The 130,318-nt window shown below is 49.7% G+C and overlaps 47 protein-coding genes across 47 annotated transcripts; 26 read left to right on the top strand and 21 right to left on the bottom strand.

The window, feature by feature from the left end:
- Window positions 1-8,142: 8,142 nt before the first annotated feature.
- Window positions 8,143-8,988, top strand: BDP55DRAFT_732975 (uncharacterized protein; the record flags this gene model as incomplete). The annotated part of the gene is made up of 1 exon (XM_060580011.1): window positions 8,143-8,988. One exon carries the CDS (start codon window positions 8,143-8,145, stop codon window positions 8,986-8,988), a length of 846 nt encoding a protein of 281 aa, XP_060424560.1.
- A 1,808-nt stretch (window positions 8,989-10,796) lies between these two features.
- On the top strand, window positions 10,797-11,351 carry BDP55DRAFT_732974 (uncharacterized protein; the record flags this gene model as incomplete). The annotated part of the gene is made up of 3 exons (XM_060580010.1): window positions 10,797-11,096; window positions 11,143-11,221; window positions 11,278-11,351. The coding sequence occupies 3 exons, from the start codon at window positions 10,797-10,799 to the stop codon at window positions 11,349-11,351; spliced, it is 453 nt and encodes a 150-aa protein (XP_060424559.1).
- Window positions 11,352-13,926: 2,575 nt separating this feature from the next.
- BDP55DRAFT_535571 (uncharacterized protein) lies at window positions 13,927-15,201 on the top strand (the record flags this gene model as incomplete). Its single annotated transcript, XM_060567878.1, has 2 exons — window positions 13,927-14,108; window positions 14,199-15,201. Coding segments are annotated over 2 exons (1,185 nt in total), but the record flags the coding sequence as incomplete, so codon positions are not given.
- Window positions 15,202-16,169: 968 nt separating this feature from the next.
- Window positions 16,170-17,582, top strand: BDP55DRAFT_331530 (uncharacterized protein). The gene is made up of 5 exons (XM_060566850.1): window positions 16,170-16,374; window positions 16,484-16,537; window positions 16,609-17,026; window positions 17,079-17,151; window positions 17,282-17,582. The coding sequence occupies exons 2-5, from the start codon at window positions 16,496-16,498 to the stop codon at window positions 17,487-17,489; spliced, it is 741 nt and encodes a 246-aa protein (XP_060424557.1). The 5' UTR covers window positions 16,170-16,374; window positions 16,484-16,495; the 3' UTR covers window positions 17,490-17,582.
- A 1,576-nt stretch (window positions 17,583-19,158) lies between these two features.
- BDP55DRAFT_678444 (putative G1/S-specific cyclin) lies at window positions 19,159-20,606 on the top strand. Its single transcript, XM_060575995.1, has 2 exons — window positions 19,159-19,800; window positions 19,868-20,606. The coding sequence occupies exons 1-2, from the start codon at window positions 19,651-19,653 to the stop codon at window positions 20,426-20,428; spliced, it is 711 nt and encodes a 236-aa protein (XP_060424556.1). The 5' UTR covers window positions 19,159-19,650; the 3' UTR covers window positions 20,429-20,606.
- Window positions 20,607-22,410: 1,804 nt separating this feature from the next.
- BDP55DRAFT_636623 (uncharacterized protein) lies at window positions 22,411-22,929 on the top strand (the record flags this gene model as incomplete). Its single annotated transcript, XM_060572912.1, has 1 exon — window positions 22,411-22,929. One exon carries the CDS (start codon window positions 22,411-22,413, stop codon window positions 22,927-22,929), a length of 519 nt encoding a protein of 172 aa, XP_060424555.1.
- A 2,714-nt stretch (window positions 22,930-25,643) lies between these two features.
- Window positions 25,644-26,199, top strand: BDP55DRAFT_678440 (uncharacterized protein). Its single transcript, XM_060575994.1, has one exon. The coding sequence runs from the start codon at window positions 25,657-25,659 to the stop codon at window positions 26,032-26,034; it is 378 nt and encodes a 125-aa protein (XP_060424554.1). The 5' UTR covers window positions 25,644-25,656; the 3' UTR covers window positions 26,035-26,199.
- A 469-nt stretch (window positions 26,200-26,668) lies between these two features.
- Window positions 26,669-28,145, bottom strand: BDP55DRAFT_331470 (uncharacterized protein). The gene is made up of 2 exons (XM_060566849.1): window positions 27,679-28,145; window positions 26,669-27,628 (listed from the first exon to the last, which is right to left on the bottom strand). Exons 1-2 carry the CDS (start codon window positions 27,738-27,740, stop codon window positions 27,001-27,003), a joined length of 690 nt encoding a protein of 229 aa, XP_060424553.1. The 5' UTR covers window positions 27,741-28,145; the 3' UTR covers window positions 26,669-27,000.
- A 9,782-nt stretch (window positions 28,146-37,927) lies between these two features.
- On the top strand, window positions 37,928-38,871 carry BDP55DRAFT_636621 (uncharacterized protein; the record flags this gene model as incomplete). The annotated part of the gene is made up of 4 exons (XM_060572911.1): window positions 37,928-38,242; window positions 38,294-38,384; window positions 38,440-38,603; window positions 38,845-38,871. 4 exons carry the CDS (start codon window positions 37,928-37,930, stop codon window positions 38,869-38,871), a joined length of 597 nt encoding a protein of 198 aa, XP_060424552.1.
- Window positions 38,872-40,198: 1,327 nt separating this feature from the next.
- Window positions 40,199-40,927, bottom strand: BDP55DRAFT_636620 (uncharacterized protein; the record flags this gene model as incomplete). The annotated part of the gene is made up of 1 exon (XM_060572910.1): window positions 40,199-40,927. The coding sequence occupies one exon, from the start codon at window positions 40,925-40,927 to the stop codon at window positions 40,199-40,201; it is 729 nt and encodes a 242-aa protein (XP_060424551.1).
- Window positions 40,928-41,699: 772 nt separating this feature from the next.
- BDP55DRAFT_636619 (uncharacterized protein) lies at window positions 41,700-42,779 on the bottom strand (the record flags this gene model as incomplete). Its single annotated transcript, XM_060572909.1, has 1 exon — window positions 41,700-42,779. The coding sequence occupies one exon, from the start codon at window positions 42,777-42,779 to the stop codon at window positions 41,700-41,702; it is 1,080 nt and encodes a 359-aa protein (XP_060424550.1).
- Window positions 42,780-43,458: 679 nt separating this feature from the next.
- Window positions 43,459-44,428, top strand: BDP55DRAFT_636618 (uncharacterized protein; the record flags this gene model as incomplete). The annotated part of the gene is made up of 3 exons (XM_060572908.1): window positions 43,459-43,518; window positions 43,541-43,696; window positions 43,787-44,428. The coding sequence occupies 3 exons, from the start codon at window positions 43,459-43,461 to the stop codon at window positions 44,426-44,428; spliced, it is 858 nt and encodes a 285-aa protein (XP_060424549.1).
- A 706-nt stretch (window positions 44,429-45,134) lies between these two features.
- BDP55DRAFT_524041 (uncharacterized protein) lies at window positions 45,135-45,851 on the bottom strand (the record flags this gene model as incomplete). Its single annotated transcript, XM_060567793.1, has 1 exon — window positions 45,135-45,851. A coding segment is annotated over one exon (717 nt), but the record flags the coding sequence as incomplete, so codon positions are not given.
- A 2,819-nt stretch (window positions 45,852-48,670) lies between these two features.
- BDP55DRAFT_636616 (uncharacterized protein) lies at window positions 48,671-49,414 on the bottom strand (the record flags this gene model as incomplete). The annotated part of the gene is made up of 1 exon (XM_060572907.1): window positions 48,671-49,414. One exon carries the CDS (start codon window positions 49,412-49,414, stop codon window positions 48,671-48,673), a length of 744 nt encoding a protein of 247 aa, XP_060424547.1.
- Window positions 49,415-53,343: 3,929 nt separating this feature from the next.
- Window positions 53,344-54,115, top strand: BDP55DRAFT_678420 (uncharacterized protein). The gene is made up of 2 exons (XM_060575993.1): window positions 53,344-53,763; window positions 53,816-54,115. The coding sequence occupies exons 1-2, from the start codon at window positions 53,434-53,436 to the stop codon at window positions 53,819-53,821; spliced, it is 336 nt and encodes a 111-aa protein (XP_060424546.1). The 5' UTR covers window positions 53,344-53,433; the 3' UTR covers window positions 53,822-54,115.
- A 1,383-nt stretch (window positions 54,116-55,498) lies between these two features.
- On the top strand, window positions 55,499-56,215 carry BDP55DRAFT_678418 (uncharacterized protein). Its single transcript, XM_060575992.1, has one exon. It carries the CDS (start codon window positions 55,790-55,792, stop codon window positions 56,093-56,095), a length of 306 nt encoding a protein of 101 aa, XP_060424545.1. The 5' UTR covers window positions 55,499-55,789; the 3' UTR covers window positions 56,096-56,215.
- An 8-nt stretch (window positions 56,216-56,223) lies between these two features.
- BDP55DRAFT_562243 (uncharacterized protein) lies at window positions 56,224-56,748 on the top strand (the record flags this gene model as incomplete). Its single annotated transcript, XM_060570140.1, has 1 exon — window positions 56,224-56,748. One exon carries the CDS (start codon window positions 56,224-56,226, stop codon window positions 56,746-56,748), a length of 525 nt encoding a protein of 174 aa, XP_060424544.1.
- A 73-nt stretch (window positions 56,749-56,821) lies between these two features.
- Window positions 56,822-60,296, bottom strand: BDP55DRAFT_678413 (uncharacterized protein). Its single transcript, XM_060575991.1, has 5 exons — window positions 59,345-60,296; window positions 58,744-59,292; window positions 58,298-58,685; window positions 58,213-58,239; window positions 56,822-58,134 (listed from the first exon to the last, which is right to left on the bottom strand). Exons 1-5 carry the CDS (start codon window positions 60,222-60,224, stop codon window positions 57,288-57,290), a joined length of 2,691 nt encoding a protein of 896 aa, XP_060424543.1. The 5' UTR covers window positions 60,225-60,296; the 3' UTR covers window positions 56,822-57,287.
- Window positions 60,297-62,179: 1,883 nt separating this feature from the next.
- Window positions 62,180-62,812, top strand: BDP55DRAFT_719584 (uncharacterized protein; the record flags this gene model as incomplete). The annotated part of the gene is made up of 1 exon (XM_060578443.1): window positions 62,180-62,812. One exon carries the CDS (start codon window positions 62,180-62,182, stop codon window positions 62,810-62,812), a length of 633 nt encoding a protein of 210 aa, XP_060424542.1.
- Window positions 62,813-63,132: 320 nt separating this feature from the next.
- Window positions 63,133-64,042, bottom strand: BDP55DRAFT_772332 (uncharacterized protein; the record flags this gene model as incomplete). Its single annotated transcript, XM_060581137.1, has 2 exons — window positions 63,133-63,687; window positions 63,948-64,042. The coding sequence occupies 2 exons, from the start codon at window positions 64,040-64,042 to the stop codon at window positions 63,264-63,266; spliced, it is 519 nt and encodes a 172-aa protein (XP_060424541.1). The 3' UTR covers window positions 63,133-63,263.
- Window positions 64,043-64,886: 844 nt separating this feature from the next.
- On the top strand, window positions 64,887-65,336 carry BDP55DRAFT_678405 (uncharacterized protein). Its single transcript, XM_060575990.1, has 2 exons — window positions 64,887-64,932; window positions 65,084-65,336. The coding sequence occupies exons 1-2, from the start codon at window positions 64,922-64,924 to the stop codon at window positions 65,268-65,270; spliced, it is 198 nt and encodes a 65-aa protein (XP_060424540.1). The 5' UTR covers window positions 64,887-64,921; the 3' UTR covers window positions 65,271-65,336.
- A 2,644-nt stretch (window positions 65,337-67,980) lies between these two features.
- BDP55DRAFT_562220 (ankyrin repeat-containing domain protein) lies at window positions 67,981-68,790 on the bottom strand (the record flags this gene model as incomplete). Its single annotated transcript, XM_060570139.1, has 1 exon — window positions 67,981-68,790. A coding segment is annotated over one exon (810 nt), but the record flags the coding sequence as incomplete, so codon positions are not given.
- Window positions 68,791-70,415: 1,625 nt separating this feature from the next.
- Window positions 70,416-71,307, bottom strand: BDP55DRAFT_697413 (PR5-like protein; the record flags this gene model as incomplete). Its single annotated transcript, XM_060577678.1, has 3 exons — window positions 70,416-70,777; window positions 70,837-71,067; window positions 71,244-71,307. 3 exons carry the CDS (start codon window positions 71,305-71,307, stop codon window positions 70,416-70,418), a joined length of 657 nt encoding a protein of 218 aa, XP_060424538.1.
- Window positions 71,308-71,548: 241 nt separating this feature from the next.
- On the top strand, window positions 71,549-72,360 carry BDP55DRAFT_755002 (kinase-like domain-containing protein; the record flags this gene model as incomplete). Its single annotated transcript, XM_060580736.1, has 2 exons — window positions 71,549-72,040; window positions 72,097-72,360. 2 exons carry the CDS (start codon window positions 71,549-71,551, stop codon window positions 72,358-72,360), a joined length of 756 nt encoding a protein of 251 aa, XP_060424537.1.
- Window positions 72,361-75,886: 3,526 nt separating this feature from the next.
- Window positions 75,887-76,795, top strand: BDP55DRAFT_636607 (uncharacterized protein; the record flags this gene model as incomplete). Its single annotated transcript, XM_060572906.1, has 1 exon — window positions 75,887-76,795. One exon carries the CDS (start codon window positions 75,887-75,889, stop codon window positions 76,793-76,795), a length of 909 nt encoding a protein of 302 aa, XP_060424536.1.
- A 1,065-nt stretch (window positions 76,796-77,860) lies between these two features.
- BDP55DRAFT_636606 (uncharacterized protein) lies at window positions 77,861-78,487 on the bottom strand (the record flags this gene model as incomplete). The annotated part of the gene is made up of 1 exon (XM_060572905.1): window positions 77,861-78,487. One exon carries the CDS (start codon window positions 78,485-78,487, stop codon window positions 77,861-77,863), a length of 627 nt encoding a protein of 208 aa, XP_060424535.1.
- Window positions 78,488-79,826: 1,339 nt separating this feature from the next.
- BDP55DRAFT_636605 (histone 4) lies at window positions 79,827-80,209 on the top strand (the record flags this gene model as incomplete). The annotated part of the gene is made up of 2 exons (XM_060572904.1): window positions 79,827-79,989; window positions 80,046-80,209. 2 exons carry the CDS (start codon window positions 79,827-79,829, stop codon window positions 80,207-80,209), a joined length of 327 nt encoding a protein of 108 aa, XP_060424534.1.
- Window positions 80,210-80,422: 213 nt separating this feature from the next.
- BDP55DRAFT_678395 (uncharacterized protein) lies at window positions 80,423-81,028 on the bottom strand. The gene is made up of 2 exons (XM_060575989.1): window positions 80,878-81,028; window positions 80,423-80,763 (listed from the first exon to the last, which is right to left on the bottom strand). Exons 1-2 carry the CDS (start codon window positions 80,885-80,887, stop codon window positions 80,510-80,512), a joined length of 264 nt encoding a protein of 87 aa, XP_060424533.1. The 5' UTR covers window positions 80,888-81,028; the 3' UTR covers window positions 80,423-80,509.
- Window positions 81,029-83,594: 2,566 nt separating this feature from the next.
- On the top strand, window positions 83,595-84,602 carry BDP55DRAFT_678393 (superoxide dismutase). The gene is made up of 3 exons (XM_060575988.1): window positions 83,595-83,733; window positions 83,801-83,999; window positions 84,063-84,602. Exons 1-3 carry the CDS (start codon window positions 83,656-83,658, stop codon window positions 84,551-84,553), a joined length of 768 nt encoding a protein of 255 aa, XP_060424532.1. The 5' UTR covers window positions 83,595-83,655; the 3' UTR covers window positions 84,554-84,602.
- Window positions 84,603-87,468: 2,866 nt separating this feature from the next.
- On the top strand, window positions 87,469-87,935 carry BDP55DRAFT_678388 (uncharacterized protein). The gene is made up of 2 exons (XM_060575987.1): window positions 87,469-87,685; window positions 87,718-87,935. Exons 1-2 carry the CDS (start codon window positions 87,602-87,604, stop codon window positions 87,901-87,903), a joined length of 270 nt encoding a protein of 89 aa, XP_060424531.1. The 5' UTR covers window positions 87,469-87,601; the 3' UTR covers window positions 87,904-87,935.
- A 228-nt stretch (window positions 87,936-88,163) lies between these two features.
- BDP55DRAFT_512474 (JmjC domain-containing protein) lies at window positions 88,164-88,565 on the bottom strand (the record flags this gene model as incomplete). Its single annotated transcript, XM_060567722.1, has 1 exon — window positions 88,164-88,565. A coding segment is annotated over one exon (402 nt), but the record flags the coding sequence as incomplete, so codon positions are not given.
- A 1,531-nt stretch (window positions 88,566-90,096) lies between these two features.
- On the bottom strand, window positions 90,097-90,917 carry BDP55DRAFT_719579 (uncharacterized protein). The gene has a single exon (XM_060578442.1). The coding sequence runs from the start codon at window positions 90,885-90,887 to the stop codon at window positions 90,216-90,218; it is 672 nt and encodes a 223-aa protein (XP_060424529.1). The 5' UTR covers window positions 90,888-90,917; the 3' UTR covers window positions 90,097-90,215.
- A 1,289-nt stretch (window positions 90,918-92,206) lies between these two features.
- On the bottom strand, window positions 92,207-92,671 carry BDP55DRAFT_636601 (uncharacterized protein; the record flags this gene model as incomplete). The annotated part of the gene is made up of 1 exon (XM_060572903.1): window positions 92,207-92,671. The coding sequence occupies one exon, from the start codon at window positions 92,669-92,671 to the stop codon at window positions 92,207-92,209; it is 465 nt and encodes a 154-aa protein (XP_060424528.1).
- A 430-nt stretch (window positions 92,672-93,101) lies between these two features.
- On the bottom strand, window positions 93,102-93,977 carry BDP55DRAFT_719577 (uncharacterized protein; the record flags this gene model as incomplete). The annotated part of the gene is made up of 2 exons (XM_060578441.1): window positions 93,102-93,850; window positions 93,896-93,977. The coding sequence occupies 2 exons, from the start codon at window positions 93,975-93,977 to the stop codon at window positions 93,426-93,428; spliced, it is 507 nt and encodes a 168-aa protein (XP_060424527.1). The 3' UTR covers window positions 93,102-93,425.
- A 6,390-nt stretch (window positions 93,978-100,367) lies between these two features.
- On the top strand, window positions 100,368-101,631 carry BDP55DRAFT_562219 (endochitinase; the record flags this gene model as incomplete). The annotated part of the gene is made up of 3 exons (XM_060570138.1): window positions 100,368-100,435; window positions 100,495-100,544; window positions 100,619-101,631. The coding sequence occupies 3 exons, from the start codon at window positions 100,368-100,370 to the stop codon at window positions 101,629-101,631; spliced, it is 1,131 nt and encodes a 376-aa protein (XP_060424526.1).
- Window positions 101,632-103,327: 1,696 nt separating this feature from the next.
- On the bottom strand, window positions 103,328-104,351 carry BDP55DRAFT_719575 (uncharacterized protein; the record flags this gene model as incomplete). The annotated part of the gene is made up of 5 exons (XM_060578440.1): window positions 103,328-103,486; window positions 103,544-103,568; window positions 103,597-103,707; window positions 103,763-103,853; window positions 103,905-104,351. The coding sequence occupies 5 exons, from the start codon at window positions 104,349-104,351 to the stop codon at window positions 103,444-103,446; spliced, it is 717 nt and encodes a 238-aa protein (XP_060424525.1). The 3' UTR covers window positions 103,328-103,443.
- Window positions 104,352-108,163: 3,812 nt separating this feature from the next.
- On the top strand, window positions 108,164-109,442 carry BDP55DRAFT_331215 (uncharacterized protein). Its single transcript, XM_060566847.1, has 2 exons — window positions 108,164-108,630; window positions 108,681-109,442. The coding sequence occupies exons 1-2, from the start codon at window positions 108,569-108,571 to the stop codon at window positions 109,306-109,308; spliced, it is 690 nt and encodes a 229-aa protein (XP_060424524.1). The 5' UTR covers window positions 108,164-108,568; the 3' UTR covers window positions 109,309-109,442.
- Window positions 109,443-110,109: 667 nt separating this feature from the next.
- On the bottom strand, window positions 110,110-110,665 carry BDP55DRAFT_678368 (uncharacterized protein). The gene has a single exon (XM_060575986.1). It carries the CDS (start codon window positions 110,650-110,652, stop codon window positions 110,275-110,277), a length of 378 nt encoding a protein of 125 aa, XP_060424523.1. The 5' UTR covers window positions 110,653-110,665; the 3' UTR covers window positions 110,110-110,274.
- A 1,827-nt stretch (window positions 110,666-112,492) lies between these two features.
- BDP55DRAFT_331201 (uncharacterized protein) lies at window positions 112,493-113,523 on the top strand. The gene is made up of 2 exons (XM_060566846.1): window positions 112,493-112,569; window positions 112,624-113,523. Exons 1-2 carry the CDS (start codon window positions 112,527-112,529, stop codon window positions 113,250-113,252), a joined length of 672 nt encoding a protein of 223 aa, XP_060424522.1. The 5' UTR covers window positions 112,493-112,526; the 3' UTR covers window positions 113,253-113,523.
- A 238-nt stretch (window positions 113,524-113,761) lies between these two features.
- On the bottom strand, window positions 113,762-114,391 carry BDP55DRAFT_636596 (uncharacterized protein; the record flags this gene model as incomplete). Its single annotated transcript, XM_060572902.1, has 1 exon — window positions 113,762-114,391. The coding sequence occupies one exon, from the start codon at window positions 114,389-114,391 to the stop codon at window positions 113,762-113,764; it is 630 nt and encodes a 209-aa protein (XP_060424521.1).
- A 1,510-nt stretch (window positions 114,392-115,901) lies between these two features.
- Window positions 115,902-116,767, bottom strand: BDP55DRAFT_754979 (uncharacterized protein; the record flags this gene model as incomplete). Its single annotated transcript, XM_060580735.1, has 1 exon — window positions 115,902-116,767. One exon carries the CDS (start codon window positions 116,765-116,767, stop codon window positions 115,904-115,906), a length of 864 nt encoding a protein of 287 aa, XP_060424520.1.
- Window positions 116,768-117,937: 1,170 nt separating this feature from the next.
- On the top strand, window positions 117,938-119,334 carry BDP55DRAFT_678358 (putative G1/S-specific cyclin). The gene is made up of 2 exons (XM_060575985.1): window positions 117,938-118,580; window positions 118,648-119,334. Exons 1-2 carry the CDS (start codon window positions 118,431-118,433, stop codon window positions 119,206-119,208), a joined length of 711 nt encoding a protein of 236 aa, XP_060424519.1. The 5' UTR covers window positions 117,938-118,430; the 3' UTR covers window positions 119,209-119,334.
- A 1,683-nt stretch (window positions 119,335-121,017) lies between these two features.
- On the top strand, window positions 121,018-121,504 carry BDP55DRAFT_754976 (uncharacterized protein; the record flags this gene model as incomplete). Its single annotated transcript, XM_060580734.1, has 1 exon — window positions 121,018-121,504. Exon 1 carries the CDS (start codon window positions 121,043-121,045, stop codon window positions 121,502-121,504), a length of 462 nt encoding a protein of 153 aa, XP_060424518.1. The 5' UTR covers window positions 121,018-121,042.
- A 1,862-nt stretch (window positions 121,505-123,366) lies between these two features.
- Window positions 123,367-123,658, top strand: BDP55DRAFT_678355 (uncharacterized protein). The gene has a single exon (XM_060575984.1). It carries the CDS (start codon window positions 123,402-123,404, stop codon window positions 123,618-123,620), a length of 219 nt encoding a protein of 72 aa, XP_060424517.1. The 5' UTR covers window positions 123,367-123,401; the 3' UTR covers window positions 123,621-123,658.
- Window positions 123,659-124,242: 584 nt separating this feature from the next.
- Window positions 124,243-125,618, bottom strand: BDP55DRAFT_331179 (uncharacterized protein). Its single transcript, XM_060566845.1, has 2 exons — window positions 125,090-125,618; window positions 124,243-125,043 (listed from the first exon to the last, which is right to left on the bottom strand). Exons 1-2 carry the CDS (start codon window positions 125,387-125,389, stop codon window positions 124,543-124,545), a joined length of 801 nt encoding a protein of 266 aa, XP_060424516.1. The 5' UTR covers window positions 125,390-125,618; the 3' UTR covers window positions 124,243-124,542.
- A 1,222-nt stretch (window positions 125,619-126,840) lies between these two features.
- BDP55DRAFT_636591 (uncharacterized protein) lies at window positions 126,841-128,099 on the top strand (the record flags this gene model as incomplete). Its single annotated transcript, XM_060572901.1, has 2 exons — window positions 126,841-127,050; window positions 127,107-128,099. 2 exons carry the CDS (start codon window positions 126,841-126,843, stop codon window positions 128,097-128,099), a joined length of 1,203 nt encoding a protein of 400 aa, XP_060424515.1.
- A 1,125-nt stretch (window positions 128,100-129,224) lies between these two features.
- Window positions 129,225-130,070, bottom strand: BDP55DRAFT_636590 (uncharacterized protein; the record flags this gene model as incomplete). Its single annotated transcript, XM_060572900.1, has 1 exon — window positions 129,225-130,070. The coding sequence occupies one exon, from the start codon at window positions 130,068-130,070 to the stop codon at window positions 129,225-129,227; it is 846 nt and encodes a 281-aa protein (XP_060424514.1).
- Window positions 130,071-130,318: the final 248 nt, after the last annotated feature.

The following is a 130,318-nucleotide window of genomic DNA, read 5'->3' as shown; positions in this document are numbered from 1 at the left end:
CGCATTCTCATCGATATCTCACATACTCACCACGCCTCCAGCACTACCCACTATCATATGCTAGCATGGCGACCGGGCCTGTTGCCACAAGCGATTTGTTTTCCTTGCGAGACAGTCTTCGAAACGTTCCAGAACATTCACCGGGCACGCAACACGCGTCCGGCGACTCTGAGTTGACCGCTGACATCAACAACCAAGAATGGCACCAGCTTCAAGAATACCCACGAATGGCCATGCTTGAGCAGTCAGAACAGAGTCAATCCCTCTTCTCGAGCGATTGCAACCATACGGAAGACCAAGTCCGATCGGTCCTCATCCATACCGATCGACACCGATCCAAAGAGAGAGATGACGGCCGTTTGGAAATGGATTTTTTCGGTTGGCTTGACTTTGGCACCTTTCAGTCGATGACCGGCTGCGCACTCTGAACGCTGGAAAGCGAGGTTGCTTGGCGCAGTCCGGCATCACGTCGTGTAGAGCTCAGTATGTCGGTAATTTCAAACAGCCTCATTTCATTACCATGTGAAGCGCTATACAACATAACGATCTTGCCTTTCTGAAGTTCTGCTGGGGAGTTGCTGAGAGAATACAAAGAAGCGGAGCGTTATATCATGTCTATGATAATGAATGACTGGTTGGATGAATAGCCGAAAGTCACGGATATTATCCAATCGTCACCCGGCCGGCGTCATTTGTTTACGGGCATCGCTTCTGAAGACACGACTAGAAATGATAATGGTTGGAGGAGTTTTTCTGTCGCCAGTTGCTCAAAGCTCTTTGCGCAGCGCGCCTATTGCAGCTAACTCACTTTCATCTCCGATAGCGCCGGTATCCATGACCTGAGGAAGCGACAAGGGTCCGGCACCAGCTCCAAAGCACCAACAAACCCGTTCATTACCCATGCATTCAACACTAGCGTATGGGGGCCAGTTCATGCGATGCTACCCTACAGCTGCTGCTTTTTGCCAGCGTCACATTCCCTCAATAACACAAGCAAGACCAGCTCCATCGGGTAGCAGGCGCGTCATTCATCCTTTGGCCCAGGCCGAAGTCACAGCACCGCCAAATAATGGACAGAATTGACAGACTGGCACGGACGATTCTTTCCCCACCATACGATTGTGGAAGTGTGCTTTCAGAGTTACTAATTTGACCTCGTATGGGAAGCAGCTGTCGGAAATGGGCAGTATCAAGCCGGACGAGCTTCGGCGCATGAGCGCGTCCGGCCGGTAGTGGTGCGTGTGGTCCTCGGTTCGACCGTCTCTTCGTTGTCCCCGCAGCTCCGGGGGCAGAAGATCATTGCAGGGAGCTGGGCTTGGAGTCGGGGCCCGCCTCAGACAAATGGTATCTGTTTGGCTCGCGTCGCAACCGCCTCGATTTCTCTACACTGATCAGTCTTTTGCCGGCGTCACTTAGCCATGCGCGGTGGTCCATCATCGTGATCAAGGTTTCGACTAGACGGGCGTACAAACGACCTTTTGCCTTATTTCTATTACGGCCGAGGACGAAGCATTCACATAACATAACCGCGTCCCCACCGCCAATTTTGAATTTGGACCCTGCAATCGCGCACCCCAAACCCCGAAGCGGCCTCCCAGACGGCGCCCTCGCTTGGTGAAGGTGTGCCGATAATTCACGTTGCGGTGGCTCAGAGCGGTAACGCAGATCTCCAATCCCCCCTGGGATGCCTGCTTGTGTTGGTTCGGAAAAAAAGCATCTCTGCGATGTGCGTCGTGCAGACAGCCGAGGTCAGGTGAGAGGCAAGCCAACGACGAGGACTGATGCAAGAACAACTGTGAGAGTCTAGCACTGGAAAGGGGTCTGTCTGCCGAAACTCGATAAACTCGTTCGCGAATACCATCGGTACCACGATCGAGCTCAAGACACCTCATGGCGGCGGAGGCCCACGGCACGTCTTGCCATCAACGCTCACGTTGTCGCCCATGTTCACCGACAGCGGCACGACTCGCCCACCATCTTCTCTCTCGGCCCCCTGTCCGCCAATTCCCGACGCAGTGGTTCGTGATAGCATCATCCTTACCCCAACACATAACCAACGAATATGGTGTTGCCATCCAACTACGCACTACGTCCCAATGTGAAAGTGTTTGGTGAGAATACAGAGCAGATCAGGAAACAATTGGCGTTCCAGGGAAACCCGAGCTCACAAGTGGCGCAGTTGCGAGTGTTTGTTGCGGACGTGTTTGTTTGTTTGTTTGTTTTATATTTACCGCCATGGCGGCAAGGGCGCAACCGCCCTTGCGGCAGACCTCCCGAAGGGTATGTGGCGTGGAGGGTCGTAGGCTCTAGCTATATACTCTACAGTACACGCCGTATCCTGACGTCCTCCAAATCTTGCTCGTGAGCTGCTATGTGTTCTATTCGTCCCTAGTTCCCACTGGTGCCCTAGGTCCGTTATAACCATCTGGTTTCCTAATAGAATTAGTTTGTCGTTTGGAGAATAGGTTATGGCCTATCTCCTAGTACCGCGGGCAGATCTTCTGGTAGAAGTCTGTCACGCAGAGGAAGGCCTGAAAGCCTTCAGAGTCAGTGATGAGCCCCTTGAAGTAGCGGTCGAGGGACCCTATAGGTCCCACGGGCTCCTGGCGGCTGTAGGGGTAGAGGATGGGCCACTGTTGCCTCCTCAGTAGGGTCTTTCGGCAGTAGACTAGATGGTCTGCCTCCTTAACCTCTCCACAGGAACAGGTTAGCAGTGCTTCTGTATGGTTGAAGCGTTGGTGATACTGTTCAAAGTCCCCGTGGCCTGACCGCGCCGCGAGGAGGTGATGAAGGGCAGCCCTAGGGAGGCCAAGTTCAGGAGGGCAAGCAAGGGTGGCCTTGAGCCCTAGTTGGGTATAGCGGGGGGTTGCCTCTTGTCTCCACCATTTCCTATGTTGGTGCTGTTTGCGCACTTGGGCAAGCCGTTTGATCCCTGATAGCGTAGCTAGTAGGCCTCTGGGGACTGGAAGTGTTGTACCCTCCTTAGCTAGGCTGTCTGCCTCTTCGTTCCCTTTTATCCCTTGGTGCCCTGGGGACCAGTGGGTTTGTATATTATATATCCTGGCTGCTGCCTGGATTTCTAGGAAGGCAGCTTGTGAGGAGTCTGGGACGTCGCTGCGTATCCCCTGGATAACACTAGTGTTATCAATACAGATGTGTATAGGCTGGCCTTGGGAGGTAAGGAGAGCTCGTTGGAGCCCTGCCCTCGCCCCCTCCGCCTCGCCATCGAACACTTCCGCAAGACTGAGGCGGCCGCAGCCTTGGGCTATGCGTTTATTGTCACGGTAGATAACAAAGCCGAATCCCGTGGCCCTATTAGGGGCTTTAGAGCCGTCTGAGTAGATGATCGTGTGATTACCTGGCACGGTCTTGAGCCAGGCTTGGAACGCTTTTGCTGCCTTCTCCTTGCCTTGTCCAGCTGTAGGGTCCCGTGGTCCTGGGTGGTACTGTGGCTGTAGGAGTATCGGCCTCGGGCACTTAGGTAAGAGAGCTGCTGTTCTTTGCAGCCTTGTTTGCCGCTGCCCTTGCGGGGGGAGCCTTGAGACTAGGGGATGCTGTTGGTCAACCCTCTGTAGGCGTGTAGCGAATCGTAGGCGTACCCCTTCGAGGGCTACTGTTGCTGTAGGCAGGCCAGCGTCTCGAATGAGGCTGCTGGTTGGTGTGGTCCTCCAGACAGGTAGGATAGCCCTTGCTGCCGCTGTTATAACTTTTCCCACTCTCCTGGCTAGGCTCTTCTGCCCCGTACTGACGGTAGCTGCCTGGTTAGTGGCCCTGCTGCTGTTCCAGGCTGATCTATTTAAACCTGCATACCAGGTCTCAGCTCCATATAGGGCTGTTGGGAGGACACAGGCAATAACAGCTTGTCGTGCCGCAGCCGCTGGGAGCCCCCCTTTGGTGTTTGATAGGTGCTGTAGGAACTTGGCCACCTTTTTTGCTGCTGCTGCCTTTGTTTCAACGTGGTGTCGGAAGGTGAGTTTCTTATCAAACCAGACCCCTAGCCATCGTATAGGCTTAGTTGAAGCCTTGATAGTTAGGTCTCCTGCTTGTATGTCTGGTACGTCTTTTGTCTGGTTATGTTTCCTGCTAAAATGGATTGCCTCGCATTTATCTGGGTCGAACGCAACCTTATTATCAGTGCCCCAGTTGAGGATCTGAGTAATCTTCTGGCCAAGCGCTACAGCATTATCTTCTAGAGATGGGCTAGAGGCCAGCAGGGCTATATCATCTGCGTAGCCAAACCGTAGCTTCTGGTCGTCGGCTAGGATATCGGCTATATAAAGCAGAAAGAGTATAGGTGATAGCGGAGAGCCTTGTGGCAGCCCACAGGATAGGGGGAAGTCCTCTGTAGTAGTGTCTTCTAGCCTGACTCGGGCAGTTCGGCTGGAGGTGAAGGTAAAGACCGGCCTAATCAGCCTATCAGGCCAACCCTGCTGTCGTAGCCTGATAATTAGTCGATTTCGTAGAACGGAATCGAACGCCCCCTTGACGTCCATTGTTGCTAGAGTTGCAGTAAGCCCTGAGTCTAGAGCCTTTTCTATCTCATGGGTAAGACAGGTTGTCAGGTCGACTGCAGCCCTTCCTGGCAGTGCCCCAATCTGCTGTGGGCTCGCAACTCCTTCTAAGATGGTGAGGTAAGCCATCCTCTTTGCTATCAGCCGCTCTAGGCCTTTGCCTAAGCAGGATAAGAGTGAGATTGGACGCCAGGATCTAGTCTTTGAGAAGTCTGTTTTCCCCGCCTTCTGGATCATAACAACCTCTGCTTTGCGGAAGGTCCTAGGGAAGTAGCCCGTTTGAACGCAGGCCTGAAAGAGCTGCTGTATAGGTGCAGCTATCAAGCCCCAGGTGCATTGTAGTAGCTTTGTAGTTATCCCATCAATCCCAGGGGTTGTGGCCTTTGTGAGAGTCGCCTGGCGCACTTCCTCTATGCTGACTGCCTGCTGCCAGGGTATTAGACGCCTTGCCACTACAGGAACAGCGAAAGGGTTCCCGGGTAGGTCGTCTGCAGCGTCGAATCTCTCTAGTAAGGCCTTCCGTAGGGCCTGTGCTTTGTCATAGCTGTTATCGACTGCCTGTCCGTCTACTACTAGCGATGGGGCTTTAGTAGCCAAGCTGGACTTGCGCCAGCTTAGTACTCGATAAAGGCCCTGGTTAGACCCAGCCTTCTCAATCCTAGCAGCCCAGTAGGCGCGTTTTGCCTTCCTGACTGTAGTCAGAAAGGCCTTCTGTTCCTCTAGGATAGGCGGTGGTATTACTAACCCAGGCTCTTGGGCTTGTTGGCGCCGGGCTTCAATAGTAGCTTGGTGGGCTTCTGAGCACTCCTCTGTCCACCAGGGTGCTCCCCTACCCTGGTTAGTTCGTCTCTTCCCTACCGCCTGGATAGCTGTAGAGAGGAGGCTGACTAGTTGGGTAGCTTGAGAGTCTAATTCTGCTGGAGTAGGTTTCTCCCTTAAGGTAGGTAGGGCTGAAACTCCTACCTTTACTAAGTCGGCAAGTCGAGGTAGGGCTGTGTCTGGGACTGAGAGATGGCTAATCTGGCGTCTCTGTTCCTGGACTTTGCCTAGAGGAATAATTGTTGTAATGGCCTGGTGGTCTGCCCCTGGGTGTAGGTGTGGGCTGATGTGGGCCTCTGCAAAGGGAATATTTGAAAAGGTTAGATCGAGGGTGTGCCCATGAGTATGAGTTGGAGCCCCAGCTTCCCCAATAAACTCCAGATTGTGGCCTTCGGCCCATTCTGCAATATCGTCTCCCCGGTTCCGACTACGGGCGCCGGGTTCCCAGTAGGGACAGTGAGCATTAAAATCCCCAGCTATAAGGGCTCCTGTTGGCGGTTGATAGCCTAAGAGGGCACTTGTTGTATGGTTGATAGGCTCGCCCGGCGGCCTATAGATGTTTGTAATGGTAAAGTTGCTAACCTTCACCCATAGGATATCTCTTGATTGGGTAAGTCTTTGTTGCTGTATTTGCAGCCTTAGACCCTTGCGTATATAGGTCATAACCCTAGGCCTTGTATCTCTGCAGTTCCAGAAATCAACTGGCACATAAGAGTTATAGCCTGGGTGTGTGTTGATTTGCATCTTATCTCTATAGCCTATCCAGGGTTCCTGGATCAATACTATATCGATCTGATCCTCCCAGCAGAGCTCTAGGAAAGCTGTATGAACTGGGCTTCTCTTCCCCACGTTACACTGGGCGACTCGTAGTACCCGTGGGGAGGCTGGCCTTTGCCTACTGCTCTGAGTCGAGGTCGAGGTGGGTGTAGGCATTAATAACGTTGTAATCAGGCTTCTGCGCCAGCCGCTGAGCCCTGCTGCTTGAGGGCGCTAGGGTAGGTTGGCTAGGTAAGAGGGGTAGGACTGGGTCGTCAGGGGCTTGCAGCCCCTCTGCTTCAGCCCCAATCTCATCTTCATCCATGCTGCTGCAGCTAGCCGCATCACAAACATCCGCTACGATAATTGAGTCCTGAGTAGGGGTAGGGGCGCGTGGGCGCTTTGAGCCGGGCTGATGGCTCGTTACACTGGTGTTAGGTTGCTGGGTGTTGCTGTCTTGGGTGACAGCCTGGCTGCTCTGATAGAGTGCCTCATAGGCCTTCTGCCCAGCCTTACGGATCCGGGAGAGCTCCTTCCGACCTGGGAGGGTTGGGGAACCGTTAACTACTAGGGGCCTTGCTGGACAGTCTTTATGGTTGGCTTGGAAGGGGCCGGCGCAGTTAGCGCACTTGGGTCTAGCTATGCAGGGCCCCGTCTCATGAGAGCTTGAGGGCCGGCCGCAGTTACCACAGAGTAGCTGTCGGTTACAGTACCGGTTCGAATGATATCCCTGGCAGCCAGGGTCATGTCTGATCAAGGTCTTCTTCTTTTGAATAGGCTGGGACCTGCTGCTTTGGTTAAAAAGTCTGAAGGGTAGTACTTCTATAGAGAAAGAGATGATCCAGGAGACTTCGTTTGTAATCGGGTTTGTACCAAGTTGGGATTGTCGGGCCCGGATAGGTTTACATCCCGTCTGTGCAAAGACCTCCTCTTCAACCAGAGTGGCTGGGTCGAGGGCATCCCCTTCGATAGTCCACAGCTTAGCAGGGCAGCGCGGGACGACGTAAGTGAACCACTTAGTAGGGGTCTCAACCTTATAGGCTCGAAGACTGTCTGCCAGCTTCTCTTTGTTCATGAGGAGGACTTGCTGGACCTGCTTATTCAGGGGTCTCAGTGAGTAGCCAGTTGCAATGTGGTAGATATGTGGAATATCTGCTAATTGGAGGCTGAGGGCCTGGCAGACCTTCCGACGAAGGACAAAAGGGGCGTGCTTCCTAGCAGCCGTTAGACCCTCTTCGGGGACGCGGGCAAAGACCCGGAGGTCCTCCTTTGGCTGGGATAGAGCCTGAGTCTGGGACTGGGGCTGGGTTGGGTTTCGGTTGCGGGCCGGGGCCGGGGCCGGGGCCGGGGCCGTGGCTGCAGTTGCAGCCGAGGCCACCACCACGTTAGCCCAGTTCCGGTTCGGGGCCGGAGTCGCCGTTTCGTTCCCCATGATCCTTTTTAAAGCTTGAATTACATAGGTTGTAGCCTCTTTTGCGATTTGCTTCCTAGGCCCCTCAAAGCAAGAGACTACGTTGTCGACAGATTGGGCGATAGCCATAAAGACATCCTTTCGGGCTTCGTAATGCTTGGCCTCTTCAGTAAGGGCTATAAGGACAGCTCCAGTAGCTGTCCCATTCACAGTTGAGAGCCCTTTAGCCGGTAAGGGGGTTATTGCAGAGGCGTCAGGCTGGCTTCCCACGAGGCTGGGCTGGGATGGCTGGGCCTCGTCACCGCGGCGGCGTTTAGCCCTTGAGGTTGGGGACGGCTCCGGAGGGGTTCCGGAGCCTCGATCAGGGCCGGCCGAGGGAGCCGGCGGCGGTCCAGGGCCCGGCGGAGGCTGTGAAGCCATCGCGGTAGGGCGCTGGAGGCGAGAGGTGAAGGGTTTTCAGCTGTTAAGGACTTTAGTGGTAGCCCACGTCTTGTACTAACAGTAGATGCCAAGAAAAATTAGGCGAGAGGGAAGTTTTGTTGCGGACGTGCAAGGCGCATATAACTTGGTCCTCACGAAGTTCACCATGGCGGTCGTCATAACCATTTGGGTGGACTCGATACTCAAGAAAGGCTCTTATGCACGATGGCCAGACATTCGGCGGACCAGCAAGCACTCGTGTCAGTGTCTCGGGACACATCTCGGGTGGGTGAGTGGACCGGTTCATTCGTCCCTTCACATCAGCCGGACACTTCTGCCTGGCAATCGCCGCCGCCGCCTTTCACAATTGATTACGGCGATTATTGCCCAAGAGGGTTTTCTCACTTCAACGATGGATCGCCCAAGGCGTTCGAACCAGCAGACTTCGACTCAACAGAAGATACTGTCTTTTCCGGTGGGAACGAACCCAATCCGGTAGAAGAGGGTATCCTCGACCCAGACTTAGTTGACAAACTCCAAATCGACGTCGCCGACCAGTACCTCATCGAACAACGCCTGCAAGATCAGGACTGGGATACGATCAAGAGTGGTTTCGAAGATCGATTTGGCGTTTCTTCGTCGTCGAGCAAGTCAGCCTTGGCCATGAGAGTATCGCGACGAAGGAAGAAGCACAGTGAGATCCGCTCGCTGTTCGAGCAGGCGACTCTGAAAAAACGGTCCAAGAGACAGCAAGGCAAGAAACACAGTTGGGAGACGGGGGTTCAGGATAGGTATGTGCGAGCGGAAGAGACGATAGGGCTGGAGCATGAAGCATGCGCGGAGCGGACGCAAGGGGAACGACGTGGGAGACCCCGGAGCACTTCACCCAAGACCTGCGACCAGGAGCTCACACACTGCATAACGCCAAGGGAAGCCGCCGCGGCTGCCGATATGTTGCTGGCATTTCTTGGCCAGCCCGAACTGCGAGGAGTGATGGCCCAGGCGGACTGTCTGTCGATTGTAAGGGTCAGGAGTCATTTGCGGGAGCAGGCCGATGTACGGTTCAGGTGATTCGTTCAGACACGAAAAGCGAGTGATAATGTGGGAAGCGGGCCGTGGACGATGTTGTCTGCCACCCCAGCTGCTGGCTGCGTTTTCTGGCTGCGTTTGATTAATCGGGCTTGTTTCACTTCCTGGTGATAATGCAACCCGTTCAAGCGCAAGGGTTCTCTGCCATTCGAGTGTATAACACCAGTGCATCATTAGCGAACACATGCCAGACACGCTTTTTGTCTTCACTGTAGCTCCCGCAACTCTCCGTTTCTTCGGTCTTCGTCTGCTAGTGATGTGTTTCGCAGTCTCGAACGACATTGGGACTGTGTGTCAACCCAGGCGATACCAGACTGTTCTCATGAGTTCTTCTTCCGGACCGATTCGCCGATGGGCTGCTCTGGACGTAGCCACAGATAGCTGGCGATGAAGTTGAGGCAATGTCTTTGAGCCGCTACCGTCGGCGCCTAAAGCGGATCCTTTTTCTCTAATAGAGATTTAAACATTGCCAATAAACGGATGCTTATCTTGCAGAGTTAGTTACAGCAGACGCTTATAACGACACAAAGGGCGCCACCGTTACGCAAGTGCTGGGTTCGGGTGCGTTACGTAACACACCTTTCGGTTTGACACATCTGACGGATGCGTTCGACACATGACTGACTTGAACGTAACGATGCAGTGTAAACAGTGGGCTTGTTGAGATGCTGGCGTCAATGCGTATACCGCGCGGAGATCTGAGGTCCCCGTGGAGCTTCTGCTTCCTGCCCGGCCTTGCGTCAAATTCCAAATTTTGGATTATCTCGCTTCAGTCTCCGAACGCCGTAATCTGGTACTAGACCTGTTTTGCCCTACATCCCAATTTGCCGTCTAGGCAGCGTGCATAACGAACCTAGGAGCAAACGGCTTCGTCGAGATCTTGGACCCTTGCGGCATGCAACTGAAGATTGGCTGCTGATTTGCGCATGCTTCAGCCTAACTGTGTGGGAGTTTGACGTAATGCAGGTATCAACGATGGTCCCGGGTGCCTCTCTCCATGTCGTATCTCACTAAACCACTTTGGTTGAAGGCACGAGCAGCAAGCGGAGATTCGGGACAGGTGCAGGCCGAAGGCCGACGAAGCAAGTCACCACCCACACTGGATCTCTGAGTGAACATAATTGCCGTATAAATGAGAGTGTCCCGACAGTCTGGTCATTGGCCAAAGCAAGTTTGCACATTCACACCATCCTGGCTCCAACAGAGGAAGCACCTCGAGAAGCAAGCAAGGTCCGCCGATATGAACGCTACCCCGGTTCCAACACGAAACCTTCAGATGTTTTCCAAGAAACATCACCCCAATTAGCACCTGCGTCGCAGAAGGCAAATCAAGTCCGCCAAAGTGAACGCTACCCCGGTTCCAACACGAAAACTTCAGCGATTTTCGCAGCGAAACATCACCCCGGTCCCGACTAGCATCATGACGCTTGCATTCACGAACACTCCGGGCGCTCTACGCACCAGAATTGACGAGACCTAACTTTGGTCCGTTCTCGCAAATCAGACCATTCGCACGAACCCATCACAACTTGGCGCCATTGCAACGTCACGGTTCCATGAGCCAATTGGAAGATTAGCTCGTCTTCCAAGACGCTGAATCCGTTGAGCCTTCAGAGGGCCATCGGCGTAACCGATCTCGCGTCTGTTGGGTTGATAAGCTGCCCAGCGCGAGGAGTCTATTGCCTTCCCCGCGTTTGGCTGGTCTGCTTCGGCTGCAGAACTTCGGTCCGACTTGATTTGTCCAATACATCCGCGAAACACAGCAGCACTTGCCTCACATCACGACAACAATGGTCCTATCTGAAGTCCGGATGGCAGTGGAGCGATTCGACCGCGATCTGAATGTTATTTGCCGCTGCGCAAAAGAACGGGAAGCTGCCGCTAAGCGCGACCTGGACAAGGAGGCACCGGCACTCCAAAGAAAGATTGCGGCGATTCGCAACCGAAGGACACAGCTAAAGGAGGAACTGACTGCGTGTCGACAAGAAGAAGATCATGCCCGTCAGCGACTGGTAGAGCTCGAGGAGGCCTACGATGCGTCTGTTCAGCATAGGCTTATGGTCTCGGCCTTGCCAAGCACGCAGACTTTGGTAAGCAATATCTACACGACTCAATCAGCTCACACTAACATCGCAGCTTGACTTCATACTCGGCGACCCGGCTCCCTCAGATTGCGCGTCGCCCAAGCCACTTGCTTCAACACGGCCTTGTCCAGGTATCTTCATGGAAGTAGGCCACGCTGATGACTTGGCTCTAGACACAGAAAAACAGAGTCCTTCTTGTCTAGCGCCACCTGCGTCCATCCCCACCTCTCCAACGAAGAGACAGGCCGAATACATGCATGAGAAGTCAGGCAAACGACGTCGCCATGAAACCTCTGTTACGGCATCCGAGACAGTCGGCAATGATGGGCTTTACGACGATGGGAACGCGAGATGCGATCACAGGACCATTCAAGACGGCGAGGGATGGCCTATCCTCGGGTGCAACGAACACCATGCAGAATTTCTGCACCCGGAAGCATGCAAGCTGTGTATAGATGCCGCAGAACCTCAGCGGGGCACACGGTGTTGTTGGTGCGCTCGGAATCGATTTTTAGGGATATAAAGGAGCGCATATAGCAATGCAAAGGTTCTGCCGAAGATCATTGGTGGAAAGCAGCATGAGACGCAGTCATCGGGAATCTCGAAAGCCCGCAAGTCCAATATTATAACGGACGTACTCTGCGAAAACAGCCTCGAGTCCGGCAAACGGGTCAACGGGAGTGAGTCAAGAAAGCGATACTACTAGCATGGGGGATTGGTGACAAGCAAGGCCTGAAATTACACGCAGGCATTGGCGTAGAATAACGGAATGATACGTATGTTTTTGGCCATCAACGACGGTCAGTAAGAATTCGTCCAAGTGTCTCTATCAACGCATAAGTGCCATAGTGTGTAATGAGGTGTGCTTCTGGCACGATTTCGTCTCTCTGCTTCCGGATAACCCTGCCTAGCCTCTCCCCGTTCCATGACCAGAGGCGCCCGCGACGAAGGAAAGCGCACAAGTCAGGTCGTCTTCTACAAGATCAATCATCCAAGCAAATATTGCGGGCGTGACAGAAAACTAGAGAACCTGTTTACTATGGTGGGCTGGCGCGCGGCGTGGGGCATCGTGCTAGCCTTGGCGGTCTACCCAGCTTCTCCCTGGCGTGGCGGCGATGTGGCCTCAAATATTTGAGGCCGAGAGTGGAAGCCTGGGCCGCTATCGCCGGGGAAGCGTCCCCGGAGTAGACCAGGCAAGGATTGTTTGCCCAATCCAAAATGGGAAGGACAAGAAACAGGCCATTGCGTGCTTCTATGCCCAACGCTCATCAAGCGCTGGAAGACACTGTTGGTTTCGAGGCCGTCTGTACGCTGTGGATACACACCGATCAGGGGCAAAGATGTTTGGCCTTGCTGTTCTTGCCCCTGCGCAGATCGGCCTTTGTTCGCGAGGTGCTGGTGCGCTTGAGCAAGGACCAGGAATTCCTAACGTATGCATCATGGCACATGAGTGGAGTGCATTGGACAATGGTCAGTTGATGAACGAGGCCGGCAACGGTACCCGCATATCCAATCACTATTGACAACTCGGCCTCTTTTCTTTCCACTTTTGTTCTTCGCAAGCTCGAGCGGGATGGTCTTGGACAGCCCACCAATGCAGAGGGCGAGATGCGCAACGTTAAAAGTTAGTCCCTGTTATGTTCCAAAGTTCTTGAAATATGCGTTTTTTATAGCATGACTGAGTGAAGTGGTGACGCAAAAGTCCTACTCGTAGGACAGTCCGTTGCATGCCTCCCCGCAGCTCCGGCCAGTGGAGGCCCTGTCCATGAGGGGCTGTTGCTGATTGTTACCGGCTCAAACCTGACTCAGCCGTCGTATCGGTGGCGGCAAATACAGCATGCAGATAGTACTTGAGATGCTATGCGAATACGCTCAATCGCGCTGCATCTGCGTAACCCAGCCGGCCATCGATGCGCTTTCTTGGTGAGGACATATCGCATTAGCATTAGGTTGGGGATCGGAGAGAATCGTTATCGATAGAGTCCTATTTGTGTGCTCATGAACGTCGGTAGAGTCCTATTTCTGTGCTCATGAACCTGTGGTGCACTGCACGTTCTCCGTGAGGTCATTGGCCAGGGCGGCATCAAGACAGGCAAGCCGCGTGTGTCCCAAAGCGTTCACGTTGGATCGGGAAGATGCCATAGTAGGGTTTCGGTCCAACGAAGGGTGGGCTGAAATGCTCCCCAATGCCGGCGTGAACAAGGGATTGACCGACTCTCCTGACTTGGAACACGAACGTAGATCATGGCTTGACTGTTCCCAGGGATCGCCGAGGAGAAGCATGTACGTTTTTCCAAGGTCAGTACGCGCCTGGTTATCTCAGAAAAGTAGCAAATATCAGCAAGCGCATCATGGGTGTCTTTACGTACATATCAACGAGCAGAGAGAATAGTAGATAAGCCAGATGCTGGATACACTGTACTCACTGAGATACTGAAGATGACGATAGTGTTGAAAGAGAGAAGAGTAACAGCCCGTCCCCGGTAACCTCAACATATGTTGAACGCTGAAGTAACAGTCACTGGTTTCGTTACCTATCGTGTTCACAAGATAACATAGTGTGCCGATTTATGGGTTCTGTATTGTTTTAGGTGAAGGGAGCCAAAGCTGCTGCTGCTGTTCTCAATAAGAAGGGCCCGCAGGTAGATGTGCTCTTTCAACGCATCGTTGACTGTGGAGTCGGGTTGGCAGTTCCCCCGGCCGCTGTCACCACCGTTCACATCAAACCGAGATGCGCCTGTTCCGGAGATTCAGGTCCAGTTCGGCTTTCCAAGCCAAACATCAACTATTATTCCGTAAAGCCGACCAACCCGGCCTCTGCGTCCAACCTTCTTGTGACCTGCCAGATGCCATCCTCCAAAGTATAATGCGTTTCGTCTGTCCGCACGCTCAAGATGACACATACGAGACGTGCGAGACTAGCGCTGCTTTAGGCGCTTGCGCGTTATGCGATCTGAGGGATCTGGCCCACTGCGCCCGTGTCTGCAAGAGATGGCATAATCTGGCAACGGGCATACTGTAAGTGACTCTACAAATCTTTGCGAAAGCTAGGGGAGGCGCTGGATCAGAATCTGACTGACACATTTGGGCGTTGCTCGCTCGCTGCAGCTACCAGAGCATTCGCATCGATGCCGTTCATTATTGTCCGCTTGAGGCTCATCTTTCGGGGCAGCGCAAGCACAGGGGCTTCTTGAGAAGCAACGCCGACCCGGATGATGGCCTCACGGCTCGCCTCGGACTACTTCGCCGAACGCTGTGCAACAACGGCCCGCGCCTAAGCACATTAGTCAAATATCTCAAGCTGCCTCATATGCTCCGAGAAGCGGCCGGGCCAGACCTCTTTCGCATCGTCCACATGCTCCCAAATATTCGCTATGTAGACCTCCCGTCGGGGTTATTCGCCGATCAGTCTCGCTATAGCACCCTTCGACTGGCCGTTGAAGCCAGGTGTCGAGACCTCCGAAAGATGACATACCGTGGAGGCGCAGAAAGGGCCTTGACGGGAACGGCCAATGCCAACACGTGGCAAAACTTGGAGGTACTGGAGTTGATCAAGATAGAGATGGCCACCTGCGTTCTGCGACATGCACTAGGGATGTTGGGGAACCTTCGCGCGCTGAAGATTGAAGGAGTGAGGTCTTTCTCAGATGACTGTCTCGGCCATATCGACGGGTCACCTCCGTTCCCGTGCTTAGAAGAGTTGGTTCTGCGGAGCACCCCGGCCGTCACCGGACGCGGCCTGCTTGAGTACCTGTGCCGATCCGACACCCGAAACACGATTACCGTTTTGGCTCTGCTTGGCACGGGCGTGACCACTGACTCTCTGGCGGATGCACTCTCGGCAGCTTCAAACCTACGGACACTCGCCGTCAAAGCTACAGTCTCCAGGCCATTGAATGACGGAGCGATCGCCCAACGACTCGCGTCAACCTCTTTGCGAAAGCTCCGTTTCGAGCTCACCATCGCCGACTCGAGAGGGTTCGGGTCTTGGACAATAGCCAGTCACTACAGATATCTAGCAGAGTCTCTCATGGCTAACGACTTGCCTCATCTGACGTCAGTCTATGTCCTCGGCGAGCACTTACTCCATCAACTAGGCTTGCCGTATCCACGACTGGCATCCTCATCGACATGCCATGCGAGTCATCTTGATCCGGCGAATACCGATGAGACGGTAAGACGTCGGGTCAAATCCTTCCCAAGGGATGTGGCTTCCCGCGATCTACCTTCTTCACCATCCGTTGCACTCAGACAGCAACTGGCACTTTACACAAGGACAGCAGATGTAGTAGACTGGCCGTCGGCTGGCATGCAATCTCCCGTGCGAGGATGCGACCAGCTGGTAAGCCATTACGGTCTGAATGCCGACATTGCGGGCTGCGGATGGGGGCATCACCAGGCAGTACGTCGCTGGGTACTTGCTAGAGATCAACAAAGCGTTATCAAGTGCCTCAGCAACTTGGCAAGTTTTAGTCACACCGGCGGCCCCGGAACGAACGACTGGCCCAAAACCCAAGAAAAGAGGGCAGATCTTTGGCGATGAGCTTGCTGCCGCGCTGACGACACGCGGACACGTTTCCGCCTGGGCGAATCGGTTGTCAGCTACTGATAACCAGTGACTTGTGTAGATAGACACGAACAAATGAGATTCGGTACCGTTGAGACGACGTGACTATCGGGAGGGCTGTGCAATGCACAGATCGTACTTGCGCAGCACAGCAACGCCGTCATGTGTTGGTTGGAGAGGTTTTCATGGATTCGTTAGGAGTCAGCATCATCCTAACTACCGCGGGCTAACCATCCGTCTTGCCAGCAGCTATTGCGACCCGTCCAGGGGAGTCTCCTCTACACCGCCACACTAAAGGCACGAGGAGACATGACGCCGGTAGACGCCAGGACCAACATATGAAATTGATCACACATATGGGCTTCCTACTTTGACGGGGACTCATCGAACAGGGCATGTTGAAGCGGATCTTGATATGAGCAGCATTGATCGGCAGGTCGGCCCCGCCGGAGCGGTCGGGCGCGAATCCAAGGGGGAAACTTCCGAGCCTGGTCCAGAATAAACGCTGATGTACGTCGCTTAGGTACCGCCTAACACAGACGCGTCTACACGCGATCAACTTACTGACGATTTGAGTGCAACTTTCCCACAGCATCGCGCTGCTGCTTGATGTCGACTTTGTTGTTGTTTGCTTGTTCCTCCCGCTATATCAAACGTGCCACCATCCACCTCAAGTCATAGTTCGAGGAAGAGCCTCTGTCGGACTTGCTCAGCCAGGTACGAAACCTACAAAACGCACGAGACTCTTCTGAATCCTTCATGGTTCTTTCTCTGTGTGCCCCAAACCCCGTTTTCGTGCGCCCTCGTTAACACCCAGAATCTTCAGCAGACTTTTGCTATGACGCCATCGATGAAATTGTTGCTCACACCCTCGATGCCGGTACCACGCTTGTGACCCTTACTGTCCTCGCCGAAAGCTTCCGCTCAGATGTAGCTGAATGGGATATCCAGGAGCATCGACCGACTTTGCTATACAACTACTGGACCAGCTTTCGGGGCAAGACGCGTCAAGATGTCCTAGGAATTGGAGAACTTTATCACCCTTTCCGGCTGCTCCAACACCGTCATGTTGGAGGCCAATGGCAAGTGCTCGTGCAATGGCTTGGATATACCGACGAGGGAGAGGACGTCTCGTGGGAGCCAGCCGCGAAGATTCGCGCCGATGCGCCTGATGTGTTGATGGACTACTGCCGCTATGTAAAGGATGATGGAGAAAATGCAGCGTTGCTCGGACCCATCGCACGAATGGAGGCAAACAGCGAGGTCAAGAATCAAGCCGCAGCGCTTGCGACCGCAAGACGTCCAGCGAAGAGGAGGAGGGACAGTGTGATCGAGCAGGCCATGCCCCCAATTAATCGATGCCGACGCTGTAAGTCCGTTGAATCGCAATCGCCTCCGTGCCTCACTAGTTATGAGCGTAGCATCCAGACATGGTTCGACACCAGCCACACAACGTCCCTTGCCCGGATTGTCGACATCTAAGTGTAAACAATCGCAAGTCCCCCAAGACAATCATCAGTCACAGCTAAGCCCTAAATTGGCCGTCTCAACCACGAGGCGGTCGAGTTTCCCGACGCATGATACCGAAAGTGCCTGCCACATCTATTGACGCCCCAAATCTTAGACCTGCAGTTGTTCGCCGCACAATGATGTGGTTCATGGACGCTTTCACTGTTACCGACCTGCAAAAGGTTTGTCGCTTCGTTGATGAACACTGCACAGGCAAACTACGTTTACCATTGCACAGCAGCGGCGACTGGGACGGAAATGCTACCAGAAGTAGATGGGAATATGTTTTTATGGTAAGTCCGCTTGGATGGTCGGGCAAATAGGTATGACGATCAAGATCGAAAATAGAGTAATTACAATCAAAGTCTGGCAACTTCGCAAACGTGAATAGTATCTCGTCGTAATCCAGCGAGTGAACAGGCAATCATTTTGTTTCTGAGGAAGCACCAGCGTATTAAAGCTTGTGAAAGCCCCGTCGGTCAACTTCAAATGCAACATGTATACAGCCCCTACTGACACAAACAACTTGGCAAAACATGCACCAACCTTTCCATGACTGACGAGTCCTTATAACTTCCTGTTTTCGGTAACCAGCACGTGAGCAGGTTAATTGGAGGCCAACCAGGCTTTTTTCCTGTGTGAAGGGACTTGTGAGGCACCAGCACACTATCGGCCATCCTCGCCTGCAGGGCGTTCAATATTTCTTCGCAGGGGCTCGTGGCATGATCAAAAGTCCTTGGCCGATGGCTGATTTGGGCATGGTGGCATTAACCATAGCATACGGGTGAGGGTTAAATCGTGGGTTTATTCGGCTACCCACTTTCGAAGATCTGAGAAATTCTGCTCAACGGAGGAATTCAAGTCAACAACTCAACCGAGTGCTATGGCAAAGCTCTTGCTGATTTGCTTGCTTATGACCATAAGCTTGGAACCGGGAAGTACCAAAGTTGATGTGGCTCACGTGGGCATGAAGCTAACGTGAGAAGCATCGTGCAGCCTCAATGGGGCTGCGGGGGCGCGCTCTTCGTTTATTAGGTAGTCTTTGACAAAGTAATGATGAGGTATCCCGAGTTCCTAACCAATGGTCATCTGCAATGATAAGTAGAGATGACAACAGCGATAGCACTTTCCTGGTGTGCCAATATATGTGTGGAACCTTGCAAACACAATTCTCGAAGCATAATTCTGATGATCATGTGCACGGAACATAAGGAAACGCAGATCGATGAAAGGATCGGTGGTGGTGCATGGTCCAGGCTCGGGATCCACTCGAAAAAATAGCGATGTGTTCCCTCAAACGCGAGCGGGATGCGGACACGCTTTTCTGATAATTAATTTAATCTGTAAATCGAGCTTTCTAAGCCTTTGGTTGGGTCTTAAATGCAGTGAAAGCCGGTAGCCTGATCGTCGCGGGTGCCAACATTGCCCAGACACCCGGAAAGCTCAGACCAAGCCAGATAGATCGGCCCATGTTCAATGAGGCGGGTCCCTTCTGTACTTCGCTTGTCTGCGGCTTCAAGCAAATTGTCGACGATTGTCTCTTGTGGGAAACAAACAAGGGGATCGGGGAACTCTGAAGTGCACAAAGTGAAATGTGCGGAGATGGTGGTCAATCCATGTGAATGAGCGCATTGCTATCAATGCAAATACTGATCCGCTGGCGCAAGTAGCATGTGCCCCCAGGAGGATTGGATAGGGTAGATGGTACGGCCGCGCGAAATAGCATATCGACATCTGTCGACTCTGCCCTCGCAAGATGCTTTTGGCGACCGATGGCAGCGCGTCAGGGAAGTAGTGCTGCATTCGGCGGCGCCGCTCGCCACTATTGGACGTAGCCATAGAGGTCCTGAGTTTTCAGCGTAGACGGAAAGTCTTCCGGAGATGGCATAATGGCTTGTTATCTTGCTGCTTATTCCGACAGCTGGCGAGGAATCTTCCTGTTCGCTGCGCATGCCATAAAGCTTACAAAAACAAGAGTTGGCTTTCCAACGCGTATATTATCGCCGCCAGCTATGATAGATCGACGACACGTCCATCTTGACTCTGCACTACGTACACCCCATCTGCTGCGGTGGGCTTTGAGTGGCTAGTCCCTCTTCCTCACCTATGTTAGTATCATGTTAGTATATTCACTATTCTGCCACTGTTATGGAAAGACTGGTTATGACAGCCATCGAACTCGTTTCCTCCCGAAGTAACCGCTTTCTGCTTCACGTCTCGAAAACGGCCTTCTTGTTGCTGACGCGCCACCTTAACTGCGATCGTTATTATTTTGAAACTATTTGGGTCATAAAAACGCCTAGATCTACAGGCGCTAGGGGAAAAGGGAGCAATAAAGAAAACATGTGAAGGCCACCATGTGACCACCAGATTTGAACTGACTTGTTGTCCTTTGCTCATATACCAGATTCCCGAACCACGACTTCTACATTGTTATTCACTCTTGTTTCCATTGCAGCCCGACTCAACATCCGACCTGCAACCATGCGGAAGGTGCTCAAGCGAGATGCTACTGAGCTTGGGAGCCCCGACGAGGTGCCCATCGCGAAAAGGCAGAGGTTATCTCTCTCCAGAACGCATGAGCTAAATGACGAGTACTCTCAAGATATCCTCAAATATATGAAGCACATAGAGGCATGTACTTCAAAGGTTCAGATAACCTGACACTCAGGTCGGTTCCGCTAAACTGACAAACGCCAAGGCCCAGACGATGCCCGACATGAGCCGCTTCCCGGCTGGGATAAAAGAAATGAGACCGGACATCGTCCGATATCTCCAAGTGGCTCATGCTATGCTTGGCCTCCTTCCAGAAACGCTGTTTTTATCGGTCAACATTGTCGACAGGTTCTGCTGTGAACAAAGCTTCTGTGGGAAGGCATACTACAAGTTGATCAGCTGTACTGCATTATGGATTGCATCCAAGTACATTGAAGAAAAAGGGCGGGTACCATCTCTTCCACGGCTTATGTGGTTCATTTCCGAAGGGTGTTATCGAGAAAAGAGACTCTTCTTTCGGTTAGAAATGGACATTCTTACTGAACTGAAGTGGCGCGTAAACCACCCAACCCCATATTTCTTCATTCAGCTTCTTGAGATGGACGACGATAACGAAGCTGCAGTGAGGGAGTTGGCAGTGGATATTTGCAAAGCCAACTTGGCTAATAACGAACTGATAGGCGCTAGGTTATCTGTTCTGGCTCGTCAATGTTTGCTATTTGCCGGCGATGGCTCGCTCGGCGTCAATAGCCAATTTGGCCACTGATTTGGTCGGCTGACTCTCTAGAACGGCAGCAGTCAGTCTCTGGATGGATAAAGCTCAGTCTGAGTTAATAGCCGCTTATCAGCTTTAATGATGAACTAGTCGTATTCTAGAGGCAACGAGAATATCAATCGTGTCATGATGTTGCTCAAGAAAACACGTCTTGTGTCATTTTGCTGAACCATATGTAACATGGTCATTTGCTCCAAGCTCTTCAAACGTTAGCTTTGGGCATCTCCTATAAGAAATAAGACATTGCTTCGATGAAAGTCTCGATTTATTTCACAACACTCCACGTGCCGTGATGAAACAGAGACAGCTAAAAAGAATGACAGTCCCGGTGATGGATGTGAGAAGGTTGCCATTCCAATTATGTCATTTCCGATTCCCCGTTTCGCAAACAGCTCAGCCATCAAAACATCTTTGAAATAAATGGCCTATCATAAAAGGGCAAATACGGAACGAAAAGTTTTGAGTATTCCATAGCCCTATTCAGTATGAGGACAACCTCTCACAGACGGGGCATAGGAGGAGGAGTTCGTCGATGAAAAGCACCGCTCACGACTTCTTCTACTACGGTCACGTGATAGCCATGTTCAGAGGACTTGTTGGGATTCGTCAACACTGAACTCCTGACAAACGATAGTCTGGTCGGCCACATGGACTGATTTGGCCGGTGTATTTGAAGTCCCACACTACGTTGCCGACTCATGGTCAGCGACTGCTGTGGTTGCGAGCCAATGCATTGATCGAGCCGCGACGATCACGGACAGACTTGGGTCACTTGTCACTGTCAAACGCCAGGTTGCTAACTGGAGTTTGAGACGTATCAATACTATCTATCATCTTAATCTTATCGTGTTATGTCATTGCCTTTTGCCTTGAAGGCCTAAACGGTTTGCTTCGACTGTCCCATGAACAATGAGCGCGTGCTCCGTCCTCGTAAGTTGAGACCTACTCATTCAGCCAACGGCTGACACACTCGAGAAGTCATCTTTGGGAGGCTACAGTGCAGCCTGGACTCTTAACAGCTGAATGTTAGATGAACTTCAATCAGATTAGGGGGAAGAGAAACCACCACCTTAGCCACGATAAAGGACTCGCATTGCAAGAGTATCGATGAATGTACGACAGCCTGGCCCTCCGAGCTTTCGATCATGTGTCCAAAAGTCTAATAAGACTACTTGTAGACAGGAGACGTCTCCATCACAGGTCAGAATATCGGCTGGTCTGGGCATCAGTAGTCAGTTAACCATAACGCCCCGCCACTGTTCGCCATCGTTTATTAATGAGGTGAGATGGATCAATCAGATTAATCATCAAACGTTATCTCACGTTGGCACCGACCAGCGAGCTACGCTAACAAACCACACTTAGGCCTCCGCAAATTGACGTCTTAAATTATTCTTGAAGGAGCCTAGTCGGCCTAGACCCAAGAGAAATGTCGACAACGTACAATACTGTTGTTTGCCTGATTCAAGATGAAGTACTTGAAAAGAAGTACAGCGCAGAACGTGTGCTGGTCTCTCTACTGAGGAGGCTGAGTGGCGCCAGCTTGGACATATTGGAAGTCAGACTGAATGAATTTGCTGTATCATCAGTTACTATCTTATCATTGCTTTGATTATCAATCCAGGTGCTCTCCTACTGTGCTCGAGATGACTCCTGCCTCATTCTAGACCACTCTAAACTTGTACTGTCGCCGTTTACCGTGAACAAAGCTTCCATTAGTGCGTTTGTTTGATTGTATTCAGCAGGTCATGCTCCTGGAGTGTTGCCTGTCTAAACGTTCCTACGTGTGATCTGAAACACGGCTATGATGTAAATCTTGTCTCTGAAACAGAATGGCGATGGTTTCGGACTGTCGTGCCGCCGAGCCACCTCCTGGTGCCTTTGCTATTCTACACGAAGCTCAAGTAGTATATAAATCGACTGTCTGCTTCCGTTGAACAACCATCGGAAGTTCCTACCAGCTCGCGGCCAATATGACCTGTGTTTCGCCAGAGATGAGAAAGAAAAGGAATCGAGATGCTCAGGCCAAGCACCGCAAGAAGAAACAGGAGGAAGCTGAACGCCTCAAATCAGAAGTGGAACATCTCCGCAGAAAGCTGCAGGAAGTCCGTGACGCTATGGCAAGCAACGACATGCAGCGATTGAAGTATATTGTGCTAGATGAGACGCGGCCTTCGACGCCTCAGCCCGATGCGTCAGGCACAGTCGAGTTAGGCACGCCAATCACTGACGGAGGGTACGCCGAGTCGGCCGATCCTTTCGCGATATCATCTATCATTCCCTACTCGGTCTACAGCACACTCGACTGTACGCTCCCCCTACCAGAGTACAACCCTTACCCCGCTACTGCATTTCAAACATCATTTACAGAAGGCTACAACCAAATGCTGCCATGGAATTTGGTTCCCTCGGTTCCGGCATTGCCCAGCATTGGGATGCCAGGATTGCTCGACATGTCATCATGGCTCGATCCGCAGCTGCTAATCTCATGATCACTATACATATACCCTCGAGGGGTAGAATACTTCTCATCTGCATAACAGAACTTTCCATACAATGAAACATCTCGTTGCTTCTGCATGTTGAAGAAAGGCCCTTGCATGTCCTTAGGGAGATTCCGTCTTGTAGCCACTATTGTGTACCAATACCGCTGTGCAAGGCTGAACGCGGGTCAAAAATAAGAAGACTCAAATCATCTACATTCGATGTCGATTTCTGCTCTAAGTGATGAGAAAGTATCCACCTTACAGATTGACTGCATGCTGAGAAAGAAACAGCCCGCAACCACGGAGTACTCCTACTGTTCAGGATTTAAGATGCAATTTGACAAGTGGACTTTGTACGTCCGATAACCTTCGACTGACCGCCTATGCATATTTGAGTCCAAGTACAGGTGTTTCTTCAACTGAATGAATGGACAAAGTCATGCTTGGAGAGGCTGATAAGCAACTGTCACCCCCCGAATTAGGTCAGATGGATTTAGGGCCTATTCAGCGTATTTTTACAACCAATCACACGTAGGCTCATGATTTCTTGAAGGGGTTTCGGTTTAACGTCACATAAAGTACAAGATCAGATGCTTACATCATTTAAGTTCCACCATTGAAGGTTCTCTTTGCTTGTCTTCTGCCACGTACGGGGTGGTCGCGGACGAAGAATGCTAGACGCAGGTCCTTACCAAGGAGGAGACAACGAATAAGACTCCCGCTCAATAAGATGTTGCCGCATCTTGGACTTCTTGATGTCGGGAGGGGAAAGAGACGTGCTTAGAAGCAATCCTTCCTTATCGATGCTCAACAAAGATGCAGACCCATAAGTTGTGTAAGTATATCTGGTTGAAAAGACCCTACTATGAACTATCTCGGAAGCCGTAGCCATGGGAACTTGTGTTGAAGGTAATTGGAGGTCATTATATGTGGTAACATGATCACTACTTCACATGTTGACTCTTGCTGAGGAACAACAGCAGATTATCTTTTAGGCGGGCCAATGCAATAAGACAAACATGATGAACAAAATCTTACAAACTCTGTGTCAAAGTTTGCCGAAACGCACCTTTCGTTATATAACTTGAAACGATGTTACCACGTTGTGGCGGGATAGAATGACGAGATATGTAACGATCATTGTGCTTATGACTCATGCACCGTCGATTCTCTTCGCCAGTCACACATGGGCGATGCTATGCTTTGCCAGCAATAATGAAAGAGCGCCCTAAGTGAAAGAGATGTTATTAAACTTCATTATCAGTATCCGGTTAAAGCATTCTTTGCTCACAGGGCTAGAGAATCCATCGAGGTGATGTTCGCGACTTGCAATATAAATTTACCCGCGTGCAAGATAACTGGTCATGGGAAATTCTAATTCTGGCAGTGCTGGTAAATATCCTACATCATCTTTTGGCTGTCGAATTGTGGCATTAGACTCCGATTCTTACTAACCACCTCCTGACCAACATTTATAATTATGTATAATCACGAAACCTTTGAAGATATCCTCAACGACGAGCTTGTATCGAAGCAGCTGCTGCAAGAGTCACTGCAGGCTGCCGAAGAGAAACTGACTTTTTGGAAGACATTATGCCTGTCTAGTATAACATTGAACATGGAGCTCATTAGACTATTGCAGCGGATCTGAATTACCAAATATTATAGTACCTAGCCTAATGTACTGCACAATATTGCTACTTATTCTTGATAGGAAAAAGGCATTGAGGTTAGGATGTCAGCGTTCCTGTCTAACTAGAAACGATTATTCGCTTTAGCATTGGACGTGAAAAGCATAGGACGTGGGACTGGAGAAAGCATGCCTAGCCGGCTTCAAAGACAAGATAACGCTTGGATCACGCGCGAAGCAATAGCTGAATAACAGGTTTCTTCATGTGGGTTGATCGGACGGTCTAGCAGAGGCCACTGCCGGCTACTGAGCTCATTGATCACTTTGAAGACAAGGCGTGGCGCTCAATCAACCCTCCTTGACTTTGATTTGAACCTGCAACAAATTCATTAAGTATTTTGGTACTGTGACATCTTTGCTAAGCTACGTAGGTACTGGGTCAAGGTTATCAGGAGGTGCAGTGTCTCGCATCTGCAGTGGCTGTACATGGGCTCGCTGGCGAAAAAAGGTAATGACGAACTCTTTCATATCGCAGAATGAGGCGAAGGAGGCGAAAACCGATAGTAGTCGTCGGAGTGGTTCAGAAAACGATGCTGATTGAAATAAGTCATTGCGGTTTTCCGGCTTTGCCAACACCAATACTAAGGCGAAGATTGTCACCAGTTGCATGGTGGGCAGAACAAGATGTACAACACCATCGATAATGTAAAGACTTGCAGTAATGATCAAGAGTGCTCGCACAGGGTGAAGGGGAGATCTTTGTTCCATTGCAACAATTACTGGATATTATTGCAGTTGTTGTAGACGACACTCAGGTGTTTAAGTATATTGTTGCTCACCATCCCTCATGTATTGGCTCGTGTCTATTTACGTGATTTGAGCTGAACTGCTTAGTCAATCGTAATCTCGTAAATTCCTCTCAATTCATGCCTTCTGTCATCAGACTAAGCCTATGACGCGCTTCACGATATCCGCGACGGTTGTTCATGAACCATTAAGTGATGCGATAACCTACTCGTGACGCCTATATTAGTGGCCTTTCTACAATGACTACAGAACCAAATTCCAGCAACCATTACTTGTCTACCAAAGCAGCCGAGAACATGTCGTTACAGCACAGCTGTGCCGTATGCCACAGGGCGCGGTCTGAATCTTATCACAGGAAACATCCAATTCACCCTGGCTCAGAACCTCTCAGTGGCATATGCAGGCGATGCCGCTCACGGAGGAAAGAGCAGGTTGTTGTCATACATCACTATCATAACCATGATCACATTCATCACTACTATCACTACCTGGAACAGCCGACGGACCAGCAAGGGAGGAAACATGGTGTTGAGAATCCCCCATCGACAGCGTTTGAGTTGCCTGGCTCGTCAGCTGCTCCATTCCGCGCGCCATCAGAGGTGCTGGCTGACGAACCACCGCCGGTAGTCGACATGAGAACAAAGCCGCGTATGCCGTTGAGCAACTTTCGCTGACGACAATGGGTATTGAAAGCCCGAAAAATCAATACAATATCCAGGGCCGTGTTTTAATCCTCCATGTTGCCATGAGACTTATAGGCTCTCCTAGGAAGAGAAGAAGAGATGAAATAGCACTGTAGCACTGCCAAGCCCCATTTCCCAAGGCGCTAAAACTTGTACAGTTATTCATTGTAGTCCTTATCTTAAGAAAAACCTTTATCAAACTATAATCTAGGAAACGTTCTAGTTCTATCTGACTACTCTAAGAGTAAGGCCGCTCCGCTTCTTGCTTTATGCAACCGCTTCTATCCCTTACAGCATCACAGCTGACATTATAGATAAGTAGGCTATGACATGATAGATTCGTCTGGGGCTATAACTGCTGTCACTCATACGAACTGAATTCCTCAACAGTGCTAGGATGGGCGTTTGATTAGTTTGAGGCATTTAGGTCACGCAAAGTCGCTGCAAGACTTTATTCGAAGTTTCATGGTCGACGACATCGATACAAATTACCAGACGCCGACTTCGACTCTGTCGCCCAGTATACAAAGGAAGAGACCTATGACCTTCGAAACAATGCCCCTTGAGACGCAGAACCATGCTACGACAAGTGCAAGTAACTCTATGCGAAATACAAGAATGCGGTGTTGCCGTCACATGTCTCTAATAGATTTGATGCTGAGCAGTATAATCGTACTTGTGATGAGATAAACCACCAACTACATAGAATGCGGACAGATATGCCGCTAGCGCTTGCACGGAAAGCCTTGGTCACCTTGCCAAGCTTGGCATAAGTGTGACGGTGTAAACATAGAAGAGAGTCTGTGGTGATTACGACTGAGGCGGCAGGTGCAATCAGAAACCCGCGATGGCAGCATTGCTATCGGAATGGTGCAGTGCCTGGATACCAGCTTATGGCGGTGTTCTTCCTGCTTATGAACGCAAGAAACACAGTTTCCTCCACGAGATTGCATAAGCTTATCCGCCCTGTGTCAACTGCCTCGATTGCCTTGAGTACGCATACTTCTTGGTTATTCTGTTTGACCTTGCATGGTTCTGACACATCTTACGGTTCCTTTGTCGACGACGAGCTGATTTTCTCGCACACAGGATATTTTGGTCCTGTTTCTGATGTTGCCGTATGGTAACCCAGTAGTCCTCAACGAGCTTGGGACCAGCCTTCCTAATGACTCTCTCGTATTGCCAAGACCGCTCAGGTGACCCCACCCAGTAAACCAATAGCTGACTACCCCTGTGAGTCTTTCTATGACCCTCGATCCTGAACGGATGCCAAAGGTCTTTGTGGGCCATTGCGCCCAAACGCCCATCCGCGACACTGTCCCAGTAGGCGAAAAGGGCCAGTTCTGAATTCTTTTGAATGATGCTCTCAGGGACCCAAGCTTGTCGTCCGTCTTTCCCTTCGATTCGCAGCTGGAAAAGTGTCTCGACATCAGCGTCACGGCGATGACCGGTGATAGAGTAGTTGTTTGGCAGGGGTCGCTCGATCTCGCCCGCTATGTCTGGCATCATGCTTGCGACCGGTGCGCGAACAGGCGCGGGAAATGCATCTGCTGGGTTGCCTACGGCCGGGCGGATATTGCTAATTCTACCGGCAGTGTCAGCTCAATGTCGTACGAAGGTCTGAGGGACACTTACGGAGGCTGACAGTGTAATGATGTGAACTTGATAAAGTCAATCAATAGATCCATTGCGAACATTGGGTTAGAGCACTGAAGCGATTTTGAGATGCGACGAAACTCCGTACTGACTGGTCAATGGCTAGGTGACTGGCCCATCTGGAGGCAATTTATGAAGCAAAGTCACTGGGGCTAATTTTACTCAGGCGGCCGTTCGTCGACCGTCTAGCAGCGAGGCGTTGTGGCCCCTGGCATCTTCAACTTACTTGCTGCAGCCATGTTACCTACTTTGTTGATAGGTTATCTTACCCTGGCACGTTTTGTTATGTTGTACTCCGTTTATCCCCAATTTAGTTGGAGAAGAAGGCTGATGGTATCATCTTTCTCGAATCGGATACCGCGAACGTAATGCTCTGCGAAGATGATTCGGCAAATAGATGATTGAATTTCGTCAAGCCAACCGTTCGGTCGGTCTGTCGTCCTCATTATGGATTTTCGAGGTACCAGGGATGCGCGACAACCGATGGGACCGCTAAGCGAATGACCTTGTGATAAGCGTTCGGCGACTCCACTCGGATCCTGACGAGCAGCAAGTCATCGTCACTGGCACCGTCTGGAAGAGCCTAGACGAGCATGCCACGAAAAGCTGCACGTCCGACAAGATCCTCCGGCCGCAATCTAGTCCGAGCAAATCATGAAGCGTTGCGAAGAGGTCCATCGTACGTGACAGCCTACAAGGCGATCGAACAACCTCGTCGCCCTCACTAGGATGAGTCTTTGCCACACTACAGATGCACTCTGGTCCAGCATTTTCGAAAGCGAGCTGTGCGTTCACGTCTCACACCGCAAGCAACTGTTGCTGATATTCGAAAGTATTGTTGAAAGTTCGCCATGTATGCATATTTCGGCAATGCCGCGCGCAGACAGAAGTCCTTGCGAAATTCCAGATCGAGCCGCAATCAGACCGCCCGACAGTCAATAGGCCGCTCTGCGGTTGTAGCGAGTAGCCCACTAAGAGGGTCGAACTTGTGCCCGCAACGTCAGCGATCAAGGAAACGAATTAGAAGTCAATCAACGCCGGCAAAGAAGGCTCCTCAGAAAACCGTGTTGAAAGGTGTGCATCGAGGAAATGGTCCGTCCATCTGCCGTCGTAGGAGGCCCAAACGGGCACCGCGAATGGGGGAGAAATCTTTGGTCCGGAAGGCCAACACGGTTTCCCGGTTGAGGCTGCTGGCGGCCGCTGCTTCGACGCTGTTACTTTTACTTCCTTGTTAATCAAGCTCGTTGGCTCACCAAACATGGCTCCACAATGGACCCATATTAGATGATCCATACAGGCCAGGGCACTGCGGAGTGACAATCACCAAGAAAGTAGAAGAGCGGCTAAAGCGAATATGCGTTGCGCTCGCAGGTGGTTATGTCGCGTCCAAATGGGGCTGGTGGCTCCTGCACACTGCAGGTGATGATTGGTCGTCCGCCCTTGCACTGCGACGGCCTGGCAAATAAGAAGCTCCAAAGGTTATGGTCGCTTGCTCAGGAGAAGCACAGTCCAGGTCCCTCAATTTGCTCGTTCATCGAAGCGGGGGCAGCTGCAGCGCCTCAAAGTCAGGTGGGCCAATAATATATTAATAACGTTAAACCAACGTCATTCTAGTTTTCACGACATCTCAAGATATAACCAACAGCTGATTTGTAAGGCATGGAAGACCGGTCTGCTGCACCTTTGACCAATAGAGTCTAGCCCATTCATTTTGTCAGTCTTCGCGCTAGCAGCGGCGGTAAAGCTTTCGTTAGCCTGGCGTGTGCAGTAGTCTGCTCAGGATGGCACTCCACACGCAAGCTCGTTGAGCGATGATGGGGACCACGTCTGGCGCATGGACGATGGCTTGAATATGCACAGTATTTTCCTCTCAACTGTGCAACAAGATCAGATGCAATCAGCCTGGCTGAGTATACGGGTTGATTATAGTATATTGGAGGGAATTGTTTGTTTGTTTTATATTTACCGCCATGGCGGCAAGGGCGCAGCCGCCCTTGCGGCAGACCTCCCGAAGGGTATGTGGCGTGGAGGGTCGTAGGCTCTAGCTATATACTCTACAGTACACGCCGTATCCTGACGTCCTCCAAATCTTGCTCGTGAGCTGCTATGTGTTCTATTCGTCCCTAGTTCCCACTGGTGCCCTAGGTCCGTTATAACCATCTGGTTTCCTAATAGAATTAGTTTGTCGTTTGGAGAATAGGTTATGGCCTATCTCCTAGTACCGCGGGCAGATCTTCTGGTAGAAGTCTGTCACGCAGAGGAAGGCCTGAAAGCCTTCAGAGTCAGTGATGAGCCCCTTGAAGTAGCGGTCGAGGGACCCTATAGGTCCCACGGGCTCCTGGCGGCTGTAGGGGTAGAGGATGGGCCACTGTTGCCTCCTCAGTAGGGTCTTTCGGCAGTAGACTAGATGGTCTGCCTCCTTAACCTCTCCACAGGAACAGGTTAGCAGTGCTTCTGTATGGTTGAAGCGTTGGTGATACTGTTCAAAGTCCCCGTGGCCTGACCGCGCCGCGAGGAGGTGATGAAGGGCAGCCCTAGGGAGGCCAAGTTCAGGAGGGCAAGCAAGGGTGGCCTTGAGCCCTAGTTGGGTATAGCGGGGGGTTGCCTCTTGTCTCCACCATTTCCTATGTTGGTGCTGTTTGCGCACTTGGGCAAGCCGTTTGATCCCTGATAGCGTAGCTAGTAGGCCTCTGGGGACTGGAAGTGTTGTACCCTCCTTAGCTAGGCTGTCTGCCTCTTCGTTCCCTTTTATCCCTTGGTGCCCTGGGGACCAGTGGGTTTGTATATTATATATCCTGGCTGCTGCCTGGATTTCTAGGAAGGCAGCTTGTGAGGAGTCTGGGACGTCGCTGCGTATCCCCTGGATAACACTGGTGTTATCAATACAGATGTGTATAGGCTGGCCTTGGGAGGTAAGGAGAGCTCGTTGGAGCCCTGCCCTCGCCCCCTCCGCCTCGCCATCGAACACTTCCGCAAGACTGAGGCGGCCGCAGCCTTGGGCTATGCGTTTATTGTCACGGTAGATAACAAAGCCGAATCCCGTGGCCCTATTAGGGGCTTTAGAGCCGTCTGAGTAGATGATCGTGTGATTACCTGGCACGGTCTTGAGCCAGGCTTGGAACGCTTTTGCTGCCTTCTCCTTGCCTTGTCCAGCTGTAGGGTCCCGTGGTCCTGGGTGGTACTGTGGCTGTAGGAGTATCGGCCTCGGGCACTTAGGTAAGAGAGCTGCTGTTCTTTGCAGCCTTGTTTGCCGCTGCCCTTGCGGGGGGAGCCTTGAGACTAGGGGATGCTGTTGGTCAACCCTCTGTAGGCGTGTAGCGAATCGTAGGCGTACCCCTTCGAGGGCTACTGTTGCTGTAGGCAGGCCAGCGTCTCGAATGAGGCTGCTGGTTGGTGTGGTCCTCCAGACAGGTAGGATAGCCCTTGCTGCCGCTGTTATAACTTTTCCCACTCTCCTGGCTAGGCTCTTCTGCCCCGTACTGACGGTAGCTGCCTGGTTAGTGGCCCTGCTGCTGTTCCAGGCTGATCTATTTAAACCTGCATACCAGGTCTCAGCTCCATATAGGGCTGTTGGGAGGACACAGGCAATAACAGCTTGTCGTGCCGCAGCCGCTGGGAGCCCCCCTTTGGTGTTTGATAGGTGCTGTAGGAACTTGGCCACCTTTTTTGCTGCTGCTGCCTTTGTTTCAACGTGGTGTCGGAAGGTGAGTTTCTTATCAAACCAGACCCCTAGCCATCGTATAGGCTTAGTTGAAGCCTTGATAGTTAGGTCTCCTGCTTGTATGTCTGGTACGTCTTTTGTCTGGTTATGTTTCCTGCTAAAATGGATTGCCTCGCATTTATCTGGGTCGAACGCAACCTTATTATCAGTGCCCCAGTTGAGGATCTGAGTAATCTTCTGGCCAAGCGCTACAGCATTATCTTCTAGAGATGGGCTAGAGGCCAGCAGGGCTATATCATCTGCGTAGCCAAACCGTAGCTTCTGGTCGTCGGCTAGGATATCGGCTATATAAAGCAGAAAGAGTATAGGTGATAGCGGAGAGCCTTGTGGCAGCCCACAGGATAGGGGGAAGTCCTCTGTAGTAGTGTCTTCTAGCCTGACTCGGGCAGTTCGGCTGGAGGTGAAGGTAAAGACCAGCCTAATCAGCCTATCAGGCCAACCCTGCTGTCGTAGCCTGATAATTAGTCGATTTCGTAGAACGGAATCGAACGCCCCCTTGACGTCCATTGTTGCTAGAGTTGCAGTAAGCCCTGAGTCTAGAGCCTTTTCTATCTCATGGGTAAGACAGGTTGTCAGGTCGACTGCAGCCCTTCCTGGCAGTGCCCCAATCTGCTGTGGGCTCGCAACTCCTTCTAAGATGGTGAGGTAAGCCATCCTCTTTGCTATCAGCCGCTCTAGGCCTTTGCCTAAGCAGGATAAGAGTGAGATTGGACGCCAGGATCTAGTCTTTGAGAAGTCTGTTTTCCCCGCCTTCTGGATCATAACAACCTCTGCTTTGCGGAAGGTCCTAGGGAAGTAGCCCGTTTGAACGCAGGCCTGAAAGAGCTGCTGTATAGGTGCAGCTATCAAGCCCCAGGTGCATTGTAGTAGCTTTGTAGTTATCCCATCAATCCCAGGGGTTGTGGCCTTTGTGAGAGTCGCCTGGCGCACTTCCTCTATGCTGACTGCCTGCTGCCAGGGTATTAGACGCCTTGCCACTACAGGAACAGCGAAAGGGTTCCCGGGTAGGTCGTCTGCAGCGTCGAATCTCTCTAGTAAGGCCTTCCGTAGGGCCTGTGCTTTGTCATAGCTGTTATCGACTGCCTGTCCGTCTACTACTAGCGATGGGGCTTTAGTAGCCAAGCTGGACTTGCGCCAGCTTAGTACTCGATAAAGGCCCTGGTTAGACCCAGCCTTCTCAATCCTAGCAGCCCAGTAGGCGCGTTTTGCCTTCCTGACTGTAGTCAGAAAGGCCTTCTGTTCCTCTAGGATAGGCGGTGGTATTACTAACCCAGGCTCTTGGGCTTGTTGGCGCCGGGCTTCAATAGTAGCTTGGTGGGCTTCTGAGCACTCCTCTGTCCACCAGGGTGCTCCCCTACCCTGGTTAGTTCGTCTCTTCCCTACCGCCTGGATAGCTGTAGAGAGGAGGCTGACTAGTTGGGTAGCTTGAGAGTCTAATTCTGCTGGAGTAGGTTTCTCCCTTAAGGTAGGTAGGGCTGAAACTCCTACCTTTACTAAGTCGGCAAGTCGAGGTAGGGCTGTGTCTGGGACTGAGAGATGGCTAATCTGGCGTCTCTGTTCCTGGACTTTGCCTAGAGGAATAATTGTTGTAATGGCCTGGTGGTCTGCCCCTGGGTGTAGGTGTGGGCTGATGTGGGCCTCTGTAAAGGGAATATTTGAAAAGGTTAGATCGAGGGTGTGCCCATGAGTATGAGTTGGAGCCCCAGCTTCCCCAATAAACTCCAGATTGTGGCCTTCGGCCCATTCTGCAATATCGTCTCCCCGGTTCCGACTACGGGCGCCGGGTTCCCAGTAGGGACAGTGAGCATTAAAATCCCCAGCTATAAGGGCTCCTGTTGGCGGTTGATAGCCTAAGAGGGCACTTGTTGTATGGTTGATAGGCTCGCCCGGCGGCCTATAGATGTTTGTAATGGTAAAGTTGCTAACCTTCACCCATAGGATATCTCTTGATTGGGTAAGTCTTTGTTGCTGTATTTGCAGCCTTAGACCCTTGCGTATATAGGTCATAACCCTAGGCCTTGTATCTCTGCAGTTCCAGAAATCAACTGGCACATAAGAGTTATAGCCTGGGTGTGTGTTGATTTGCATCTTATCTCTATAGCCTATCCAGGGTTCCTGGATCAATACTATATCGATCTGATCCTCCCAGCAGAGCTCTAGGAAAGCTGTATGAACTGGGCTTCTCTTCCCCACGTTACACTGGGCGACTCGTAGTACCCGTGGGGAGGCTGGCCTTTGCCTACTGCTCTGAGTCGAGGTCGAGGTGGGTGTAGGCATTAATAACGTTGTAATCAGGCTTCTGCGCCAGCCGCTGAGCCCTGCTGCTTGAGGGCGCTAGGGTAGGTTGGCTAGGTAAGAGGGGTAGGACTGGGTCGTCAGGGGCTTGCAGCCCCTCTGCTTCAGCCCCAATCTCATCTTCATCCATGCTGCTGCAGCTAGCCGCATCACAAACATCCGCTACGATAATTGAGTCCTGAGTAGGGGTAGGGGCGCGTGGGCGCTTTGAGCCGGGCTGATGGCTCGTTACACTGGTGTTAGGTTGCTGGGTGTTGCTGTCTTGGGTGACAGCCTGGCTGCTCTGATAGAGTGCCTCATAGGCCTTCTGCCCAGCCTTACGGATCCGGGAGAGCTCCTTCCGACCTGGGAGGGTTGGGGAACCGTTAACTACTAGGGGCCTTGCTGGACAGTCTTTATGGTTGGCTTGGAAGGGGCCGGCGCAGTTAGCGCACTTGGGTCTAGCTATGCAGGGCCCCGTCTCATGAGAGCTTGAGGGCCGGCCGCAGTTACCACAGAGTAGCTGTCGGTTACAGTACCGGTTCGAATGATATCCCTGGCAGCCAGGGTCATGTCTGATCAAGGTCTTCTTCTTTTGAATAAGCTGGGACCTGCTGCTTTGGTTAAAAAGTCTGAAGGGTAGTACTTCTATAGAGAAAGAGATGATCCAGGAGACTTCGTTTGTAATCGGGTTTGTACCAAGTTGGGATTGTCGGGCCCGGATAGGTTTACATCCCGTCTGTGCAAAGACCTCCTCTTCAACCAGAGTGGCTGGGTCGAGGGCATCCCCTTCGATAGTCCACAGCTTAGCAGGGCAGCGCGGGACGACGTAAGTGAACCACTTAGTAGGGGTCTCAACCTTATAGGCTCGAAGACTGTCTGCCAGCTTCTCTTTGTTCATGAGGAGGACTTGCTGGACCTGCTTATTCAGGGGTCTCAGTGAGTAGCCAGTTGCAATGTGGTAGATATGTGGAATATCTGCTAATTGGAGGCTGAGGGCCTGGCAGACCTTCCGACGAAGGACAAAAGGGGCGTGCTTCCTAGCAGCCGTTAGACCCTCTTCGGGGACGCGGGCAAAGACCCGGAGGTCCTCCTTTGGCTGGGATAGAGCCTGAGTCTGGGACTGGGGCTGGGTTGGGTTTCGGTTGCGGGCCGGGGCCGGGGCCGGGGCCGTGGCTGCAGTTGCAGCCGAGGCCACCACCACGTTAGCCCAGTTCCGGTTCGGGGCCGGAGTCGCCGTTTCGTTCCCCATGATCCTTTTTAAAGCTTGAATTACATAGGTTGTAGCCTCTTTTGCGATTTGCTTCCTAGGCCCCTCAAAGCAAGAGACTACGTTGTCGACAGATTGGGCGATAGCCATAAAGACATCCTTTCGGGCTTCGTAATGCTTGGCCTCTTCAGTAAGGGCTATAAGGACAGCTCCAGTAGCTGTCCCATTCACAGTTGAGAGCCCTTTAGCCGGTAAGGGGGTTATTGCAGAGGCGTCAGGCTGGCTTCCCACGAGGCTGGGCTGGGATGGCTGGGCCTCGTCACCGCGGCGGCGTTTAGCCCTTGAGGTTGGGGACGGCTCCGGAGGGGTTCCGGAGCCTCGATCAGGGCCGGCCGAGGTAGCCGGCGGCGGTCCAGGGCCCGGCGGAGGCTGTGAAGCCATCGCGGTAGGGCGCTGGAGGCGAGAGGTGAAGGGTTTTCAGCTGTTAAGGACTTTAGTGGTAGCCCACGTCTTGTACTAACAGTAGATGCCAAGAAAAATTAGGCGAGAGGGAAGTTTGAGAGTCATTATATTGGAGGGAAGAGGTCAGGGAAGAAGTGACTTTAGAAGCCGCGGCTCTACTAGGCGACCTACGTGGTGCTACGGCTCTCTCTATAGCTATCTTCCGTCGGATTTATCGGTGCCGTCGATGCCAGGCCCTTCTCCAAAACCTCGATATATTGGTGTTGAAGTGCTATCAGGATGTCTTGCCGCTGTCGCTCTCTTTCCAGTGCCTCCATCCTGTCCTGGAGCATTTTGATCTCTTGCTCAACGGCGCCGAGACTGACGTAAAGTCGGTTCATCTGCTGGGCTGGCGAACTTGGAAGGTCACATACGAAATCGGCCATGCCAAGAGTCATTCTTGTGCGGACGGTGCGTCGAGAGAAACGCAGCCCGGCGTCGTCAAGCCGCAGACTACTTATACTTCCCTGATCTTCAACCGCGATAGCGAATGATAGGACGTAACGGAGACAGTCATAACAGCAATCGACCATATAACCCCGGTTCAACGTTGACGATCCCGTGATGACTCAGAATCCTTCTGCCTGAGTCTGAAAGTCGTCAGTGAGATCTGCCTCGCGACCTTTCTGCGCACAGCATTTTCAGTCGGATGGCTGCGTAGCGGTCGTCGCAGCGCTATTTGATGTTATCTTGGGCTTCTCTGTTTCCGTTGGTTTCCGAGCCAGATTGATACCCGGTGTAGGAGGGGTCTGCGTGTCTTGCGCGATTTTCGAACTGTTGGTGGCCCAGGCTCGGAATGGTGACTGTCCTGGCTTAGTCAATTGCGTCTGAATCTGAGTCGTATTTCTAAGGGAGAAAGAGCGAGTGCCAGAGATCGTCGAGTAGTACTCTGGAAGCAAGTTGATATTGTGGGCGCAGTAAGTGTAAGCATAACCGATGCGGTCAACATCTTCTGTTATACCTTTGTTAACCTCATGTAACCTTTCGGCGCTACTGTTAGAAGGTCTGGACACGCTATCAATCGCCCCGGTTCGATCACCCTACTTTAGTGATGCATCATAGGTGTCACAGAGCGCGGCAGTAAGTCTGTCCTAGGCGGCTAACGTCGGGCAAGGAACAGAACGCATTTTGCTGCTGCGAGTATTGCACCCAGTGTTCTATCTATTGAATAGCAGATATAGTAGAAGGACGCTAAGTATCCCGCCTGGCTTGAGTCACTCACGGCGTTGAGTAATCAAGGAATGGTGTGTTACGCATCTCTTAATAGAAACCAAGCTCTCTGTTTAGAGCTTGTGAGCTTTAGCCTGCATAGGAGATCGTGCCGAGATCACGGCGCCATCCTGCACCCCAATTTCAAAATAGTACACATGCAAACCACGTTTCCTTTACTTCAAGACTGAGACAACTAATCGGTGTCTCAAGAAATGATATTTTTGTGTTCGCAGCATATAGAATAACTTTCATTCCTGATCCATAAACTCATAACAATCAATCAACGCATGTTCTCACAATTAACCTGCTATCACTCAGGTGCAATCGTCCCATAACCCCCCATCAGAACTTTCTTTACACTGTAGCGGGTATGTACAATCCTGCCAGCAGCCACGGAAAGATTGAGGTCGGCCTCGAACTATGCCGTTCTTTCCATACTCCACGATGTCCACGCATCTCTTGCTTTTCGCACCCTTTCTGTTAACGCAACAATAGTGACCATCGTATAGGCAGCGATTTGTAACAACAGACAAATATGTCTGAGAGCAGAAATGGCATACCCAGCTCAATGTATGAGGCATAAGTGACATGCCTACTTGCTCAGATGGTTTCTTAAGTAGGTTGAATCCGTCAGACTATGGAATGATCACTACTGTGATTCAAAGCGCCCCGATGTAGGTCATAAGACGTCTTCATCATGACCCCATCTGATGCTATGTATGCTGACGATGACAGATGAAGAGCTTTGTGAAACAGGGTGAACTATTGAATACAGCAGAAATCACTGACTCTGCAAGTGGTAAGTCATTGACAGGTTTGCGTTGATTTGTGAAAAATTACATTTTGGCCACTACGATGACCCAATTGCTTTACGTCACCCCAGTGTCAGAAACTTCCTTTTTGGAGTCCATAGATGATCAATCCGCGAAAAAGCTTGGAAAAAGCACCCGCGGAAACCTTTGCTTGTAGTAAAAGCCAAAGCACTCAAGACCGATTATGACGCATTCGCTCGTATTTATGCACCGTTAGTTTGTCACTGTGACAACAAAACACAACACATAACCCGAAGACCGCCGAGAGGGGGAAAAAGAGTTTCATCGATTGCCATTCCTATGTCAGGGACCTTACAAGAGGTCAGAGGATTAGGTCAATTGAAATGCCATCAGATGACAGCATAAGGCCGAATCAGTTAATTCCAACAGAAAGGACATTGAACGAGACCTCTATAAGGTGAACATAGCTATGGCCGTACAGCCAGCGCCTTTGTAAGGAATAGTAGGAATCTGGATTCTCCTCGATTTAAAGGCGACATGTCCTCTTCTTACGTCAAGTGCCTTGTGTTGATTCACACGACAGACTCCCTGGAGGACCGTTATGATATCATTCGTGCTAATGCCAGCATAGCCCTTGTCCGGCATCGCAAGAACAGCACAGTCGCAGTGTCGCGCTCGACTCGACTAGGCAATCTAAATCTCCTCCACCACATTTCCCATCCTAATATTGCTACAATCCATGCCATATTTCTAAACGAGAAGAAGAGTTACGTCATTTACGAACATCTCGAAGTAGACTTAGCGAGCCTTTTCCTTACGACAGAAGTTCAACTAGCGTCCGCCTTATCCCAGGTAAGCTAGCGTACATATAGAAATTTTGAAGCGATGCTAAGTAGCGAGCAGCTGCTCGATGGTACTCAACATCTAATCGCCAACGGCGTCCCGTTCTCTGCAGACAGCGTCCAAGTCTCCCTGTCAGGAATCGTGAAAATAGGTACGGTCTGTCGTTTCGCGACGTGGGCAGCATTCATCATGCTGACAATGAGTAGTGTTGAACATCGGCTTTCGACCTTGTGACAACTTCGTGGTTGATCAGCACTACTGGGCCACTGTCTGTACTGATAAAGTAAATCTGGAAAGGCGTCCCCTCATGAGCTACCGTGAGCTAGAGGTCTTTTCAGTGCTTAGACGCGGAACGCTGCCGGATCGATCTGTAAGTCATAAGGCAAACTAGCCGTGGCATTTCAAGGAACTGATACAGCCTGTAGCACAGCTTTCTGCATCAATCGCAGGGGCCCCAAGGCTTGTTAGCTGTAGTGACCCAAGCATTGCAAGTAAAACAAGCCGCGGTACTTGCGCCCAAATCACATAGTTGGGTACCCTACAGTCTACATCAGATACTCTTAATCGGGAACGCTGTTCTTTAGTCATGATCCTCTCTAAATCGCATGCAGGATCCTTACTCGCTAATGTTCATATGATTTTCATGCTTATTTGATTCGTAAAAGAGCCCTTGGCTTGGTTGGGAGAAGACGGTATTTGCAGCAATAAGAAAGTCACTGGAGAGAGATCCTATAAAGAGCGTAAAGGTGGATATGAATAGAGACAAAAGACATTCAAACCATTCATATAACCGAGTTCGTGATATGATCTTTCGTGAATGAATTTAAGTTTGGCTACCCTCCGTTTACTAGTTATCTGATGATTGAAACGCCAATAGATGGAAAATAAATTGCTTAAATACATCGATAATCTCGCAACCGTAGCGCCAATAGTCAAGTAGGACCCCTTGCGTACTTGTGTAGGAGCAAAGGCGCACAAAAGCACGGATCTAGAGAACCAGGCCTGAGCAGTTGACAGGCAACTGCCGTGCATGAGAACTCAACAATCTGCGCAGAGGATCTACAGACGTGACATTCAGTTCGGCAATCTTTGCACAATCGTAGCTGAAGCCAGATACGTTGGACTATTCGCCTGCCCATTACGATTTCACTCGTGACGGTTTGGAAAAGAAAAAGAAGCATGCCTGCCGACCATGCCGCCGATCATACCTGGCGAAATTTCTCCACATCCTGTTGATAGAGAATGGGACAACTCATCAGATTTATACTCGTCAGTGATCGAGTACTCCGCCGTAAGCCACGACGTAGTTAAGATGATCAATTTTCAGTTGTTTCATCAGACCCGTCCTTAGGTGAAGCCACTGTAAGTAAAGTGTCTGATAGATTGACCTTCATGCTGTCTAACGAGTCTTCGTTGTCGCTCTTTCTGAAGTCTGCCAAACTTCTAGAATTTCCTTCCTTGAAATTGCTGGCGCCCGGCTTTGGGCCTTCGGCTTTGGGTCTTGCTCCCACATCTCGATATTGTTCTCATCGAAGGGGCCTGCGACTTCTTTGCCAAGAGCTTTGCCTAGTCGCTCTTTGAGTCCTAGTATTGGCCAGATCGGTACCTCGGTGTGCTCGATTTGCGTGTTTGTGCTGCCTTTCAGTGTTCCAGCTAATGTCTCTTCTTCTTTTGCTCGATAGTCCTTGGTCGGATCATGGAACCTTTGCAAAAGCTCTTTCCTGACTTTTCCCTTGTACAAGATGAAGCAAGGAGCAGAAGCTCTTTGTCATTGACAGCCAGAATGCACACCGTTGTATCTTGAAATATAGGCTCTCCGAGAGATGACGATTCGGATGAAGACATCGACGGCTTGTCAGCTGATGGAGGGACCGCCCTGTAGAAGTGCCTTTGTGCTAACGCCAGAATGACGGCGGCAAGGAACGGATCTTCCACCATATTCGGAGGGGTGATCTTTCTGTACAATTACTTCTTAAGCCTCCGGACTGGCGGGTTATCCCGGGGCGGCTTGTATCTAGCACGCCGTGTTACGGCGATTGTCTTGAGATCGACGTAGACAAGTACAGGCTGTTCTTTTACATTACGTCCATCAATGGTATCCACTATTGGACCCTCGACAGATTCTTTGGCTCGCATGGACATCGATTCGTTAGCAGTTGTGTAGCTGGAGCGCGCTGGCGTGACATCCCAGGCTGCCTGTACGGGGCAACCAATGCGATATGCTCGACCGCCGAAGTATTGATGAAGCTCAGAAGTACGTAGAAATGACATATGCTGAGGATACAGCATCGAAATGACAGTGAGAATTGAGCGTGTCCGGCATTCTGTTGATTTGGTCTCCAAAAGGGTGTTGAGGGCACCAAGCAGAGCCTGTGCCGAAGCAGATAGATCTATCGTAGCTTTCGATGAGTCGACCGTCGGTACAGGCTGGCTAAGTGCAGGAAGATTGTGGAACTCCATGTCGAGAAGTGTAAGGTGAAGACCGGTCCATTTAATGGGATTGACGAAGAGGCGAAGCCCAGAGTTTTTTATCAAAGTGGCGTAAAGTGAACCATCCTCAATGCTTTTGACGTTGAATTTGTCGTGAAATCTAGCCTGCGTCTTGCGTGGTGGACAGATGTAATTGTTCGATATAACGGGGTCATTGTGGTGTATTATGCCGATAAATGTGTCTAGTTTGTTTCTTTTCGTCATGTTCGACGGGATGTCCGACGTGGTAGTGATGTTGCTTGATGCACAAAAAAGGAAGGGAGAAAGAAAGAAGAAGACAAAAAAAAAAGGTGGAAGGATGCTGCTACTCAACAAGTCATCAAAGATAGCAGCCACGACAACCAATCAGGAGGTATTGGCACCGAGAGTGTTGTTGTTAGGTAGATGTCCTGTAGCCAACGTGGAAAATGAACGAAAAATGCAAAATGCGACCATGCTTCCTTCTATGGACCAACCTAGCCTTTTGGAGATGCTCGTGTACTATGCACACGATATTAGTCACTATGCAAGATACTATGCAAAGTCGCACATCTGACCAGGACAGGGCTGGAGCTCTGTCTGCTAATTTTTAGGACTTGCATTATTTTTCCCTGTCCGACCAAGTCCTTGAAGATGCTAATAAGTTCAGTTTCGACGTCTTTCGCAGAGTGATCACCCCAAGCATCAGTGCGAAGCCGAACTTGACGGTACCGACGAAACAACGCCTTAGTAAGCCCTACTCTGCACAAAGCTGGAACTGCTCTCTCATCGACAACCTGGTAGAAACGATGGTCCGGCCGTCCGTCGTGGTATAAGCATTCATCCCTCGTCCATGTCCAACCAGAACCCTCACGCTATACTGTTTAAGGAGAAAGCGTCGTGCCAGATGCTTGGCATCGACGCGACTGCGTTGGGGCGATTGATCCCGGCCGCGGAGATGCAGGGTCTCGAGCATGCATGTCGGGATGATGCGTTTCTACAGCGAGAGACCGGTGGGTTAGCCGCGAACAACAAAGGGATGAGAAGCGATGCGGATCCCTACAATCTGGTGCGACCTGGTATATCGAAGGTGAGACTCATAGTTGCGCAAGTCCAGAGGCAGACCCAACGTTTGGAGTGAAGCGCACTGCTCGACGATTTCGCGGAGATCGCCGGGCCTGTATTTGAGCACCGACGAAGGGTCTATGAGGTTCTGCCGAGGATCCAGGACTAACGTACGAAGCGTCGATCTATGGCCCTTTACTTGCTCAAACGGAATGGGTTCTGATAGCCCACCGATGCAGAGGGTGACATGTTCGACATTGCGTGCCGACCTAAGCCACGCCGTGAAGTTGTCGGGAGTCCCTGACTCCGCATGCGCCACGACCCGAACCTCTGTCAAGTCGGGTGGCACGACGACCGCAAGTCGCTGGCAAAAAGACTCTGCGCCAGGGCAGTACCTTAGGTCGAGTGACTTCAGGGCAGGTACGTTCTTCGGATCAAACAGAGCCACGTTGGTAAACGCAAGGCTTAATCGCTTGACTCTGCTGAAATTGGCGTGGTTCAAAAGAGCCGCAGCCCTCGCTTGTGTCAGGTTGCACGACAGTGTGAATGAGAGGTGGACTTCCGCTAACGACACGCAGTGATTGAGATGCCACCGCACCCACTCGATGCTCTGTGGACCGACGGCACCACAGTCGAGCTGTCGTAGATTAGGGAAGACGAGCCCGGTGAAGGAATACGCAGCAGTCCAACTATATGACCGAATCGCTGTCGACGCATTAGGCGAACTCAGGATGTGCTTCAGCATGATGCTCAACAGCGTGGAGGTCTCGCGCGTCCACAGGCAATCGTCATCTACCACAACCTCAACGCGCCGAATCAACTGATGGAGGTAAGAGGGCCGCATCAAAGTGCTGAGAAGTTTTGGCATCCGCTGGTCATGCATCCCAGACCTCACTCGAATCCGCAAGGTCTCGTATAGTCTGGGCGTGACGAGCGCATGGTAGAACCTGCAGCATCTTGCCGTCCTGCTCAAGTCTGACGGTCCCAGGGTGTCAAATATGAGCAGAAGAACTTCTGGGGGGAAGTTGAGCATTGTGATTGAAACGACGATCCTGAAGCAAAACGAATCAATGGTGTATAGACTGAGGGTTGCTGAATTCCATGAACGCTCGCGTCTACGTAGCAACCGCGGGCAACACCTAAATATGAAGAATCCCCAGCATCGTGACTTCTTGATCATCTCCATTTCATTCAAACAATTTTGTTCTAACGATTGTCTCCAGCTTTCCGTATTTTTCAGCCGTGTGTCCAACCTGGCCAGGTCGTTTAGTCAACAGCCTGTTTCATAACGCAGCTGTTCCTTCTCATTTTGCGCGTCCGTCGACAGCCCAAAGATGGACACACTGAGGGCTTTGCGCGTTCTGAGTCAGACGGGTTGTGTAATTGTCACAAAGTCATTGACCTTTCTGCATTCTGCTTCTCAATGTTCTTGTTTTGCACGACTCTTCGTCATGACGGTATCTTGTTTCGTATAGCAAATGGCCTACAAGGTTGTCCAAAAGCTCCTACCGACATCAGGATTTGTAGCGCTGTTGACGTGAAAGACCGACCCACGCTTGACAAGGCCAGCCCCACTGACTTATATAAACGATCAGAGCCGACGGCAAGAAGACGGCATGGATACTCTCAAAGAGTCTTAGGTACTTCACGCTGATATGAAATCATCAACTATCATTTCTTATGTAAATCGGTCGACATGGTAAAATGGTGTGATGGCTGCGCACCGTGGAGAGTGTGACGCAACTAAATGCGTTCCATTGTCATGGTCGCCAGTGAGTGCTTCCAACTTGGCAGGCGTGGTTCACGTCTATGGTTCGCCCTCATACTATCTTGGACCGTAACCTCTCTCACACCGGGGTCTCACTAGTATTACCTCCTGGACAGTTCAGAGCCATCTTATGCAATACGAAGGATCTCAATACACTGAAGCAAGACCTTAGCTCAGCCCTTGTAAGTCAATCCTGGTCAACTGAAAGGTCTTGTTGGCACGCAACATGCACAGGGCGAGGTTCAACAAGTTCAAACAAATACTTGAAGCAGCGGGTGTTCCTGTTCCTCGTCTCGGACTCACTAGTGATCATATTAATTTCGGACATGTGTATAGTTCTCAAATCCGATTTCACTGTCTGCAGCCACGCAGAGGAGCTGGTCATGATATGCCGGCACGCCAAGCCCCCAGAAGCAGACAGCAGACCACAAGCCCACAGACAACGTGAGCTCTGTGGCACACAAAGAAGAGGACGCTTCCAGAGGGAAGGATTCTGTGCCATGTGCATCGACTTTTTCACACCCTACGACATCACTCACTCGGCTAGTGTGCAGAAGTACCAGAGATACAAGGCAGAAAATGGATGGACCCAACCCGTTCACCCATCCAGAATACCCCGCGACTATCTCTTTCCATATAAGGTCATCGTGGTGCCCCGCTCAGTCCACGTTCTCAGCAGTCAAGCCCGGGCGAAGCTGCAGGTCAACTCTCAAAAATGGTATAAAGGGATTCATACACCGACGTCGGTGGACTTTCGGCGCTGCATCGATGGGTTTCACTTGGATGAGAATGTAGCCCGAGGATTAGTACTCAGAAAGCCACCAAAGGCGTTGACACCTGAAGTTTGCATGAAAGAACTCCCGCCCCTGCCGAATAGTGAAGCCAACAGCTCTGTTCGCCCCTCACAGATTTAGTGTTCAAGACGGGTTAATATTTTCACTCGATAAAGATGTATTGGTCTGTGGTATCTTGGGCAAGAGCTGGGCAAAAGGATGATAGTTGCATGTCGCTCTGTTCAAATGAGCAAATAGTGACGAAGATGCTCTGTCTAGGAAACCCACCAAATACTTTCTTCTTCCTCGTTTTCTTCTCTCATCGACCATGCATTTTTTAGTGTTTCCTTCTTGAGCGGAAACAGCTCGAAGCGAATACAAAATACTGGCCCTCAATTTGAGCGTGTCTCCGGGACTTGCTGGAAGCTCGCCAATTGCTTTGCCTATTTGGAAGAGTCCGTGACATCCGCAAAGGCAACCAGCACACACCCTGGACAATATGTCACATCACTTAATAGAAGTGCGCAAAGTTGTGATGAGAAAAGTGGAGCGAAGGCCCCTCGGGCCAGGGCATGCTACACAATCATTCTGAAGAAAGTTTGTACATCTTATTGCTTCAATCGAATCAGTAGAGTATTTTAGCAATGCAAAGCAGATGCTTCCAAGATTAATTGTATGGGAGCCAAACCAATACGACGTACGATCGATTGGGCTGCAGCAGCACGACTCGTTCTGGCTACAACGAACCATGACACATGCCAAATACACAACCTCGCTAGGACACCGTAACCTGCCCGACTGTGTTCAGTGCGATATTCCTCTTCAGAAATGCCCCAATACCCTACGCCTCGGCATATGCCTGGCCGGATGGCGTGATTGTGGGGCCGTAGACAAAGCGGCCATCTCTGACCTTGAAATAAGCGTACCGCTCAAGATAATCAATTGCGTCCAGAAGTGGAATGACGGCAGTGATAAACGCGGCATGTTGCTCATCGCTACCGTGATCGACAGCAAACTCAGTAAGCCAGACAGATTTATCGCGACATATGTCGCGAACCGATGACAAATGAATCAAAAGGCCTTCCACAGAGTCGCCGTACCAGTGGGCAACGCAGAAATCATACTTGCAGCGTACAGGTAGGCTATCGCATGCCTGCACCCATGACCCCAACCAGCTGAGACCTTGGCCGGCGACAGCGCTGTTGCTGATCGCGGGCGACCCAATCTTGACTCCATGTCGACTAGCGTACCCGTTGACGAATTCCACATGAGCTGCGGCGGCAGCTTCAGCATTCAGATTGCACTGGTCAGGTCTATCGCACTCGTTAAAACTGAGGATGTGGGTAGATCCACTCAATATCATTGCCTCCACATTCTGCGGCCAGCGCTCGGTTTGTTCTGGAGCGGGGCTCCACAGCATCGGTACAAAATCGAGCGAAGGCTGGAGAAGTCCGTAGTCGGTGGAGTCCCAATTGTATGCCCATGAACACTTGGTGCACTGCACGCTCTTCGTAAAACGGTCGACGAGGCCCGCGTCATTGTAGGCGAAGCCGCGTTTGGCTTTCGGAGCGTCGACGATGGATCGTGATAGGTCAATGCTGCTTGAGTGAGACGTGGTGACGCTGGTCGGCGCGGCTACTTGTCCCGACGTGTATGGAGTAGTGAACAGTGCCTCTGACACGGGACAAAAACATGGATCATGACTAGTATCTTCACCCCGAAGCGCATAGTCACGGCATGTTTCTCCGTCATAAGCCATTATTTGCTTGATAAGACTAAGAAGAGTGAAAAAAGCGAGAAGACGTAGCACGGTCATCTTGCTATGAAGGTGGATAGAGAGTGGGATAGTTGGCACGCCGCATGCGAACCATGGTAAATATACGATTGGAATCGAGACAAACAGGGTCATTGGAAAAGCTAACCTCCCACTAAGCAAAGTTACCAACTTGGGCTTAACAGTATCAGAGCCATAACGACCTCTGCGCGTGCTTCACAATTGAGCATATCTCGCCGGACAAACTACGCAACCTTACAGATCAGACCAAACAGTCCCCTGAGAAGGTCAGAGAAATGTAAAAAAGATGCATAGAGCTAGTACAAGTAAGACCGAATGCACTGATGAGCAGCGCGTAACCTCGCGTGTCCACCTCTATTCTGATGGTTCTTCATATATTGCGAAGAAATTAAGCTCATATGCCGTCCTTCAGAACAGCGGCCGAGAGCAGGCGAAAGGCCCTTATCTAGGTTATTATAGCCATACTCAGCATCAGACGTATTGAAGGCGTCTTTTGCCTTTGCACCCACACACGGGATTTGTGCGGCCGTGTTTGCCAATCGTGCAGATACTCTAAATTGCAAAACACCGAACTAGGTCTATTTCGGTGAATGGGCTTTCTGCGACCTCACTTCCCCGTGTTTCGTTACCTACACCCAGACTAAGAGCCTACACCAAGACGGCACATGCCGTCAATTGGCGTCAAAAACTTGGCGAGGTCCCATGCCATTGAAGGATCATTTAGTTAGCTTCTGTGCCCTGCATCGTGATACTGCTGGAGGGGAATGACACGACAGCGCGCTGCGGAAATGAATCGGGTCGGAATTCAACGACACGTGCTTACGGGTATGTGCCCAAACAAGAGCATGACCGAAAAGGCGGGATTTGGTACGGAGTGGAAGGAGTGGGGAGAGTGGGGGCAATGATTTGCATGGGTGCGGTGCATTGGGGCCTACTTCGACAGACGGTTAGCCACTGCGTTCTACCAAAATTGTAACATAACCTTAACGACATAGCTAAGCATGCCCACGTCAAACTCATTTAAGAAGTGTTTTATGAGCTGTGGGGGACCGCAGCCCCGCATTGATCTACTATCAGAGATTGACGTGTGAATTTTAGGACTTACTGTCGGAGTATTAGAAGCTGGTAGCGCTCTCCCTTCTCAAGATGTTCTCCGTCTTACCTGAACAATTTCATGTGTGTCTGTTTTATCTTTCATGATCTACTAAAGAGTGAGATTGTAGAACTGACTGGTTTTGTAGATAGGGACTTTCCCCTCTATCTGAGGGTGCTTAGATAATACCATAAGGCGCGAAAGGGCGATCGTGGACCTTGGTATGACTGTCGACGTGATAAGAAGTGCTTGCCCTGAGGCGCAGCTGATAAACCATCCTAATGGCTGTTGTTGTTGCCATTTTAATCATTTCAACCGATTTGCTGAAAAATAAAGAGGGGGTATTGTTCATTATGACGTATGTTAATTATGGGTTTGAACTACTCGGTACTTTGTTGGCTACTTTCTGGCTATTTGATATTTTGTGGAATGGTCCTTGAATGTTCTTAATTCTACTTCGCATGGAAAATTCGTCGCGATGGCTTCAACCGCCCGTGGCCTCACAGCATGTCACGTAACCCTCGGTACACAACCACCAAGATCGATAACCGCGTGCACCCTATTTTTCAGAGCAAGCCTCCTACCTATATCCCACTTTTCATAGACAACAGTTCTCTACAACCTACGTCGATGCCCATATTATGGTCATACGATAACGCTCGGTAACGCTATGACCGTACTACCTAGGCGGGGCGTTCCTGTCCTGGAGTGACGGCGATGCCGGATTGCCGCTGGAATCTGCTGCATGGTCGCCGCCGTCTTTGAGCTCGAGCTGCGAGCGCATGTAGCCCGTGATGTCGAAGAGGAGGGTATAGAAAGCTTTGCGGCGGGCCCGGTTGAGGACCACCACGAGCTGCCGGCGGTCTGCGGCCAGGGCCCATATTGTGCCTATAGATGTAAACGGATCGGCAGCCACAGCTCAACAATATCTATGTGCGAGAGGGTGGGCAACGGGGCTCGTGACCGCTTGTGGATGGATCCTTGTTGCTCTACTCTTTTCACTACTGACCAGGACTTGAGTCTTGAGGTTGAGTCAAATGGAGTTTTCAGTCATGATATTTTAAGCAATAAAATCTAATCTTCTCCATGTTAAAAATCCTAGCCGCAAAAGATAAGACCTGAATTCCGCCATCGATACTGTTGATACTGTTCATAGTGGAAGAGAGAAATGTTACAAACACGTTGCTTCGAGCATCCTGTCGATTATTGCTAGCGATCCGTCCAGTTAAGCCACTGGCGTTGCGCACTGTTCAGTACACAATGCTACAGTCCCCATCGTTTGAGCATTCGAGAGGCTGCGGCTTGGGTCCATTTGATCTAGATGAAAAGTTGGACTCGGCGGGGCTAATGTTTCCTGGCTGAGCTGATTCTGAAAGGGATGCTTGAGCATTTGCATAACGCCTTGGCAGTGTAGTCGCAGGCTGCTTTCGGGAGACGCAGATATTGATATCTCAGCGGAGAGACGCCGGGTCGTTTACGATGTTAGTAGCGACGATTATGCCTGAGTGGACGCACTGGATGACTTGTTGCCTTCGTGATGGCATCGCAGCAGCATGATGGCATACTCGGCACTGTCAGGGTCGGGGTACTTCCAGTCATTGTGGTTGTCAGTCTCTGACCGTAGAGAACATCTATCGGGCTGACGGAATAATACTGATGGATCAATACACATGGTATCGTCTGGGACAGCAGCCTCTTCATCGTGATGCGCAAACGAGGAAGACTGTCCGTGAAGGGATGGCAAAGGAGATGGAGGACGAGATTCATAGTCCAAACCTTGAGATTGCTGATCCCCTGTTCCAACCAACTCAAAGTTGAGAAGTGCTGTAATAGGTGAGAACGCGACGGTGTCTGCGGTCAGAGACGAAGGGAGGAGCCCAAGCAGGTCTTGGTGAGTCTCAAAATCAGAAACGAAGGCTAGTTCCTGACCTTCGACTTCAGCTGTATCGGATGACAAAGGTATCTCGTGATGTTCTTCGATATTGTCGTAAGCTTCTTGGAAGCCGTCGATACATTGCATATCGTACTCATTGCATCCCTCCATGAACGAGAATATCTGGGTGTTGGAACCCATCATTGTGAGAATATCAGTAGATGTCTGGTCGTTACAGCCGACGAAAGATGGGAACGTGTCGAGGTAAGCTAGACCCCAGGCGTCTAGGTCGTCTCTCCTGGATGGGTATGTTCTGATAATCGGGGCGGCTTCCATCAATTTTGGTTTGTCAGATCTCGTCGCCATCTTGGTTTGCTTTCGTGAGTCACAGTATATGTCGTGCTTGCTTTCTTAAAGTAAACTATCGAGAATGATGATGGCTGGCTCGAATGTCTTGGGTTCGGGTAGATGTGCTGTTTATTATCGTGTTGGATTTTCTTTTGACGACGTTGCCTGGTGATGAGTACAACATCACGTGATACTACTCTGTCACGAGGTACAAGTGAGGTTAATGCCGCTGGCGTTGACTGGACCGTTGCGTTTTTACGTCACATGTGCCACCGTGAATTCTGCAAAGTGGAGCACTTTTGTCAGGGATCCATGAATGACTAGTATGTCAAAACATCAAGCCTTACCTGGTAATGAAATGAAGGTATTAAGATTGAATCAGATTTTACAGCCAATGCTGACCGTGGCACAGGTGCTGGATAAAAGGCTTAAAACAGCCCCGGACTTCGGCAAAGTCCTGCATCGTTGGTGGGCAGTGTGGTATTTCGTAGCTTTGTAGGCAGACCAGGATTAGTTACAATGTCGACGTGGGCCTGTTAGCACCGAGCTCACAAAAGACATTCACCTGATTTATATCCGAGTTCTTAAGCAGTCTATTTACACATGCACTACGTTCTCAAACGCAACATTCTATGTCACTCGTGAATTTGCCGTATTTATTCCATGCCAAACCTACTTGCTGTGGCCTTGGGGAAGTGTTTCCGTTGGTACATACCTCAGCAGGACATCAGTGTGTTTGGTGCGATGGTCAGTTGTTGATTTTGTTACGGGTTTGTGCATGTAACATGAGAGATGGAAGAATTGGAACTCCTGAGTAGCGAGTTGATCAACATGACTCAAGTGCTCTTGCTCCAAGCGATTCTGGATCATCCAGTACTTACCTCGCCAGAGTGATCTTTTGGACATCCTTTCGAAATGAAGATTCCTAACAATAAGAGTATCCAGGGGATTGATTTCTTCTTTCCTTCACCGTCAGGCCCATTGTATCAATGCGTATCAAATGTGAGTCCGGGAGAGCTCATCGCCAGCTATGGCTATCAAAGAGTATCGCCCCTAACCAGGTGCGGGTAACAATAGCCTGAATGCGCCCCGTCGTCGATGGAGATTGGGGAAAGAATAAGGGTTGAACTGGGAAACCCAAGTCGCCGCCTATTTTCTTTTCTCAAGATTCCTAATCTTCGATCAAGTAGCCTCCATTGGACCATTAGCTCAAGCTCTGTAACCTGTGTGGGAAAACGGGCAGCAGCTACCTTCACTAGGCAACCGAGACTAGGTAACCGTGACAAGAAATCCCAAAACCTCTTGAGACGCATGAGGTTCGCCCGTCGGTTGGTTGCAGGCCACTCAACAGCTCGATGAGTGCATTCAAAGGAGATGGATCCTCTGATAGATCTCGCCAGTCAGCCGTCATCGATCAGAAAGTTGCATCTGACACAGAGTCACTTTCGACTGCTGCTTCCGCCAATTTATTCAAATCCTGGCTCTTTTCTGTATAACACACTTCATACAAGCTTCGCCATCGAAACTGCTTACCGGGCTAAAAGCTTCCGTGCAGCATCTGTTTCTGTAGGAAGAGAGAGGGATAAGAACTTGATAGGCCATAGCTGCAAAGCTTCACAACAAGTACAACTCTCCATAATATTTATTAGGTAGGATAGCGTGTCATGTCTTTAATCTCTCTGAGTGGATGTTCCTAGAACGAACCGTTGAAGGTTCTTGATTGTAGAAGTTATGGGTATGCTATACGGGTGGCACGTAAACAAGTATTCACGTGGTACGGCTTCTACTACGGCTGTGTCTTCATGGCCGGACCTGGTTTGCTCTTGCCAGCCGACTGAGAACTCTATGAGGTGGCACAATACACCGGGATGGATACGTATGGTTAAATTCCCTCTCTTTCGTGGTGATATATGGGAATTCGAGATACTGCTACTGGGTATAACAAGGCTTTGCCTGACCATGGGAGAAAAGAGCGGACACCAAGTCGCGCTCATCTGTGCGCAGTTCAGCAGACTGATTACGATGAAAGATCTCTGCACATCTATCAGTAGCTAAAACGCCTGCTTATCGCTCGTAGTATGACGACTTCGTTTCTGTCGCCTATTCTTAATGCCTTCGAGTCCGAAGCGTAATGATTGATGGGATCTATCTGTCTAGACAACTGACACATGGTTCCGGTATTGTCACAGGGATACTCAATTGATGTGTATATTATTGCATCAAGCTTGATTAAAGGCACTGAAACCTCGTCAAACTCCAGTGTCCAAGAAACAGGACGCCTTGAGGTTCATTTGAAAATCACAGTACACCACGTGCTTTTCTAAAGTGTATCACGTAACAGAAATAGGCTGGCTTCAAGCAATTAGATAAAGTGGCCTGTAATTCACTACGTATTACCCTACACCGCCGGTAATCTGTATTTAAACAGTGGCTTCTGACCTATTGATGGGCGTTCAATGGCTCCCAAAAGAAAGCTACCAGACAGCGTGCAGCTTGAGGAAAAGCCCAGTGAGAATGCACCCAAGCCGACCAACGCCAAACGCCACCCGCGAAAGATCCGGCGTCCGTTCGCTAGAAAGGGGCCGCAGCTGAAAGGAAGTACCAGACAAGACACAAGGAACCAGAAACTTTTAAACCCGATCACAATTCTTCTCTCGGAAAACGTGCAAGCGTTCCTCAATAAATTAGAGCTACTTCACGTGATAACAAGAGATGCTCGAAGCGACATCGAAGAGAGAACTCTGGATCAACTAAGCGACTTCAAAGTAGAACAAGTCTTCATGTGTTTCGTCAATCTTGCACGACACATCACACTGGAGGACCTTCAAACAATTGAATGGCGACCAAGTAACCTACTAAGCATCGTGCACTCACCGTTGAAGGAAGTGCAGGGCAGTGCGAAAGGGAATTTGGATAGCAAGGCTATATGTTTCGACCCGGGAGACACTGAAAACTTTCTTCAAGGGGACGATGAGTCTAATGGGCTGGTCGTGCGGACATGGGAAAGTCTTCTCACATGGGGCCCTGATGAGGCCACTACTGCGTCCAGTGGAAATCGGAACTGTAGCTGCTCAAAGGAACAGATCCTCAGACTCGAGCTTCAAGCGGCACACGATACGCAGACGGACTGCAAGCACACGGAGCGTGTGGCAAAATTTCGTGAAATAGTTTCCGAGATCCTAGTTCAACATCTTCGACGGACATCAAGCAGCGAGCCACCTCCTAAGCGTCTCACAAGGCTCCGGATGGAGAAGGAGAACGATGAACTAGCCAGGGAACAACTGTTTCGAGAGGAAGCTGCCGCACTCTTTCCGCTTGTCACAACTCAAGCCGATGACAACGTACATCAACCATCAGAACCACTGGTAGAGAACACAGACCTGCAAATGATGAACAGCCATTCATCACCTGCCTCGAATTCAATCCCAAGTGCAGATACCTCATCTACTCATCATCACGAACGAGATAGCGCAGCAGGCGCTCTCACATCGCAAGCAAGGAATGACACCGACACACTGGTAAAGGTGCGAGAAAGGAGAAAGATAGGCTACAAGGAGCTTGAGGCAGGAAGCCAAATGCAGAGTCTACAAGCCTCGGAAATTCTCCAATCTCATGTCAAACGCGAGATCCAAGCCAAGATTACCGAGATGCAGGCTGAGATGGAAGAGAGCATTTCTGAACGGATAGACGAAAAGGGAAGTCTCTGGATGCAGACTGTGAGAGACACGTGCATCTCAGAAATCCATCACAGCATTCGAACCAAGACTATCACAATTGAACAGGCTGTAGCCAATCTCTCAGCTGTTCAGAGTTCGCAAGGCGGCAGGCTTGTGACCATTGAGGACTATCTGCCCCGTTTGCAAACTGGCCTTGACGATGAAAGAAATCAAACCGCTTCCTTGGCTTCAAATTGCGACAAGCTACAACACGATCAACACTATTTGCATGGCGAAGTACAAAAGCTTGTAGTCAAAATAGGCGATCTCCAGGCCGAATTCTCGCGTCATGCGAGACAGGTGGAACATAATCAGCACCAAATGGAGATCACACTAACGCAGAAAGTCTCCCAAGCTGTTCTGCAGGATGTTACGCGCATGGTGGACTCCCTTCGCAACAAGACAGAATCAGATGCGATAACGCGACAAAAGTATGTAGACAAAGTCCAAGACCAAACGAACCAGGCGATGGCACAAATTCATCAAGCAGACCTCGATAGGCATAGGGCCATGCAATTGAAGGCAACAAAAGTCCGAGCAAGACATGACGCTGAGATACTATATCTGAAGCTCATGGCCGAAGGAAAGGCAAAGGACGTAATGCAGAGACTAGACAATATCGAAAACACAAACAACTCCCTCAAGGCAGAGCTAGAAGGACAGTCAGAAAAGGTGGACCTAGTCGCCAACGAGCTGAACGAACGCATAGAGAGGGCAAATGAGTCCACTAAAGTAGATCTCCGAACCGAATTCGGCAGCAGCCAAGAGAAATACCACATGCAGATCACCGACGGATCTGCGGTAACCATACAAGCAATAGAGGATCGGCTCAGGTGCCTCGAACACGCGAAAGGTGCTACGGAAAGTGATCTAGAGGAGAGAATCGCGAAAGAGCTGCAATCCTTCAAGCTAGAGACGGCACAAAAGATGGGACACATGGAGAATATGTACCACGAAAAGGTCACGACATTAGCCAAAGAGACAGGAAGACAGCTGGAGGGGCTTCAACCATTGGTGCCCACAACCGAAGAACTATCTGGAAAGGTCCATGCGTTACAGAAGACTACCGAAGAGCAAGCACAAGAACTAGAACTTATCAAAGCTCAGTCGCAAGCCTGTATACTGCAAGCAGGCGAGATCGAGGGGCTCAGAGCCGACGGGAGGATCTTGGAAGAAAGACTTATGGCGCCACTGGCAAAAGCCGAGAAAGCAGAACACTTGACCCAAGAGACTTTCCTGAATCATTCAAACAGAATCCGGCGGCTGGAGACAACACTCAACAACGAGTTACAGAACTTCAGCGCAAAGAGATCGAACCCAGAGACCCTGTTAGAAACCCGAGATGCGGGAAGTACCGAAAACGCCTTACTTCTCCAAGTGACAAGAAAACCACCGGACGACGTTCCGGAAGCGGTTCGGATGCAATTGGATCAGACTCAGAAGGACATACAACTTTTGCGAGAGAACTTTAATGGAAGACATAATGAAATGACCCATTCATTGGAAAGCTTCAAGCATCAGACCAGCGTGCAGTGGATAAGTGCAGAAAAACGTCTGACCGATCTCGCGACTGGAATGTCGGCCGTCAAGCGGGATCTACACAGCAAAGCAGCCGCGATTGACCCAATCCTGAGACACTTACAGGACGATGTTAGAAAGAATGGGGACACTTCAGAGACGTTACGAGCATGGATCGCTTCCCAGGCTTCCGGGTGGGACGAGCTCCGAGACCAGTCAGAACAGCGTGCGCTGCTTGACGCACAGATGGAGAAGCTAGCGAGACAAGTTGATGAGTTGGAACGCAAACTGGAGAGTCAACAACATCAGAACGAAAGCTTGCGAGACCAGATGCAAGATCCAAATCGATTGGCCCTAATCTCTTGTGATCTAGATCAAGTCAAGCAGGAAGTCCAAGGGGTTGAGAGCCATTGGCAGGACGAGATCAACACAAGACTGAGTGCTGTTGAAGGCAATGTGGAAACGCTCAAGCGTGGTACCGAAGCGGCTCGCGACAGAACGGAAAGCCTCAGCCAAGATCTCAACCATGTGAAACTTGATGTAGAGCGCAGCTTCGGAAGCCAAACAAGCGCTCTGGAGGCCCTTTCGAGACAAACACACGATCGCATGCAACAGCTCAAAATTGAAATGGCACATTCTACATCGGCAGTAGACGAGCTCCAAGTTCGGTGCCGAGATCTGGAAAGTTCGATCAAGGGAATGGTAGACAAAGTCTTGACATACTCGAGTCTTCCGATCAGCTCTCTGCACCTTGGGAGGAAAAGGAATGCGGAAGGTTGCCAGCTGGAGCAAGAAAAGAGCGATCCAGGCATCCAAGCAGAGTGTCTAAACCCGAGAGTAGAGGTCCGCACTCACCACAAAGGACAACCAGAAGGCCGCAGCCAGAGTTCGAATATTCCGAGAGATTCAAGTGTAAATGCTTCTTCTTCACGAGATCGACAGCCCACAACCAAAGCAGGAGCAACGGACACAATCCTTGGTTCGGAAGCATGCCCAAGTTCAAGTGCGAGAGAACAGGCAAATAGTACAGGAGCCCCGCAAAATAGGAACCCCAAGCCAGTGGGAGTGCGAGTAGGAGAGAAGACAACGTCACCTAAGAGTGACAGGGCAGCTATTGAAACAAACCCAGAGCGACAAGCGGAATCGTGGACAATCAAAAATGAGATCTCAGATACGGCAAGCAAGTCTGCAAATGCTAGGAAAAGGCCAAGTGATCGCCCACCATTTGACGGTGCAACCTACGTTCCACACAAGGAGGATGAAATCCTCAAACAGAAACACTGCCAGAGCCAGCCGGTTTTGGAGAAATGGGCCATCCAGAAACTCGAAGAAAAAGACGTCGAGATTACATGCGTCATCAGCTATTACGAGAAGCAGCGATCGAAGCACCTACGACAATGCCAGGCTTACTTTGACGAAACGAAAGCCAAGATCCAGCGACTCAAAGACCAAGTCAGGCAAATGAGTGGGGATTTGCAGCATGCAACTCGAAAGATCCAGGACAGGGACGACCACATTGCGTCCATGTCCAAGGCCAGTGGCGACTTTTCCTTGAACAGAGAGAAGACTCAGGATGAAAGCAGCCGAACCGAAATGGATTCTACACAGCCTTCGCACAGGAAGCAGACCAGGACAAAGCCGCCGAATGATGAAGCGTATGCTGAAGCGGGCATCGTAGAGGCTGATCCTTACGTGGAGGAAAACAGTCATGCCGCGACTGCGATCGAAGTACTGCCTGGAACAAGGGTGGTCAAGCACAAGCAGACATCGCAAACAAGCTTTTCACGGACCAGACCCAAGAGGTCGAAGCGCGAAAACGAGCCTAGAGGGACTTCGCGTTCTGTGCCAGCGGGAAAATACACCGAGGACCCTCTGGAGACCATCCCAAGCCTTGATGACAACGTCGATTATCTCCAACCAGGGTTTGACGCCAACTCCATCACTGTGAAAGAGTTGAAGAAAATATTCGTTACGCACGGAATCAAGTTTGATCATAGCTCAAAGAAAGAAAATCTCGTGGCTCTATTCCAGAGAAAAATCGAACCCCGAGCTAGTGCTACGTTGAAGAAACGGGCGAACATCAAACGCTCGGCAGCGGGCATCGTTGATGTTAGATAGGTCCAGGGAGCTTGGATGCCAAAAGACACACCTAGTCGTTTATTGATGTATTTTCACTTGCAGAGATATAATCGGATGCTTCTATTCACTGCGGCTGATAATGAGGTGAAATGGAGCATTTCACGTTGATGATGGGGTGTAAGCCACACAGGGAAAAAGCTTACATGTGCTGTTCTATACATTTACTCCAGGATAGGTTATGACTGCTGTGAATGTGCATGCTGGAGAAACAATTCAAACGACTAATGTGGTACATTCGGATCGCCGTAAATGCCAAATTCTAGCATTCCTATTCGCCTAGTATTCTGATATAAAACATGTGATTCAATCCATCCGTCTCCGTAACTTTGAGCAGTTCGGTATCTCACCGGAATGAGTGCCTATAGACGTCACTCAAGATTAGACAGTCATTATCCAGATACAAATAAACATATCTCACATCTCCTGATGATAGATATCTGCTGTTGTGGCAGGAAGAAAGCAGACATTTGCACAAGAAAGTGTCTCCTCTCCACATACCCTCCTTCTTTACTACTTAATTACATATCCATCCGTCTCTTCTTCTCCGAACGACCTGCCGATATGTCTCCCGTCCTAGAGAGCTTCCTCTTCCGCACTGACTCGTCTATACATACGCTACCGTCACTATGAGCTTGTAAGTCAAGTAAGGCGTCGGCAGTCTGTGGAAATCCGGAGATCGAAGAGGACGTATCATTGTACTTAAGCCTGATATCGAAGGGAACACTCAACGACGGCAAAGTGAAGCTCACGACGGTCCGCTCGTCCGCAGCGATCTTATACTTGTTACCAGCTACCACGAGGGAAAGCCCCTTGAACCGAGTCGCGAGCACTCTCGTGACTGATGGGTCGTCCCCATACCTACAAGCGACGAACCCTCTGCATAGTACCTCACCGCGTCTGGTCGTTCGCGTTGTCGTGTCGAAGGAAAAATAGAATAGAGAGGCGATCATGACTAGCGAGACTTGTTGCACACGCTGATGTAGGTCCCGATTGACGAGAAATTCTCGGTCCAGCTGTCGAATCAGCTTGCTTATGGCATCTGCGTCATCCAGCGCCACCGCTTCCATATCGAGAGTGGGGTCGATGCGAAACTCATTGAACGCTTCACCCGCTGACCCACCTAGTCTCTGATACTGCCGGTGTCCCCACAGAGATTCCAGGCTAAAGTGAGCAAATCGAGACAGTGAGTTCGACATGCCGTTTGGGGCTGCCTTCATCACCCCGTTGCCTGCCGAGAGGATGTAATCAGGAACCGTCTTGCGAGGACACAGCCGTAGCGCTTCGGACCGCGCATGTAGCAGTGGAATCTCCAGCCCGTCATAGTATGACGAAGTGGACGACCCAAGACGTTTGGCCGGAAAGTACCTGGCGCATGTTAGCTTGTCTCTGATCGTGTCCTTTTAAGATTTCTCCCCGTTCTTCTATGAATTGACGTGTACGTACACAGGAGCGGCCGACGTGATTTCGGCCCTGTTTTTGATCCAAGTCAGCTCGGACGCTCTGCAGCACACATCGCGCGGATACCTACGCCTCTCGGACCAGCAGGGGCCTCGGCCTGCCAGACTCTGCTTGCCGATTCTCATGGCCCGCATACGTGGTGAACAGCTTCGACATGCTCGTTTTCGAGTCGATGGACGTGACAGCCACCTTCATCTGCTCGTACGGCTTCCGATTGTAGAGCGACTTTCGCGGTCCTCTAAGTCTCGCCTCGCCCGTGATAGAACCTAGGATCGGCCCGCTAGGGCTGTAGATGCTGTCTTTGCACACAAAACGGATGCATCGCGACAGTTTCTGGCACCACCGCCCTATCTTTGTCGAAGCTTTGGGGAATATCCTGCGCGCCAGCTGTATGAAGTTCTGTTCGCAGGTATCCAGCGATGATTCTAATACACCGATCGATAAGGCATTGATGCCTCCTGGGAACAAGTCAGTTCTAAAGCTGTTCTCTCTCGCTTGCATGGAGAAGCGACATACCGACGCTGGTCCCGATGGCCAGGTCAAAAAATATCTGAACAGGTAGTCCGGTCACCTTCTGAAGCATCTGCAGGATACGCAGCTGAACGATGCCCTTCACCCCGCCTCCATCGAGGGCTAGGACGCGGCATCCCGCCGTGGGCGGTCTGAGACGGACGGCACATCCAGAAACAAACGCCGTCGCGCACAGAACGCACCTATCGAACGTGATTACAGTCCCACTCATCGTGCTGTTGCCATATCCGCGGTAGCACGTCTCGCACAATGCGCATTCACAAGGGAGAAACACCTCGGGAGGCTGCACGAAGCATACGAGACACAGACGGGAGGACCTGCTCCCCGCAACGCTGGCGCTGTGCCGATGAAGAAAGTGTGTTCGAGATTTTCGGCGTTCTTCTGGGTCCGCGTGGCGTAGTTGGCTAACCGTTGTCTTGACCACTGAGGTTACGAGTGCCTTAGCGTCGGCCATCGGCATGAGTCGCTGGTATGAGAGCGCTTTCGTCAGTGCATCATGATACATTTCCCCGAAAACGGTCTGGCCACAGAATCCTGTTCAGGGTAATCAGCCACAGACATCTGAATAGGGCCGATGGCCACGTACCATCGTAATAGGCCACCATATCTTGTGAAAGGGCATTCGCCAGTATGGGCAATCTCATCTGTCGAAGATCGTCCAGGGACATAGCCTGCTGGATCCACTCGCGCCAGGCCTCCTCTAGCCAGGGTCTCATCTGCATCAGCGGTTGGGGCAACCGGCTTTGGTCGAATGCCGCCACGTAGCTGACGTCCAAGTTCATGCCCGGCGCCGCCTCGGGCGCACTGGCCAACTGCTGCAAACATCCACGGGAGACCCGGAACAGCGTATACCAATCCCAGAGTGTTTTTTCCTCCCTCCTCTTCTTCCTCACGTCTCGAATCCGGGAGAGTACATCATCAGGAATCATTCCGGGTTTATACACACCCCGGGTCACTTTTACGTCGCCGAAATAGCAGTTTAATCCATCACTAACGAACATGCTGGCCAGGCTCTCTAGGTCAATGTTTTCGCTAATGTTCCTGACCACGACGCTTCCTACTGGACGGTGGATAGGTGGCAGGCCCCTGCACTCCAGGTCCCACGCACGGAGGAGCCGACGCGCAGACGGTACGTCCCTGGCAACGAAGAGAACAGCGTCGCTCATAAGCATGGACCATCGACAAATCACCCTACCAGTGCGACTGCATCGCACAGGGTACTTTACATGGCCAGGAATACGGGCCGGATGGGCTTGGGAAAAGGCGTTGCATTGAAAGTTGACTTTATTGATGACGACATGCTTCCTGGCGCGAATCACCTCGACTCCTTGGCCTTCCTCACGCATGGGCTCGTCGTCGACTACACTGACCACAGAAGGCCTTTGTAAACGTTGGATGGATGGAGGCAGACTGATGGCGGCTGATGGTGGATTTCCCTCGACGATTTGAACCCATGGGTACGGCATGCTGTGCCAATACTGATCGACCTTTGCCGTATTTATATACATCAAAACTATCAGACTCCCACCTCTTTCTTTGGCTTGTGGCGCGAGTGATGTGGTGACGGGAGAGGAGGTTTGTAACGCAGACCATACCATGTCCCTTGAGCTCTGCGGTGGTGTGGCCAAGAAATGCGCATTGATCTCGTACCTCTCGTGAGCAGTAAGTGCGTGTGTCACTTGTGACTATCGCTTATGACAGCTCTCAAGCGTAGCTCAGCTAAGATTGCACCTTTACCATTAGCCAAACATCTGCAGAGGCTCAAGTGGGCGCACCCAAGTTGAAAGTGCGATGCCGAAACTCCTGCTGTATACCTTCTAGACAGTGTAGCGCAGTTATACTTGACACCAGCGAGAGAAAGCCGTCACCCGTGATGTTCAATGTATGGAGTTGACTTCCGCACTTGAATATCCCAAAACTGCAATCGTTGGGTCCAGCGGGAGTCGGAAGGGTTCTAGGAGACATCTCAATAGCATTGAGTTACGTCATGTTGGCCTGAGCATCTCCATTGCTGAAGGCCTACGCTTTTGACTATATCGACGATTAACTTCATTAACGCAAAGCATTACGCAAGTTCGAGGATCAAGCGGCGGTAGGTAATAACCAGGCTCTTGATCGTATTGCGTAAGTGAGAAACGACATGTGACCGTTGGTTAGGCTCGGGATGTGCCGACAGAACGACGATGTCTTGGTCCTATGTTGACAATGGGAGGCAGCTAAGCAATTAATTATCGCCCAAACGGCAGGACTTACAGGATCTGATTAACTGTGAAATATGAGAGACGCGTCGACGTATCGGCCGATCATGTGTTCCCGAGCTACTCCGAACCCAATCAATAGGTTCTTTCCCTAAGGTTCATTCCGAAGAGTGCCGATTGCAAATTGAGACCTCATTTTTCGTTGAGCGCTCGAAACCTTCTCCTACTTATGACCAATCTGACGTATGATGGTGTATCATATACCTATCGCAATCGCATTCTAAGCCTTTCAAGGGGTTCTCAAACTTCGGCCTGCTGTGGTTGCGAAATTGGAACCCGTAGAGGAGTCGTCGACCTCCTCGTTCAAGGATGAATTTCGCAAGCACCATCGGACTCATCCCGAATAGGGAGGGAATATATTGGTTGCCGATGCTGTTATATGGAGCTATGGCTGTCAGTATTTGGCGGCGGCCTTTTGGCAACAAAATTGCAAGCGGAAACGTGCCTTCGTAGGTAGCTGGAGCCAGCATTGCCATTGTACGGAGCGAGGGACCACTCCATCATGCGTGAGGCAATAGCTGTTTACAAGATTAAAAGCATCAGGCTCCAAACATAAAAAGGTAGGATTGGTAGCATCACACAAATGGAAAGAGCGATAACCCATATAGTTTTCGCAATACTGGTTCCGCTCACCTGCAATAGACACGAGAGTCATCTTCATACACTGCCCGTCGAAAAGTGATGAGTCAGGGTTATACAAGAAAGCGTTCTCAATATCAGTAGCAACGAGGATCAAGGTACATGGTGACAACGTCCGGCTTACAGATACGAAGCTATATCTAAAATATACAGCGAAGGGCCTTCACCACGTCTTGAGTCCTCGGACGGTGTAGAACGCCGATTAGACAGGGCAGCGACCAATGCTGGTGATAGTCTGTCGGGTACCCATGCAGGGCGAAAAACTCAATAAATCAGAGCGAGACGACGAGACGGTAGACTATGTAAGTAATGTTCCTTGGAAAATTTGGCAAACTTTTCACAGCATTGATGTGCACGCAGGGGACTCAGGGGTTGTATTTGTCAGACAGATCTGCTAAATTGACCCGAAAGTGTATGGCATATGAATAGGGGCACAGTCAGGCAGCATTCCCATGTTTAATCTCGCCCGCACAACACGCTCAGCTTCTACCAGTCTGTCCTATAATTTGCATCAGATCTTTTCAATGGCCGAAGCAGCCCGGGAAGTATCTTCTCAAGATTCACAAGAGTCCGTGTCAAGTGCTCGAAGACAAATGGACGAAGATTGGCCTCCACAAGGACTAGCAAACGCTTGCGAACTCTCGAGTGGGTTCGAAACTTCCACCAACGTTCAACGGCCAAACCGACAACATTCATTCTGTGACCCTTCTCTGGACCACCAGAGACCTATGTATCAGAGAGACGACGAGGACGAGCCGAGACAGCCTTCGTATGCGCAACTGAGAGAGACACCTAGAGATGACCTGTCAAATGAGGAATCAGCATCTATATGCGACGATAGCGACAAGGAAAACACACCACCGGAAGCGGGATACAAGGGTGCGACGTTTCATGATAAGCTTCGGGGGACTATAGAGTGCGATATTGGTGATAATAGTGTCGGTCGCTGTGTCAGCATCAGCATCACTTTGCCAACTCCTGAGAGCACTTCCAGTATCGACTTGAAAGTCTCGGTCGGACTCCGAAAGGAGAACAGACAAGGTCGAGGCAGCAAGCGAAACGGTAGATCAGGCCGGGTCTCCAAAAGAAGAAACAGGGCCTCAAGTACCTACAGCGGAAGGGCAGGCGGCATGAGAGACAGCGGAGATCGTCTTTGAGATTGATGCAAGCTGCTACCAATGCGGTTGAATGACTTGAATATCGTCATGGTGTGGCCGTCCAAGTTTCATTCGAATGAATTCATCAAGTGTTCCTTCGTGGTCGCGAAACTAGTGCAATGTTGAACAACTTCAGAGGCCCAATGCCTTGACCGAATAATGAAGGTCAAAGCCTCGCGAGATTTTCAGTACGATGACAAGCATCATACTTTCAGACAGAAGCACCGTGTCGCCGCCACATTCATGGTTCATCCAGGTTGAGCATTCGAATTGTGTACTTCGGAGAGTTCTTGGCTTCCCTTGACTGACTTACGAGCTGAGGCATCGTCTGTCAAGCGTGGGCACGAGGCTATGCATCTTCTAGCGCCGATTCACAGTTCATTATTCCGGGTCCAACATAGTAGAAAAGAGAAGGGGTAAAAAAATAAATTCACAAGAAAGCCACCAAAAATCAGGAGCACTGTCTTTTGAGAGCACCGTCACCCTCACCGTAATTGTGTGCATAGAGATCCTCGAACACAACCCTTGGAATCTTGCTGATGTCAAGACGCTCTAGTATCTGTATGAAAGGCGCGAACTGTTGGTTGAAGCGTGGTAGCAGGTCCGTTGTGAGGGGTTCTTCACGCAAAAGACTCGGTGTCACGCATCGCTTGCACAAGAAGCCACCATGACGGTCTGCGTTGTCGATAACATCGATCAACGGCCAACTGCTAAGGCATTTGGGGCAAGTATAGTATCTCACGATCTCTGTTGATGATTCCCGCTTGTTTGTACCGAGAATCCGGCGTCTTAATTCGTGGATAATGTGATGAATGGCGTAAACGGCTTGGTGGTAGTCGAGATAGACGTATGACTCATCTTCGTTGAGCTCACGCCTGAGAAACTGTCAATGCGGGCAAGAATGACACAGGTTCACCAGCTCCAGGGCTAGCTAGATGCTATGATGAGGCGTGGTGGACTGTTATCTAAACGCACTCACGTACAAATGAGCCTTGCCCGCTCCAGCTCAGCGCAGGCCTTTCTCAGCGACACGTGTTCAGGCGTGATGGATAAAGAGCGTAGTTGAGTCATTGATAGGCTAGATGTAAGGCGTCGTGAGTCGTCTTATCGTGATCTTTGCGTCTTGGGGACATACATTTCGTGATGTGATAAGACCTCAATTACGATGGCTTGTTCGGAGCTGTAGAATACGCGCACGGCTTTCTTGACGAGTGTTTTGGCGTCATCCATGGCGAGAGTGTTCTTTGGCGTTGTTGGCTTTGCTGCTGTTTGAGGAAGTCATCCACGTTCGATATCGAGTTCTGCGTTGCGTTATGTGAGCGTCTCGCCATCCGTGTGTTGGTGGCTAGGCCTACAACGATAGTTTGCATGACTACGGGGGCATACCAGCCATACTTCACCTCTTCAACAGAGTACCTAGAGCCTCAAGATACTACATTTCTGTGACTACTATCTTAGCTGTATGAAGATTCGTAACTTACAGGACAAGGCAGCGGGAGATGAGCCTGCCGCTAAGTGTGAAGCAAGTACACACACTCAGGCAGCTATTCGTTATGCAGCTCTCAACAGGCGGATCCGTGTCCAGGTACCACCGGAATAATCGGTTATAGCATATTAACCAAATGATGTTTACTTACCTTCTGCTTTATAACCGGGAAAGTGGGATCTGAATGGGTGAGCTCGTGACCTGAAGATTCCGGTTGCAGGATCGTAGCCAACGTCTAACATAGTACAGCCATAGTTAGTGATTCCTGTGATACAATGTAACATAACATCATTGCCACACGCGGCGTTATGGTCGGATACCATAACAAGAACTTCCTTGGGTGGTTGCATCAAGGCCAGATATCCTACTTATGCTTCTAGTCGCTACTCCCGAAAACAGACTTTCCGAGATCCGACGTCATTTCAGCCTTTCGTTTTAGAGTAAGAAGCACTAACAACAGGCACTATATGACCGAATGGTACCTGCAACGTCCGACAGTATCTCCTACTCTGTTTTTAGCGCATTATTAGAAAAACCCAATCACTCACCAACCAAGACGATCAGAGGTTTGCAGGGGAATAGAGATGCCCTCCTCATTACGAGCTGGGTCAGAGGCCTGCCCCATGCGACAACGGTATGATCACGTCCCAGCCGTTCATGTGAGGAACGATCCAGCCCACGCACTTTTCGTAGTGGGCCGCCGCTCAGCAACGTCTCCATGATGGGCACCTCGTTGATGCTATCCTTGGCAACGTCTGGATCATGAAGCTGATTCAATGGCGCAGTTTGCCTGAAGTCGATTTCGCCGCAAATGTAAAGACGATTAGTGGGGTGGCTTCCACTGTACTTGCGGGAATAACGGAATTAGTAGGAGTAAGAAGGAGAGTGGCTTCTATCATGTCACGATACATCTTGGTCGATTGCCTTTTGTATCTGGGAGGGGCCGCGGTCCGTACACCTCACTTCGAGTGAACATGATCTTCCCTACTCATAACAAGATTTTGAGCCTAGACGGCTGTTACGAAATGGAAAACGAACACTACACCTCATCGAGCTCGCCACGCGGTGAAGTCGCGCCTTGAGCATTCGAGGCTCAACGGCCGGTATCCGCTTTTACTAGTCTCGGGGTTGAAAACGACGTCGGGTCATCGCTAAGCTTCGAACGAAGAATAAAGCTGATATCGAAGAAATACTGATGTCCGATAACCCTCCATCTAACTTTCTTCCGTATTGCTGGCTAGATCCCCGAACTAAAAGTGCCTCAGATGAAGTGTGCATAATGTCCTGCAGCTGCAGCTTGAGCTTAGACCAGTTGTGACTATATTTTCGTTGCCACTGAGACGAACCGTCGTATTAACCGCAAACGCACCCTCCGTGTGAAGCTAGGCATCTCGACAACGTAGCGACCACTGCAATGAGAACCTGGCCGCTCGCGACAGTTGTTGCAACCGTTGTCCAGGCGATGTGTAGTGACGAGATTCGTTTGATTACGCTGGCAAATACCATGAGGAAGTGTTAGCTCGCATACCTGGCGGATTGGCTCACACGAGAGACAGTGTGGGCACTTGAGGACGTGGACTGTGCACATGGCGGCTGTGATGACCATTCACCATGCAGGCTCTGCAGGGACAGCTTGCTACGATGTGAGCCCGGTCTTTTCGATGAAGATATACCTTGTGCGTCTTGTGTGGTTATGTGTGCCAGACCCGTGGGACTGCCAGCGATGCCGTATGTTCGGAGCAGAGTACGAGCCGACTGTCACTCCTGGCATTGCTTTCGCGCTGTGTTACCGGTTATCCTGACCATAACTAACAACTCAGCTGAATTACTTGACATGCTTCAGTATCTTTTCAAGGCATCTCTTGATATACGGTAAAGGGATCTAAATGACGCTCAATAACAAGAGACATGAAATGGATAAAGCCAATCACATTATGAGGGTTCCACAGAGAGCAGAAGTATATCAAAAATCTACATATATACGACCATCCACACAAGAGGGTCATGCATCCCGACTCTCGACTTTAATCCGTAGAGAAGTCGAGATTCATGCGATAGGAGATCTCGTACAATGACGGCTCCACCAACCCAAAAAAGAAAGCAGTCCAAAAGAAAACCTTACTCAGAGTTGATCCGCACAGCACTTCTTCGTAACAGAAACAAACCCATGAGTCTCAATCAACTTTACGACTGGTTCGAATCCCACATGGACGATGGCGTGCCCTGGGTCAAGAGCAGCATCCGCCACACTCTCTGTGTACATCAGGTCAGTGCTTCAGCCTACGATCATTATGTTACACAGCGATGGAATGGTACTAGAGGGCCTGGTGCCAAAATGTTCGATCTTGCTTTTCCAACATGACCAAAATTCGCACAACCCACCAGACACATCTGCTAAGTCATGCAGGCTTTCACCAAAAGTCAACGCGGACGGTCGAATTGGCGCCTGTCGTCAAACCTGCAACATAACGTTCAATCGATGAGTCCGCCTCAAAGGTCCGTCACACCATCTTTTCACCCCGAATCCTCTTCGAAACCAGGGTGGAACGAGACCACCTTCGACGATCATTGGTTTGGAGTCCCTCTCGAAAGTATACCCGAGCTAGATGGAACTTCAGCGTTTGCATCGCATATCCCGATGGCCACCGTAGAGGAGCAATCAGTCGTGGATAACCCGGGTACAGAATTTCAACTGCCCCCCTCAGTGGTGAGTCGTCGCCCCATGTATATCGCATCATAATTATCGTGCCAACGACCAACACCACACCAGGTCTGCTTCTCGTGCCTGCTGAGTAACGATTCGCAATGTGACGGCCAGAGCCCTTCTTGCAATCAATGCTTGCAGCTTGGCTTGACGTGCGAGGAACGACGACCCAATTTTAGCGGCAGATAAAATGTTCCTCGGGGTTCCTCCTAACGTTGTGAGCCCGGGGGTACCTCGTCCAATTACCGTTGATATAGGACGAAACTCCTAAAATAAATAGACGTTACTCCTAGGAAGCGTCGAAAGACAACAATAACCGATTATGCCCTGTTTTTGCTGCTTGTTTTTGGTCAGTGTCATGAACAATGTGATGAAGAACAAACGGTTGCTTCGATGTACAGGGATCCACTAAAGGCAGGGCACGCGTGATCCCACCAAGCCGTTATCTTATTTAATTAGTGGGAAAGAGAGTGGGCCTGACGTTTCGGGATGTGCTGCAGCCCCACAACAAGTTACACCAGTTACAGGCCACCCCCGAAACCTTAGCACAAAACACGGCAATATAACATATAAGCACCATTTATCTGGGATTTCTTCTCTCTACGTCATTCTACCTATGGCAGACCGACTTGGGCAATACGGCATACCTATCTAGGTTATGCTGTTATTCTCTGGCGTGTTAACGGCCTATGACAGACCCAAGAGAAGATGCCGATCAATCCCGCAGCCATTTCCGGTCCAAACCCAGCCCTTGTTGTCGGCGAGACCTGTAAGTGGCTGGAGGGGTTGCGAGAGCCGTGCTGAAGTTCAGTCTTTTAACGTCCTGTGATGAGCTCTAGTAGATAGACATATTCTGTAATGCCTGAGATTTTTAATCCGTCGTCTTTATCTCCGGTTTAATCTTCCCATTGACTCGTTGCGAATCAACTGCAACGAACCACCATGTTCGCCGCCGCAAAACTCCATAGCGTCTCGTGCTTACCCAGCCCTACCTCGAGACCGAAGTGCGGCCTCCACCTGGCTGGAGCGGATCTGGGAGTACGTCTGAGCGGTGCCTTTGGCACCAGCGTCGAGTAGCAAGTTCACAGCCGCGAGGCTGTCGTTGCGCACAGCAAAGTAAATGGGCGGCCTGCCCCATTCTCCAGGCATGTTCGGATCAGCCCCATTCTTCAAGAGCAGTCTTGCGCATGCAAGGTTGTTATACAGAATTGCGACGCCCAGAGGCGTATGCCAGAATATCTGTTGTTGGCCTTCCTCGTTGATCCACCCGCTGTTCTGTGCGTTGATCAGAGACATGCACGCGCCTCTGGTGCCCTCTCCGTGGCCATCGTCACCACGCCCAAGAAAGAGTTTGAGGAGCGGGTACCCTTCAGTCTCGTTGTCTAGGTCGGGCGGGCCAAGATCGCCACACACGGTGTGTAGAATCGTGTCTCCAATCCTATCGCGCAAGCTGAGATCCACTCCCCTAGTGAGTAGATCGCAGATGACATCCAATTTTCGTACGTGTCCAGGTACGTGTCCGGGCTGTGGGTAGGCGATATCGTCCCGGAGAAAGTCACGAGCCGGCGTTCTGAGCACCGCATGGAAGATATAGTCATCGTACGCATTGGCAACTCTGCCTGCGAAGTTGTGGGCGGGGTTGTAAGCTAGCGTGCCGATCATCTGCGTGCCGTGGAGACAAGCGTCGTAGAGGACCTCGGAATTGGCAGCAGACAGTGAAACACCAGCACGACAGAGAACCTCGACTTGCTCCAGGCGGTGGCTTCTGACGGCTTCAATCAGATCGTCCTCGGCTGACGGGTGAATCGTCGCTTGACCGGAGGACCACGAGTCGGTCGGAGAGCCGACCAAAGTACTATCTGATGTTGAGCTTGCCGGCGTCAATGGGTTTTCCCGGTGCTCTTCTTCCGGCCAAGAGCTACTTGGAGTGGCGTCTGCAGTGTCCGTGTGGACGCCGAAGTCATCGGGGCGGAAAGCACGACACCAAGGCTCGACAATTTGTCACTGTTCAGGAGTGGCAGACTGTTCTGATCTTAATACAGTTATTCGGGGCTGCTCTTCAGTATATATGTGGTCTCCTCCAATTCAACTAGCATCTTTGGCCTGAAATTAGACCAATGCAATGAAGTTAGGCTGGGTTTGTTTTTCCGACATCAGGCCGCGATCGTTACCAACGACAACAGCAATACCCGCATCGGAAGAATCTCTCGTTGAAGCGCATCCACTATCGTCATCACAAGCAAGCATCATCAGTGGCCAAGCTCTTGCATATACTCTATCTGCCGTAGCTATACTAGTCGCAATCGCAGCTTTTGTTTATCTTGTTTGGCAGAAACGCCAACAGCATGTACGCTTGAGGCTGTCAAGCGGCAATGTCCAAAGTTCATCTCCAATTCTCACCAAGATAGGCATTACGCCTAGACGTCTTCCACAGCCTCCGCCTCGGAGTCACAAAGTGAGCACATTCATCCCTCGCATTAGCAGCGGGCCTCGACATCCACGCTCAAACCATGCTTCTCTCGTGAGCTCGCGGTCGATGTTGTAGAAGCAAAGCAGAGACGAGAGGCAAAGTAATACTGAATAAGACGTACACAGCTCGAATGGCGGACGACGGATAGTACAGACTTAATAAAAGTGGGGCCATAATTATGTTGCACTGTAAGGCGACTCCATTCCTTTGGGTAGGTTCTCTGGCGTTTCGTTGCTCTCATCCTTTGTGAGAGACGTAGACAAATCCGATCAGCATATCGTGGTTCCTGGTATGCTCTATATTTATGTGATTCTAGGGTTACTATCGCGCTTGGTTCAAGTTCGGGGTTACCGCCAAAGGCAAGCGGAAAGCAGAAAGAAAGCTTGCGTCATTCCCATTGAGACAAAATCGAAAATCCACTGACGTTTTTGTTCTATTTCATCTGGTCTTTCCTAGTAGTTAAAATGAACATCATAAAAACAATCCAAGCCTTTATAGCTGCCACGTCGCTTTAGCCGACTATGGCGTTTGTGGCTACGTAGAGCAATGGATTCGCTAGTGTTCTATTACGGTCCAGTCAGGTGGGTTGAGGTTCAAGTCTAGGGCAGAAAGACAAACAACCCATCCCCGCATCCGTGCCGACTCTCAGTTCGCACACACGTGAAGTGAAGTTGCCATCTATGTTGCTACAGGTGGCAGGTTAGAAGCTGTCTAACTGCCCTGCAGGAGGTCAAACGTTGAATAAATTAGTTCGCATATGCGTGCTATTCATAGCAAGCAAATTTATTTTGATTCACGATCGTCAAATCTTGGTATGCCCGATGAGTACCGGAGATCACTTGGTACACTTGCCGTTTCCCCTTCCCACAATTTTACTCAGTATTCCTTGCTATGTACCATGGCCTACATCGGCGAGCCTGCAGTAGAAAACCCCTGGGGGATCCTATGAACAGTGAAAATATATCGTCACATTGCGAAAGCCACACGTGAATGTGGCGTCTTGGTCGTCGTAAGCGTAGCTATATGCGTCCGGACACGTCTCCTTAAACCACGGATTGTTACCCTTGCAGGTCGTCGCATCGTATATACCCCTGCAACAATACTCGTCTGTCTCGTGTACAGCACAGTTGGAATAGCAGCCGATGGGCGCGTCACCTGTCCTCGGGTCAGTGATCAGGTTGGGTGGGGGACATACCAGTGACTGATCCTCGGGATCGATGCCGAGGTAGGGCGGGGCTATGCAGGCGATCGCTTCGCAGTCATGGTCGTCCGGTACAACATGAACGCCACATGTAAAACTGTCGACTACATGACGAAGATGAGATTGGTGTCTTGGGATATGTCAGATGTAGATGCAGGCTCACCTAGGCTGATGTCGTAATACATCTTGTCTTTTTGTGCGGTGATTTCAAACAGCGTAGTGCCGGTAGATGAACGACCCCAACAACTCGGGTGACCGCAGTCGCCTAAAACACAGTTCAATCCGCCGGCTTCGCAATACTGCCTCGCCCAGACGCGTCCCGACCATGGAAACGAGCTGAGATAGATTTGGACCTGCGAGTTAGCTTCCAACGCAAGGCCTTCAGGTAACGGGTCTTGAGAATAATCGATAACTCGTCCATCGACAGATGACTCTATGAACGAGCCTGAGCCTTCAACTGCAGGCCAAATTGTCTGGTTCGTGGAGTTGTTGACAATGGTTAGAACCAATTGCTGCGCATAGAGAGCTACAGGAAAGAGTAGAAAGGTGAGCATCATCAATAGTTGTTACATTCCAGGAAAGACGGCGCTTTTGTAAAAGTCTGCACATATTCACCCGAACTGCAGACTAACATATTTGTTGTCAGATGCAAATGATTCGCCAACGAAAATCAGAATGAGATGATGTAAACGATACTTGTTATTGTTCTTGACAAATCACCAGCAGGTGGGATGCTAAAGTTTTATGGAGTAGTTGACTCGGGGACGTTGAGACTGGAAGGACTTGGGAGATTTCGCAGCACATATATATATGTATATACGAGAGCGGTCACATACTGCTATCTTCGTTTTTTGTCTGCATGCAGAGAGCCCTCCATGAGAATCGCAACGTCAACTCCTATGGGGGAGCCACTTGGCTCGGGATCATTTGGTACAGTATACAAGCTTAGAGGTCTTCCCATCGCCCGCAAATACATAACACTCACTGAACCTCGTAACGGCTTACCACCTGAGGCTATACGGGAAATCGCTTGTCTGCAGCGGTTGAAGAAATTTGACTCGCGCGCTAGAGTCAACTGCATTGACATTCTCGGCATCCACATATCGAGAACGGCCATAATGATTGACATGGAGCTCATGACTGGCGGAACTCTTGGCGACCTTTTGGACAACTCACAGCTACAGCCCGCGCTTCTCCTATCCTACTCTGTACAGATGGTGAAGGGCCTCAGTTTCCTTCACGGCGTTAGTATTATCCATCGAGATGTCACACCAGGCAATATTTTGATTTCATCATCGAACTGTCTGAAAATTGCCGACTTTGGTCTTTCTCATCTCATGAGCGGCATCGAACCGCGAACACCACTAGTGAGGCTTCTATGTCATGTCTGACGTGATTGCAGTTCTCTTACACCGTTGTCTAGGTATGTTCATTGTACTATAGAGCTCCCGAGCTTCTCCGAGTCAATGCGTTCGTCGGAGATACTCGTAGCTTGGTATATACCTGCGCTGTTGATAACTGGTCTGTTGGCTGCATCCTTCGAGAGATGATCATCGGACAGGGTCCGGAGTTCAGACCGGCGAGGCCGACTTTTTCGCCCACTACTAGTGCCATTGAACAGCTAGATGCGATTATTAGGTACGAGCTATGGAATACTGTTATACGTGCCGATACTAAGTGGCCATAGAAAGTTTTGCCCGTCTTCTGGCTTCGTTAACGAGAGACTGGCCATGATCTTCTGCGACTCAAGCTTGAAGCTGCCTGAGACCGCAGTCTCGCCCCGGGCACCTGCGTGGGTGATTCAGATGCTGGAAGTCACACAGGTAAGGCAGATGGTACTGCCAGCATGCTCATCACTGACTGTCTGTTAGCTTCTTTTGGTCCCGGATCCAGAGCTCCGTTGCACGGCAGAAGCGGCATGCAGGATGCTCGAGCAGCTAGACACAACTTAATGTGACGTACTTCCAAGGATGTGTTGAGAAAACACTTGCGAGGGAATCAGGACAACCGCGGGCATTATTGGGGAGGCTTGTCTAATCTAATCCTTGACACATACTAATAGGGGAATTACCCCGCGGCGGATGATATAGTCTTGTTTGGAGAAACCCCCTCCTATGCAACTCGTTTGTTATAACGACTAGAATTCTGTTAAAAGTCTCTTGGAAGTCTTGCAAAAGGCCCATTGCTTTTATCTGGACTTTGTTGTCGTTACCACTACCTTCTAGAAATATCAAGTCAACTACCACCCAAAGATGTATCCGAGTTATAAGAAGCACTGAGCCCTTAGCTGCGTATAGCCGGTGGCTCGCTAGAAGCACATACCCCTGCGGTCGTAAGCAATTTATAATATGTACTCACGTGTCACGAGTGGGCCGTCCCGCCAGAATCCTTTGAGGAAGGATCACTCCTAGACACAAATTCCAATTTCTCAACTACCTCTATTCTACATAATTCCATTTTTTCGAGAGGCTAAAGTAAAGTGGCCCGTGCATGAGCCTTGCCATCTAGGCTGGGCTGAGGTTGGGATTAATACCCCAATGATTGAGGCAAGGCTCGCCCTTTCTGCCGACTCTGGTGGCACCTTCCATAAACCGCCAATTACCTGTGTCCAAGCCCTCGCTATACTTGCCTTGTGCCTTGATTCTTCAACACACTTCTCTCTGCTGATATGATCAAGCCAATCCAGTGCGGATGCCATTTCACATCCATTCATTTCTAGGCAACATCAGCAGGGGCACGATGTGCTGAATTGTGCCAGAAGGCCTGTCACGACTTCGCCTCTGCCTTGCATGGACCCCTTATCCCGGCTGACGACGTCCACGTTCCCATTGGCAGCTTCGGACATGGTTTCATTCGCATTATAGCATACCATCGGATTTCTACGGCCACCAGCTGAGCGTGACTATGCCCTCCATCTGCAGCCTGTGGGGTCAGGCAGTGCACGGCAGCACGGCGAGGCAGACCACCAGGGCAGCATAGTACGGATACGCTGAAGATCTTCCGGTACCTCTTGCATGGCTAGGCTGCTGACTGTTACTTCGCTGACACTGCCACTTTCCTAGAATTGCTTGCTAAATCTTGAAGTCTATACGAAGCTGTTAACCGCGCTCCTTCTTCCTACTTACGCACCATTGTCTTGTAGCACAGCTCCCCTTTCTAAGCCACGATATATTATACTTTTTCCAAGATTCTCCAATCGGCGGTTTACTGCTGCTAATTATCCTTCTTTGTTCACTGTCATGTCATCCCCCCTCGCCAGATACGAGCCTACGCCACGACCATATCATAGGTCATCAGGCCATTTCAGATTTCTGATACGGACGTCGCAGAAACCGCACATACACGTGTTACTCTCGGTAAGTTCGCCAACTCTAACGAAAATTGGACCAAAATTTCCGATCTCGCCGAGCGTCGTAGGATCCAAAACCGTATTCCCCAACGCAACTACCGCAAGCCAAACCCAGTCATTGCGGCGCTCAGCCACTTCCTACATGTACTGACCCTCCCATGTAGGCAAAAGGCTGAAGCGCAAAGCAGAAAACACCGCAGCATCCATTACTCCCAATTGGTCAAAGGCAAATCTGAAGTCGCCAACCAAGACGCAGAAGAGGCGTACCTCCGTAGGCTCCGTTAAGCAGCCCAAGTGCTCTTCTCAACTGCACGCCGACAACGAGTTTCGATGACAACAATTCCCCCTTGACTTCTGCGAAAGGTCAAGTTCCGGCGCCACTCCAATTCGAGTCAATCCAGTTGATTCTTCATTCGATCATTCAATCAATATCTCTCCTTGTGTCGGATTGGAAGTCCAATTCGACCTCGAGGCAAGGGGCCCGCGCAGGGGCCACTTACAGACCATACTTACGAGATCTACGGTCTACCTAACCTCCGGTTGGAACCTCTTTTTTACACCTTACGCAGAAGTTAAATATATATCGATTTTGACCTCTTCGTCACCCACGGTTCGAACCATCCCTGTGATAGGAATACCAACACCTTGTCACAGACAGTTGCTCGATTTCACAGCCTCCGCGCCATGCCCGACTGACTTCATAGCCGCAGATCCAGCCAAGTGGTACTCGATAAATCACCTTGACGGCAAACCAAGGCAGAAATTCAATACCGATTGTGGCTTCTTTTCATACTCTACAAACAGTGGCCATAGTCCGAGTATCAGTATGAGTGCACAGGATTCTCGGCACTCTTCATCGCCCGGACCGGTCGATCGGTTGGGTATGCCACCCCATGAAGCACCAAGATGTTGGATTGATGGGCAGACTAATCCCGTCGGTTCTCTCAATCATCCCGGCGCATTTCCTGATGACTTTGAATAAGGAAGATGAAAGAAACAGTCGTCGGCTTTATCGCTCTTTATTAACCATTCTGAGAGGACTGTGGGCGAAGAGGATGAACCGACCCGGGCAGGATTTACCTGAGACCGGAGTCTTTGGCGCAAGACTCTGATCTTTAGTTCTCTTCGATAGATCTGGCTAACAGTTCCGGCGCATTAAGAGTGTATAAGATTAGTCAAAATATTTGAACAAATCAATATAGTCCGCCAGCTTAGCGCACCTTTCGAGAAGATCCAGAGCAGGCCACACTTCTTTAATCAGATTCCTTCTCGCAGTCTAAGATTGCAGGCTTATGCTAAGACTACCAATGTCTTTTTGGTGTATTTGAATGGCTCTGATCGGACTTATAGGGGTCAGCGCGGCGTTAAGCCGCTGAGGTTCCGAAGTTCATCAGGCAGCCACATTCATCGTAGGTAGACGCACTTACTTCAAAGACAAGCATTAGCAACCTGTTTCGTTGGTGAAGCCTGAAAATCACCTAAGTTCGAACTTGTATGTGAAGATAGCTGTCTCTGTCAAACCAATCGCAGGCCTCAAAGCTGAAAAAGACTATTCTGAAACAAACTTGTCTAAACGTGACAAACATATCAATTATTATGGGCGAGCACCGGCCTTGGCTGGATGACAAAGCCATACCGCAGTCCCGAAGCTCGCACAGGACCGTTGACGCCAGGTGGCTGGCTATAATTAATTGCGAGGTCTGCGCCATCAGTGCCCTTACTAAGACTTTCTGCACAGGCGTTACTTTCATAAGAGAATCTAAATATCTTACGTATCATATGTTGAATACATTCGCTCACGTCACCAGAACCGACGACTACTAGTATATATATGACGGCAGATATACTAGCTTTGTGTAAGGTCATGGGAGAATCAACCGAATGCCAGTTCCCTGAATGCCCAGAACCAAAAGTCACGAGGGCTCTTCGAGGGACCCTACAGTATCACTACCAGAAGACCGCCAAGAAATACTGCGCCGTACATTCGGCGGCTATTCTTTTCAAACCTGGCCAATGTCGATCAGTTGATGATAATCTGTCCTTGAGCTTTTCAAGATGCAGCATTACCACGTTCAACAATGAACAGTGCAAGAACATGCTCAGACGCCAAGACGCGATATTTTCCCAACAACTCTTTGAGTTTACCGAAGGGATTTGGAGAGTCTGGCTCCTTTCTTGTGACTTACATAGGAGACAGCTCTCGAGCTTGACGAGTACCCTCTCTGGCCTCACGCGTCAACGACAGGAACAGCTGCATCAGCCGTTGTTTCCCCTACAATTTAAAGAGCTCTTGAGATACTATGATGGTGTTACGCACAAATTCCCATCAATGGATGAGAGAGCTCGTCGTTCGGCTGCAATGATTCTACAAAACTGCACCAATCTCAGCAGGCCATATGACTTCTCGAGGAATATCTCAATCTTGAATAGGATTGACTGGGAAATCGACCTGCCACTGAGAGATATTGCCATCAGTGGCAACGTCTCCTCTAGCGAGGGCACTGGAGATGACAGGGAAGCTTTCTTAGTCGACCAGACCATATCGTGGGGTTCTCTGACCACCATTTTGGTTGTTGAGCACTGGTATGACGAACTGCCTGTTGATGATGAGCTGATTGAAATCAATGTGCGAGGAAGAAGTCTTTTCTGCATTCTTGGAGCCATTCAGGAATTTTACGAGACGGAAAATCGTATAGAAGGCATGAGGCATACAGTGTTCGAAGGGCTCCAACTTCAGAGCGATGGCCGGTGGCATCTGTCCCTTGGAAGCTAGAATGAAACCTGGAGTCCGGGAATTGCTCTTTTGTATTCAGGAATAGACTGATGGAGATTGATATATGGTCGTACGACATCAGAGATCAAGGAACAGGTGCTCGTGGCGAACGCAGCCTGTGTTGTGCCGTTTCTCACCTGTGATTGTTTAGTTCGTGTTCTCTCAATTGCTCGTTTGCTGTAGCAATCGATTGGCAGAATTCGAAAATAGAGCAGCCAACTTTGCGCACCCCGATAATGCGTAATGGGACTGTAGTGATTACCTCATTGAGATACGGTCAATGCTTCGAATGGTCACCGTTCGTACGACGTCTCTTTACATATATCACAAGATAGGATCGGTATCAGCACTCAACGGCCACTCTCTCCTGCGCTGGATCACGTATATATCATATCTCTTTAGTATACAGACTACTTTCACTTCTTCGTTCTAGATGGATTGGTTGAAGTAACTCTTAAGGCACTTCGCATGTCTATTGCTGCTTGTCATAACTCGTGACGGCTTAGAACGAGGGCGAAAGTGCCCTCCGTTGCGAACATGGCTGTGAAAAGTTAGAAGAATTCCGAGAAAAACAGAAGCTTTCTCAGACTATCTAGCATGTTTAGTGATTCATTGACGGGGATAGAACACAACAGATCAGCGATTGAGGTTTGTCATGTCTTTTGATCAACCCGATCTAAGGGCTTAACGACTAGCAATCGCACCTAGCTGTAGTATTTCTCCCTAGGTCAAACTGTTCTACGTATAGTGGTAGTGTCGACTAGAGCCTGAGATGGGGACTTCCGCGCTTTGAGTGTTATCCCAATCCTGATCTCACCACCTTGTCAATCGGTAATAACTCCCTAGAGACTTATTGGCCGTCTTATTCCTAACATGACTATGATCAAATTTGATAAGTATGTCTTTGTAGATTCGAATCCGTTAAGTTATTCAACCAGACAGCAAGTCTACGATATCTTCACCGGAACGCTCTTCAAACGACGGGCGTCTCATATGGCGAATGGGGTCGGCAGACTGTATTTTGTGTGTTGTTTCCGCAACGTCGCTTAAGAGTCTTACGACCACTCACTCCCAGGTATTTCTAATACCCCAATAGGGATAGAACAAGTGGTAAAAGCGTCTTTCCTGCCTCATCAGCATCTGTGAAACTGCCTCTGGTAAGTTGTGAGAGTGCCTGCTGAAGGAGTGGATGAGGCCGATATCGCGAGGAAGAATATCAAGGGAGCCTTGATGCCTGTGTTCATCTGATAGCGAGTTACCGTTGGTGTCATAATGCTGAACTCGGCAGCGGAAATGACCATCGTCATCAAACCGTCCGAGAACGACGGGCCGCCTCGACGACTGCTTGATCGAAGTAGCAGACTTTGGCCAACCGAGACGTAGGGAGTATGTTAGCAGTAGGTTGTAAGCACGAGGGCTATGAATCAAAAACCTTGTGGAGAAGCCGAGCAATCCATAGGCAGTCGATACGACTGCGGCTTTCGACATGAGCACGATGTGGCAAGAGACTTCGAACTCCGGCTTTGACGACCGCGCTCGCTGGCCTGTCCGTTTCTCCAACGCCCTCCGATCTTTTCCTGCCACAATTTCTTGATTAAGACCGTACCAATTTGCTCGCCGACATATCTTGCGCAAACGGCGCCGGGGCGCTTCTCGGTACTGAGGCCTGCCTTCTTTCAGATAGAGCTTCATCCCTTCTACAATGATGAATATGGGGTCAATTCTAAGCGAGTCGAGATCGTTGAAGCCGCGGTATTCTACAGACGGTGGTTTGCTACGTATTTTATAAAGAGTATCGTATAGTTATAGTAAAGCAATAAATATTGTAATTGTTAGCGGTGTTCGATTCTCATACAATCGGGTTTAACCAAGTCGACTCCGGTAATCTAGTTTCTAATTGAATTACGATATTATCTCAGTGCTAATCAACTTTCACACAAATGATGTAAAACCCACCAGATGGTTTTCTTGAGCACTGCATTCCGTTAGCTCATTATGGACCGTGACTGGTCGAGTGCGTGCATCAGTGTTACACGTAGGTAAGGTTTATATTGGCAAGTTCAATGCGTAATCTCAAGCTACATTCATCACATATCCGTGATGTTATCAGGAATTGTCGGTGACAACCATAATCATCTTGTACTTTAGTTATGCTCCTGACATTACGTACTTAAGCAACACTTCAGGATAGGCGAGTGAGTAACTTCTGACTTGCTCATTACTAAATCTCACCCCTTCTTGAACAAGAGGTCCCTCAGCCCATTTGTAGCAGTTTGTTAACCTATAAAGCGCCTAGCCTTTGTTTGCCTCTACAAATCTTTACGTCAAGCTTGCATAGGTGGTCTTGACTATTATTGCATAATCTGTAGCTACCTACTTTGAACCCGAAACTCACGTAAATATAGTCGAGTCATCGCCATAACACCAATACAACACTCGAGCTGCAATAGCGGGGAAGTTCGTCAGCCATCAATCGAGAAAAAAATTTCTATATTTATACAGCTAGTTAACAGGTCTTTAGCTTACACAAAATCTGGCGTATGAATATGATATAGCAATACTTTAGTAGCTCAAAGCCCATGAAAAGTGCTAGGTTGCGCTCAAGGGATAACATAAATAGCATCAGAAGAGTAAAGTCTGCTGCCTAAGCTAGTGATATGTCATGCTCAAAGTTACGGATTTAGGTGAAAAGGCAAGTCTAGGTTGCTCATCGGCTTAGTCACATTATAGAACCTGCCCCATGATGGCACGGGAACCTTGCTAGATCGTAAGGAATAAGACATCATTCCCTTTTGCCCGACTGCAGATGAGTGTCAATATCGGCCATTTACTCAATTCAACGGGTAGTAAGAAATTCTTTGATACAAGTAATCCTATCATTGCGGCTGCCCTCAAGCTCGCTCACGGCGTCAGACCATGGGCGACATTGTATGATACAGAGGGATGATGTGACGAAACTCTCCCACTCAATCAGTAATGACCAAGATATAAGAATGATGGTCGTCTAGGGCACTATCAGCTCATAACCAAGATGAATAAGCCTTCGACCTATGCTAGCCCTGTGTCTCGTTACAAGTTCGGCGCGTTTGGCGCTAAACGCGGAAGCAAAATCTTCAAGGATAACATCAGAAGTATTGGTAAGCCAGACATACGTCGATTAGCTCGTCGTGGTGGCGTGAAGCGAATTAGTTACGGTTTGTGATAAGCTTCCTATCATACCATCAAGGATGACACTGACTGATATTTGGAGATGTCTACAATGAAGCTCGCGCCGCGATGATGTTATTTCTAGAGAATATCATTCGCAGCGCAGTCATGTATTGCGATCATGCAAACCGCCGGACAATCACGTCGCTAGATATCGTTCATGCGTTGAAATTGCACAAGAGGGTATTATATGGGTACGGCCACTAAACCAGTGGCGGTCCAAGAGTTATCATATCTGTAGGGATGGAAGTAAAAATAACAGCAGCGTCACTTCCGGCTGATACAAATTTACGATGTTAAAAATTCACAAGACGATGAAATTGTCACGATATCAAGTACGTGTGATCAGGCAATGCGAGCTAGCTTGTATCATTTCTGCCTTAGTAGACCGAAAATTGCAAACACCTTAGCCAGTCCTACTGCTTTTTCGGCCTATGGCGATCTTGTTCTGGCGGTAATTCATTAGAGTAGCATTCTCCCTCATCTTCGTGATGCGAAGTGTTAGGTTCAGCTAAGCCAGGATACACCAAGGCGAGCTGGTGAGCAACTCCATGTCCAAAAGCATACAGGCCGTATAGCGCTCGGAGATGGCTGAGGCATCATCATCGTCAGGCTCGTTTCGTGAAGCAGTCTTGCGGCCATCATATCGAAAAGTGCACGACAGTACAGCCGCTCGCTGTTTATCGGAAGATCACCGACTAAGCAGCATTGCGCGGACATGCAACAGAAGGAAAAGAGACAAGCTCTCCTGCTCTCGGGAACTATGCGGAGAGTCGTGAGCAAGAGAAAGCTCATGCTGTCCATTTTATCACGATTTGGACCCTCCTTCCATGTAGAGTTCTCGTTGCTTTGAAGAGACACAAAAATTTGCTTACTCCTTTTCATGAGAACGCGTAAACTGGAAATTGTGAATGGTTGGGCCCGCCTAGTATTGCAACGCAAGTCAATTCCGCCTGGGATCGACGAAGTGATGCTCTTGAAGGGATTTCTGCGCCCTGGAAAGGTGCCACAAAGCGGACTATGCACAGAACCGAGCGATTGACGTTGGCAACACGCAATCTGACTGGCTGTTGACAAAAGGACAACATGGGCATGATCCGATTCGCTGATTACCGGATGAGGATCATCTGGCATACCGAAAGGTCCACACGTGGCCGGTCTGGTATTGGTCTTGCTTCTAGATCTCACTGTGGTCTGTGCTGGACGTGGAAATTTCCTGGTACATTGAAACATTCGTCCACCACCTCGCGTAAAATTTGGAGGATCTAATAACATATAATCTAATCTGAGTAAGCCTAGAGGAATACTTTGGTGAGTCATTCTGGCCGTAGTCATGTCAGGTTGCGTGAAGCCAGAATTGTCAACACAAAGTTATGGCGGCAGTGGGATGTCTTGGCCTGTTAGCGGGGTTATTATTTGATCGCTAACTATCCTGGACACACGCTTGGCAACTGAAGAATGCTTACTTTCTCGATCAGAGTGGCTCTTCGCAAGCATTTCGCCCATGCCCTTCGTCTCTGTTTCGCTGCTCGGACGCGCACATCTGCGTAACGGTGTCATCCGCTAAGTCTTTTGAATAACCACCGAAGTCTTTGCTGTACGCTCTCGGCCCTAGGTCGGGAACCAGTGGGTGCAGTGCTCCTTTCAGTACTGCGGGGCCGGCTTTCCGGTCGCACAACGTTCCCGGCGCCCCCGCGTCCTACGTGATACGGCCGGAAACGATCTCTCGAAGGGGTTGAGTTTTTCATTTCAAGAGAGGGTGGGCAATCAATTGTTTAGCGTACTCGACGTCTAAACATGTAGAGAGGGAAAGACGTAAAGATATGAGAGAACCAGAGTCACTGATTCGTCTTCTTAAGACTCACTACCGGGAGGGGGTCTCAATACGGTTCACACGTTTCCATGCTGTTATGTTCCCATGTGAGGAACTCAATAAATAACTGTCACATCACGGAGGGAAAACGGGCAGGCGTTAGCAACAGCTGTGTTATAAGCAGTCAGGACTATCGTTCCTGAATCATCCGAGGCCCACCAAATCTTTACCCATAGCTTAAGCACATTCTTACCTCTATGTCGAACAAGTGGATACATCGATCCTCCCTACGCTAAGGATCATACGAAAGGATTTCGACAGGGCCATGCAGCTGTTCCGTGAACTTTCTGGCTGCATGGCACCTTGTCTAACTTCTTCACACGTTACTTGCCTGATGGGCTGCAAAGCATAACGGTAGCGCGTATCGCTGCGTTTCGATGCCATAGCTACTCCTCTCACCGAACTCTGTTCGTATTGATCGCCAATCACAGTTCATCTTAAATTCCTCTAAGATGGAAGATAGTGAACATCTCGATACCGTCACCTTAAAAATCGTGAGCTACTGAGATGACCCATCCCGTTTCCATAGCCCTCACTTGGATAAGGAGGTAAGTCTAGTCGATAAGAACAGCAGTATGAGCTCCTCTCAGGCTCCCATGCCTCTGTAATTCAAGCTTTGAACACATGCGGCCATTTCTAAGCAGTCTGAGTGCTTTTGGAGAGTCCAGACATAAGAGCTTTCCAGCCAGTGTCTATCACGAACAGATCATCGACAAAGCAGACCGTGAAACAAGATTTTTCCATGTAATCGGCAGGCCTTTTCAAGGGCGTGGCTACCTCGCTGTTTTCTCCCTACGCCTTGGTGATGTATATCTCGAAAGGGCGTCTCAGGTTAACGAGAGCGCATGAAAGAAGGAGGAGGCTCGTTCTCAGCCTGAATGCCTAGGATGAGGTGAGGACGGTTTCCCTCTCCCCAACTAAGGCAGAAGGGCGCGTGATAGACCGACTATGCGTAACGTTAGCTAGACTAGTAAAGAGACGAAAGTGAACTTGCAGGTAGAGAAGCTGTGTATGGTCGCATGGTGCGAGGCCGGCCCGTCCGCGATGTCGAATCTTTAGCCCTATGGAAGTCTCCTGTCCCATTAGCATAACTGTGCTGCTTTGGTTACGTTCGTTAGTAGTCAGTCTCTTTGTGATCTACTAGGTCTTGCTGGGTTACCGCCAATGAATTACAACAAGGCGTAACATAACCTTGCCACGCTAGCTTTTCTTGGTTTAGAGAATGTGGAATGTATTCCTATCATTAGTGGCACTGGAATGCCCACGAGCTGGCTCCCACTGTTTTCCCGTAGCCAGGTTGACACGCCGGGTCACGAACCTGATTCGGCTTGCGGCTGACAATTGCGTAGGATCAGGGGGGGGACTGCATCAGTTAGCTACTATGCTGCGATTCGCAACCCAAGTCTGTGTCCAAGAGTAGTAACACGTTAGGAAACCTCTGTCTCCAATTTGAAGCGCTCGAAGCTAGGTACGTCTTCAGGTTATTCCGCCGTTTAATCAGCCTATCCCGCTGGCTCCACAGAGCAGCGCTACATCTAGACACCCGGAGAGAATGCTGCGGTCGCCTTACAGATTAGACCATCTATCTAATCAGACGCGTAGCGCTTTGACTTGGATTATGCGCTTCTGATAGGGCCATGACAGTGATGCTGTTGGGAGTCAACAAATATTTAAATCGGGAAGTCACTGCACCCGCAAAGGTAACGATAAACATCCTCTTACAGTCCCATCTCCGACGACATTCAGCCCTTGAGCTATCAACAAAACAACGAACTTGCAAATGCATAAGATGCAAATTTACTTCGTCCTTTCCATCGCCGCTGTAGCTGTCGCCAGCGCTGCATTGCGAAGTACTGGGGTATGGCTTTTCAACCTTCCCCCCCACCCCCACATGCAACCATCCCGCTGACACCGTGTCGCCGCAGGAACTTGGCGATGCTCCAGTCGTCAAAAGCCCACAAGGCATCGTCTATGAGGCGATCCTTCCAGACAGGCCCTTCTTCAAGGCAGGTTCCATGACTAGAAACGTGCGAGGGACCATCACCGCCATGACAGCTCGGGATGGCAACGGCGTCGAGCTCACAGTCGAATTTTCGGATCTGCCAACCGAGGGCGGCCCGTTTGGTACGTTGGGAATCGTTTCCCACTGAATCACTTACTCATATCGGTCCGTTCTAACGTTTATAGCCTATCACCTTCATGCGGATCCAGTTCCGGAAGACGGCAACTGCACGAAAGCACTCGCGCACCATGACCCCTTCATCCGTGGAGAAGGTACACCGTGCGATGCCTCCAGGCCAGAGACTTGCCAAGTTGGAGACCTCAGCGGTAAGCACGGCTCTATCGCCGGCGACCACTTCCATCAAACATACGTCGATCCCTATCTTTCGATCGTGCAGGGGCCAGGCTCGTTTTTCGGCAACCGTAGCTTCGTGCTACATTTCGCAAACAAGACACGGATCACCTGCGCCAATTTCAAACTGGTCGAGAGCGCTCCGCCATACAACAACGGGACCGGCATTCCTAGTGCGGTACAGGCGACCAGTGCTGCACCTATTGCAACTCCTCATGACCACGTGCCATTTGTCGGCGCGGCATCGACAATGGGCGTATCAGTGTTTTTCCTGTGCCTGACGTGTACCGCGGCTTACCTAGTCGGCGATATTGGCAATATCTAAGTCTCGATATCCATGGACAACTAGATGACTTGAGTTTGAGTTTGCTTTTAAAATAGAAAGGGGTTCGAATGGGATATCCATCAGGCTTCCAGTCGCACTAGAATATGATTAAAATTCTGGTGGGCGAGAGTAGAGGGTGGCGCTTGTTGAGGCCATGTTCGGATGGAGGCATACCTAACGTCACTCCTGCATCTACAATCTGGTTTACTCGCTCGATAGATTCCTCTCCCCATTATTTACCACCCTCCCTCCGTACGATTTGTTAGCAGTAGACATTGTGGATAAAATCATCTTCATCGAGCGCTGAGATTAATACGACTATAGCCATCTGAAAATCTAATAAGGTTTGTTTTTGACTTCCTACCTGAAAACGTACATGATGTTGAAGTGATCAATGACCCGCGATAATGACGATGGACGGTGCCATTATGAGTGTTCGTGCATCGAAAACCAGCCAGAACTGGCTTTGAGTGCTATGAACTGTCGGGGTTTTCGCCACACCTTTGCAACAACACACGGCCCAACCAGACTCGTATTCCGAAGCAGCACGTGGCCTGACACCTTGGACAAAGCTTGACGATTCGCGAATAGCTACTCACCACGCTCCCTATCTCCGCGTACTATCGATCAGCCCGCCCTGTCGGGCATACAACCCAATGTTCATCAGAGACAACTCCCAAACCTATAGGCTTTGTTGGTATGCGCCTCTTCTCGTGACGATGCAAGCTGAATCGCCTTCTCCGCTGCAACCTCAGCTTCTCGTTTTCCTGTCGCTGCGCCAACCGAAGATACTGTTTACGGAGAATTGTCTGCTGAAGCGTATGCATTCTTTGCAGTGCACTGTTCACCTCTCCATTTGCTTCTGAAAGTTTATGTTGCCAGTTGGACACAATGATGTCCGTTTGATACTTGTGCAGTCTGCAAAGCGCTCGTTTTACGATCTCTCCGAGCTTAGCGTCCTCGAAATGAACGAAGCTGGCTTCTTCGAGATCGCTGCAGATTCTTTTCTTACAACGGCCGCCAGATTTGGCATGGCCTAAACACTCCCCTAGCGCCTTCAAATTTACACATCTCATAAACCCAGCGATCGGAAATAATCTGGATGCTATCATGATGCTTCAGGAAGAATGATTAATTGGTAGAACGAGCTTACTCTGAGTCCGATCAACTAGATCACCATCATATAAATAGTTCGACCAGGCAAGATGGGGTTGCTATCACCAGCGAAGGCTGTCAGACATATGTCCTTCATTAAAACTGCCATGACCGAAGCATCCATCTAGGCGACTAAGAATATGCGTTCATCGCGTGACGGTCATCTTATGCAATCGCTACTTCAAGCTTATTCCGCAGTTGCACACCAAGACTTGTGTTCGACTTGAAGCTCGTGATCTGATGGCCTTTCGCAGGTCCCACTATGAATAGTCGTCAGCTCACGCTCGCGCATTTTGCGTTTCCATGACTGTGACTTGTTCAAGGCTCACAAAGATCCATTGTGTCACGGCAAAGATGGCCAGTCATCTGACACGAACGAAGCCTTCGCAAAGTCAATATGCATGGCATGACAAAACCACACGGGCAGATTTCGCACCTTCTCAATCAGCCGTCTTCGTTTGTCAGATAGCACTTCGATAGAGAAATGAAAATAGTAGAGGTCACCATAACGGCCTAGATGTTGGCTTCGGCAGTCAGCGCAACATCGAGGATGAACCTGGTGGTAATGTGCGTTGAATTTCCATCAGCTATCCCTAGTGCGTAATTCCATTTGGAAGCTCCTCGATTACCAAAATGTCAGAAGTATATCACAGGCGTAGTACATGGTGAGTCAGATGGACAGCAATTATATCTGTCCATGTCATAAATATCTTTCGATCTAATTCTAGTAAGGCTTTGTATTGCTCACCATGGATGGGGACTAGAGCAGGAAGCGGATTTGTCAGAGCAGTCGACCCTCAGCACGCCTCTCTAGCATGGCCCCCACGGTGGGAATGATCTGTTTCCGATTACCTCCACTAGAATGCTCCACTCCAGGACCACACAGATCAACCACATACCCCTCTTTTGTCAGCTGGATACGTACGTGGATCAGGTTCGGAACAAAGCAGACAACGGGAATGATTGGCATCTTCTTCCCCATGGAATAGACTGTAATCTGCCAGTGCGCATTCCAAACTTTCCGGCAGGTGTGTTCCGGTCGAGGGGCGCTCTCCAACTTCCATGAGGGTCTACCATTCGAGTCTGTAGTGCCGTTCAATGAAATGTTTGGGACATCCAAGCAGTGCAGAGTCACGAAAACACCTGCGATAGGTCGTTTCTGCGTGTCGAGTACTTGCACAGTGATTTGCATAGCTGGCGAATTGTGACTTGCTGTACGTAGGCGATGTTGGAATCATTCCAAGCACATGGCGCTGGGACCTTTTGTACCCCATCATGGCTATGGCTATACTCAAGTTTAGCGGAACACGTCGCATGAATGGTTCGAAGAAACCAACGTGATCACTTATTCTGCGATAATTGAAACTACCATGGTAGGATAACACGTTATATCGCGTCCGATGTTATGTAAATAACGAGCTAACAAGTGCGAGTGGTGATCAACCTCTTACCAACTTTCTGCGCAAACCCGTCAATTTCTTGGCCAAAGAGTGTTCCAGCTCTATATCACATATGATCTAGTGCGTGTAATGAAGTGGGCAATGCATAACATCCACGAAAGTGTAAAAGGCAAGTATAACACTTGTCAAGGATGTAGCGTTCTCATCCTGTGACACTAACAACTTCGGTTCGCATACCGATACATCAGATATAACATCTCGAAGTAGATACCTTTGCTAAGCTGTCAGCTGCTATAACACTCAGGCCCGTGCACCTGCCTGCCTGACTGCCAAATGGCAGTTTTCCATGCTTTGGAAAAGGAGACGGCGCATGTTCGTGATACACACTATTGACATTGGGGTCATCAAGCATTAGAGATTCCGTTAGCAGGACGAGCCTCGAGGCCGGGAGCTCGCTACGACATTCTTTCAGCCCCACCTCCGACGAGACCTAATGGCTTGCGCACTGGCCCTTGGCGGATGTTCTTTGTTCTATTTCCTTTTCCTTCTTCAGTGGCATCTTCTTGTCTGCGGGTCTGTGATCCTGCCAGCGGATCGGCTCACTCAGAGGATCTTTCGCATACTCAAGGAACCGCTCTGCCCAGGCGTCGATGGAACGTTCTAAACCAATTCATTCAGGTCTCTGAAGCAGCTCGACGACATCTTGGGCACAACGGCCGCACGTGTCTGTCCATCCTAGAGCTACATCTCGCGTCGGTGCAACTTATTCCACCATCTAACATGCACGCCCAATAACCTCCTCATATCAAAAGAAATCTTCACAACATGTCATCCATTCTATGCCATCGCATATTTGCTATCCTACTACGTATGCGTGGATTTCTTCAATTAAAACTCGATGTATTTTCGCCTAGCTTGTATGGCGTTCCTGGGGCCTTTTGGCTTCAGACCTCGCGCGTCAAATCCTCTTGGGAGACGCCACCAGTATGCCCACATCGATCACGGCTGCAACAAGTGTACGTCGATACGACTTGACCGCAGTTGCCCCACATCACGTTGACAGCCTCTGCGAGGTTCTCCCCCATATTGACGACTTGGTGGTATGTCCCTGGGAGAGTGACTACCAGCTCTCCTTCTCGACAGATTATCTCACTGAAGTCAATGCCCCAGTCACGGAGAGCCTCAGTCGTTACGAGCACATTTGTATGCCGCACAAACTGTGAGCAGTGTGGCGCTGCGCGTTGAGGCCTACGGGCTTGTGCGCGCCACTGGAATGTCTCGCGGCATTTCTTCTCGAAGGCTCTCACATTCTCTTGCTCTGGCGTGACGAACAGCCATCGCTTGGGGGCACCCCAGCGTACCATGTTGACTGATGGCACAGCGAGGTCCTCTATATGCATGCCGCTTCCAGTGAGTGCATGTTTCGCATAGTACAGATACGGCGTCGTAATGCCCGGCTTGGCATCGTTTACGAAGAGGCTCTCGAGCTGAGGACCGCAACTCAACAACGACGACGGCTTACCAACCAGACAAGACCAGTCGCCAATATAGTAGTGGCCGTACATGGCTGTGCGTCTTTGTAGCGCATCAGCTGAGAAGAGGTTGTTTTTATTAAGAACTGCGGGCGCGTAGTTTGTGAACAAAACCATCTTCGGGCGACGATATGCGGTGTTGGCGTATTGTAAGTGAAACACAGCGTTTCCCCGCCGCGAGGGTTCGACCTTCGTCATGTAGAAATCCACTCTAGCCGTGTCGTCGTCTGTTTCCAGTGGGAAGCTGGCGATTCCATTTTTGGTAAAAATACCTGACGGACTGTAGTCGGCGATGCGGCAATGCCAAAAGCCTTTGGCTACTGTGTCTGGGTCGTTGCAAAATCGGGCCAACGTAGCACTGGTACTAGGGCCCAAGTCTTTCAAAGTGATAGTGACTGTATCAGAGGTAGGGGTGAGAGGTGATGAGATCGGTCGCGATGAGAAACCTAGCCTTTGCGATTTGTTGTTGGTATCCATGATTGTAATTGGCGTTCGTTGCGATGTTCTAGCTCGTGTCATACAAGGATATTCCGAAGTTGTGCGAAAGCTTAGACTAGGGACGGGGACTTAAATGCCATCAGCTGCTTTCACTTCAATCGGCTCTTAGTCAACAGATCCTCCTATTCAGTCATGCTTTGTCACGAAAATGTCTCCCAGACACAAGGTTACAGAAACACATGAATAAGAGGGTTTCTCTCTGCCCTACTTGTACACTTCATACGATGTGTCAAACAGCTGATTCCTAGATGACACTGCCGTCTGTTGGCCCCTTTGTTGATTTCGCAATATCTCACGAAGATAGACCCCTCTCACTACCTGGCCCATTATCTCATCACAGTAGTCGGCCCACAAATCGACGAAATGACACAAGCCCTTTATGGCTTGAGCAAAAAAAGATAGCTGTGACCCTAATCTCTGTTCTCTAATTGCTACGTCGCATCACAGAATGTCGAACAGAGCTAGGCTTAACTCATCTTCAACGCATGAATACGTATTCAAGGAAGGAGCAATCTGCCATTTTTTGCAAGACGACAACCTACTCGCTGTCTCATTGGTCTCCACCAATGCATAGCGTTATAAGCCACCGCTCACGAAGGATGTTGATTCGTCGGATCTCGATGACCGAGCTAACATCGACACCATTACAACAAACTCAACGTAAGTGATTTCTCACGCAGAATATTGAACATACCAGACCCCGAACTCCAGGATCACTTTAACTTGTATCGTTGGGGCAAAGACAGCACGTCAAGTATGTCAACCAAAATGGGGAGGTATATAGCGGCGATGACTTCGTTATCTGCTGCATTCATTCTATTTTCTATGCTTTTTTCTGTACATCCGTAGACGCGGCTCGTCGCGCAGCGTAAAGGATATAGCTGGCTGCCCTTGTGATAATTACCCAAGTCCCCACACATATCTACATGTCGATTTGTTGTTCTGCGTCAGTCCGTGGGTCAACATCTATGCTTTGCTATGCAACTGTCCGATAAGGTCATAGCGTCTTGCTCTCCACAACCTCGCGTGATTTTGCGGAGGAGACGATGCGCTCTCTAGTGTAATAGAGAACTCTCTTTACACCGCATTCCGGTGATTATTCGCTCCACTGCTTGCCGAAACCCTGTGCGGCAAGTTCGAGCGATAAGGCGGACGGGTTCCTGCCTCTCTGCGGTGCCTGTAGTGCGTATTCTGAAGGCATTGCTGCGTGCGGCATGGGCGTTCTACGATGGACGTTTGGTATATCAAACCCCACGATCTTCCGCTGCCAGAGTAGCTGCTGTTGCATGCTTTGTCTGGTTCGTTGTAAGTCGCGGACGAAGAGTAAGGTCGCGAATAACTTGTCCCATCTCGCTGGGGACGAGCCTGGGGGCCCGAATGGATCATAGCTGGGCTCTCATTCTCTTCCAGGTCTTGCTGCGAATCGCGTTTTTCGGCCTTGGTCAGAAACTTGTCTAGTCCCAGCTCCCGCAAAGTAGGAAGCGGTACCCCCGGCTTGTCGATAAAGTGGTGCAACTGGCCTCTCATCAAGAAGCTGGGCTGTGCCGACATGAAGGGAGTAATTGGCGTGTTGCATTCTAAACCTGGACGGCAGTGAATCATCGTTCTTGAGTCAAAACCACGGCCCTCAAATGGTGTTCCACAGCTCATGTTGACGATTTTTTTGCAGCGATCTTGAGAAGAAGCCCCGCGAGCGACGGAGACCGTAGTACATCTTATGCGGCTGCGGCTATCCAAGATCAGCAACATCTCGAAACGAACTTAAAGGGGAAAGGTGTCTTGTCTACGACGTGCAGTGTTGAAGAAGCAAGTCGCCTCATTTAAAAGCGTGCATCAAGCAATACCGTAGGAATATGTGGTACAATCGGTTGGCTTTCGTCAGTGGTGTTACTGTTATTTTTGTTTTCATCTACGAACACCAGCGCCGTAAGTTGGCATAGGAGGTCTAACGCTGGTTAGTTGGCCCACTTTCCCGCCGAAGCTCACCATCCCCCTGCCTCTAGCAAGCTTTGACGATCACCAACGCAATCGCTAACGGGTTTTGAAATCCTCCCCACCACTACACGTAAATTTGACGGTCACTGGACGACCGCGGCAAAGCAGGATGCATGATACTGCGGATGGCGATGCAACAGACTGATTTCATCGTCAGGATTCCCGTTGCTCGAATACATGTACACTGCAGAAGGACCCATGATCACATCTCAATGATTGTCTCCACCGTAAGTCAGCCAGCAATCCCGAATTGTTCTGTTATCCATTAGTAGAAGAGAGGTAATTGAGAACGAACTAGCTAGAATACCTTTGTTGTCAAGACGTGGCGATAACCGATTCCGTCCACAAGACTAGGGCTCATTCGTCCATAAGACTAAAGCTTATTTTAATGGCTCCGATCAACGCGTTACGTCCGACTATGTAGCCAAGCATCGTTATATGCAGCGCGACTCGCGTTCGACAGCCTCATAGCTTGAACTCAATAGTCAACTTAATCTCACATCTCGGCCTTTGCAGCCGATGATCACTGAATCTAGACATCATGGTACATGCTCCTCGTCATTGATATCCAGATTCGGGCGTTTAGGCAGAGTATCAAGGCGATATCAAACGTTATTCTCCAAGACAGTTGACAGTGGTGCTTGTCGTAAGACACAGGTGGCCTCGACAGCTGGCTGCGGTGAATGGCGTTATGTTTGCGATATGTGTGGTGTTCAGTATCAGGGTTCACGTTCACGACATTCAGATTACCTCTATGGTTCGTGTGCGGGTGAAAGCAACAAAGCAAGTACATTGTCCTGTTTTGATACGCTCTTGTCACAAAACATGGCATTTTCCAGCACCGAACTATCTACACTTTCAAGAAATATGTCGAGGTCAGTCCGCAAGGTCGTATGCGACCAATTCCAAGTAAATGACAGTGCTTGAACTACCCCGAGACGATATGGCGCTAAATGATCCATATAGGAGAACTCACAGTTTAACGCGTCAAAGACAGCCACCTGGTATATAAAGAAAATAACCTAGAAGGCATATTACCATGTCATTATTCTATGAGCAATATACCACTCCATCTAATCAGCAGTTGCTTCGAAGGCGCCTTCTTCAAGAAACACATCCCAAATCGACGATCTCAGATCCGGCAGAGCCATGTTCGACTCCACGGGGCTTTCCAGGCCAGGACATGCATGTCGGAAACACGCTTCCCAGCGGCACAAAACTTGTTCGCAAGTCCATTGAAGCCGTCTCATCGCAGGGCAGCATGGGTTGTTCCTCCTAGTTAGGTGTATTAGATGTTTCCGAAGGTCGCTTGCACACTGTTGCCATTCATCCAAGAATGAGACGATATCTTCCTTTTCTGGGATATATGGGAGGGCTGTCAGAGGCACGGTGACCACATCACCCTCGTCGTTTCGAGTAGATAATTTGGCTGGTTTGCCGCGAAGGCGCCCATTATTTACTTGCTGAGGTCTGGGAATTACCCCAGATAGGAACAACGAGTATCTTGACAGGCGGATGCTGGGAATAGGAAAGTCCATATTGGCCGGCGCTGTGCGTGTGAGGATTTCAAGACAACTGCTTGATTCGGGAAACTCAGTCCTCGTGGTAACTGGATGAGCACAAAGATGGAAATAAAAGGCTTTTATGGACGATCAGAATGTACCGAGGATGAATTGAGATTTTCAGCAAGTCAAACTAAAGACATTGGTGTGACTGAATTGCCATTCGTGCCTACACCGGGACGTCGTCCGCCCCTGTTATACCTGTAGCGGGCCTGATAATAAAGGAACGTTCAACTGATAACGTTTGCATCCACTGCATTCGGAGGTGGTGTGACTAACTATTGGTGGACATGTTTTGGGCATTGCCGTGACGTGAGAATTCGTGCCATATCCACTGATGTTAGGATTAAGGCAAGATTTTGTAGTCCTAACGCACTCTTGATGTTAGCAAGCACCACAGTGTCAACTATTATCGCACCACCGCAGAATTCCATTTTCGGTTGGTGGGGTGAATTTGCACTGGTCTCGTTGGCCTGATTGTAGCTGAAAGTACATATGAATGTTATGACGCTATGGAGACCCGGGTCGACGGGGGCACGGCAAAGGTATATGCGCTTCTTCGAAAGACGCGGAAAATTCGTTTCTAATAAGCTGGGATTCTTTTCTGACTATTCACTAAATTCATCTCTGGAAACCAATGCGAGGTTTCGCCACATCCACAGAATTGATAGTAATCAGTCGTGTAGAAGCCAGAAGAAACATCAACTAGACAGGCAGGTTGACCTCTCCATCAACAATACCATTGGCCATACAGAGGCTCAAATCGACCCAAGGTGCCGTTGTGATGGGAATCATCAACGGACCCATCATCGGCCTCGATATCGGCAATGTCCACGTTACTCGTATGAGAGTCTTCCTTGCCTTTGTCCTGCCTATGAGCCGATTGGGCGGAAGGCAATCGAGATACCGTCTTCCACCCGATAGTTTGCACAGGTACATCCAAGATGGCGGCAACTCCTACGGCGCCTTCGTACAGTTCAAGCCCCCATATGCAAAGAAGCTCGTCTTGATGATCGACGTATTTCCATGACGTAGGACGAGAACCTTGGGCAATGAATGAAGATGACTGCAGTGCCTTGATGTCGCCTAACCAGCGAGACAAGGCTTGCACCTCCGTCTGAGCAATACGCACAAGTTCTGGGCTCGATTTGGAGCCTACGCAACGCAATAGAATGTTTTTTGAGTTTTGAAAGGACTTACGGAGTCTATGAACAGTAGTTCGTGAGTCTTCGTCAAGCGACTCGATCAATTCAGCAATCTCGCGATCGAGTGAAGACGCCATTTTCCGGAAACTACGACAGAAGAGTGTATGGGCGGGGTCATGTACAACTTACTCCAGGAGGTAGGCTTACAGCGATATAAGCCATTTCTAATCGAAATGATCGGTGCTTTCCCGCCCTGCTCATATAATTTTGTTGGTTAGTCTCAACGGCCCATTACGATATGTAAGCTCCGTGTGATGGCATTACGGCATCGGTACCTTGAATGAAGTCAAGGTGAATGATCATTTACAAATAACTCTTTTTCTCAAAAAAGCGCGCTCTTATCGAGAAATATTTTAATCCGATCGTCTCGTGGCACTTGTCAATTACGTCCCTCAGCCCATTTGCTGTCGGGCATATACAGTACAGGGTGCCTGTATGATAGTAATACTTGCTGACTATCAATCCTACTTTGATGAATTCCGATCAGCTTTGCGGTCTTCCTCGAGGCAACTAATGCGTTATTTTGTAAGAAGACGCTCTCCAAGTGTGTTTCAAGTCACGGAAGACCAACCAAACCTAAGCAATGACATAGTAGCGCATCTCTTGCCCATCGTGTCCTCCGTGGTCATCATTCTGAGCATAGCAGCCTGTGCTTTGTGTCACGAAATCGCCTCATCCAAGTAATGAGCTACCATAGCTAGACACAGATGCGAAAAGTCGGAACACCAAGAGAAGAAAGAGAAATGACTGACTTCAAAGCCAGATCGTCTCGGACCTAACATTTCCACAGTTTTTATTGATGCTTCAACCTATATGGTCAGGACTTGATAATCCGAATGTGTTTACGTGGTTTGTATGATCAGAGCTAGTCTGAAGCTCATCAAAACATACTAGAGCGATATCTGCCAATACGCCCTGATCTTTTCAGTGTTCATGCAAGCATGAAGTACCAGTGTAGAATATTGCCAATAGGCCGACTTGGACTACCGTTTTTACAGCCAGCAGCTCCATTCCACCCATCACAAAACAGCATTAAAAAAAATAGAAATGTTTCCAACTCTAAAGAATGCTCGACCTTCACTAAGTATTGCTTATGTCACTGCCAATTTGTAGCATAGAGCCTTGCTTCTCCGAGTTTGCAGATGTACAATTGTATCAACGGTGCCTGCATTGTCGCGGTGGCAGCTTCCTCCTGGTTAATCCAACGTTCTGCCGGCGCTTCGGACTGCGATGAGACGCCTCAACTGTGTTTAGCTGGCCACTGAGGTGGGTGACTGTCTGGTGCCAGTCGGACACCGCCCTTGCCAGTGAGGTAATTAAGACGCTGTGCCGTCGGAGACGAGCATAATTTGAGAGGTTGATCAGCAGCGAAATGGCGAAGGATACAACGCAAGCAACAAGAAGTTCTTCCATGGCAGTGTGAGTTTACATTAAGATGCGCTCACTTAAATATCTCGCAACCTGCCTACGTACGCCGCCGTGCCATTTCTCGCCGACGCATTTGATGTCATGGTTAGTCAACGGGAACTACTTTTATCTGATTGATGATGGTATCGAGCCGTCTTTGTCATCGCACTCCAACAATTGAACATGAGCCTTGTCTCATGTCGCTCGTCTCTGGGGTGCATTACGGCCAGAACCTGATACAGTTACGTCAGGTCTCGCTAAAACGAACATAACATGTCAATGACTCCTTCGGATCGGATATCTTGAAAGCTAGCCGATGACGAGAGAATATCTGGCTTCAGATATAGCGTCGGGAAATTAATTAGAGCCAATGTTATAAGTGAAGTCGCTGACGCTAGTAACCGTCATAACACGCAGTCGATTTTCATTGCTGCATGAGAGTCGTGCAATAGAACCAATGACATCACCTACGCACCAAATGAGTGGAGCTTAGGCGTTGGGCTTGTGGAACGGGTCGGTGTTTGGGCCGCAAACCAGTAACAATTGCTGGTAGATTAATCTTTTTCGACACTTCGGTTGGCCAACCGGAGATCATGAGGCGCTGTTAAGCGGATATCTCAGGGCATTTCTTTCAGAGTAAGCAGTAGATAGCGAGACAAGAGGCCGTTACAATCTGAATAAAGATATGGATTCCAATTTGACTATGTTGGGGGTTTGCTACCAAAGATTAAAACCTCACGTCTCACACATAGGCACGAGAGTCGAGACAACACGGGTCATTGGCCTATATCGCGGACTCTTTACTTTCTGTGGTTATGCTCTCGCTTTTTTTTTCTTGTTTTTCTTTCTTTTATGTTACGATCTTATGCTCCATCAACAAGTGATGATCAAGGTTTTAACTATGCAGACAGCGCCCGAAACATAACAAGGCTCCTCGGTTTGATTGCCCGTGAGAATCGCTCGCTTGCGGCTCGGGGTACGACGAAAGTCATCAATAAATCCGTCAGAAATGTCGAGTGATGCTTGAGCCTCCGCTATGCACTTCAGGTGTGCACCGGCTATTCAAATCCTTTCGAGAAGCAATGGAAGCTTGATCCAGGATTTTCAATTTGACCAACCACAAATCCAGTAAAATGGCTGCGACAGCCTCGGCGGAGACAAGCGACAGACAGCCTTGCTACGAGTTGATCCGTTGCGCTCTCTTGAGTCGTGACGACCGATCAATGACTTTGCAAGAAATCTATCAGTGGATTCGACACAACACCAAGGAAGATACGACTCCATCTACGTCCACGATTCGCTACAATCTCAGCATGAACGAGGTGTGTGTGTATCTGCGCAACGATTGCTTGCAGAAGTCCTTTTTTCCTTCTCCTCCCTTTACGGGACACCTCTCATGATTACTTGGCTGGCGAGCCTTTTTCTTTGTTCTGGAAGCTAATGACGGAAGGCTTTCGTTCAAACCTTCGACGAGCAGGCAAAATGGCAGCTTTCATCCCAATTCATTCACAAAATGTCACCCACAAGCTTTTACCACAGACAGTCCGTCGCCTTCGGCGGTATATCCCATAGAGCCATACGCAAACCGAACAATCTTCTACCCGCACGGAAGAAAAAGCGTCGTGGTAAAGATACCACAGATCTGACTGCGGGTAGATCCGTTGGCGTAATGCCTCATGTGAGCACCTTTGCAGATGGTGACAGTATCTGCGGTGCCCCGAGATGCTTCGATGAGCAACTTCCATCGGTGGGCAAGACTTCATTCCACTACACAAATATTTTGCTGATACACCGGAAGGTTTGCTTCCAGTGCCTGCTTGGTGGAAATGAGCAGTGCGACAAGAGGAGACCAACGTGTACCCGATGCTCAACGTTGGGCTTACCATGCGAAGAACAAGCGCCATTTTTTGAAAGCCGGAATACCGTGTCTCACCACTCTGTCATCTCTGTCATGACCATCAAGTAGTGCTTGCCGAACGAGGTCTCCGTCGGTGATCAGCGGTGTAGATGCAAGCTGAGTTTCAAGTAGTTGTGCTCATAGAAGAGAGTCCTTTTGACGAACGAAGCGGCCTTTCATATCGTTGAGCCATGGATGTAAATTGATTCTTGGAACAACTGAACGGTAGCTCATTACCAGCAGTCACAGTAAGCACGCGACGAGGTGTGTTGCTTGATATGATTCGGTAGTATAATATTCTTTTTGGGTTGCCAGCGGCATTTGATGTTGCTATGTGTTTTTCGTTGCCAGTCTCGGCGTCTACCCAGCAGCGTCAGATCTCTCGACTTAAACACAGTTCAAAGCTCAATTTGTATGGCAAGTAAAGTGGTGAGCTAACTGTGAAAGTTGTATTGGTCATTCTATAGCATTACACGGGCGTTCCGGATCACTCAAGCATATTTTGACGTGGTATCCGAGTTGACTTTTCTTCTCGGCATATACAACTTTCAGTAAGCTCAGCTACCGCTCAGGGTCGGGTCTGTCTCATCTAAAGTCAGATTAGCGCTGTACCCAAGCGCCCTGCTCAAAAAGACCGCCAGACAACATCAGCGAGGGAAGGCGCGGCTTACATGTACGTCTCAAAACTCTGAGGTTGATAAGAAGCAAGACTAGAACAATCATCGCCATAAATATTGCGAGCACAGAGATGATGACTGTCTTGTTCATGATGCCGGTGGAACGTACGACGATTGAAGAACTCCCGTGGTCGGCTCTATTAGTCGCGACTGTAATTAGCTTTTAGAGGAAAAAGGTGTTGCGAGTTGAGAGATCAATTCGAGCAAGTTGGAGTTAGAGTTGGTTATGTCTAGAAAAGTGTACTGGATCCCAGGGCCTGCAGGCGATTCCGTCGGCCCCCGTTCTTTGAGACTAACGCCAAGCAAACAGACGGTCGTTCAAGTCAGCTCTCGAATTACATTGGCAAGTGTGGACGCCACGGTGCATAGCCGACAGCTTTACGCTGTATTCTGAGTAACAATTGACCCATCCAATCAGAACGCGCTTCGTGTTATGAGCAGGCCAGGGAGGTAACTGTGGCACAAAGCAAAGACTTTGTTATGATGCCTCTGGCATCATTAATACCCTCTGTCCCGATTCCAGTAGCTACGCTAGCCACGTACTTTTTGTTTGGGCCATAGAAATAGAACTTGAGATCACCTATCCAAAAGGGAAGCCACGTGAGGCTTACTGTTATCTACCGCTTTCAGTTTAGGGTCGACGCTATTAGCCTCTGTAGTCTACGCATCAATCACCAAACATAGCAAAAAGACTTCGCATGGGGGGAAAAAAAGAACCAAAGTCATATCATCAGCTCAAAGACTCGAACAGTAGGCGGCAGGCTGGGTGATGATGAAAGCAAACTAATCACTCGCTAGAACCAACAAGAAACTTCTGGAAGTAGCTGGTAAAGAAAGTTAACCAGGGCGATATTGACCAGGCGCACCACTGTCAGCTCGACGAGACTTGACGATTCTAGTCTGGGGTCTCGCACGTTTTAAATTGCTGAAACGGTGCAGATTGCATTGGAGAATCTTTATAGACTACAGCTTTGGTCTGCTGGTGTATTCTTTGGTCGATTTTACAGGGTTCAATCACTGATACCCTCACGTTTCGTGACACTAAGTCGAAGATTGAATGTGCTTCCTTTCCAAAGTATGTTAAGCTAGATACCCCCGGCCGTGGACCCGATTTACTCTATACAACCATTCCGGTAACGTCACCACTATGCTATGGCGGCAAGCGTGCGAATGACTTGGTGATTGTAATCGGGGATATATTGCAAGAAAGTTCGTGAAGGAGCAATAGAATTGCGAATTATGTTGGTGTCCCTATTGAAGGGTAGTTGGTCGGGACCGTGGGCTGACAAAAAGGTCGATTGACATATTTGAAATCCTGCGTAAGGTGTGAAAATGTGGTTCCAACCGTAGGTTGGGTAGGCCGCGACGGTCGTCAGCCCTGCGCGGCCCCTTGCCTCAAGGTCGATTTGGACTTCCAATCCGACAATAAGCCTCAACCTCAGATTGAGGGACTAAAGTCTTGTCCTATCGATCAAAGATCCTATGATAAAAAACAAAACTACAAAACAGTTAACGGCCCTACGAACTAGCGATATGAGCCAACTTCGTTATTAATTGATTCATAGTGCCCTTTCGACGCCACACAATCAGTATATGACGTTGCAAGATCCATACAATACCAATGATTCCCCAATCGTAATTGACAATCTCGGAGCATGCACGGGCTGAGATATATCGGTGGAGCAAGAGGCGCTCAACATAATGAAAGCCACTACCTATGTTTTTGGTGTTGCCAGAGGGTTCAGTCATTGTTAGTCGATCACGTTATCTTTTTCCCCAGGTTCCTATTCAGAAGGACTAGACCTTAGCGTCTATTAATTATTAATGAAGGCATGAAACCGTGCACTCGTTGTGCTCACCACTTGCCAAAACAAGCACTTGAGTCTTCTGATGATTTATGGAGTTGCTACTATGGAGAAAAAGCGGAAGAAGGATACGAATGCAAGTTGATGAAACAAAAACGCAAGAAATCCGGGTGGTCTGTGTTGACTCGTGAGTGAAACTGCTATTCTCGGTGGAGTTGTTGCTCTGATATGCCCGTCATCGAAGAGAAAACTCATTCTTGATCACTGCTGAAATGTGTTGCCACACGTATCGATAAATGGCGTCTAACTCAAACTGTCCCTATGATGATGACGTTAAAATATAAGGCTTCTATAATGCTTATAGGCTGGCTTGATTGCTTCAGCTTCTTATTGACATAAAATCGAGAAATACCACGTAATCTGAAGGTGTAGTCGTATCACCTTCGAGTATATAAACCCCAATTAAGTTCCTCTTTTATTGCTACTGGCGTGCATGAATATGAATCATTGCAATCTATGGTTCATTACAGCTCTGGTAACTTTTGTGACTTTCGTCGCTCCTACTGGGCGACAGAACGCCGTCTACTTTCCCAACTGGTATCACAACACTGCTTGCTTGTGTTTGTTTTGATGCTGATTTCATCCTCTAGGAGTATCTACAGTCGCGATTTCCATCCTCAAATGCTACCAGTCTCTACAATAACGCACATTCTGTACGCTTTTGTCAATATCAAACCTTCAGGAGAAGTGTGAGTTATTTCCCTCATCCTCTGGCCTCGGCTGACAACCCCCGTTGCTGCTCATTCAGGTTCTCCGCCGACACATATGCGGATTTGGAGATGCATTACTCAACTGATTGTATGGCTATTTCGATTTCCTTTCCAGAATGTTGTCACATGTCTTTCCGGTGCTAGAACTGACTGGTAGATTAGCCTGGGAAGACACAGGCATCAACGTCTACGGATGCGTAAAGCAACTTTTTATCTTGAAAAAGAAAAATCGAAAGCTCAGGGTCATGTTAAGCATTGGAGGTGCAACTTGGTCAACCCAATTTGCCACTGTTGCTAGTAACCCACAGAGCCGAGAGCTCTTCGCCGAATCTTCTGTGATATTGATGAAAGACTGGGGGTTTGACGGCATTGATATCGACTGGGAGTCTCCTCAGGACAAGGTGGAAGCTGCAAATTTTCTTCTCTTGCTCCAAGCCGTGCGACGTCGCCTTGATGCCTACGCTGCGGAGCATGCCCCCTCGTACCATTTTCAACTCAGCATTGCGTCGTCCGCCGGAAGTGAAAAATACAAGAGGCTTGACCTTAGGGCCATATCGGATATCGTCGACTGTTTTTATCTCATGGGATACGATTACTCCGGGGCATGGAGTAATGTTACCGGGCATCAGGCAAATCTTTATCCTAGCACCTTAGAAGCACAGTCGACACCTTTCTCGACAGACGTTGCTGTCTCGGACTACGTAGCCGCGGGTGTGCCTAGTCACAAGATCATACTGGGTATGCCGTTGTACGGTCGAAGCTTTTACAACACCACCGGCCTAGGCCAGCCGTTTTCAACGGTTGGGGCAGGATCATGGGAAGCTGGCGTGTGGGACTACAAGGTTTTACCACGACCTGGAGCCCAGGAGGTTTATGATGCGGCCGTAGGCTCATCGTACAGCTGGGACTCCCGTACAAGAGAACTGATCAGTTACGATAGTCCATCGTCAGTACGACACAAAGCTGCTTTCATCAAATCGAAGGGCTTGGGCGGAGCGATGTTTTGGGAGGTCAGTGCAGACAGAACAGGCAACGCTAGTCTTGTCAAAACGAGCTATGACTGTCTCACTAAAAACGGTGGCATTGACTCGGAAGAAAATCTGTTGGATTATGCCAACAGTCAATACGCCAACCTCGCAGGCGGAATAGTAACCGGTTCCGCGCGCGGTACATAGCTTGATGGATGGGGCGTAGGGCATGATTTGCGCCGTTTTGTGAAGCTTTAGATAATCAATCTATCAAAAACATGGCTGATGAGAATCTGCAACAAGTATTGTTTCTCAGTTAACATAGTTCAAGACGTCGGGAAGCAGGTCACTTCTATTCCCTGCCTTTCTTTTGTATCGGTGTTTTGTTTATCAGCCTGACGCGTCGATAAAACTGGCCGACTATCGAGCATCTTATCATTCAAATCGAGACTCGTATTAAGATGCGTCTATTCGTGTGCTCGATGGTGTCATTTTTTTCGGTCTCTTTTGCCTGGGTTATCGTCTACCTAAAACAGGCGCACCTCGGGCTATGCTGGTCATAAGGCACCTATTTGTGGTCTTGAAGAGAAAGCCTACTACTTGGATAACGGCTGCCCTGGCTTAGGGGTGGTCACTCAGTGCACCGTTCGTTTCGGCTTGTGGCGCTGATAGTTGAGTAGCCACCGCTCGTTATTCTAGTGAGAGAGCATAGGCGCACAGAGACATAACAGCAACGTCCTGCATTGGCTAGTGAACAAGCCTCAACAAGAGCTGTTAGTAAGAAAAACTGCTGGACATGAACATATAGTAACCTGGTTGGAGGACAGTACTTCATGTTCACTTCATGACTTCCTGCACACTGGAAGCTGAAGACAGCTACACTGTCCAAACAGTGTGCGATTCCGTAGTATTCGTCACTTTTTCCTTCATGGGGAAGAGACTGTGCCGATGTGCCCAACGGCGCGGAGCAAAGATTATCAAGATGCAGCTATAGTCGATACTGGATAGTCATGAGCATGGCTAATCAAAGTAGCCGAATGTGCCGGTTTAAAGAGCGCTAGCTAGTGGATAAATGGGACAATGTGCCGCTCGCGTTGGTGGATGCTACAACTGATCGCCCCTTCCGCAGATCGAGAACGTGTAATGCAAACCATGGCCAGTAAGCCGTTTCCGTCCACCATGCTAGGTATTGGAGCCTCCGGATGATCTTGTACACATCCCGAACGTTCGATGTGGTTCCAACCACAAGTTTAGTCCAGAGGATCTCGCAATGGTTGCATCTATGAACGGGTCTGATGGGACAATTGAAGATAGATCACCTTGATTACGTCTCGGATTACCGCGGGGTACTCGATAATTGTCGAATATGAATCCAGTGAGTTGTCCCATTCTTCATCAACACCATGTGGACAGATTTCGGCGCGTATGGTCGGCGGCATGGTCGGCTGGCATGCTTATTTTTCTTTTGCAAACTGTCGGAAGTGTAGTCAGGACTGACAGGCACATGGTCTAATGTATCTGGCTTTTGCTACGATCATGCAGAAATCAGCGAAGTGAATATGACATGTGTCAGTCCTCTACGCAGATTATTAAATTTCCATGCACGATAGTTGCCTGTGAACTACTCAGATCTAGTCCTCTGCAGCTGTGCTTTTGTGCTGCTATGGTCCGGTATGAGGATAGAAAGGGTACCACTAGAAGATTGGTGCTACAATGTAAATGAGGGATGTATTCAAATAACCCTCCTAAAAATTCGCGGACCTATTATGAATATAGTAAACGGAAGCAAGCCAAACTTGAAATCACTCGCGAAGCAGCAATTTGCGAGCTCGGGTTTAAGAGTACTGTGGGTGTCTTCTGTCCCTGTTCACTTCCACGTTCGCAATTTTGAAGAGGACCATGACTAAAGACCAGCGTTCCCGATCAAGAGTCTCTGATGTAGACTGTAGGGTACCCAATTATGTGATTTGGGCGCAAGTACCGCGGCTTGTTTTACTTGCAATGCTTGGGTCACTACAGCTAACAAGCCTTGGGGCCCCTGCGATTGATGCAGAAAGCTGTGCTACAGGCTGTATCAGTTTCTCGAAATGCCACGGCTAGTTTGCCTTCGTCGACTCACAGATCGATTCGGTAGTGTTCCCCGTCTAAGCATCGAAAAGAACTCTAACTCACGGTAACTCATGAGGGGCCGCCTTTCCAGATTTACGTTATTGGTACAGACAGTGGCCCAGTAGTGCTGATCCACCACCAAATTGTCACAAGGTCGAAAGCCGATGTTCAACACTACTCATTGTCAGCGTGATGAATGCTGCCCACGTCGCGAAACGACAGACCGTACCTATTTTCACGATTCCTGACAGGGAGACCTGGACGCTGTCTGCAGAGAACGGGACGCCGTTGGCGATCAGATGCTGAATGCCATCGAGCAGCTGCTCGATAGTCAGCATCGCTTCAAAATTTCTATATCTACGCTAGCTTACCTGGGACAAGGCGGACGCTAGTTCGACTTCTATCGTGAAGACAAGGTGCGTAATGTCCACTTCAAGATGTTCGTAAATGACGTAACTCTTCTTCTCGTTTAGAAATATGGCATGGATTGTGGCAATGCTAGGATGGGAAATGTGGTGGACGAGATTCAGATCGCCTAGTCGAGTCGAGCGTGAGACTGCGACTGTGCTGTTCTTACGATGCCGGACAAGGCCTATGGTGGCATTAGCGCAAATGATATTATAATAGTCCTCTAGGGAATCTGTTGTGTAAATCAAAACCAGGCGCTTGACGCGAGACGAGGGCATGTCGCCTTTGAAATGAGAAATATCCATATTCTTACTGCTCCAAATACTTGCGCTGATGGTACGGTTATAGTCGTGGCCATGTGATAACGTTCTAGTTCTATGTCCTTTGTTTCTTGTTGAGCCCTGCGTCATCAATCAGTAGCATATCAGTTGGCCTGACTCTCCAACTTCTTGTAAGGCTCCTGACATAACTTCGGCCTGTTTCCCGCTATCTGATTAAACTCTGTTCATCCTCTCGACAATCTTTGGGTTGTCTGTTTTGTTTTGTTGTTGTCACAATATCAAACTAGCGGTATGTAAATACGAGTGAATACGGCACAAATCCGTGCTTGCGTTAGTGGGTTCCGCTAAAGCAAAGACTGTCAGGGTTCCTTTTTCCAAGCTTCTCCACGGCTGAATCATTTGTGGAATCGTAGTAGACATCTTCTGACGCTGGGGTGACGTAAAGCAGTTGGGCAATCGCAGTGGCCAAAATGTAATTACTCACAAATCAATATAAACCCGTCAATAACTTACCAATTACAGAGTCAGTGATTTTCGCCGTAACCCATGGTTCAACCTCTCTGACAAACCTCTTCGTCTGCCATCGCCAGCATACATAGCATCAGATGGGGTCATGATGAAGACGTCTTATGACCTACATCGGGGCGCTTTGAATCACAGTAGTGATCATTCCATAGTCTGACGGATTCAACCTACTTAAGAAACCATCTGAGCAAGTAGGCATGTCACTTATGCCTCATACATTGAGCTGGGTATGCCATTTCTGCTCTCAGACATATTTGTCTGTTGTTACAAATCGCTGCCTATACGATGGTCACTATTGTTGCGTTAACAGAAAGGGTGCGAAAAGCAAGAGATGCGTGGACATCGTGGAGTATGGAAAGAACGGCATAGTTCGAGGCCGACCTCAATCTTTCCGTGGCTGCTGGCAGGATTGTACATACCCGCTACAGTGTAAAGAAAGTTCTGATGGGGGGTTATGGGACGATTGCACCTGAGTGATAGCAGGTTAATTGTGAGAACATGCGTTGATTGATTGTTATGAGTTTATGGATCAGGAATGAAAGTTATTCTATATGCTGCGAACACAAAAATATCATTTCTTGAGACACCGATTAGTTGTCTCAGTCTTGAAGTAAAGGAAACGTGGTTTGCATGTGTACTATTTTGAAATTGGGGTGCAGGATGGCGCCGTGATCTCGGCACGATCTCCTATGCAGGCTAAAGCTCACAAGCTCTAAACAGAGAGCTTGGTTTCTATTAAGAGATGCGTAACACACCATTCCTTGATTACTCAACGCCGTGAGTGACTCAAGCCAGGCGGGATACTTAGCGTCCTTCTACTATATCTGCTATTCAATAGATAGAACACTGGGTGCAATACTCGCAGCAGCAAAATGCGTTCTGTTCCTTGCCCGACGTTAGCCGCCTAGGACAGACTTACTGCCGCGCTCTGTGACACCTATGATGCATCACTAAAGTAGGGTGATCGAACCGGGGCGATTGATAGCGTGTCCAGACCTTCTAACAGTAGCGCCGAAAGGTTACATGAGGTTAACAAAGGTATAACAGAAGATGTTGACCGCATCGGTTATGCTTACACTTACTGCGCCCACAATATCAACTTGCTTCCAGAGTACTACTCGACGATCTCTGGCACTCGCTCTTTCTCCCTTAGAAATACGACTCAGATTCAGACGCAATTGACTAAGCCAGGACAGTCACCATTCCGAGCCTGGGCCACCAACAGTTCGAAAATCGCGCAAGACACGCAGACCCCTCCTACACCGGGTATCAATCTGGCTCGGAAACCAACGGAAACAGAGAAGCCCAAGATAACATCAAATAGCGCTGCGACGACCGCTACGCAGCCATCCGACTGAAAATGCTGTGCGCAGAAAGGTCGCGAGGCAGATCTCACTGACGACTTTCAGACTCAGGCAGAAGGATTCTGAGTCATCACGGGATCGTCAACGTTGAACCGGGGTTATATGGTCGATTGCTGTTATGACTGTCTCCGTTACGTCCTATCATTCGCTATCGCGGTTGAAGATCAGGGAAGTATAAGTAGTCTGCGGCTTGACGACGCCGGGCTGCGTTTCTCTCGACGCACCGTCCGCACAAGAATGACTCTTGGCATGGCCGATTTCGTATGTGACCTTCCAAGTTCGCCAGCCCAGCAGATGAACCGACTTTACGTCAGTCTCGGCGCCGTTGAGCAAGAGATCAAAATGCTCCAGGACAGGATGGAGGCACTGGAAAGAGAGCGACAGCGGCAAGACATCCTGATAGCACTTCAACACCAATATATCGAGGTTTTGGAGAAGGGCCTGGCATCGACGGCACCGATAAATCCGACGGAAGATAGCTATAGAGAGAGCCGTAGCACCACGTAGGTCGCCTAGTAGAGCCGCGGCTTCTAAAGTCACTTCTTCCCTGACCTCTTCCCTCCAATATACTATAATCAACCCGTATACTCAGCCAGGCTGATTGCATCTGATCTTGTTGCACAGTTGAGAGGAAAATACTGTGCATATTCAAGCCATCGTCCATGCGCCAGACGTGGTCCCCATCATCGCTCAACGAGCTTGCGTGTGGAGTGCCATCCTGAGCAGACTACTGCACACGCCAGGCTAACGAAAGCTTTACCGCCGCTGCTAGCGCGAAGACTGACAAAATGAATGGGCTAGACTCTATTGGTCAAAGGTGCAGCAGACCGGTCTTCCATGCCTTACAAATCAGCTGTTGGTTATATCTTGAGATGTCGTGAAAACTAGAATGACGTTGGTTTAACGTTATTAATATATTATTGGCCCACCTGACTTTGAGGCGCTGCAGCTGCCCCCGCTTCGATGAACGAGCAAATTGAGGGACCTGGACTGTGCTTCTCCTGAGCAAGCGACCATAACCTTTGGAGCTTCTTATTTGCCAGGCCGTCGCAGTGCAAGGGCGGACGACCAATCATCACCTGCAGTGTGCAGGAGCCACCAGCCCCATTTGGACGCGACATAACCACCTGCGAGCGCAACGCATATTCGCTTTAGCCGCTCTTCTACTTTCTTGGTGATTGTCACTCCGCAGTGCCCTGGCCTGTATGGATCATCTAATATGGGTCCATTGTGGAGCCATGTTTGGTGAGCCAACGAGCTTGATTAACAAGGAAGTAAAAGTAACAGCGTCGAAGCAGCGGCCGCCAGCAGCCTCAACCGGGAAACCGTGTTGGCCTTCCGGACCAAAGATTTCTCCCCCATTCGCGGTGCCCGTTTGGGCCTCCTACGACGGCAGATGGACGGACCATTTCCTCGATGCACACCTTTCAACACGGTTTTCTGAGGAGCCTTCTTTGCCGGCGTTGATTGACTTCTAATTCGTTTCCTTGATCGCTGACGTTGCGGGCACAAGTTCGACCCTCTTAGTGGGCTACTCGCTACAACCGCAGAGCGGCCTATTGACTGTCGGGCGGTCTGATTGCGGCTCGATCTGGAATTTCGCAAGGACTTCTGTCTGCGCGCGGCATTGCCGAAATATGCATACATGGCGAACTTTCAACAATACTTTCGAATATCAGCAACAGTTGCTTGCGGTGTGAGACGTGAACGCACAGCTCGCTTTCGAAAATGCTGGACCAGAGTGCATCTGTAGTGTGGCAAAGACTCATCCTAGTGAGGGCGACGAGGTTGTTCGATCGCCTTGTAGGCTGTCACGTACGATGGACCTCTTCGCAACGCTTCATGATTTGCTCGGACTAGATTGCGGCCGGAGGATCTTGTCGGACGTGCAGCTTTTCGTGGCATGCTCGTCTAGGCTCTTCCAGACGGTGCCAGTGACGATGACTTGCTGCTCGTCAGGATCCGAGTGGAGTCGCCGAACGCTTATCACAAGGTCATTCGCTTAGCGGTCCCATCGGTTGTCGCGCATCCCTGGTACCTCGAAAATCCATAATGAGGACGACAGACCGACCGAACGGTTGGCTTGACGAAATTCAATCATCTATTTGCCGAATCATCTTCGCAGAGCATTACGTTCGCGGTATCCGATTCGAGAAAGATGATACCATCAGCCTTCTTCTCCAACTAAATTGGGGATAAACGGAGTACAACATAACAAAACGTGCCAGGGTAAGATAACCTATCAACAAAGTAGGTAACATGGCTGCAGCAAGTAAGTTGAAGATGCCAGGGGCCACAACGCCTCGCTGCTAGACGGTCGACGAACGGCCGCCTGAGTAAAATTAGCCCCAGTGACTTTGCTTCATAAATTGCCTCCAGATGGGCCAGTCACCTAGCCATTGACCAGTCAGTACGGAGTTTCGTCGCATCTCAAAATCGCTTCAGTGCTCTAACCCAATGTTCGCAATGGATCTATTGATTGACTTTATCAAGTTCACATCATTACACTGTCAGCCTCCGTAAGTGTCCCTCAGACCTTCGTACGACATTGAGCTGACACTGCCGGTAGAATTAGCAATATCCGCCCGGCCGTAGGCAACCCAGCAGATGCATTTCCCGCGCCTGTTCGCGCACCGGTCGCAAGCATGATGCCAGACATAGCGGGCGAGATCGAGCGACCCCTGCCAAACAACTACTCTATCACCGGTCATCGCCGTGACGCTGATGTCGAGACACTTTTCCAGCTGCGAATCGAAGGGAAAGACGGACGACAAGCTTGGGTCCCTGAGAGCATCATTCAAAAGAATTCAGAACTGGCCCTTTTCGCCTACTGGGACAGTGTCGCGGATGGGCGTTTGGGCGCAATGGCCCACAAAGACCTTTGGCATCCGTTCAGGATCGAGGGTCATAGAAAGACTCACAGGGGTAGTCAGCTATTGGTTTACTGGGTGGGGTCACCTGAGCGGTCTTGGCAATACGAGAGAGTCATTAGGAAGGCTGGTCCCAAGCTCGTTGAGGACTACTGGGTTACCATACGGCAACATCAGAAACAGGACCAAAATATCCTGTGTGCGAGAAAATCAGCTCGTCGTCGACAAAGGAACCGTAAGATGTGTCAGAACCATGCAAGGTCAAACAGAATAACCAAGAAGTATGCGTACTCAAGGCAATCGAGGCAGTTGACACAGGGCGGATAAGCTTATGCAATCTCGTGGAGGAAACTGTGTTTCTTGCGTTCATAAGCAGGAAGAACACCGCCATAAGCTGGTATCCAGGCACTGCACCATTCCGATAGCAATGCTGCCATCGCGGGTTTCTGATTGCACCTGCCGCCTCAGTCGTAATCACCACAGACTCTCTTCTATGTTTACACCGTCACACTTATGCCAAGCTTGGCAAGGTGACCAAGGCTTTCCGTGCAAGCGCTAGCGGCATATCTGTCCGCATTCTATGTAGTTGGTGGTTTATCTCATCACAAGTACGATTATACTGCTCAGCATCAAATCTATTAGAGACATGTGACGGCAACACCGCATTCTTGTATTTCGCATAGAGTTACTTGCACTTGTCGTAGCATGGTTCTGCGTCTCAAGGGGCATTGTTTCGAAGGTCATAGGTCTCTTCCTTTGTATACTGGGCGACAGAGTCGAAGTCGGCGTCTGGTAATTTGTATCGATGTCGTCGACCATGAAACTTCGAATAAAGTCTTGCAGCGACTTTGCGTGACCTAAATGCCTCAAACTAATCAAACGCCCATCCTAGCACTGTTGAGGAATTCAGTTCGTATGAGTGACAGCAGTTATAGCCCCAGACGAATCTATCATGTCATAGCCTACTTATCTATAATGTCAGCTGTGATGCTGTAAGGGATAGAAGCGGTTGCATAAAGCAAGAAGCGGAGCGGCCTTACTCTTAGAGTAGTCAGATAGAACTAGAACGTTTCCTAGATTATAGTTTGATAAAGGTTTTTCTTAAGATAAGGACTACAATGAATAACTGTACAAGTTTTAGCGCCTTGGGAAATGGGGCTTGGCAGTGCTACAGTGCTATTTCATCTCTTCTTCTCTTCCTAGGAGAGCCTATAAGTCTCATGGCAACATGGAGGATTAAAACACGGCCCTGGATATTGTATTGATTTTTCGGGCTTTCAATACCCATTGTCGTCAGCGAAAGTTGCTCAACGGCATACGCGGCTTTGTTCTCATGTCGACTACCGGCGGTGGTTCGTCAGCCAGCACCTCTGATGGCGCGCGGAATGGAGCAGCTGACGAGCCAGGCAACTCAAACGCTGTCGATGGGGGATTCTCAACACCATGTTTCCTCCCTTGCTGGTCCGTCGGCTGTTCCAGGTAGTGATAGTAGTGATGAATGTGATCATGGTTATGATAGTGATGTATGACAACAACCTGCTCTTTCCTCCGTGAGCGGCATCGCCTGCATATGCCACTGAGAGGTTCTGAGCCAGGGTGAATTGGATGTTTCCTGTGATAAGATTCAGACCGCGCCCTGTGGCATACGGCACAGCTGTGCTGTAACGACATGTTCTCGGCTGCTTTGGTAGACAAGTAATGGTTGCTGGAATTTGGTTCTGTAGTCATTGTAGAAAGGCCACTAATATAGGCGTCACGAGTAGGTTATCGCATCACTTAATGGTTCATGAACAACCGTCGCGGATATCGTGAAGCGCGTCATAGGCTTAGTCTGATGACAGAAGGCATGAATTGAGAGGAATTTACGAGATTACGATTGACTAAGCAGTTCAGCTCAAATCACGTAAATAGACACGAGCCAATACATGAGGGATGGTGAGCAACAATATACTTAAACACCTGAGTGTCGTCTACAACAACTGCAATAATATCCAGTAATTGTTGCAATGGAACAAAGATCTCCCCTTCACCCTGTGCGAGCACTCTTGATCATTACTGCAAGTCTTTACATTATCGATGGTGTTGTACATCTTGTTCTGCCCACCATGCAACTGGTGACAATCTTCGCCTTAGTATTGGTGTTGGCAAAGCCGGAAAACCGCAATGACTTATTTCAATCAGCATCGTTTTCTGAACCACTCCGACGACTACTATCGGTTTTCGCCTCCTTCGCCTCATTCTGCGATATGAAAGAGTTCGTCATTACCTTTTTTCGCCAGCGAGCCCATGTACAGCCACTGCAGATGCGAGACACTGCACCTCCTGATAACCTTGACCCAGTACCTACGTAGCTTAGCAAAGATGTCACAGTACCAAAATACTTAATGAATTTGTTGCAGGTTCAAATCAAAGTCAAGGAGGGTTGATTGAGCGCCACGCCTTGTCTTCAAAGTGATCAATGAGCTCAGTAGCCGGCAGTGGCCTCTGCTAGACCGTCCGATCAACCCACATGAAGAAACCTGTTATTCAGCTATTGCTTCGCGCGTGATCCAAGCGTTATCTTGTCTTTGAAGCCGGCTAGGCATGCTTTCTCCAGTCCCACGTCCTATGCTTTTCACGTCCAATGCTAAAGCGAATAATCGTTTCTAGTTAGACAGGAACGCTGACATCCTAACCTCAATGCCTTTTTCCTATCAATAATAAGTAGCAATATTGTGCAGTATGGGATGGGTTGCTTGATGCGCCAGTTTGCTACGTTGGGCGCGGATATGCCTAAGCCGCATAAACACCCTCCCGTCCCCGTAGTAATTTTCCAACACAGGGCAAAGAATACATCGTAAGCGTGTCACTCGATTCTTCTTCCCTACTACCTCGAACTGATCAACAGAGCGTTGCAAGCAACTAGGTGGTAGTACGACTCTCCATGAAATCATTTTCTACATCAGAGTCGATCTTGCCAGCTCGTCTCATGAAAAAGAGTTTCAGTCAGCTTTAATGCGCTCGATTCTGGCTGATATGAAGCTGACATGAAAATCCTTTCCTAGAACCTTATTTCTATTAGCGTCCTAGATCAGTTCTTAGACTTTGTACATGTTTGGCAACATTACTGTACGATTCAAATATATATAATAGGTGAACAACGAGATCGTGCGAACGACATGATGACGTGTCTGACGAGATCCTTCGCACTAATTAGTCAACATCGAGGAGAGGTGGAAAGTGATTCAATGATGTCATCAGTTGATACAAAGGTGTTTCTCCGCTTTGCGTACCCTGTGTCATCATAGATGCCACTTTCTGTTGTTTGACAGGCTTCATTGCTTGCACTAGCGCACTCAGACGTCCTGTTAGTCATTATGAACCACGTCAAAAAACGTGATTGGTACTCTCTGGAATTTTTATGCACAGAATCGAGCGATGGGGCGTGGCAATTGCTTACGCCATTCTTGGAATAGATAGCCTAGGGTTCCTCCCGTTTGGTCTTCGGCTTACGCCTCTCAAGTCTACATAACGCTGAACGGCTACGATGTTATCCGCGTGGAACCATGAATATATGTAGTTCTTCAAACACCGCGACATCAGCTGCAAGTAGGTTCTCTCAGCTTTGGGTCCTGAATTTATTCCCGAAACTAAAAAGCCAAGACAGTAGCGTGTTCCAGTCGAGGGGCTTATGTGCCCAATTTTGCGATACTTGGGCTTTCGCCATTTTGCAACAATCCCAATGCTGGTGTTCCAGTGAGTCTCCCGTCTCGGGACTAACGGAGGCATCGTCATGCGACTCCCCATGTCCCGGGTACCCGTATGAGACTTGTGGGGGCAAAGGCCTTTTCAGCTACGTAGCGCTTCACAGAGTCGCCTCGCCCGATGATAGCATCACCTCAACGGCCAGTATTCCGAGGCAAACTTCGGTGGAGACGTTGTATGAGACCCGAATTACTGAAGACACACTCATCAAGACAGTAACACAGACGGTCACCGTCACTAAAGGCGACATTGAAGTTCCGTCAGACGCCCCGAATATCACGACAACTGCCCTTTCATCGACAGGATCAGCAGCGCCAGCTTCTAGTGAGAAGCTCAACCGAACACAAATTGCCGGCATAATTGGGGGAGCCCTCGCCACAACGTTGATAGTGTTAGTCATTGGTGTATGGAGCCTTCATCGGCGGCGGACACCTTTGAAGCAAGATGACTTGAACACAGGCTCCGTCAGCGAGCTCACACATTTTCCTGGCAGACTTGGGGTACTGCGTATTACCAATCCGGACTAAGGCCTGACTGGGCATGAACTACTTCAACGGTAGCACTTAGACGATGGACTGCCATGACTGTCTCATCCGAACTTGGAATTTTTATACTTGGTCACGAAATCAACGAACCCTGTTGACTCTACGACAGGCACCTATCAGACATGTCTCACGGCTAGCTTGTTATTGTACATTTTGGAGTGTATCAGCTCGGTCTGCATTTACTTTGTTTGATCACTCAACCAGGAGGTTACATTGCATCACGCTTTTAGTGATTATTATCATATCCACAGGCGAGTCACGTTACTACCCATTGTAATGCGGCCTCGGATTGGTTTCGGTTGTTAATCAACTTTCGTTAAGCATGGAACACTACGGAATCAAGCATAGGCAGCGACTGAATCTTCTCTCGTGTGTAACCTTGAAGTAGTGACAACAGCTGGCACAGAGTATCTCAATCGGTCTCATCACACGTAAGAGAAGAGCATTCCGTCTTGACAACGAAAAGTCATACATCGGGGTCCCGATATCAGTTACTGCCCGACGGGATACGGAATGTTTACTACAGTATGCCCCTCCAGAACAGCGGGAAAGCCAAGAGTGTGTGGACATACTGGGTTCAGGCCGAGAGCAAGGTCTACAGTACATGTTTCATCGTAACCAAACTGACAATCATTCCCCTGCGGAATGTTGTAGAGTTGGTAGTTTTTTGCCACCCAACTAGTAGGCTGAGACAAACATTTACCCAAATACGTCATGCTGTTTGATGCAGACAGTGGCAGCTTACCATGCAAGAGGAGATGAACGCACTCCTCCACGTCCACAAACTCGTAGTCCATTTGAACCCCACCTCCAGCAGCCGGTGCTTCTAGCGCGGACTTTCCCGTCACCAGATAGTTCCACGCATCGTAGCTAATATCATACGATCCCTGGGACTTATCAACCTTCAATAGATAGAGGCTTCGAACACCATGCGACATCTTAACACAGATCGCATCACAGTCGACCTCGCTCGGCCAGTACGCTACACGATTGTGGTTTATTTTGCATCCTAGGACTCCAACAGAAGACCCATACAGGGCGTGAGGCTTCATTAATAGTTTATGAGCCCTAGTCACGGCGACTAGAATGGCCGAGAGAATGACGATCAACCGGAAAAGCATCTTTGTGGGAGACTGGGTATCCGATGGGGCTTGAGTCTTTTATGTTTCGGGCGCTCATTCTAGTAGATCATAAGTTTTGTAAGGGATTAGGCATTCATTTGAGGTGGCTCGACTTTGCAACATGTTTTGAAACTCGAATTTTCAGCTTTGGCGCGTTCTCGTCATTGATTTTGCTATACCCTGTGAGCTCAGGCGCATTCTCACGTACCTAGTCATACTAAGAATTCTTTGGCGAGAGTTACACCTTATCAGACTGCTGGTCATATGATTATGGCCATACCTAGTGATTTGTTGAGCCGGTGTTTTCTCTCGTATAGTACCTGAACATTTGACACCTGGCGCTGATGTGCTGTTGCGACGGGAATAGAGTGCGAGAATGCTACAAGTACATGCACAAATAATTACCTAGTTTAGCGGGCTTCTCCCACGATACAGTCGCACAGCTCAAGATCCGATGACAAGACAACTATGGCACGTCGAATGACGTTGGAAAGCTTAGTTTAATGTAAGTACGGATGTTATGAATACACCTCACTAGCGCGAGTGAACTGGAACGAGGAGCACTCATGTTGGCTTTCTTTACGTTTCTCTTTCGCTTCTCTTCCTTGTTCATTTTGTCACACATTACGTAGACTACGCCGTTGTTTTGAGCTGCATTAGATTGGATAACGATTTATCCGTATCCTTCGCATCTCGTACTCTCTCCTATGTACCCCTTTTGTCCGTTGCCTGGCCGGGCGGGAAAAGCCTGCAGGGTTTACACAGCCGTGATAGCCTCTTCTTGTTAGGCTGAGGGACTCATAGCGTGGCGAGCCTGGCCGTTGGAAAACGTCTCACAGCTGAGGCACGGAGTCTCGATAAGCCGATGGGTGTGCTCGGCCTCCACACTGAAAAGCTCTCCGCGTTTACACAATGCGCCTCAGAACCATGTCGAATACATTCGTTACTAAGCCAGGCTAGACCACGAGTAGCTCGATAGAGCTCCTGGGCCGTCGGGACGACACGTGCATAGCTGCGCAGGAACCGCTACGTAAACTATTGAGCATCTACGTATGTGGTTTGATTGTGTCCCTCGCGCGATGAGCCGGCTACCGCTTCGACCGGAGCGACGCCTGGTCAACCCTCTGCTAGAACTACGTAACACTCGGCCGCACGGCTGTCAAAGACCAAAACAGATCACTGTCCATATTAGCAGCGACGGAAAGACATATCCAGCAATATATCGAGTGAGTATTTGTATATCTCATGCGTGTGCTGACGCAGGGCGACGGTTGGACGACTAACGTGTCGCGTTCAAGATATCGACTCAATTTGACAGTTCTTGCGTCAAGAAGACTGAACAGGAGGCATAGATGAGATGGACTAGCACCAGCCTTACTGGGCAAGGTGGACACGCTTAATAACACGCCATCAGTCCACTCCACTCAACAGCCACAAGGTTCATGGAGTCAACTAGAACTTGTGGGTGATGAAATACCATCTAGAACTATTTCATCGTACGGTCTTGCCGTTTTATGAGAGACGCAGGGGCTTACTGGTGATGCATTCTAGCATTGTTGTGACATCTTCGTGCAAGATAAGCCAGTCGACCTCTTTCAATCGGGCCAATTTATAATGCGTTGCATAGGCACCAACTACAATAATCCCCTGGTACTCGACATCCGATCCAGGTCGCTGAAGTACACGGTAGCCGTTGTGGAAAACGCGGCCGATGGCGAGATAAGCGCTCTGTAGATGTATCCCATCCTCGATGCTTATCCAACCATTGCTTTCGAGCAACCTGTCCAGCGTATGTTCAGCCAATCTCCAAGGCTCGAGTGTGGGGCCCGGGCAGTAGTCGTTTAAAAGGTGGAGGCTGAATTCGGTACTGTTGCGACATATTCCGATGACCAGTAAGCAGTCGAATCGATTTTTGGCCAGAATGCGTCTCGCCTCATATGCTGCGTTAGGATTCCAGAATCGGGTGATCGGCGTCAGAGCAAACCAGATCTCATCTTCCATCACGTCCGTGTCCTTGAGCAGAAGGAAGTCGTCCACTTCCGGGCAGTCGAGTTGTGGGGCGGGCTTCTGATGTCCCATACACTCAATGACATGCCTTGGTTCCGCAAGTCTGATCAATGTCGGGTCGATGCCAGTAAGATTTGGTTCAATATGGAACTTGGATCGAATTTGAGGTGCATCATGGCCTGCTCTTGGTGATCTTCGACGTCTTACAAGTTCTCGTGACGGCATGGGCGCTTCTAGTCGCGGAACCATTCGCTGTTCATTTGGTCGCAGGAACGATGGCGGAGGAAAGGTTTCTTCATGGCGCTCAAGGGGTGCCTGCGCTCTTTGAAGTCGCCGTGCCTCCGTTAGAACTTTGGCAAATGAAACCATGTTGTTTCTCAATGCTACGCGATGTGTGTTGTCGCCTGTCAAGATGGTCGACCTATGGTCCTCAGACTCGTTTTGTATGGCTACGTTCGTTAGACATTCTTATCCGATGGACGTGGCGCCTACTCCGGCGACTTAATTGGCTGAATGGCACGACTTTATGCAGTTACAGGCTCCAGCCTAAGCAACCTTCAGGTGTCTTCGCGTTCTCGTGCAGAAAGGTGAACGATGCAGTCTCCCAGCCTGAATCCGGGCAGCACTGGGTGGAAATAATGGTCAAGTCTTAGTCCTCCAGACACTGTCAGTCAATCAATTCTCGCCTTTGCATTCGACCGATAAGCAGTGAGAGAGTTGCAGACTTTCGTTGATACTGTGCTACGCATGTTATTTCTGTTAACGCCATTTAGCGGCACCAAGAATAACTCCCAAAACATCAATGCACGAGGCATGTGGCAGCTAACGTAACCGCAAATGATTGAGAGCGTCATCGTAGTAAAGTCAGCAATCCAGATCTGCTTACTTCGGACGTCAAGAGCAGTCAGTGGTGGGCTGTTAAGAGTACGCTTTTCATACGAGACATCCTTGCGCATGGGCAAAGTTAACGTCAGCCTTGAATCAGTATGTTCTCTTGAAATGTTGCTAGTTAGATCATGACTGGAAAACAAGCTGTTCGTCAAACAAAACTTGGGCGCGTAAGCCGGCGGCGTGGGCTATGCTACTGTCCGGCCATCTTGGCATCTAGGCTCTATGTTGTTTTCTCCTTCCATCGTTGAATTGGGGCAAATACAAAGTATACCCGCAGGTTTCATCGTGGCATTACTCAAACTGCGGAGTTTTGTTTCTGAGAGAAACAGTAATACCACCTGTTAAAGATCCAACTTGGTGCCCAAACGCGATAAATATAGCTTACTATCAGAAAATTGTAGCTGGCAAGAACCTAGTTTGCCATCATGCTTGAAACGACGTACCATTTGACGTGATTCCGTGAAAACGACTTTTGAATCCCTTGACACATTCCTTCCAGAATATATATGGAGCAGGCTGGTAATAGTAACAATATACTACATCACCTCGTCCCAATCAATGAAGCTCGTTAGGCGATGTCCCCAATCACAAGCCCAGTAACTTCCTCACTGCCATGGTAGCACTTGAGGAACAGTGAATTTTACGACATATGTTATCGCCGCCAGCTATGATAGATCGACGACACGTCCATCTTGACTCTGCACTACGTACACCCCATCTGCTGCGGTGGGCTTTGAGTGGCTAGTCCCTCTTCCTCACCCATGTTAGTATCATGTTAGTATATTCACTATTCTGTCACTGTTATGGAAAGACTGGTTATGACAGCCATCGAACTCGTTTCCTCCCGAAGTAACCGCTTTCTGCTTCACGTCTCGAAAACGGGCTTTCTTGTTGCTGACGCGCCACCTTAACTGCGATCGTTGTTATTCTGAAACTATTTGGGTCATCAAAACGCCTAGATCTACAGGCGCTAGGGGAAAAGGGAGCAATAAAGAAAACATGTGAAGGCCACCATGTGAACACCAGATTTGAACTGACTTGTTGTCCTTTGCTCATATACCAGATTCCCGAACCACGACTTCTACATCACTATACACTCTTTTTTTCATTGCAGCCTGAGCTCAGTTTCCCACCTACAACTATGCGGAAGGTGCTCAAACGAGATGCTACTGAGCTTGGGAGCCCCGACGAGGTGCCCATCGCGAAAAGGCAGAGGGTATCTCTCTCCAGAACGCATGAGCTAAATGTCGAGTACTCTCAAGATATCCTCAAATACATGAAGCACATAGAGGCATGTACTTCAGAAGTTCAGATAACCTGACACTCAGGTCGGTTCCGCTAAACTGACAAACGCCAAGGCCCAGACGATGCCCGACATGAGCCGCTTCCCGGCTGGGATAAAAGAAATGAGACCGGACATCGTCCGATATCTCCAAGTGGCTCATGCTATGCTTGGCCTACTTCCAGAAACGCTGTTTTTATCGGTCAACATTGTCGACAGGTTCTGCTGTGAACAAAGCTTCTGTGGGAAGGCATACTACAAGTTGATCAGCTGTACTGCCTTATGGATTGCATCCAAGTACATTGAAGAAAAAGAGCGGGTACCATCTCTTCAGCGGCTTATGTGGTTCATTCCCGAAGGGTGTTATCGAGAAAAGAGACTCTTCGTTCGGTTAGAAATGGACATTCTTACTGAACTGAAGTGGCGCGTCAACCACCCAACCCCATATTTCTTCATTCAGCTTCTTGAGATGGACGACGATAACGAAGCTGCAGTGAGGGAGTTGGCAGTGGATATTTGCAAAGCCAACTTGGCTAATAACGATCTGATAGGCGCTAGGTCATCTGTTCTGGCTCGTCAATGTTTGCTATTTGCCGGCGATGGCTTGCTCAGCGTCAATGGTCAGTCTGGCCGCTGATTCGGTCGGCTAACTCCTGAGAATGGCAGCAAGTAGTCTCCGATTGAATAAAGTTCGGTCTCAGTCGGGAGCTGCTGGTTAGCTCTAGTGTTGATTCAGCCTTACTTCAGAGGCAATGAGAATGTCTGCTATGTCAAGGCGTTGTTAAGAAAAACACTTTTGTTCATTAGTACTGAAACATATTTGTGACATGGTGATTCATTTCAAGCCCTCAAACGTTAGCTTTGGGCATCATCTATGAGAAATCAGCCATTCTTTTGACTAAAACCTCAATTTATTTCACAGTTTCTCCACTTGCCGTGATGAATCAAGGAGAGTTAGGAAGTATGGCAGTGCCGGAAATGGATGAGAAGGATGCCGATTCAGTTAGCTCGGTCGACCACATCGATTGATCTGGTCGGTGTATCTGGAGTCCTACGCTAAGTTGTCGACCCATGATCAGTCCTCGCTGTGATTGCGAGCAAATGTGCTAATTGATTCGCGACGATCAGGGATAGATTAGGGTCACCTGCCAGTATCAAGCTCTCCATCAAGTAGAACACATTGCGTAAGGCTGTGCTGGAGTATCGGTTCGTCAACTTTGACAATGTGGGCTTCGGCGTTGTGATCGCCCCTGGCTACTGACTTATTGGTTGTTAACTGGAGTTTGAGACGTATTGGTACGATCAGCTGAACCTCGCCGTCAATCATTGCCTTCTGCCTTAAAGGCCTGAATGGTCTGCTTCGGCTGTTCCATGAACCATGAGTGCTCGCCCCGTTCTCGGAGCTAAAATCTATTCGTACAGCCAACGGCTGACACACTCAAGAATATGCCCATGAGAGGCGAAGAGGCAACTTCAACTTTCAACCGCTGACTGTGAGATGAACCTCAACCAGATTAGGGGGACGAGAGATCACCATTTTACCCAAGAAAAGGGATTTACATTGCTAGAACATGGATAAATTCACGACGGCGTGGTCTTCTTTCGTTTCGATAATGCGTCCAAAGTCTACTAAGACTATTCGTAGGTAGTGGGCATCTCCACACACCATGAAGTGTAGGGGCCACGTGATACACTGATGTCGGCCAACGCAAACTGCACGGGATGAGTTTGTAACATAACAGGTCAAAAGTATCGATTGCTCCAGGTATCAGTAGTGAGTCACCCATAACGTCCCGCCGCTGTTCGTGATCGTTTCATGAGGTGATAGGGAATAATCAGATCAATCATCGAATGTCATGTTACGTTGACACTAACTAACGAGCTACGATAACAGATCACGCTTGAGCCTCTGCAAACTGACGTCTCGAGACTTATTCTAAAGGCTGACTAGTCGGTCTAGACCCAAGAGGTAGCGCGAAGTGTGTGCTGGCGCCTCTGGAAAAAGAAGCTAAGCGGTGCAAGATGCCCTATACTGTCTAGCTCTCACACACCGGAATTGGGATGAGTTAATGTACTGTATCATCAGCTTCCATATCATTACTGCTGTGATTATCACTTCATGTGCTCTCCTACTGTGCTCAATATCACTTCTGTCTCGTTCAAGGCCCCTCTGAGGCTGTGCCGTACCCTTCGCTGTATGCGAGATCTTCGTCGGTACCCTTGTTTGTTTTCGCCCAACAGCTTATGCTCCTGAAAGTGGTGCCTTTCTCAACGTTCCTGAGCGCGTGATCTGAAACATCGATGTTATGTAAATCTCATCTCTGAAACTGAATGGCAATGGTTTCAGACTGTCGAGCCGACAGGCCAACCCCTAGTATTTTCGCTATTCCATACGAAGCTTGGGTGATATATCAATGGGCTGTCGGCTTCCATTGAAAACCATCAGAAGTTCCTATCATCTCACGATAAATATGACTCGTGTTTCACCAGAGATGAGAAAGAAAAGGAATCGAGATGCTCAGGCCAAGCACCGAAAGAAGAAACAGGAGGAAGCTGAACGCCTCCAATCAGAAGTGGATCATCTCCGGAGGAAAATGCGGGAAGTCCGCGAAGCCACAGCAAGCAACGACATGCAGCGATTGAAGTATGTTGTGCTAGGTGAGACGCGGCCTTCGACGCCTCAGCCCGATGCGTCAGGCACAGTCGAGTTAGGCACGCCAATCACTGACACAGGGTACACCGAGTCGTCCGATCCTTTCCCGATGTCATCTACCACTCCCTACTGGGACTGCAGCACACTCGACTGTACGCTCCCCCCCCCCAGAATACAACATTTACCCCAATTCCGTGTGTCAAACACCATTTGCGGAAGGCTACAGCCAAATGCTGCCATGGAATTTGATTCCCTCGGTTCCGGCATTGCCCGGCATTGAGATGCCAGGATTGCTCGACATGTCATCATGGCTCGATCCGCAGCTGCTAATCTCATGATCACTATACGTATACCCTCGAGGGGAAGAATACTTCTCATCTGCATAATAGAACTTTTCATACAATGAAACATCTCGTGACTTCTGCATGTTGAAGAAAGGCCATTGCATGTCCTTAGGAACATTCCGTCTTGTGGCCACTGTTGTGTACCAATGCTATTGTGCAAGGCTGAACGCGGGTCTAAAAACCACAAGACTCAAATCACCCACATTCGATGTCAATCTTCATGTTCAGAATTTTAGATACAAATGGGCAAGTGGGCTTTGTACGTCCGATAACCTTCGACTAACCGCCTGTGTACATTTGAGTCCAAGTACAGATGTCTTTTCAACTGAATGAATGGACAAAGTCATTCTTGGAGAGGCTGACAGGGAACTGTCACCCCCCCAATTAAGTCAGATGAATTTAGGGCCTATTCAGTGTATTCTTACAGCCAATCACACGTAACCTTGTGTTTCCTTTGAAGGGGTTTCGGTTTAACGCGACGTAGAGTGCAAGATCAGATGCTTACATCATTTAGTTCCACCATTGAAGGTTCTCTTTGCTTGTCTTCTGCCACGTACGCGATGGTGGGAGACGAAGAGTGCTAGACACAGATCCACACCAAGGAGGAGACAACGGATAAGACTCCCGCTAAATACGATGTTGCCGCATCTTGGACTTCTTGATGTCGGGAGGGGAAAGAGACGTGCTTAGAAGCAATCCTTCCTTATCAATGCTCAACAAAGATGCAGACCCATGAGTTGTGTAGATATATCTGGTTGAAAAGACCCTACTTTGACCTATCTCAGAAGCCGTAGCTATGGGGACTTGTGGTGAAGGTAATTGGAGGTCATTATATGTGGTAATACGATCACCCCTTCACATGTTGACTCTTGCTGAGGAACAACAGCAGATGATCTTTCAGGCGGACCAATGGCACAAGACAACCACGATGTACGAAGTCTTACGACCTCTATGTCAAAGTTTGCCGAAACGCACATTCCGTTATGTAACTTTGAACGATGTCACCACGTTGGGATGGGATTGAATTACGAGATATGGACCGATGATTGTGCTTATGACTCCTACCCCGTCGGTTCTCTTCGCCAGTCACACGTGGGCGAGGCTACGCCTTGCCAGCAATAATCAAAGAGCGCCCTGAGTGAAAGAGATGTTATGAAACTTCATTGTCAGTATCCGGTTAAAGGCTTCTTTGCTCACAGGACTGGAGAATCCATCGAGGTGATGTTCGCGACTTGCATTATAAATTTACCCCCGCGCAAAATAACTGGTCATGGGAAACTCTAATTGTGGCAGTGCTGATTGATATCCTACATCATCTTTTGGCTGTCGTAGTGTGGCATCTGACTCCGAGTTTTACTGATCATCTCCTGACCGACATTCATAACTATGTATAATCACGAAACCTTCGAAGATATCCTCAACGACGAGCTTGCATCGAAGCAGCTGCTGCAAGAGGCACTGCAGGCAGCTGAAGAGAAACAGAGTTTGTGGAAGAGATTGTGCCTTTCTAGTATAATACTGAACATTGGGATAATCGAGCTATTGCATCGGATCTGAATTACCAAATACCATAGTACCTAGCCTAATGTACGTTGTTGGTTGTGATTATATTCACCTCGAGGCCTTGCCAAGCTTGTCATGAACACTCGGAGTTCAGTATATAAGCAAACAAAAGTCGGCTACATTCTGTAACAAAAATGCGGGTTCTCACCATATTCAATGCCATCATTTGGCTAGGATTCCTTTGGTTCTTCCTGTTCCACGTCAATCCCGGCCCACACACTCGACGAAGCTGTTCTATGTTAAACGTTCCCAGCTCCATATCGATTTATCATGTCTCTGTGCATGCTCGTTAACAGTCGTGTAGGTCACCACACGCATCTCGCCCTCTGCATTGGTGGGCTGTCCAAGACCATCCCGCTCGAGCTTGCGAAGAACAAAAGTGGAAAGAAAAGAGGCCGAGTTGTCAATAGTGATTGGATATGCGGGTACCGTTGCCGGCCTCGTTCATCAACTGACCATTGTCCAATGCACTCCACTCATGTGCCATGATGCATACGTTAGGAATTCCTGGTCCTTGCTCAAGCGCACCAGCACCTCGCGAACAAAGGCCGATCTGCGCAGGGGCAAGAACAGCAAGGCCAAACATCTTTGCCCCTGATCGGTGTGTATCCACAGCGTACAGACGGCCTCGAAACCAACAGTGTCTTCCAGCGCTTGATGAGCGTTGGGCATAGAAGCACGCAATGGCCTGTTTCTTGTCCTTCCCATTTTGGATTGGGCAAACAATCCTTGCCTGGTCTACTCCGGGGACGCTTCCCCGGCGATAGCGGCCCAGGCTTCCACTCTCGGCCTCAAATATTTGAGGCCACATCGCCGCCACGCCAGGGAGAAGCTGGGTAGACCGCCAAGGCTAGCACGATGCCCCACGCCGCGCGCCAGCCCACCATAGTAAACAGGTTCTCTAGTTTTCTGTCACGCCCGCAATATTTGCTTGGATGATTGATCTTGTAGAAGACGACCTGACTTGTGCGCTTTCCTTCGTCGCGGGCGCCTCTGGTCATGGAACGGGGAGAGGCTAGGCAGGGTTATCCGGAAGCAGAGAGACGAAATCGTGCCAGAAGCACACCTCATTACACACTATGGCACTTATGCGTTGATAGAGACACTTGGACGAATTCTTACTGACCGTCGTTGATGGCCAAAAACATACGTATCATTCCGTTATTCTACGCCAATGCCTGCGTGTAATTTCAGGCCTTGCTTGTCACCAATCCCCCATGCTAGTAGTATCGCTTTCTTGACTCACTCCCGTTGACCCGTTTGCCGGACTCGAGGCTGTTTTCGCAGAGTACGTCCGTTATAATATTGGACTTGCGGGCTTTCGAGATTCCCGATGACTGCGTCTCATGCTGCTTTCCACCAATGATCTTCGGCAGAACCTTTGCATTGCTATATGCGCTCCTTTATATCCCTAAAAATCGATTCCGAGCGCACCAACAACACCGTGTGCCCCGCTGAGGTTCTGCGGCATCGTCGAGCTAAGAGGTGGTGCCCGATGCGCATCTATACACAGCTTGCATGCTTCCGGGTGCAGAAATTCTGCATGGTGTTCGTTGCACCCGAGGATAGACCATCCCTCGCCGTCTTGAATGGTCCTGTGATCGCATCTCGCGTTCCCATCGTCGCAAAGCCCATCATTGCCGACTGTCTCCTCGACCAATGCCATAGCCGAGGCTTGATGGCGACGTCGTTTGCCCGGCATCCCATGCATGTATCCGGCCTGCCTCTTCGTTGGAGGGGTGGGGATGGACGCAGGTGGCGCTAGACAAGAAGGGTTATGTTTTTCGGTGTCCAGAGCCAAGTCATCAGCGTGGCCTACTTCCATGAAGATACCTGAACAAGGCCGTGTTGAAGCAAGTGGCTTGGGCGACGCGCAATCCGAGGGAGCCGGGTCGCCGAGTATGAAGTCAAGCTGCGATGTTAGTGTGAGCTGATTGAGTCGTGTAGATATTGCTTACCAAAGTCTGCGTGCTTGGCAAGGCCGAGACCATAAGCCTATGCTGAACAGACGCATTGTAGGCCTCCTCGAGCTCTACCAGTCGCTGACGGGCATGATCTTCTTCTTGTCGACGCGCAGTCAGTTCCTCCGTTAGCTGTGTCCTTCGCTTGCGAAGGACACTGACCTTTCTTTGGAGTGCCGGTGCCTCTTGATCCAGGTCGCGCTTTGCAGCAGATTCTCGCTCTTCTGCGCGGCGGCGAATGTCATTTAGATCGCAGACGAATCGCTTCACTGCCGTCCGGACTTTAGAGGGGTCCATCGTTGTCGTGATGTGAGGCAAGTGCTGCTGTGTTTCGCGGATGTCTTGGACAAATCAAGCCGAACCGAAGTTCTGCAGACGAAGCAGATGAGTCAGACGCGGTGAAGGCAATATACTCCTCGCGCTGAGCAGCTTATCAACCCAACAGAAGCGAGATCGGTTACGCGGGTGGTCCTCTGAAGGCTCAACGGATTCAACGTCTTGAAAGACGAGCTTAACTTCCAACCGGCTGATGAAACCTTGACGTTGCAATGGCGCTAAGTGGTGACGGGTTCGTGCGAATGGTCTGATTTGCGAGAACCGACCAAAGTTAGATCTCATCAATTCTGGCGCGTAGAGCGCCCGGAGTGTTCGTGAATGCAATCGTCATGATGCTAGTCGGGACCAGGGTGATGTTTCGCTACGAAAATCGCTGAAGTTTTCGTGTTGGAACCGGGGTGGCGTTTGCTTTGGCGGACTTAATTTGCCTTCTGCGACGCAGGTGCTAATTGGGGTGATGTTTCTTGGAAAACATCTGAAGGTTTCGTGTTGGAACCGGGGTGGCGTTCATATTGGCGGACCTTGTTTGCTTCTCGAGGTGCTTCCTCTGTTGGAGCCAGGATGGTGTAAATGAGCAAACTTGCTTTAGCCAATGACCAGACTGTCGGGACACTCTCATTTATACGGCAATTATGTTCACTCAGAGATCCAGTGTGGGTGGTGACTTGCTTCGTCGGCCTTCGGCCTGCACCTGTCCCGAATCTCCGCCTGCTGCTCATGCCTTCAACCAGAGTGGTTTAGTGAGATACGCTATGGAGAGAGGCACCCGGGACCATCGTTGATACCTGCCTTACGTCAAACTCCCACACAGTTAGGCCGAAGCCGCTCGTCGATCAATTGATTTGAATGCCCATCTCGTTGCACCTTATTCACAGTCATGCGCAAATCATCAGCCAATCTTCAGTCAAGGGTCCAAGATCTCGACGAAGCCGTATGTTCCTAGGTTCGCTGCGCGCGCTGTCTGGACGGCAAATTGGATGGTAGAGCAAAACAAGTCTGGTAACAGATTATGGCGTTTGGAGACTGAAGTGAGATAAGCCGAAATTTGGAATTTGACGCAAGGCCGGGCAAGAAGCAGAAGCCCCACTGGGACCTCACTTCATGCGGGGTCCATTTTCCAAAACGAAAGCTTAGATCCCGCAGAAGCGTGGATACCTCTCCAAAACGGACGTCAAGTACGGAGTCTGTCTAAACACCCTGTTGGAGCCAGATTGCGATATGGCCTGCCCCCGCTGCCAATGGATTCGAGTCCATGTTTATAGTCACATCTTGACCCGGCGAAGCCAGCAATCGCCATTTCTGCCTCCTTGAGTATTTGAGTAGTATTTAAAAGGGCTTGAATCGAGACGATGTGACTTCTTGCAACCATCAAACTCACACTCTTCCTGCACTTTCAACCAGCACTTAACTTGATGGCGTTTCCGACAGATGATTCTCCAGGCGCCAACAACATGGAAACCAAAGCCCGGGAATTTGGTGGCAGCATCAAGCAGCAAGTGAGCCGACTGGGCCACGAAGCTGGCGTATTTTCCGCCGTCGTCTACTACAACCCGATTTCTGGACGGTTCGACGGGGCTGCCTTTGTTCCCGAAGGACATGACGTCCCAGACGTGAACCGACTTGTGAGTTGTCCGTCTAGGAAAAGCCTCTTCTCAAGCTGACAAAGTTGGTTTGTTAGTTGAGGGTGCTACTGAATGGCACGGAACCTATTGTCTTGCAACATCCTGCCCGAAGCTCCTCGAGCGAGCCGCGGACCGGCACCCTTTTGCAAGACGGAAACGCTACGGCGACCAGCGAGGATCATAATGTGGTGGATGCCGCTGTCGCTCTTTGCTGCATAGGCCAACCGAGCTCGGCAACAGATAGTCCGCAGAAGAGACCCCCAGACGATGCAAGGCTTCACACGACTCATGGGAGCGGCAAAGGGGTATGTCCTGACGTCGCCGTCGGCAGTCAAGACTGTTCAGACGGCCCTGTTCACGCTGGTTTGGTGTGTGGGCAAAATGCCGCTAGTAAAGCCCGTCCGATCAGCCACGCGAACCGTTTCGCCGAACAACAGAGCTTTTCGGCTGTTGGCGATGCAGCCCGGGGCTCAGTCGCAAGCGTGGCAAGGCAGCAGAGCGATGCGTCCTACAGAAAGCCCATTCCCCTTGGGATTGTCGAGCCAGACACCGAGCTAGGACAAACACCAGTCAGTAACGCAACCAACGCCAAGGCGGTTGTTACTTGTCATGCCCAGCAAACAGCCGGGGCTAGGCGCTTGCGTCACTTCTTTCAACTAGCTTCCAAAATTGCGCACGCCAGACATCGTGGGTATCCCAAAGGTATGGCAAACACTCAGTCGGCGCCAGTGAACTCGGCTATTCGACACGTTGACCAAACCGAATCGGTCAATGCTGGTTTGACTGAGGCGTCGCGGGGGTCCACCTTCGACCACGTGAAGCCCCTTTTCGCGGCTCAAGACCAACTTCGAAGGTCTGCCCCGTATGGCAGACCAGGACCGTTGCGAACATACGCCCAAAGAGCAGCGAACATCAACGCGGACTGGCCCATTCGACGTGCTCCCAGGGTGCATCCCTTGCCGTCTCACCGCCTTCGTGGCACCTTTGGACCTGGCCGGCTTGGGCAGCGTGGTGGTGGACATGGTCGGCCCGTGGGGCAGTACTTGTAGTGTGCACATTCCAGCCAGCTGAGGCTCCCACCACGGCGAAGACATAGAAGCATACAGCGGCAATACGCGCTGCAAGGACCGAATTCCGAACTCATACTCTACTTACGTTGTGCCTGATTCTCACCGTTTGTGCCGAGACTCTTCGCGACTCCTTATTCTTATAAGGCTCATGCCACCTGCGAGCTTGCGTCAAAGCTCCCATGACCAATGGTCTTGCGACCGACGATTTGATTATGTAATCTCACAACATGAGCCTTACCTTTGTGACAGTCATTTGAGAGCATTGTCCTCCCGGCACGCAACAATCAAGAACTCGGCAAAAAACCACAAGGTTAGCTCTGAAGACATTCCTTTCGGGAGGGTTTCAAGAAGTCCACGTGGCGTCGCAGTGACACGAGCATCTCAGCAAGCCCACCATTGACACTGCATCGTTACGTTCAAGTCAAATGTGGGTCGAACGCATCCATCAAATGATCAAACCGAAGGGTGTGTTAGGCGACGCACTCGAACCCAGCATTTGCGCAACAGTGGCGCCCTTTGTGTCGCTATAAGCGTCTGCTGTAATTAAATAACTCTGCAAGATGAGCATCCATTTGATGGTAACGTTGAGATTTCTTTTTAAGACAACGGGATTCGCTCGAGGCGCCGACGATAGCGGCTCGAAGACATTGCCTCAACTTCATCGCTAGATGTCTGTGGCTACGGCGAGAGCAGCCTAGCGACGAATCGTTCCAGAAGAACTCATGAGAACAGTCTGACATCGCCTGGGTTGACGCACAGTTCCAATGTCGTTCGAGACTGCGAAACACATCACTAGCAGGCGAAGACCGAAGAAGCGGAGAGTTGCGGGAGCTACAGTGAAGGCAAAGAGCGTGTCTGCTATTTCTTTGCTAACGATGGACTGGTGTTATACACTCGAATGGCAGAGAACTCTTGCGCTTGAACGGGCTGCATTATCACCAGGAAGTGAAACAAGCCCGATCAATCAAACTCAGCCAGCAAGCGCAGCTAGCAAGCGCAGCCAGCAATCGCAGCCAGTATTACGAAGATCAGAAGTTGGGGTGGCAGACAACATCAACCACGGCCCCTTCCCACATCATCGCCCGCTTTGCGTGTCTGGACGAATCACCTGCATCGTACATAGGCCTCCTCCCGCAAACGACTCCTGACCCTTACAATCGACAGACAGTCCGCCTGGGCCATCACTCCTCGCAGTTCGGCCTGGCCGAGAAATGCCAGCAACATATCGGCAGCCGCGGCGGCTTCCCTTGGCGTTATGCAGTGTGTGAGCTCCTGGTCGCAGGTCTCGGGCGAAGTGTCTTGGGGCCTTCCACGTCGTTCCCTTGGCGTCCGCTCCGCGCATGCCTCATGCTCCAGCCCTATCGTCTCTTCCGCTCGCACATGCCTATCCTGAACCCCCGTCTCCCAACTGTGTTTCTTGCCTTGCTGTCTCTTGGACCGTTTTTTCAGAGTCGCCTGCTCGAATAGCGAGCGGATCTCACTGTGCTTCTTCCTTCGTCGCGATACTCTCATGGCCAAGGCTGACTTGCTCGACGACGAAGAAACGCCAAATCGATCTTCGAAACCACTCTTGATCGTATCCCAGTCCTGATCTTGCAGGCGTTGTTCGATGAGGTACTGGTCGGCGACGTCGATTTGGAGTTTGTCAACTAAGTCTGGGTCGAGGATACCCTCTTCTACCGGATTGGGTTCGTTCCCACCGGAAAAGACAGTATCTTCTGTTGAGTCGAAGTCTGCTGGTTCGAACGCCTTGGGCGATCCATCGTTGAAGTGAGAAAACCCTCTTGGGCAATAATCGCCGTAATCAATTGTGAAAGGCGGCGGCGGCGATTGCCAGGCAGAAGTGTCCGGCTGATGTGAAGGGACGAATGAACCGGTCCACTCACCCACCCGAGATGTGTCCCGAGACACTGACACGAGTGCTTGCTGGTCCGCCGAATGTCTGGCCATCGTGCATAAGAGCCTTTCTCGAGTATCGAGTCCACCCAAATGGTTATGACGACCGCCATGGTGAACTTCGTGAGGACCAAGTTATATGCGCCTTGCACGTCCGCAACAAACACTCGCAACTGCGCCACTTGTGAGCTCGGGTTTCCCTGGAACGCCAATTGTTTCCTGATCTGCTCTGTATTCTCACCAAACACTTTCACATTGGGACGTAGTGCGTAGTTGGATGGCAACACCATATTCGTTGGTTA

The sequence above is a fragment of the Colletotrichum godetiae genome, assembly GCF_030913485.1.
Source record: "Colletotrichum godetiae strain CBS 193.32 chromosome Unknown BDP55scaffold_56, whole genome shotgun sequence".
Taxonomy (NCBI): Eukaryota; Fungi; Ascomycota; class Sordariomycetes; order Glomerellales; family Glomerellaceae; genus Colletotrichum; species Colletotrichum godetiae.
The sequence above is the reverse complement of the archived record's forward strand: the minus strand, read 5'-3'. Positions and strand labels throughout refer to the sequence as shown.

Coding starts and splice junctions, on each gene's coding strand:
- BDP55DRAFT_331530 (XM_060566850.1), top strand. CDS start 16,496: ATGACGCCATCGATGAAATTGTTGCTCACACCCTCGATGCCG. Junction 17,027..17,078: donor AATTAATCGATGCCGACGCT/GTAAGTCCGTTG, acceptor TTATGAGCGTAG/CATCCAGACATGGTTCGACA. Junction 17,152..17,281: donor ACATCTAAGTGTAAACAATC/GCAAGTCCCCCA, acceptor CCCAAATCTTAG/ACCTGCAGTTGTTCGCCGCA.
- BDP55DRAFT_678444 (XM_060575995.1), top strand. CDS start 19,651: ATGCGGAAGGTGCTCAAGCGAGATGCTACTGAGCTTGGGAGCCCCGAC. Junction 19,801..19,867: donor AATATATGAAGCACATAGAG/GCATGTACTTCA, acceptor ACAAACGCCAAG/GCCCAGACGATGCCCGACAT.
- BDP55DRAFT_678440 (XM_060575994.1), top strand. CDS start 25,657: ATGTCGTTACAGCACAGCTGTGCCGTATGCCACAGGGCGCGGTCTGAA.
- BDP55DRAFT_331470 (XM_060566849.1), bottom strand. CDS start 27,740: ATGTTCGCAATGGATCTATTGATTGACTTTATCAAGTTCACATCATTA. Junction 27,629..27,678: donor TCATTACACTGTCAGCCTCC/GTAAGTGTCCCT, acceptor CACTGCCGGTAG/AATTAGCAATATCCGCCCGG.
- BDP55DRAFT_678420 (XM_060575993.1), top strand. CDS start 53,434: ATGGAGATCACACTAACGCAGAAAGTCTCCCAAGCTGTTCTGCAGGAT.
- BDP55DRAFT_678418 (XM_060575992.1), top strand. CDS start 55,790: ATGAGATCTCAGATACGGCAAGCAAGTCTGCAAATGCTAGGAAAAGGC.
- BDP55DRAFT_678413 (XM_060575991.1), bottom strand. CDS start 60,224: ATGCCGTACCCATGGGTTCAAATCGTCGAGGGAAATCCACCATCAGCC. Junction 59,293..59,344: donor TATGGTGGCCTATTACGATG/GTACGTGGCCAT, acceptor TACCCTGAACAG/GATTCTGTGGCCAGACCGTT. Junction 58,686..58,743: donor GGCCATCGGGACCAGCGTCG/GTATGTCGCTTC, acceptor ACTTGTTCCCAG/GAGGCATCAATGCCTTATCG.
- BDP55DRAFT_678393 (XM_060575988.1), top strand. CDS start 83,656: ATGCATAAGATGCAAATTTACTTCGTCCTTTCCATCGCCGCTGTAGCT. Junction 83,734..83,800: donor CTGCATTGCGAAGTACTGGG/GTATGGCTTTTC, acceptor GTGTCGCCGCAG/GAACTTGGCGATGCTCCAGT. Junction 84,000..84,062: donor AACCGAGGGCGGCCCGTTTG/GTACGTTGGGAA, acceptor TAACGTTTATAG/CCTATCACCTTCATGCGGAT.
- BDP55DRAFT_678388 (XM_060575987.1), top strand. CDS start 87,602: ATGGCTTGCGCACTGGCCCTTGGCGGATGTTCTTTGTTCTATTTCCTT. Junction 87,686..87,717: donor ATCTTCTTGTCTGCGGGTCT/GTGATCCTGCCA, acceptor GCTCACTCAGAG/GATCTTTCGCATACTCAAGG.
- BDP55DRAFT_719579 (XM_060578442.1), bottom strand. CDS start 90,887: ATGTTGCTGATCTTGGATAGCCGCAGCCGCATAAGATGTACTACGGTC.
- BDP55DRAFT_331215 (XM_060566847.1), top strand. CDS start 108,569: ATGTTCGCAATGGATCTATTGATTGACTTTATCAAGTTCACATCATTA. Junction 108,631..108,680: donor TCATTACACTGTCAGCCTCC/GTAAGTGTCCCT, acceptor CACTGCCGGTAG/AATTAGCAATATCCGCCCGG.
- BDP55DRAFT_678368 (XM_060575986.1), bottom strand. CDS start 110,652: ATGTCGTTACAGCACAGCTGTGCCGTATGCCACAGGGCGCGGTCTGAA.
- BDP55DRAFT_331201 (XM_060566846.1), top strand. CDS start 112,527: ATGAATATATGTAGTTCTTCAAACACCGCGACATCAGCTGCAA. Junction 112,570..112,623: donor CACCGCGACATCAGCTGCAA/GTAGGTTCTCTC, acceptor TAAAAAGCCAAG/ACAGTAGCGTGTTCCAGTCG.
- BDP55DRAFT_678358 (XM_060575985.1), top strand. CDS start 118,431: ATGCGGAAGGTGCTCAAACGAGATGCTACTGAGCTTGGGAGCCCCGAC. Junction 118,581..118,647: donor AATACATGAAGCACATAGAG/GCATGTACTTCA, acceptor ACAAACGCCAAG/GCCCAGACGATGCCCGACAT.
- BDP55DRAFT_678355 (XM_060575984.1), top strand. CDS start 123,402: ATGTCTCTGTGCATGCTCGTTAACAGTCGTGTAGGTCACCACACGCAT.
- BDP55DRAFT_331179 (XM_060566845.1), bottom strand. CDS start 125,389: ATGGACCCCTCTAAAGTCCGGACGGCAGTGAAGCGATTCGTCTGCGAT. Junction 125,044..125,089: donor TGCCAAGCACGCAGACTTTG/GTAAGCAATATC, acceptor CTAACATCGCAG/CTTGACTTCATACTCGGCGA.